Source organism: Genypterus blacodes, unplaced genomic scaffold (genome assembly GCF_046128005.1).
Source record: "Genypterus blacodes isolate CSIRO-AG114 ecotype Tasmania unplaced genomic scaffold, CSIRO-AGI_Gbla_v1 ptg000156l_1, whole genome shotgun sequence".
Taxonomy (NCBI): Eukaryota; Metazoa; Chordata; class Actinopteri; order Ophidiiformes; family Ophidiidae; genus Genypterus; species Genypterus blacodes.
In genome coordinates, this window is record NW_027466957.1 from 7,848,356 (window position 1) to 7,980,000 (window position 131,645).

At 45.6% G+C, this 131,645-nt stretch overlaps 9 protein-coding genes across 16 annotated transcripts in view; 7 read left to right on the top strand and 2 right to left on the bottom strand.

Annotated features, from left to right (window-relative positions):
• The first annotated feature begins 458 nt into the window (after window positions 1-458).
• On the top strand, window positions 459-36,339 carry LOC143012974 (serine/threonine-protein kinase WNK2). Of its 5 annotated transcripts, XM_076166354.1 has the most exons (28): window positions 459-983; window positions 1,333-1,423; window positions 1,557-2,147; window positions 15,426-15,598; window positions 15,708-15,928; window positions 16,034-16,191; window positions 17,307-17,395; window positions 17,816-18,035; window positions 18,503-18,782; window positions 18,884-18,999; window positions 19,151-20,026; window positions 20,625-21,725; window positions 22,314-22,427; window positions 23,378-23,629; window positions 23,868-23,911; window positions 24,195-24,354; window positions 24,454-24,570; window positions 25,204-25,377; window positions 25,634-25,685; window positions 25,799-25,897; window positions 26,294-27,084; window positions 27,243-27,300; window positions 27,395-27,441; window positions 27,637-28,220; window positions 28,581-28,798; window positions 29,001-29,219; window positions 33,270-33,577; window positions 33,721-36,339. In XM_076166354.1, exons 3-28 carry the CDS (start codon window positions 1,575-1,577, stop codon window positions 34,075-34,077), a joined length of 7,401 nt encoding a protein of 2,466 aa, XP_076022469.1. In that variant the 5' UTR covers window positions 459-983; window positions 1,333-1,423; window positions 1,557-1,574; the 3' UTR covers window positions 34,078-36,339. The 5 variants fall into 5 exon arrangements, with proteins under 5 accessions (XP_076022469.1, XP_076022468.1, XP_076022465.1 ...); XM_076166353.1 differs by having other exon boundaries at window positions 1,333-2,147; window positions 28,581-28,802; window positions 29,008-29,219; XM_076166350.1 differs by having other exon boundaries at window positions 1,333-2,147.
• A 621-nt stretch (window positions 36,340-36,960) lies between these two features.
• On the top strand, window positions 36,961-46,292 carry brpf1 (bromodomain and PHD finger containing, 1). 2 transcript variants are annotated; one of them, XM_076166357.1, is made up of 17 exons: window positions 36,961-37,184; window positions 37,537-37,623; window positions 38,356-39,134; window positions 39,570-39,759; window positions 39,856-40,143; window positions 40,302-40,819; window positions 41,060-41,252; window positions 41,364-41,540; window positions 41,770-41,898; window positions 42,035-42,566; window positions 43,178-43,486; window positions 43,606-43,884; window positions 43,975-44,122; window positions 44,335-44,468; window positions 44,978-45,093; window positions 45,239-45,393; window positions 45,878-46,292. In XM_076166357.1, exons 3-17 carry the CDS (start codon window positions 38,401-38,403, stop codon window positions 46,059-46,061), a joined length of 4,086 nt encoding a protein of 1,361 aa, XP_076022472.1. In that variant the 5' UTR covers window positions 36,961-37,184; window positions 37,537-37,623; window positions 38,356-38,400; the 3' UTR covers window positions 46,062-46,292. The 2 variants fall into 2 exon arrangements, with proteins under 2 accessions (XP_076022472.1, XP_076022471.1); XM_076166356.1 differs by lacking the exon at window positions 37,537-37,623.
• Window positions 46,293-49,020: 2,728 nt separating this feature from the next.
• LOC143013404 (uncharacterized) lies at window positions 49,021-54,871 on the top strand. The gene is made up of 17 exons (XM_076167024.1): window positions 49,021-49,455; window positions 49,681-49,696; window positions 49,829-49,909; window positions 50,002-50,105; window positions 50,203-50,268; window positions 50,356-50,458; window positions 50,603-50,751; window positions 50,871-50,939; window positions 51,031-51,097; window positions 51,675-51,856; window positions 51,941-51,988; window positions 52,074-52,119; window positions 52,504-52,655; window positions 52,750-52,818; window positions 52,904-52,955; window positions 53,096-53,203; window positions 53,322-54,871. The coding sequence occupies exons 1-17, from the start codon at window positions 49,381-49,383 to the stop codon at window positions 54,308-54,310; spliced, it is 2,376 nt and encodes a 791-aa protein (XP_076023139.1). The 5' UTR covers window positions 49,021-49,380; the 3' UTR covers window positions 54,311-54,871.
• A 1,783-nt stretch (window positions 54,872-56,654) lies between these two features.
• On the top strand, window positions 56,655-61,744 carry LOC143013408 (interleukin-17 receptor C). Of its 3 annotated transcripts, none has more exons than XM_076167027.1 (16): window positions 56,655-56,935; window positions 57,368-57,395; window positions 57,481-57,615; window positions 57,871-57,981; window positions 58,095-58,198; window positions 58,292-58,394; window positions 58,482-58,523; window positions 58,706-58,839; window positions 58,934-58,996; window positions 59,081-59,138; window positions 59,224-59,456; window positions 59,760-59,804; window positions 59,911-59,962; window positions 60,135-60,230; window positions 60,321-60,359; window positions 60,479-61,744. In XM_076167027.1, exons 1-16 carry the CDS (start codon window positions 56,810-56,812, stop codon window positions 61,288-61,290), a joined length of 2,181 nt encoding a protein of 726 aa, XP_076023142.1. In that variant the 5' UTR covers window positions 56,655-56,809; the 3' UTR covers window positions 61,291-61,744. The 3 variants fall into 3 exon arrangements, with proteins under 3 accessions (XP_076023142.1, XP_076023143.1, XP_076023144.1); XM_076167028.1 differs by having other exon boundaries at window positions 57,874-57,981; XM_076167029.1 differs by lacking the exons at window positions 56,655-56,935; window positions 57,368-57,395 and having other exon boundaries at window positions 57,541-57,624; window positions 57,874-57,981.
• Window positions 61,745-62,199: 455 nt separating this feature from the next.
• Window positions 62,200-66,464, top strand: creld1b (CRELD disulfide isomerase 1b). The gene is made up of 11 exons (XM_076166796.1): window positions 62,200-62,436; window positions 63,131-63,256; window positions 63,351-63,433; window positions 63,552-63,662; window positions 63,891-63,982; window positions 64,076-64,255; window positions 64,348-64,443; window positions 64,524-64,607; window positions 64,695-64,790; window positions 64,893-65,033; window positions 65,129-66,464. The coding sequence occupies exons 2-11, from the start codon at window positions 63,140-63,142 to the stop codon at window positions 65,347-65,349; spliced, it is 1,221 nt and encodes a 406-aa protein (XP_076022911.1). The 5' UTR covers window positions 62,200-62,436; window positions 63,131-63,139; the 3' UTR covers window positions 65,350-66,464.
• Window positions 66,465-68,426: 1,962 nt separating this feature from the next.
• mbd4 (methyl-CpG binding domain protein 4) lies at window positions 68,427-70,949 on the bottom strand. The gene is made up of 8 exons (XM_076166622.1): window positions 70,783-70,949; window positions 70,436-70,658; window positions 69,665-70,344; window positions 69,494-69,559; window positions 69,234-69,368; window positions 68,995-69,144; window positions 68,765-68,868; window positions 68,427-68,671 (listed from the first exon to the last, which is right to left on the bottom strand). Exons 2-8 carry the CDS (start codon window positions 70,597-70,599, stop codon window positions 68,597-68,599), a joined length of 1,374 nt encoding a protein of 457 aa, XP_076022737.1. The 5' UTR covers window positions 70,600-70,658; window positions 70,783-70,949; the 3' UTR covers window positions 68,427-68,596.
• A 26-nt stretch (window positions 70,950-70,975) lies between these two features.
• Window positions 70,976-90,720, top strand: ift122 (intraflagellar transport 122 homolog (Chlamydomonas)). The gene is made up of 29 exons (XM_076166623.1): window positions 70,976-71,123; window positions 71,604-71,670; window positions 71,778-71,862; window positions 71,946-72,024; window positions 72,109-72,185; window positions 72,292-72,358; window positions 72,446-72,592; window positions 73,209-73,284; window positions 74,192-74,383; window positions 74,738-74,876; window positions 75,645-75,847; window positions 76,812-76,949; window positions 77,084-77,248; window positions 77,435-77,632; window positions 77,920-78,060; window positions 79,118-79,171; window positions 79,808-79,969; window positions 80,814-80,980; window positions 81,877-82,048; window positions 83,340-83,442; window positions 85,695-85,835; window positions 85,977-86,074; window positions 87,113-87,213; window positions 88,342-88,507; window positions 88,644-88,761; window positions 88,849-88,977; window positions 89,576-89,652; window positions 89,761-89,925; window positions 90,110-90,720. The coding sequence occupies exons 1-29, from the start codon at window positions 71,074-71,076 to the stop codon at window positions 90,194-90,196; spliced, it is 3,564 nt and encodes a 1,187-aa protein (XP_076022738.1). The 5' UTR covers window positions 70,976-71,073; the 3' UTR covers window positions 90,197-90,720.
• Window positions 90,721-91,422: 702 nt separating this feature from the next.
• On the top strand, window positions 91,423-93,969 carry exorh (extra-ocular rhodopsin). Its single transcript, XM_076167217.1, has 5 exons — window positions 91,423-91,789; window positions 92,049-92,217; window positions 92,408-92,573; window positions 93,484-93,723; window positions 93,844-93,969. The coding sequence occupies exons 1-5, from the start codon at window positions 91,429-91,431 to the stop codon at window positions 93,967-93,969; spliced, it is 1,062 nt and encodes a 353-aa protein (XP_076023332.1). The 5' UTR covers window positions 91,423-91,428.
• A 1,070-nt stretch (window positions 93,970-95,039) lies between these two features.
• Window positions 95,040-131,645, bottom strand: part of plxnd1 (plexin D1) — a 53,659-nt gene continuing 17,053 nt past the window's right edge. Inside the window, exons 8-36 of the mRNA XM_076166544.1 lie at window positions 131,513-131,612; window positions 130,061-130,159; window positions 128,377-128,466; window positions 128,036-128,129; window positions 126,822-126,979; window positions 123,212-123,357; window positions 119,756-119,861; window positions 118,141-118,280; window positions 117,810-117,989; window positions 117,240-117,324; window positions 116,735-117,004; window positions 114,692-114,841; window positions 112,409-112,523; window positions 111,870-111,977; window positions 110,035-110,147; window positions 108,904-109,008; window positions 107,709-107,839; window positions 105,798-105,996; window positions 105,529-105,675; window positions 105,194-105,350; window positions 104,716-104,819; window positions 103,417-103,480; window positions 102,062-102,096; window positions 100,599-100,703; window positions 100,331-100,494; window positions 100,094-100,241; window positions 97,399-97,539; window positions 97,191-97,265; window positions 95,040-96,136 (exon numbers count right to left, since the gene is read on the bottom strand). Of these exons, the coding sequence (XP_076022659.1) occupies window positions 96,020-96,136; window positions 97,191-97,265; window positions 97,399-97,539; window positions 100,094-100,241; window positions 100,331-100,494; window positions 100,599-100,703; window positions 102,062-102,096; window positions 103,417-103,480; window positions 104,716-104,819; window positions 105,194-105,350; window positions 105,529-105,675; window positions 105,798-105,996; window positions 107,709-107,839; window positions 108,904-109,008; window positions 110,035-110,147; window positions 111,870-111,977; window positions 112,409-112,523; window positions 114,692-114,841; window positions 116,735-117,004; window positions 117,240-117,324; window positions 117,810-117,989; window positions 118,141-118,280; window positions 119,756-119,861; window positions 123,212-123,357; window positions 126,822-126,979; window positions 128,036-128,129; window positions 128,377-128,466; window positions 130,061-130,159; window positions 131,513-131,612 (3,646 nt within the window). The 3' untranslated portion in view covers window positions 95,040-96,019. The remainder of the gene's footprint in view (window positions 96,137-97,190; window positions 97,266-97,398; window positions 97,540-100,093; window positions 100,242-100,330; window positions 100,495-100,598; window positions 100,704-102,061; window positions 102,097-103,416; window positions 103,481-104,715; window positions 104,820-105,193; window positions 105,351-105,528; window positions 105,676-105,797; window positions 105,997-107,708; window positions 107,840-108,903; window positions 109,009-110,034; window positions 110,148-111,869; window positions 111,978-112,408; window positions 112,524-114,691; window positions 114,842-116,734; window positions 117,005-117,239; window positions 117,325-117,809; window positions 117,990-118,140; window positions 118,281-119,755; window positions 119,862-123,211; window positions 123,358-126,821; window positions 126,980-128,035; window positions 128,130-128,376; window positions 128,467-130,060; window positions 130,160-131,512; window positions 131,613-131,645) is intronic.

The window sequence follows — 131,645 nt, forward strand, 5'->3', positions numbered from 1 at the left end:
CTTACCTGTGCCCCTCTGCTGCCGCTCATTATCTCCCCATGCACATGAGCAGTAGCGGTGAGAAATAAGAGCTGATAAGTGCCCCGCAGTAAGGGAAGGAGCACAGGACGTGAAGGCAACACCCTAGACTACCTGACACACTGGCAAAGCATGCAGTTATTCTTTTTGCGGTGACATAAGAATAACTCATTGTTTGTAGATAATGCCGTTGTGCTTTGTTTGGATGGATTAAAAAAAAGGTGGGGATTTTTGCAGACAAAAAGCAGATAATTATAGTGCATTGGTGTAGTTATCAAAACAGTCATTTTTTTCCCTCTCTGCTATGAATTGTGAGTGTCGCTGCTGCCGCACGGTGCAGCGTGATCTGCAGGCAGTCTGGAGCTGGATGTGGATCTGCGGTTTGATTGGACGCTCCCTCGGTCGTTACCAGGGGCGTGGAACCAAACGGGCTGAATGGGAAACACATTTGTGTGCTTCAACGGCGCATTAACCTAATGTGGAGGGACGAGGACGAGCGAAAACAGTTGTCCGCCTAATTTAATTGCCGGGGGAGGGGGAATGAGAGAGACCGCGGTCAAAAAAAGGCGATTTTTGTCACATTTTCTGTGTCAGAAACCAGTGAAGACGCTCCGGCATCGCCAGCTGCTGTGCCTCGCTAACAAACGAGAGGAGAGAGGGATGCGAAGACTTGAAAGGAGATAAATAAAAAACCTAGCTTTTGTCAATATTTGTTTCTTTTAGACATTTTCGCCGTCATGGAGGCTTTTTGTTGTTAGCTAAGAGGGGATTGAATGCGAAGTTGCCTAATGTCGTTGGATGTCGCCCGTGAAAATTGGGATAATATGCAGATAAGGCTTTTAAAAGTCCACCTTTTGTCGTGGACGCTCGGCTAGCGCTAGCGAGGTTTCCCCCACTATTGACGCGGGCGGTGCTGGCCCGAGTTTAACCGGCTTGTTTGGTTGCTTTTCCGCGCTCCGAATTGGGTAAGTTGTCTCCATTCTCTGGTATTTAATACATTGTTTGAAAGCTTGTTAATATACGTTTTTAAATCACGGCAGCAAGTTAACAGAAGGATTTAACCAGTGTTTGGTTATGCTAGTGTTGTGTACTGCTCGCTAACATTAGTTTGTCGTGCACCTGGTTGATGGCTTCTGCTAATAATCTTTGCTTTAAACTCATAGGTTTATCTTTTCACCCACATGCTATAACTAATTGAAACTCCACAAAACAGACACGCAGATCCCTAACGCTTAGATTCATATTATCCCCAAAACGCTAGGATATAATGTTATTTTTCTCGCTCACTGCTAAAAAAAAAAAATTCAATTTCAGCTATTTAATCGGATCAAATCTCGTCTGTCATCCATCCCAGTGCTGATAAGGGCCTTTGCTGGCAAACTGCGTCACCGAGTGGGCGCTGCAGGTATTCATCTCTACATCTTCTTTGGGAAGACGAGTCATGGCTGATAAAACCTGGAAGCTGGAGAACTTTTAGAATCGACATGGAATCGGAATCCTCGCCAGGACTGAAATATCTGTCTGTGCCCATCTCTCAGTGTGAACTCAACATAAACATGTACGAGGCCATGGGTGATGCCAATGTCAATAGTGTGGACACCACAGCACTTGTGAGGGGTGGGAGTGATCCCAGTGCATCGTACCCTTCCTCTATTCACCAGAGGAATGTGCATCAGAGATTCATCAGGAGAAATCTGTGGTTCGCAGACGCAGAAGAGCAGGCCTTTGAAGCGCCTGAATGTGATAACAAGATTCAAAACATCAACTTGCGGACAATAGTTGACAGGACACGAGGGGCTAGGTGTGGGCCAGAGGAGGGTTCCAGCACGGAGAGTCAAGCTGGGCAAAAGGACAGTGCAACAGAGAGTGCCAGCGCCGATGAGGAGAAGGAAAAAGAGAAACGGGTGGATATATTAAATGTTACAACCTGCGATGGTGGTAAAGCTGCAATCAAAGCTCCCAGTGAGGAGAATGAGAACGAGGAGGAGGCAGAGATGAAGGCAGTTTCTACATCTCCTGGAGGAAGGTTCCTCAAGTTTGATATCGAGCTGGGCAGAGGCTCGTTCAAGACTGTCTACAAGGGTCTGGATACAGAGACCTGGGTGGAGGTTGCCTGGTGTGAATTGCAGGTAAAGTAGGACAACTTTTTTTTTATTTACTTTTTTAAAAACCTTATTTACAATTTCTTTGTTTGGGGACAGTCATTCGGCAAACCACATTCCGGAGCACCCGGGGCAAATGGGTGTGGAAGGCCCTCGTCACTGTGAATTCATGCTATGCACCGTTTTGCAACCAAAAACCTTTGATGTTCTGATAAACTACCATACTTTCTTCATTACAATCAAATCCACATGGGTTATTTATAATTTGTGACTAATTGAATCACTGACTCACTCCCACAAGAAGCTCTCTGCCTGTACTTATCACTCCTCTGTCGGTGAAGGTTCACACATCATGACACTATAATGGTGATGTCCACAGGGAGCTGTCAATCAGCCAGACTCCTCCGAGTCTGCGAGTCTGCGAAGTTGCAAATGGGTTCCTAGTACTAAAATGTAAATGGTTTGTAGAGCAAAAATGACAAGCATTAGTCACAGATGTGGAGGAAAATTTGCAAAGAAGTGTAGCGGCGCTCCTGCAAACGCTGAAGGAGAGTCTGTCTTGTCTTGTCTTGGATTACAGACAGGAAAATCACCTGCTTAGACTATGCAAAGGTATTAACTAATTATTTCCGTCCTTTGGAGAATGCAACAGGGATTATCTCTCTCTCTCTCTCTCTCTCTCTCTCTCTCTCTCTCCCTCCCAGGAGGCTTAAGGGGACTACAGGAAGCATGATTGCCCCCTTATTGACCTAATAGTTATTGTGACTACCATAAATTCTCTTTCTGCAGTTCTTATTCATGTATTATTCATCTTTGTTCCAGTGTTTTTCCAGCTGATAATGGCATGTTATTATACACATTCACTGCAGTGGGCAGTGCATGCGACGCTTGTGTGTGTTCTCCGTCCCAGCAGGGTCTGCATGTTACCAGCCAGGCTATTCCCTGCCTCCCTCCCTCTGTGCAACAGGAGGTAGGCAGACAGGAAGCAGCTAAAGTGTGCTGTAGCCTGCTGCGAACCGTGTGGTGACCCTGTGGCCTCAATGAATACTTTGCCTAGGGTTCGGATAAAAACACGCTGCACCAGTAACCTAAGACCAAGAATGTAGTCTGCTGGATTCATTGAAAATAACCAAACCTGTTTTGCATGGCTGTATCATCACAACGCCATGGGACAAGGTTTAGCTTGCAGTGTGTGTGTGTCCTGATTGTGTCAAGATGTCACTAAGACGCAGGGTGACCTCACTTGGATGATGATTTCATGGTGGCTGATGATAGAGGTCAGGAATGGAGCACATTTCTCAACTATCCAACACTGAACCACAATTGGTCTCAGCGGATGATGGGATATGGAACAGAAGGAATTTGAATGTGTGTTGTTCTTCCTTAGTGAGACGTTTTTTAAATCTCCCCCTGGTGGACATTAATATGATAAATGCTAATCATAATACAACAGTTCCTCTTTCCACAGTCTGCTTCTCAGTTTGCTACTTCGAGATCGCTTGAAGAACTGTTGGGTCAACAAAATACAATGCTGTCCCTCACCAATAGATGTAAAAGCCCTCTGGTTTATCGGCTTAATGAGCAGATCAGAAGAACCAGTGAGGCTCGGTCACATGGGGCCAGTGATTGGAATTGGAATCTGGCATTGATTAATCTTGACTGGGTAACAACTGTGACATGGGACACCCGGGTAGTTCACGACCACCAAACCAATGCTCATGAAGTGGGCACCGTTCAGTTGAGATGTTTTCAAAAGGCAAAAGTTAATATTTGCATACTTAACATAAACCTCAACCAATCCGGCATAACCACTCATTTTTGTAGGTTAAATGCTAAATGATGTGTGATCTTGTAAAACTGAACACATTTTAATTCTGACCATCTTGGCAAGCAGAATACAATCTGAGTGCTGTAAGTGAGATGTTCATTGACTTTGTAAGTGAGTATCAGTTTGTCGTTCCAGTGGGATTCATCAGCGTTCTTGCAGTACTGTTGCAGCATGTCATTGCTGTCGGACTAGAAAAGCATCTAGGAGTCGCTGTAAATAATGGTCTCAGCCACTACACGTGACCTCTTGACCCCTTGGTCTCATTCAGCAGCATAGCATTCTGTGTTTGTTATGCATGTTTAACACCGTTTTTGCAGTAAGCAGATAGGAAGATATGATATAACTGATTTTCCACAGTTTTCCACCTTCTGTTGGTCACGTGGCTGTTTTAATCTGGTCCTGTGCTCTTTCTGTTTTTTTTCCCTTTCTCTCACTCTGCCCCCTCCACTATCTTTGCCATCTCCTCCACATCTCTGTGCCTGTGCCAGGCTTCTGGCATCTTACAGATGGCTCCGGCTCAAGTAGGGATGTTAATCTGAGAGAGGGAGAAAGAGAGATTCCTGTTGTGTTTTGATTCTGTTGTGAGGGAACATGTTTCTGTCTTCTTTCATTGCTCATCGGAATTCAATTTTCAAACCTTGCAACCTTCCTCTTTCTGCTAGTTGTTCCTCTGTTTATATATTATGTTTGTGTCGAAGGCTCTGCTCACACTCAGAAAGTTTACTTCTGCCTTTGTGCAGACTTCTCTGTGGAATTTGGCAGTGAGCTTGTTGTTGTCTAGATTAAATCTGGCTTTCTGTTTGTGAGTGCATAGCTGGCAATGACACCAAGACAGTGACATGCAGATGTCTCTCTTTGTGCTGGAGCTCTCGGTAATTCTGAACCACAGAAACAAGACACTATGAATAAACCCCTCTTGAACCTGCTCACTTTATCAAGTTATTAGTTCCAAACTCAGTTTTGAGCTCATGGTGGATAACACTGAACCACGTGCTACAGTGGATTTGTGAATGTTCTTCTCAGTGTAGCCTATTGTAAACTATTTTAGCTTAACAGCTGGTTGACACTGATTTTTTTGCTGAAATATTTTGCCTCTATCTCTGTGGCTATTGAAGAGACGTGAAAATAGTCTGTACTTTACTGAACCAGTATTATCTCAACTAGAGTACAGTGGTATACTAAAACTAAACTAAACACTGTAGCTCCCATCTCAAAAAGCCTTCCTGACCTCAGGATCGCAGCCACCCAACTCCAGTGAGTGTTTTGGTTTGTAGGCTGGCTGGAACACACATGGAACTAACAATAACAAGCCCTCCGTAATTGAGATCGAGAAGTTGAAGTTGCCCGAGTGGGTCATTGGTTACAGCCCATTTGGCATTAGGAGGCACAGAGCAGCAGGGCCGGCCAGACCCAGTGACGGTCAATTACAGTATAACCCTACCAGTGGCCCCATCGACAGGAATGCCTGAGCTCCATTCAGCCAGCCGAGGGAAGCAGGGCCAGCCTGTCAGAGCCACACAAGACTGTGGCCTGTGGTGTGGCTCCAGCAGGTTTCAATTCAATCCACATGACTTTTGTTTCTGTTTGAATCATCATCTATGCAGCGGTGCATTTGAACAAATTGCACTTCACTATTTAGTTTAAGTTCAAGTTCAAGTAATTCATGATAAAAAGACAGACTTAGTTGAATTCCTACAAGTGCAGTAGTGCTACAGGTCACAGTGAGGTGAGTTGGTGTGGCTGCTTTAGGAAGGTGTGCAATATGTATTTGTAGATATTACACATCACGTTACACAACAGGGAACTGCAAAGGCACAAGAAGGTGAAAGGAAATGGTTTCATATGTTTTTGTTCAGAGATTTGGCGTGAAGAAACTGTCAGCCAGTCAAATGCAATCACCAAGGAAGCTGTGCCACATTAACATACGAGTAGAGTCGGGACTGTGCCTACCCGTCGGGCCTCTTTTTCACCTGAACTGGGCAGACTGGATAAAGGAATAAAGGAAACAATGTGGCTCAGAAATGCCAAACCAGAGCCTGTCTACTCTGGCGAGGCAGACAGTTGAACATGTGCACCTCTCTTGTGTATGTCCTGATTTTTAGCAAACATCCACACATGCACACTGTGATAATCTAAGTGGGTAGAGAAGAGAGCCTTGTGACTAGTCTGAACTCTGATCTAGCTTTCAGATCAGAGATTTGAAAAGCTCTTCCCCCTGATTTACCACATTTGAGGAGCCCCACGAAGCAGACGCATAACATGCATGCGTTCCGTTTTGCAGAAAAATGCGTAGAGAATGCTTTCATGTATTTATTATGTTGGTAGAATATTTTTCAGTCAACGTTGGTGAGGTTATATGGCGTTGTTCCTCTTTTCTTTTCTCTTTTTCAGTGGTACAAAAGCATCCGGAAACTTCACACAGGAAACGCAGCACTAAGCATCTTAATCTGTGATCAGAATTTTTACAGTTGTGACACGAATGATCTCCGTAAATAAACCCTGGACACATACTGTACACTCAAGTTGTCTAAACTTGAGCTGATGAAGACTGGAACTAAATCTGAAACAGTGCAAGCTAAACCTTCTTTGACACACAACCATCACCGCGTCCCAACACTTGGCCACAGCAGCTCATTAGGACTTTTAAATCCTCTTGGAATTCAAGGTTATTTGTACAAATGAGCACCTGTGTACCTTGTTAAGGACCCCTGCTTAGCCACTGTGCTGCTGTGTTCATACAGACAGCAGTTGATCGCTACATTGCCGTTAATGCCGGCTTGCAAATGGAAAGTTGTGTTGTCCTTTACTCTGCTGTTCTCGGCGTGGACCGTCACTAATGGTAGCAAAAGATGAATGGAATGTGTATGGGTGGGATATATTTTGTGTGTCCAAGCTGTGTATGTCACAGTATATGTACAGTAGTGGTTTTGCAGTGTGTTCGCTCGTGATTAGCCTGTGTTGTGTTTAGTCTGAGTCTGTAGTTTGCTGAATCAAGGCTGTCGTTCTGGCTTTCCGCCCCCACAATGCAGCGGTTGATAAGCTGACATGGGGAAGGCAGGTGGCCAGGCCCGACCGGTTCATTTCAGGACATCTCTACCCATAGGACAACTCTACTGTACACATGCCAACTCCATCAGTGTTTTGAGAAACCTGCAATGACCTGCATTGATTCCCCTTCCTCCACACACCCTCACACACACCAGCTTCATTACTGTTAGGTCATTTATGAAAGCCAGAGCAATATTTAGTCTCAGAGCAGATGGGCCAAACTTTGGATGCCATAGCACCATAACTATTTCTATACAAAATATGTTGGTCACTATCGATAGGCATGAATATTTAGTGTCCCTGTGGGAGTGTGTGTTCAGAATTTCACCACAAGCTACTATGACTCAGTTTTGCGGTACAGAAGTAATGCTGGACAAGTTAATGCTGAAACTGTGCAACTCTCTGTTGCTGACTGTAGACATCCTGGATCATAAGATCTAATGCCCAAAATAAACACAGCCATTATTAATGATGTAAGTTTCACATTTGCTTTTCCTGCTCTAACATGGCAGTTCCACTCTGAAAAAGGCCCGTCAGAGGGCTGATCACTTTGTTATTGATTGGTGGATTCTGGGTAAATTATGGAGGGAACATGAGCCGACTACTAACAGTCACCTGCAGCACACACCAGCGGATGTTCCTCCCCAACTAGTAATTAGTCAGTCTGATAACCCTCATTAGTAGCGGTCCAATGACAAACCAGAGCCACGTGTCTCTGTTTACTGAAGCTAAAGGCATTTTCACATCCGGCCAACAACTGGGGTATCTGTGATATAATATGAGCAGGAGTACAGTATGCTGACACTGGTCCATCTACTGTTCCTCCTACAGTCCCAGGCTTGAGTCATGGGTATTTCCTCTATTGACTGATTTAGCAATTACACAATTGATCAAACAAGTAAAGTGTGTCCGAAGAATGTCCGAAATAAAGGCAAACATTTTAGAATAGCCGATTTTGTCTGCAATAACGGCACAAAACTCTAAAGTATAAAGGAATAAATCAGTAAATATTCACATTTGAAAAACTGGACGGAGTAAAAGTGATGTGTATACGTCTATACCATCAATTCAAGGTATAACAGATCCAGGACAGCAGAGAGAAAAGGTCATCTAGCTCTCAGTTCAGGCTGTGAAGTCACAAATTACTACACAGGTTATGTGCAGTGTATACTCCCAATACCCTTAATACACTTAAAACAATACCAATCTTATTTTCAGGTTGGGGGAAATGCGATTACTGGCCAGCTGCATGTAAATGAGGGTTTAAACTAATTAGGCCCTGCAGGCGAGCATACATGTGTTTTCCGACTTCCTGTCTTAACCTGATTCCGCCAATAATCTGGATCCTTGTGCGCATGCAAATGTCTCTCACCCATTTGCACACAAAGGTGTAATCTGTCGGCACCTCACCCTGCATTAGCAGCCATTGCATAAGCAGTTTTAGTCTTTGTAGGTGGCAAATAACTAATCAGGATTTTTGTGTTTGTCTGAGCACGTCAAAGAATTGCTTGTTCGTCAGCCTGCGCACTTCATCTGTCGCAGGAAAGAGGTTTATAGGCTTTCATCCACAATGGCTAACTCCTGGTTACAGCATGCAGCCAGAATACGTGTCTTTCACAATAGGCCACTTAGGGCTCATTGTAGTTGTTGCTGCAGCAGTGACATAATGCTGCCGCTGCTGGTTTTCTTGTTACCATACGGCATCTGGGTGTGGTCGTGTCTGTCACACGCCGCTTCATAGCTTCCCCTCATCTCTTCCCCTTCTTTTCGCATAGCTAACTCCCAACACGCCCAGGCAAGCTGAATACTCATGTGACCATAGGTCTGGTGCGGTCGCACGTATTGGTGTTCTCATCTGAATGCAAATACCGTAGGTGGCGTGTCATTCCGGAGTGACATTCCTCTATCCATCCTACCTCGGTGATTCATGTGATTCAAACATATTTCCGACCTTTTCCGCGTTGTAACCTTACCTGGTTTTCCTCATTAGAAATATTTGAATGTGCTAGCATACCCAAATACAGCAGGGTTTGGGCCTCTGGGCTGCATGGCAGTCCAGTAACACTGATATAGATACAACAAACTGACTGGCATAGCTGCTGGCCAAATCCTCCTGCAGTGACTGATGGCACACGGTTCATCTGGAAGCAGTCTGCTGGCTCACGGCTCGTCCTGCACCAGCCTTCATTATAGTCACAGTGGAAGTGCTGCAGTAGTAACCTGTAATCTGAGAATGAGTGAAAGTGCAGGCAGGGTGGCCAAGCACTGTAAGATAACACCTTCAACTAAACAACCTGCTCATGAATTGATCTGCATTGAGGGGAGAGAGAAAAAAAATCACTTTCTTTGCTACTGGACCTGGATTGTTATTCACATTCTTTCAAATGTTTACTGAGGCATAGGCAATGCATTGTCGCTGTGTTTGTGTGTGTGTGTCTTAACAGAGGCAAGTCGTGACTGATTTGTTTACCCTAATCTAAAATAAGCTCTCGGTCTAAATGTCAAAAATATTGTGACAAGTTTATCTACCTAGGTCTTATTGTAGAGGCTGCTGGCAGGTTGTTTAAGCACAAATCCAAATAGTGCTGCTGTTCACAGAAATCTGGTTCTTGTTAACACAGAAACCAGAATGAACCTGCATGGTGGGAGGAAGAGATAATCATTGCAGGGAATATCACAGTGGAGAGGGAGACTAAGCTCATCATTTATCATTTCCTCTGACTACATAAACCAGCTGCCATAGCCAGGAATAATACTATAAGCCACCTGCCTGTCTTTTATTACTTTTATTTGTGGTCTTGAAGAGATTTTAGATGGAGACTATAGCCTATTAAGTCAAAGCATAGAGACTTGCAGCTCTCATTTGGGAAGATTAAGAAGCAAAGACAACAGAGGCAAACACTGTTTTGATTCCCGGACCCACGTCGGAGCCAAAGGACAGTCTGGTTCTAGGATTTTTTTCAGTTGGTAATAAGCTTGTTGTGTCTGTCTCTATGCTCTGCTGCTGTCTCATTGTCCATAATCCAGTAACACAGTCATCTGGATGTGTCAGAGGCTGCAAACCTGCAATGCAACTCCTCTAAGGCAGCAAATAATCATTCATTTGTAGAAAATGCTGGTATCCTGATTACAAGAATCCATAAATTGAGCGCTCTGTGAAACATTTGCCTCTGTGACACCTCCTGCTGATAGAATCTGTGTTGTGTGTTATGTTCTCGGGTGGGAGGAGTTGTGGAGGCAGGACTGGGGTGCGTCGGGTTGGAGGGTGCAGGACGGAGCTTCTCTGCAATTCCACCCTCTGCACAATCTCACAGACTGCTAGGAAACCCGATCGTTGTAATCATGATGTCTGTTTACCTGCTCCCTCTCCAAACTCTGGTGTGACGCATTCTTCATGTCAAGCCAGGAATGCAAATTCTGCCTTTGCAAGTTAAACCCATATATATGCTTAACAACACTCTCAGCTGTGAGCATGAGATGTGAAGGATCCCTCTCGTAAATAGCATTACTCATCCTTTTTGCATATTCAAAGCAATTTGTGGGTGGCCACGCGTTTGTGTTGAGTGATGAGTAAGTTCGGGAACAGTGTGAATACACAACCAATAGGTGTTCGGCTCCCAAATATTCATGCAGGGGGTCGTTTTACTAGTGTGTGGGATGATGATGTGCCTTCACTTTGAATCACAGACAGACAGACAGACAGACAGACGGTTCAGTTCTGTTCAGACAGACATGACACTCACAGATCAAAACACTACCCAGAGAACACTTTATATATTTTGTCATATCTTAGTGTAATTACCTCAAAAACATGAACTGCTTTCCGATGATGAGATACAAATAGGAAACAGAAATCATTCATCAATCAGAAAACCTTTCAAGCGCATTTCTCACATCAGTTTAAAGTCTGAGAACAGCAGCCTTCTGTGCTTTTTCTCCGTGTAAAGAAAACAAATATGGTATTTTTTTTGTTACCAATGATATATTCAGTCTGTCGGTATATTTGTGTTCTTTGTGTCACTGGGCTGCTGTGCTACTCACTGCGTTCTCTGTACCTTCTATATACAGTGCAGAATGCTGATTCATAAGTAGGCCCACACACTGAATGCAGAGATTTTTACAGTTGGATTTCTCTGGCCCGCCTTGTTGTCAAATCTCGGGTGGGGGGAAAAATAACGACCTGGCACATCACCACCAACAATCCCCACACCCCACCCCGCCCCATCTTAGCGCAACTCACAACCACCATCTAGCTGCATGCTATCTATCTTCCATCTTTTAAGTCTGGCAACAGTGAGCTGCAGTCAATCCTGGTGCCGATGACCCGAGAAAGTGCAAATCATTTTTTCCACCAGTATTTATGAAGTGTCTTGGCGAGCGACTTGAAAGGGAGCCATAGCCCGCCAGCAACTGAGTCAACCGCGAATACCAAAAGCATGAATCCATTCTGCTACAACTTCCTTAGACTCCAGTCAAAAAGCAGCAACTGCAGAACAAATGGGCAAACATTTCATCCTGAGCTATTCTGTTGTCAACGATTCCGACTTGCCTCTCTACAAACGTGTGTGTGTGTGTGTGTGTGTGTGTGTGTGTGTGTGTGTGTGTGTGTGTGTGTGTGTGTGTGTGTGTGTGTGTGTGTGTGTGTGTGTGTGTGTGTGTGTGTGTGTGTGTGTGTGTGTGTGTGTGTGTGTGTGTGTGTGTGTGTGTGTGTGTGTGTGTGTGTGTGTGGCGAGAACTCACAGTTGATCAGCTGTTGAAGTATGTTTATTTGTTTAAGTAGGTCATGTTACACTCCTCAAAGTGCAATACCCTGAGTGAGCTGTTTCATTCTTAAAGGTTGATCAATAGCATAGCACTTAGCTTTAACCAACATTGAGCTGTGGAAATCCCCCTTAAACAAAACGAGTTGTTTTGAAGTGCTGTTTAACTAGGGTTGGGGTAGGGGTGCTGTTTATTTACATACAAATGGGCTCTTGTATTAGGTTGCAGGGAAAATGGCTCAGTGTGTATAAACAAACTATCTACTGTGTAAGCCAGCCCCCATAATTGTGAACTGTATCTGTCACAGCTATGTTGGATTACCTGCCTGTAGAAACTTGTGGTAGAGCACTGAGGCGTCACAATTCACTGATGGCTGTCTTCCTTCTCAATGAGGGCGCTTTGTTCCCAACCACACCGTCTACGGGAAGGAGACACGGACAGATAGGGGACGGAATGTGACATGCGTCCAAGAGCACGATTTGAACGCATGTTTATAATTACATGCTACAGTATGTACCTCAGCTAGCAGCATTCCCAGGACTTCTCGGTCTCTTTGCCCTTTGTTTTGGTGTCTAATCGTAAGATGTCCACCCTGCTCTGAGCTCCAAGAATAGAGGCACTAATCCAGATGTTGTGGGTGGCAGCAGATCGGAGCCCAGCTTTTATCGATTGCCGCCCGCTAATGTCACAACATGTTTTGCCCACGCTGTGTGGTAGAAGTGTGCTTTTGTGTGTTTAACCCCGTCTGGGTGGCACACGCTACCAACTGTGACTTTTCCCCCTGGCCAAGTAAACGGCACATACTTGATTAGAAAATATTCAGGCATACACAGTAGATAGTGTCATTTTTACACTGATTGCACTTCTAATTAAACAGACTAATGACTCATACTGAAATGTGCACACGCCTGAGGTACTGGATGAGTCACATATATTGATGTTTAAGTGACATCCTGGCATATTTCGTCTGCTCCATGTGCGTGCGTCTTGGAAGTGATATTCAGTGTGTGTGTGTGCGTGAGAGAGTGAGAGAGAGACGCCGTGCACTACACCTTTGAGCCTACATGTGACTTCTGAATTACGCAGAAGCCCTGAGTCTGCAGAGTGGGGTAAAGGAAGTGAGAGAGCAATTGGAGATTAGTGTGGGTGTGGGTGAGTGTGTGTGTTTGTGTGAGACTGGAAGTTGGGGGATCACCGTCGGGGGTGTGTGGGCTGTTTAGAAAAGGCAGCAGGATTCCTGAAAGATGAGAGCCCAGATAAAGAGGGGGAGGGTGTGTGAGATAGAAGGGAGGTATGTGCAGATAAGGGGGGACTATTACCTCAAGGAGTGAAACCTCCACCAGGGTAACATTCCCTCTCAACATCACTCAGGACTCTTGTTTGTAGCCCCGGTCGGGCCACGTGCCGCTCCTGAGCAGTAAATGGCTGATGGAGGGGATGACCCAGGTTAACTTAGGCAGCCACAGCCCCGCTACTGCTCAGCTGAGCTGGGCTCAGGCGAATGGGTTCTCTCTAGAAACTGAATTATTCATGGGACTTCAGAAGAGTGCAGTGAAAATCCCCACCCCCACACACTTGCAAAAAAACCCTGATATGCCACACACACACACACTCACTCTCTCTCACACGCCTTGCTTTATCATCGTATACACGCCAACATGTTGCATCATAGCATGTTCTCATCTTCTCAAGTGCCGCCTTGTGTCTTTCTCGTGCTGCTGAGGTCCATCTTTTGTCTTTTGCTATTTACTTTTCATGGGGAGGTCTTTTCAGTTGAATAATTAAATAGATTAGATCTCACTCACTTGTTTTCATTGAATCCCACTGTCTGTGTCCTCTGCCTCTGTGAGGGGTGGGGCCATGCTTCCACTCCATGATTAGCACTAGGTGTTGTGTGTGTGTGTGTGTGTGTGTGTGTGTGTGTGTGTGTGTGTGTGTGTGTGTGTTTGTGTGTGTTTGTGTGTGTGTGTTTTGTTACATAACCCACTGCTGTAGGGTTTTTAAAGGGAAATCACAATAAAGACACTGTCAGCACTGCGGAGAGAAAAGTGATTCTCAGAGAGAGACGTCGGCTTCGTATAGAATCAATGATTCCCCGCACTGAGAGGGGGACATTACTAAGACATGCATGTCTCCCATGTGTGTGGGATGTTGGGTGATAAAAAAGGGAGTGGTTGTGTGAGGGGTGCAGAGAGAGAGAGAGAAAGAGAGAGAGAGACATGGATTGCAGATATGGGGGAGGGTAGAGGCGTAAAGGGTTGTGTGCAAGTAAAGGAAATGGAGAAAGATTGGATGAGATCGATGACTTGCAACCTTTAGCCGCAGTGTGTGTGGTGGGCGTGGACTTCCAAGCCACTGTGGTCGCCACCCATCACGTCTCTCTTCTCAGCATGCCCAGTGTTTTCATAGTCTGTTCGTGGATAAATCTTTTGCAATGTGACGAATCGTGCCTGACCTCGGAACGTCAATCTGACAATTTGTCAGTAGCCACCTTGGACTTGAACGTCTTTGGCCACTTGTCACCTAAGTTGGCCCGTACCAGCAGCCATCCAGTCATGTCTCAATTCTTAATTCATTTTCATGCATTCATCTCACAAAACGGTTCCTCATGTTCAGTGTCGTGGTGACATTAGCCCTTTTTCACGGCGTTGCAACCGGCGGATGATGATGATACGGCAACCGAATGTTCGTTTGTACAGATATGTGAGCTGCTACCTTTTACGCTCAATATTAGATTATCGTTAGTGTTCTGATGTTGTGATTCCCCAGCCGACTAATTGCTCCGATTCATTTCAACAGCAGTAAATAAGTTAATAAGTAATTTTCTTCATAATGTTATTATAATATCATCAGGAACACTCGCTGTAAGGAAATGACTGATTACCAGCATGATATCACCTTCATGCCATAGTAATCGGAGACAAATCTGGTAAGCATAATGGGATTTGCTCTGCAGGTGTGATGAACAGGCGATACTATGTGTTGCACTCCATGGGAATAGGGACAGCGCGAGCAGAGTGTAGAGAAAGTTGTGGATTGATTAAAGTGATATAATAAATCGGAGCCAGAGACAGTGGTGTGGCTGTCTAATATTTGCTTTTAAGTTGTTTGCTTCCTGAATTTAACTCGGATTGCTTTTTCAGAACAGTACCAAACCCGGGCACGCTTGGGACTGTTAACTCGAATTTTCAATTGGTCTCGCTGCAGTTTATTCTGCACGTTGCCAAGTTTGGGGTCTGACTTCACGTTTATCAAAACTCAAACACACAAAGGTTCTATTCATCTGGTTCCAATGTGGATATTATGAAAGCACCTTTTGGCTTTGCAGTGGATTCAAGCGTAAGTTGGTGCAGGTTCTTTGAGGAAGGATTTCACTTTATGCCTTAAATGATTCTGGCATGTATTAATGGATCATGTATTGGCTGGCACCTGAGTTCAGTGATAAACTACCGACCATATTACATATGATTAATAAGTGATGGTAATATGGCCCTACGCTCCTTACACATATGCATTAATAATAAAATACTATAAGAGCGGATTATGTGGAGGCCTCAGGTGATTCCCATGAACCACTAGATGTAAGAAAAGAACCAATTACCAAGTACAGCCTCTCTCATTATGATTTCATAATCATTATTTCTCTGTTCTCCTTTTCTCTCCCCCAGGATCGTAAGCTGTCCAAAGTTGAACGCCAGCGCTTTAAGGAGGAAGCAGAGATGTTGAAGGGCCTTCAGCATCCCAACATTGTCCGCTTTTATGACTTTTGGGAGTCGCCCCTCAAAGGGAAGAAGTGCATTGTTCTAGTAACAGAACTCATGACATCAGGAACGCTGAAAACGTGAGTACTCATGAAGACTGTTCTTGTAGACTGACACTGAAAACTGTTTATCCATCAGACTTATTTTGAAACTTCTGATTGTGAGTTACCCGTGTCCCTCTCCTGACAGATATCTAAAGCGTTTCAAAGTAATGAAACCCAAGGTGCTCAGGAGCTGGTGCAGGCAGATCCTCAAAGGTCTCTACTTTCTCCACACCCGGAGCCCTCCGATCATCCATAGAGACCTCAAATGTGATAACATCTTTATCACTGGACCTACAGGGTCAGTGAAGATAGGGGACTTGGGACTGGCAACACTTAAAGCTGCATCCTTCGCCAAGAGTGTCATAGGTAAGTGACTTTGCCAGTATAACACTTCTAAATGTAGCTTTGAGGTTTTGCAATCCTTACATTAAATAAGTAAGTTACACATCCTGTTGGGTTTTTTCTCTTCAGGAACCCCAGAGTTCATGGCTCCAGAGATGTATGAGGAGCATTACGATGAGGCTGTGGACGTCTACGCCTTTGGAATGTGCATGCTAGAGATGGCCACATCTGAATACCCTTATTCGGAGTGTCAGAATGCTGCCCAGATTTACCGCAAAGTCACCAGTGTAAGTTCAGCCGCTGTACCATTTTTAAGTTTCTCAAAATATGACTCAATGGTGGAATAACTCTTTTTAACAGGCTTGCAATCTTAAAACAGAAGTTTTTATTTTGTCCTCTTGCATGACGCCAGCTGTAAAACGAATTGGAATCCTGCCATTTAGTTTCAGTTATCAGTGTACAACGTTAACATTTTGTCTGAATGATGACACAAGGGGAAAGCTTGCGAAATATCTAAATGGAATTGGTTCAACCCAATGTGACAGGTCATTTTTATGTCTTCATTCACATGAAATTTGACTGTCTAATCTTATCATCATCATCATTCTCAAAAGTAGTTTATTGGATTTAGAAAAATAATCTTCCGTGTTTATTTCAACCGGATGTAACCTTATTACAGAGTCCTGAGGAGTTTGTGGAATGAATAATAAATGAGCCATGTGGAGTCGCTGTGGCTTTTAGAAAAACCCAAAAGGTGTTCTATTCCCAAGTGTCCTCAGCTATTCAAGTGTACGACAAACCCTTTTTGGGTTGGGTTGTCATAATCTTCCTGAATTTATTAAGAGTATTTCATTTCCCCTCTCGAGATAGGGGTGTGTTAGAATCTGAGCGGTGTCTCTTACACCTGCCGTTTAAGAAGTGGCCTGTATGCCCATATCAATGATTGGCCAGCATGCATCTTTCTGGATACAGTGGTGTATTGTTGTGTCTTCATATCAGCCTGCTCTGGAGGGACCTCTGCTGGGTAATAATAGACTGATGAAAGAGAACCGGCTGCTAGAGTTGAACTACTCACACAGCACTCGCACAGTTCAGCATATACCTGCAAAATTGGTAGAACTGGTAAAAGTGGCATATCCTTTATTTCACAGATGCAGAAAGTTTTTAAGAATTGAGGCCTGCACAAGGAGAATTACTGCATAAACTCCCACCTTAAAAGTTTGCAAAGAAATTGTAAAGTGCTGACCTATGAGTCATTTTACTCACCATCCCAGATTTAAGTGTTATTGCAAACATCTCCTCGCCCGCTTTTCTTTGCTTTTTCCTGTTCATTATTTCTTTATCTGCACAGTGTTTTCCCACGGCGTGTCCTCAATTTTGTTTTCATTTTCTTTTTACTTAGGGAGTGAAGCCAGCCAGCTACAACAAGGTCATGGATCCAGAAATAAAGGAGATTATTGGGGAGTGTATCTGCCAAAAGAAAGAGGAGCGGTGAGCCATTACTGTCCAATCTGTGGGGCTCACAAGGCGTCCTCTCATCCTTCACCTTTCCTCACCCATTTCATTGCTCGAGTGCTGATAGTTTGGCTGTCAGCAGCATTGCAGTCTCTTCTACTGTAGTCCAGTTTTTACATAATGAGTTTTTGTACAGCTGGTATTTAACCCTTAAAGCAGCATCCAGTGGTTTGGACTTAAGTAGTTAACTAAACCCCTGTCTCTTCATAACAGCAGAGTGTGTGTGATATGCTTGTTGCTGTTGTGTTTATTATTGGATGAGACGAGCACAAGATATTCCTTAACTGCAGCATGTGTTAATACAGTACACAATACAGTTAATCACACCGATGCATGTGGCAGCACTGTAGCAAGTACAGGTTTGTGCCAGTCTGAACTCACCTGTTCTTTTTTCAGGTACTCAATCAAGGAGTTGTTGAACCATGCCTTCTTTGCTGAGGACACGGGTGTCAGGGTGGAGCTAGCAGAGGAGGATGATGGGAAAAAAACCTCGATAGCCCTGAAGCTGTGGGTGGAGGACCATAAGAAGCTAAAAGTAAAATACAAGGAGAGCGGCGCCATCGAGTTCATGTTTGATCTGGAGAAAGATGTTCCAGAAGTTGTGGCACAAGAGATGGTGCGTCAATGTTTTTGCGCGGGAGTAAATGCATGCTTACACACTACTAATTCTGTACAACTGTAGGATAAAAGACTTTCTATCTCTGTGTATTGTTTTGTCCACTGTCATTTTTCTGTTTGGTTTTATGGTGTGTTCTCCCATTCAGATTAGAGACAGAGCTGTGGTTTACTATTTTGGGCCATGTGTATGCATGTTTTACTGCATGTATTGTCCTCATCTTTTTGTTATCCACAGAGGTAACATCAGGTGGCTCTATTGTTAAGTATAACCAAGCTGCCTACAAAGAATAATGCCGCACTCCTTTGATTTCCTTAAAATACTTTCTCTATTCCTTTTCTTCTGCAGCTCTTTCTCTGTCCCTTACACTCTCACTACACCATGTAATGCTTCCTCCTTCTTCTCTCACACACCAAATGTTAAAAATACCCTAACATAAAAGTATGCTCTTGCCTTTTCTTCACCAGGTGGAGTCTGGCTTCTTTCACGAGAATGATGCTAAGACCGTGGGAAAGTCGATTAGGGACCGTGTGGCACTGATCAAATGGAGAAGAGGGAGAACTGCTTCTGCTGCAGTTCCGGTGGAACATGGCGATGGGGGACATGGGGTTCAAATCCCACCATCTCAGGGCATTTGTGCGGGAGCTGCGTATGTAGGACAGCCCTCTTCGGCAGAACCAGAAGAGCCAGAGGCAGACCAGCACAACAGGCTGTGTAACCTCCCAACTAGCGCCACCTCAGTGACATGTAAGAGACCGTCGTCATGCACACAGTGACATGGACGTTCTTTGACGTTGTAGTACTATGTGGTGTGTTTATCTTTTGTGTGTGTGTGTGTACCTCTTTAGCAGACGGCACACTCGACAGTGGCATTGGTTCCACTGTGTACTCGGACTCCCACAGCAGTCAGCAGAGTGTCCTCTACCAGTCCCTGCTGGAACCCCTTGCTATGGCAACACAGCAGGTCTGTAGATACACACCCTGTCAGCTAATGTACATCCACATGTGTTGGACAGGTTACATGACATGCGTGTACTTCCATTTCCTTTTATTTTTGGTCATTATTTGATAATTTTTGTAACATGTTTTTTGCCTTTGGGTTGCTCTTTGAGCAGTGCCACAGCACTCGTCCTCACTCCTATGAGAAGGGTGAAGTGCGTCAGGCAGCGCTGGCCCCAGATCTGAGGGCTCGGTTGGGAGCTGCAGCAAGGAGAGGAAGTGCCCCCGTCATCGACAGTCACAGGGCCAACCACATCGCTCAAATCCATGCTCTCCTTCAATCTCAGAGCAAAAGATCAGTCAGCCCCACCCTCGTGGCATCAGATGGCCATTCAGAGCCTAGCCCCGCTGAACCTTATTCAGAGGCTCGATTGCCTTCCCCAAGTGCTCTTCCAGCGGTGCAAATCACCCCTGCTTCGTCTCCTCCTGCATCCCGCCGCCTTAGTGACACCGGTATCAGACCCTCATCAGATGCCACCCTTTGGAAGCCTGTGCCAAGTGGACGTAGGCACTCTGATCTTAGCAGCCTTCTCAGTCTAAAGTCTCAACATAATCCCCATTGTGCCATGCTTCGAAGCAAAATGTGTCAGGTTTGCCTCTCTTTGAATCTTCTAAGATCAAGAGATGGTAGCCAGTGCAACCACTCTGGTACCATGCCAACAAACTGCTGTGCATGCATCCTCAGGCGCCACCGGTCCTCTTGTGGAACATTGGCCACCTCTGGGCCTGGACTGATGAAAGTTTCAAGTGATTGCTCAGATTTCTCAGAGTTGCAGAAATCTCTGTTGAATATCATTAGCCGCAAAACAGCCCCCGCTCACACAACGACCAACCAGCCCTCAGCTGATCACAGACCTGCTTGCAGCTCTGGACATGGCAGTCTGAAAATTCATCCCCTGAATGACGGTTTGGTCGGTGAACATGAACCTCCCCAAGACCGCAGGGCCAGTTGCTGTGCCATGGAGCAACCCGTTACTGAGGCTGTGGGAGTGGTAGGTCACAATAGTAGACCTAGTCCCTTGAGTTTCCTACTTTGGGTCAACGCCTGCTTAACTGATTTTGGCAGCCTGTAGGAGGTGCATCAGTATTCTGCATGGAGCTGGTCTGATCTCCTGTCTACATCTTGCTACCTGCATAAGCCTCTAGCGCTGACTGTCCTTTATTAAATCGGTGTGGTAAGGCTAGTCCTGTTGGTGGGCAATATGAGAAGCTTTTGCAGACAACATTCACCTGCTGATTACCCCTAATGCCGCACACGAATGACCCAGATCTTAACAGTGTTCGCTTTCTGCTTTACTGACCTAGTGCAGCAGTGTCTTTTTCCTTACCTCAGCTTGATCCCTTGTCTATTCCAATCAATAGATGGCTTCCACTTGAAGGAGCAGAGATGGCACTCTGATCTCTTTCCTCTCTTCCTTTTGCAGTGTTCTCCCCATGTCTACTTAAATTAGCCATTGCTTCATTGTTGAAACAGATGTTTTATGAATTTGTGTTTAACCCCTCATCATACTAACAAACAATGTGCATTTTATCCATGGCCAATATATTCAATTCACTAAGTGATCAAATTTCTTTCCTTTGTATACCTAGGCCAGTTCTTCTGGCCACCAGATTCAGCCGTCTCTCCAAGGTCTGCCTCCTCAGCAGTATGTCCAGCCTGGACACAGTTACCAGACCATTGCCACAGCACCAGCTCCAGCCAGTGTTTGCGCAGCCAACATCCAGCAAGGAGGTAGTGCTGCCGGTTACATACCTCCAAGTCTGCAACAGACTCAACCTGCAGCAAGTCCTGCAGCCTCAACTTGTCTACAACATCTTGCACACCAATCACCATTTCACCAACAGCAGCAGCAGCAGACAGCGGCAGCATTGTCTTTTGCAACACAAGTCCAACAAATATGCCACAACTGTGTGACTCCAGCTCAACAACAGGCTCAGACTGCATTTGGATACTCTACTCAACCCAAGGAACAGGGTGCAGCAGCAGAGAACACCCTGCCAGCACAGCAATTGGTTCAAAGCTATCCTCTTGCAACTGCAGTCCCCTCCATGGTGGCCACGACCCAGTCACATCCTGCTCTGGCTCCCAGCACACCACAGCAGGTCCAAGCACCGGTCCAGCTGCAAAGTCAGCAGCATGGTCAGAGCTCCTCCACACCAGCACATTATGGCCAACAGATACAAATTCAGCAACAACACCAAAATCCTCAGTCCAGTATACAACAAGCGCCAAATGTTGAGCAGGCTTATATTCAGTCTCAGCTCCAGCACAGCCAAGAAACGGTGCAACCAATTCATCAACAAATGGCCCAGTCAGCAGGCCTCCAGTCTCAAAGTTTTCAGTTTAGCAGTCAGCAACAATTGCACACCTCTGTGCTACAGCAACTCAGTCAGAACTGCATGCAGACACAAGTTCTAGAGCAGACCCAGGATGTGTCGCAGTCAACAATTCAGCAGATTCAGACCTCAACTTCTCAGGTCTATCCCACCGCAAACTCGGCTAAACAAGCTCCCACTCACCAGAGTTGCCCTGCTGTCGGCCTTCCTGATGCTGCCGCAGCTCAGAGCCAGTACCTGTCCGCACAATCTGCTGCTATGCCGCAGATCTACATAGGAGCTAATCAAGTTGTGACTCCCCAGAGCCTGCCAGCCTCTGCACAGCATAGCCAGGCAGCACCAATAGCCCAACAGGTGAGTCTACAGTTTGAATGATAAATGTGTAGTATATTTTAGCTAGGTAGCATATGTTGCATTTTCCTTTTGTTTCTTCATATTCGGCCACATCTTTGCAATGCAACTAACAACACCCTACTCTCAACACACATGGGGATCTCATTATGTGGGAGGGATGGAAAATAATGACTTTGACAAATTGAATGTTAAGTTGACTAGTTTTAGTAGTTTGGTTGCTTGTCTTTGATTTGGTATTAAATTAGAAGGAAGCCCAGGAAATAGTTTCCAGAGACAACAATCATCAAGGAGCAAATGGAGACAGTGTAAAACAATAACACTGGGTTTGTCCATTGCATTCACCATCCCCCACACCCTCAGGCCTTTTCTGTATCTGTTATATGGTTCAAAGCTGTATGCAGCAGATGCTGACTGTCCACAGACTTAGAAACAGGATGGAAAATGTGAGCTAGTCTGATCTAGGTCAATAGCAGGAAATGTGGATTACCAAACACAGATGAAACTGAAATCCCTGGCCACTCCCAAACATCCATCTTCTCTTTTCTTCTTCCCCTTTTCCTTGTTTTCTTCTTTCTGCTGGCGTCACAGCTTGGACAAGATGGACAGAGCCATGGGCAGAATCAAATGGTGCAGGCGCCTGTACACCAACAAGTGCAACCGCTTCAGATTTCAACCTCCAAACCACCAACACACCCATCCCAGGTATTGTCATACACTACTCTCATCAGCTCGCTTCTTATGTGATATGCATGGGTTATTATTCTGTTTGGATTATTATTTTAGACAAACAGTATAAACTTGATGCTGGTTATTTAGTTGCAACTCCCTCCTATGTTTGAACCTTGTCTTTAGAGTATGTGACATTCCTCTATTTTTCTTCTCCCAGTTTCCTTCACAGTACCCCACAGTCAAGGTGATGCCAGCTGTGACTGACTGTGAATCCCCCTACTTAAACTCATTCTCTGCTCCCCTCTCTTCAGCTTCTTCTTCTCTTACTCATGTCTTCCTTTCTCCTGGCCAGACTTTCCCTGTAACCCCCTTACTCTCTCCCCTCTCCCCTTTGCATATTGAAAATACCTTGGTTTCACCCATTCCAGTGTCCCTTATGCCGTCCCCCTCACACATTTTGAGTATGATGGGCCCCACTTCCCCACAGCACCAGTGCTCCTCTGCTCAGCAGAGTGTTAGAGCCGAAGCCCCTTATTCACAACCTGCATTTATGGCAGCATTAACCACACTCCCTACACACACACACACTGCTTTGCTCCAGAACACACACCTTGAAACAACTACCAGCACTCAGCCTCTGATGCAGGTAATTATGATGGCTGCAACCTACATTAGATGTTTACCAAGTAGGTGTGAGTTGGAGCGGTGTGTGTTTGTGTGTGTGTCAAGGGTGGATTTACTCTGGTGAATCTGTGATTCTTTTTCTGCCGACAAAAAGTTAAAGCTTTTTGTCGGCCGAGTATGCAGTGCCTGATTTGTAGGACATACTGATAAAAGCTGTTAGTCATATTTCATAGACAGAAAAGATGTAGTTAAATGAAGAAATATAATATAATATTAAAGTCGCTTCAGAGCTTTTTAAGTGATTGATACATCTGCATGTTCAGCTTGTCCAACCTACAGTCTTCTCCCCTTGTTTGCAGGGTGGACTCGATCCCGTCCCGGGCAGTACTGCTGCACAGATAGACCCCAACAAGGTCTCATGCCAGCTGCCCCCACAAGCCCAGGTACCGGCCCAGAGTCGCATTCATGGCCAGGTCCCTGTGCTGCTGCCAGCTGACTCTCAAAATGCGTCGCCTGCGTCTGCCAATTATGACCCAATTACGAGTCAGCAAAAACAGCTGGGTGCTCTCACAGGGGCCACAGGTCAGGGTCCAACAGAGAGCAAACTGGAGGTAAGGACACACAACTTATTTCCACACTTCTTATGTCCCATAATTTCCATTTCCTCATCTGGGCCCTGCTTGCTTTGGAAAGCCACTTGTACATTCACATACAGTGCAACTCTATTTTAATCTCTCAGGTTACTGTGGGAAATCTAATCCGACAAAATGAAATGCTTTATCCATGCAATATACACTCTATTATCCGCTCCTTCTAGTTGTTAGTTTCTAATGTTTGTTCTGTCTGTAGGATCAAGCTGCAGAGAAACAGGCTGGTGGACACAGCTATGACAGGTACTAGCTTATTCCCGCTTTGCAGGTGTGTTCGGCAGTTCCCTGATAGTGGTACTAAAATTCATATTAGATTAAACTAATATCAGCCAGTCAAATGGACATTAATCCATTGAACACAATTCCAGTCTTGACCATATCAAGCGGAGTGGAAAGGAAAGCTACATGAGTGTAGATGCGTCCCACTTCTACCTTTAGCCAGCACAAACACAGCAGCCTACAAGGTATTGGGTTTTCATGAATGAAGCAGTATTTGCACTTATTACCTTTTCATTCCCCAAACTAGTGTCAACTCGGATGCCACATCCGGCAAGGAGATGAGTGATGGCTATGAGGGGACGCATGGAAGTAAAGGTGAAGGGAAGGCCCGCAAACACCATCGCAGGTCCACACGCACTCGTTCACGGCAAGAGAGGATCTGCAGGCTGAAGCTCAGCATGCTCAATGTGGGTGGCCAAGTTGTATTACAGACAAAAACCCATTGTTCCATTCATGTTTGAAGTTACAGCGATACATTCTATTTACTACATTCCCTCTTGGTTCAGGTGTGTAACACGGGGGATAAGATGGTAGAGTGCCAGTTGGAAACCCATAATCACAAGATGGTTACTTTCAAGTTTGATCTGGATGGAGACGCACCAGAAGAAATTGCCACGTACATGGTATGTTTGAAAAGGAGACTGAATTACTGCCGTTTAAACTGGTTGAAATGTTTTTCAGAAGTGTTTGCTAAAATTAGCATTTTGTGAGATGCTTCCTTATAGACCAGATCTCTGACACTCCCTGCTCTCAACTGCAATGCAGCAAAAATGTCAGTTTATCTGCTGCTCCTTCTCTTTCCCTCTGATCTCAAACAGCTCATATTAGGGTTCATACTCATAGGTGCATTAATATTTTATAGCACGAGTGCTCCACCAACTCATCATGTATGAAAAGGTGACCAGTTGGTGATACTTGTTTATGGCGTTTAGACAAGCAAGTTTACCTTCTCGCCTCTGTACCTATTTGCTTTAAACATTTAATTGTACTACATTCTTTAGATACTTAAAAAATCTAGCAACATCATGCCAAAGTGTTAATTGTCCTGTGGTTTACATAAGCCATAAATCAAGACATATATCTTCGTTTGCCAAAAATACTGTATATATTTAGAAATAACATATCTTAGTTGCAGCATATTTCCCTCCTCCAACTGTGATTTCTAACGCAGCCTTTAAGTGCAGATGTATTTTAAGGCTAAGTTTGTATACTAAAACTTGTTTTGTTGCTATTTTGTCCCTTCATCCTCATCTCAGGTGGCGAATGATTTCATTCTGCCTCTCGAAAAAGAGGTGTTTATCGAACAGCTGAAGGATATCGTGGACAAGGCTGAGGACATGCTGAGTGAGGACACTGAGGGGGAGAGGAGCTCCGACCATGGAGGCAGTCCCCAGCAGAGTGAAGGAGCTGGCTGCACACTGGGAGCAGAGGTGAGAAAGGAACTGATGACAGTGAATGGTGCGTATATTTCGGAAATGTCATCCTCCTGACAGCACTCTCGATTGACTGTACGTGCAACGCTGCCAGGAAGCACTGCCAAACATATAAGTCTTACTGATCTGACATGTTGATCCAACAAATGTCCTTTTCTAAAGTTCAGCTCTTTGGCTTGTTGGGATGCATTTTAGATTTGATTTTAATTTAATACATATGCACCAACTCTATGTATCCCTCCATTTGCTTTAGGGTTTGAACGCCACTGCACCCAGCACCCCACAGCAGGTATATCAGCAAAATGGTAAGGCGTCATGCTTTTTGTCTAGTTGAAAACTTTCTGTCAATCCTTTTTGGTCTTGTACTGGATAGATTTTAAAGTAGGTGTGGGTGGTTTTGTTTGTGTGTCCTTGACAGTTCTCCACACTGGCAAGCGCTGGTTTATCATTTGCCCTGTGGCTGAGACGCCCATGCCAGACAAAGAGAAAACCATGTCTCACATCTCTACAGACCAGGGTATGTTTGCAAGTCATTAATGCTTCCCTCATGTCTTCAGGTGCTCAAATCAATGAACAGATTTCATGAATATCTGGGTTTGCTTTCTCCTTAGTTGGATTATATTTGAGTATATACATTGTAATTGCTTATTTTTAGTGGCCTGCTGTTGAACTTGGAGATGCTGCATGTGTGTTAGAATGTGCAGCTGAGCTCCGGGGGTCAGTTATGCAAGAGTTCTGCTGCAGTGGTTCTTGGCAAAAATGGAGGGCAGGTTTAATACTTAAACTAAGATCACCTGATGGTAAAAGACAAGCAAAGATATAATACTCTGGCACCCACAGCCACACACACCCAACCCCTCTTCCTCACTGCCCCTATTCTAGTGCTACTTAACTCTGACTCTTATTTCTCCAGAATCTGAAAGATCTGCTTCATCAGTCAGACCCAACGGCAACATTCCTGCAGTATCTACTCCAATTGCATCTCTCCCCTCCAAAACCCCGCCCGCCTCTCTGCCTGCTGCCTCTCAGCCCTTGGTGCAACCTCAGGACCCAAATATGGGCACAGCCCGTGTCCAGCAACCTCAACCCTGTGTAAACAAACATACACTTGCCACTGCTGGTGGTACCTTTCACAGCACTCATCCTGTGGAAAAACCTTGTATCTCTGCTGTCTCTATGGTAACAGAGATACCATGCTGCGCTATTGTGCCTCCTGTGTCTCTGGATGTGAATGGTACTGAAAAAGGAGCTACTCCAGGTTTTGCCCCCTGTGAAACTAATCAGCCCAATCAGAAGCCCAGTCCTACTGGAGAGCAACCAACTCAGCTTCTTTCCCAACAGTCAGTGGTCCTTCAGCAACCATATGCTACACCCATGCAGCCCGGGACAGTGACATCCCAGCCACAGAGTCCAGCACATCAGGCCTCCCAGCACTCCCAATCATCGGGGCAGCAGCAGCCAGCTGGTGGGGGCCCAGGGGAGTCGGATAGCGATGGACCCCGAAGGGTGGAATTTGTTGACCGTACTATCAAGACGTTGGATGAGAAGCTGAGAAACCTATTGTACCAGGAGCATACACCCTCTCAGCCCTGCAACACGGCATCTGATACTCAGGCCTCCAGCACAGAGGGATTCAGCTCGCCACCAGTCTCTGACGGCCAGACTAGTGAGGGACCTGTTGCAAAGAAGAAGGGGGAACCATTGGTCAGTAAATAGGTTCATGGCAACGCCATTGCCCTGCAGGGTGTTATTGATTTGACTATAGGTTGTAAAGAGCATGACTAATACTGTGTTAAAGAACCAGGGCCAACTGAATATGCAACTAATGGCAACCCCCACCTCTGTCATTCTTTTTCTTCCAGCCTCGAATTCCTGAGCGCACAGATAGTGTCGGTGCACAAAGTGACTCTGCAGCGGCAGGTAGATAACAAAAAATCTAAACTACATTTTAATGTGATGTCCACTTAATGTACCATTATTGTTGTTTGACAAGTTCTCTTTCCTGGTCTTGAAGCTAACCGGGTATTGACCAGAGGAAATGGGGCTGCCAGCCGTTTTCAAGTAAGAATAATATCTCGAGATGCTCATGTCATGTCATTAGAGACTTGATTTAACCAAATTATATTATATTTAACATGTCATTATTTGTGCTGCATCTGGTTTAAATGCTTTATATAACTTATTGTAGAGGGGCCAGATACAGTATTTTTTTTTATGAAAATTCGAATTTTGAATGACATTTTCACTTTCTTTCAGGTCGTCCCCACTCCCCTAGATGCCCCTTGTCATACAGAGAATAGTAAAAGGAGCCACAGCAAGAGAGAAAAAGGCAGTGAGGCAGTGGGCAGGTTCTCTGTTACAGCAGCTATTGAAGACAACATAGAAACCCCCAAACCCTCATGTAGTCACCGTTACTCTGCCCCACCAAACTTCTACCAAGCCACCCTGAACTCCAGCCCTGATGCCACCCCATGCCATATCCCTCGGGCTCATACCATCGACACACCCACCCATCGCCAACACCGCTCTTATCTTTTCTGCTCCGAGTCAGCAGATGAGGACGTCATAGGCCCTTCTCTGGTCCACCCTACTCCCCCACCTCATTCCCTCTCTGAGCACAGTGGAAGTGACCTCATGAAAAGGGCAGTGGCCTTCCTGCGCCGCTCAGGCCGCAGCAAAAGTGAACACTCCGAATCACCCAGCCGACATTCCATGGCAGTGAATGGTCATGCCCCCTCACCTTCTACAGGGCATGCCCACTCCTCCTATGTCAGCAGTGATAATGACTCCGAGTTTGAGGATGCTGACATGAGAAAAGAGCTGCAGAAACTGAGAGAAAAGTAATTGATTTACATACTCACCCACAACTGCATGCACATCTTGGGGTCTGTTACTCTTGTTCTTACAAACTTCATCACGCACTATAAATTCTGAAAAAATTCTTATAATTCTGATGTCTTGTGCTTTATCTTGTATTGTAACTTATCTACAAAGCTGAGTTTGTGGCTTGGTAATTCAGAGCTACACTGCCTCCTTCCTCTTGGCACTGACATCATAACTGCAAACCAATCATTGCCTAATGGGGTCTTAGAGGACTACTCGAAGGGATGATTCAGTAGTGAACTACTGACGGAATCCTTTTATAAGAACCCTAGATATCAGCGTTGCAGTAACCATTCTTTATCTTTCTAACTCATTAGACACATGAAGGAGATCTCTGAGCTGCAGGCATTCCAGAGGGGTGAGATTGAACATCTGTACCTGGAGCTGGGTAAAAACCTGCCTTCCAATGTGGGCTTACTTCATGCTGTACCCCCAAGTGGCCGCAGGCGAAGGGCTAGCAAACAGAAGCTCAAAGCCGGCAAGCTGCTCAATCCCATGGTGCAGCAGCTCAAGAACAATGTCAACGCCACTACGGGTGAGTGGAAATGTGTGTGGTTCTGGGTGGCTGGGTGATAAGTGGTTGATGGAAATGAAGCTGTGTGAATTGAAGAACATTTTCACTTGTAAATATTCATTTTGTCAAAGTAGTTGGAGCAGGACATGAGAAAAGAACTACGCAGAGTAGAACTGTGGGGAAAGATGTGGATGTGTGGTTGACTGTGACTCTTTCCAACAAGGTGAGAGTGCTCCCAGCTCCTCCAGCTCCCCGGCTAAAAGTTCCGTTCTGTCAGATGGTTCTTCCTACTCCAGCTCAGGCTCCAGCAATCATCCCAGAACGTCCCCAGAGCTGGTGCAGACCCAACAGCCCTGCTCCTTGAAGGGCTCTTTCTCTTCGGACAACATCTATGCCGGACTACAAAGTGATGGAATGTCCACCCAGACATGCCATGGCCAAGGTAGACAATGGACATACTGTATGTGCAGATCTGCGTACACAAATGGAATTTTGAGTTTATAAACAAAACAGCCATTAATGCTAGGATGCACATTTTTTCAAGAATGTTACCTTGTAGGATTGACACATACATTGACCCACAGATCACAGAACATCATTTCCTACATTGGCCGCTTGTGTGTATTCACTGACATTAATGATAATTATCAGTCATACACGACTAACTCATACTTACTTGCTTACTCATTTGTTTGATCATTCAGCATTAGTCATAGGTAAGGCACATACATTTGTAATTTTCTTCCCGAAATGTATCCATCCAGGTCATCTGTACTCTCTACCGGTACCCAAGCACAATAACCTGATCTTATAGTCTGACTTTGGAGACACTCCTAATCAGGCTGTGGATTATCAGCAGTAGCGATCATCTAAAGCTCAATCACTAGAATGATAATCACATTTTCCTGATGGATGTTGGCGGATAATGTTGTGGCTTCCAAAATATTGTGCACTCCTCACTATTCTTTGCTGGTTCTTTTAATGGTGGTGGTTTCTCATCCTAGTATCTGTGGACTTTTACAGAAGTGTCTCTCTTGTTTCTTCTCTTCTTCCCTCTTATATTCATTTTTACAGGCTGGACGGTTTACCACCAAACGTCAGAGAGAGTCACCTATAAATCTAGTAGCAAACCACGTACTAGATTCCTCAGTGGACCTGTGTCTCTGTCCATCTGTTTGTATTTGTTCTTTTCTATTTCCTCTCACTCATGTCCATCCTCTTTATTTAACCAACTTCTTCCTTCTATCTAGTTTAATCACCTTTGTATATACATATAACTATATTAAATGATATAGTTGTTCTTTTTCACCCTCCTCACAGGCCCTCACATCTGACATACTGTACATCACCCATTTTGTACTCCTGCCACTTTCCCCCTTTCCCCTCATTGATATCAAAGTGTGTTGTTGTGTTTTTGTTGTTTTTGACTGCCACATGGACATCTATCAGACCCGTGATTCAGAACCCATTCCAACAAAGTAATCTGTTATCCGAGTGGCTAACCCAATGTTCTCACAAGGTTTTTCATCTTCAAATCATTCAATTACGCAGTTCGTATTTTCCAGTTTGCTCGCCTTTTGTTGCAGGACGTCCTCTGGTGTTTACTGGCTGGAGGCATAGTTTTGTTTGTCTTCTAAAAGCCTTTCAACTTGCTCTCACAATAGACCTTTGCGTGTTTATAGTGAGCAAAAGAGCTGTCACAGTTGATGGATTATTATCAGCTACTCAATTGAAAAATAAAATTGATTGAAATGACATAGAATGCAAGTGGGAAAATGTAAGCTAACTAGTCTGCTTCACAGCTGAGGAACTCTTTATCTCCACGGTGCATTAGTTTTATTTTTTTGTAAATAAGCGGCCGGCCTCGTGGAAGATGTCAAGATGCGCTACATTTGCATTTGTTGTTATCTGGAGACATCTTTGCATCTTAAAGTGATAATGCACCAATTATTGGCTGAATTTGTTTACATTTCCTGTTTCCTCTTACAGTAGGAAATAGACTCTGGACACGCACTCTGAGTATGTACAGATACAAATATCGACTTCTTCAAATAATCAATTATTTTGAAAATCGATACTGACAGGCCTAATGTCTAACAGCTTATTGACTGAAGCTTTGTTACAGGCAGGAAGCAGCTGCTTAAAAAAGTGATCCGACACTTCACTAATGTTAAACTAAACCTATTTTTTTAAAAGACAATTTTAATTCCTCAGTTGGCTCAGTCCTAATATTATCTGTGTAAACGTGGAGCATCTTGCTGTCTTTAACTACAATGATTGTTGAAGCTTCACAAACTGGTGGTCAACTTTAGAAAATGTTTATTTTTGAGATTTTTGCAATAACAAGATGGCAGTTGAGTTTCAGCAGTCTTGACAGATTGTTTTGTTGCGTTGGGTGTACAAGGTTTTGACACTTTCCATACAGAAACAGGTTTGTTTGGCTGACAGCAGGTACAGCAACATCAGGTTAGACATACAGACAGGATATTTGCACCGTTCTCTAAGATGAACATGGCTGTGTGTGAGCCGGCCATTTTACTGACAGCTTAACAGTGCTTCATGAGTAATGCTCCCTCCATTACATTGTAGGTATGAGTCATCCAGGTTCTAAGCATGGTCTCTGGTCTAGAGAGAGAATATGAGCACTAACATGGTTCTAATGAGAGCATTTTCTGGTTGTATACAATTCTTACATAGGGGTCTGTTGCCCACATTGGCCAGCTTCCAAATGACTTTGTTGTTATCGGTACTTAACCTGTGTGGACCTGATAGACATCCAGTTGGTAAGCACAGTCCCTCCTTTGGCAATCATCCACCATTCATAGAGCCATACTTACATTCATAACCATCCTTTTGTGGGTATAATGTTCCCTTCATTCATACAAATGCTTTCTGCAGTGCTTCTGGCTGTAAAAAGCAGACCCCCCCCCACAAGCACACAGGGGCTTATGAATGGCTAGTCCACTCCAAACATGGGCCTGAGGTCAGATCTGAAAAAGTGTTCGTCTGTACATGTGCGTGTACGTCTGTGAGAGAGAGAGTGCCAACGCCTTTAAGCCCTATTTATTTGGTGTGTGTGTGTGTGTGGGTGTTTCCATTCACTGTTGTTTTTGATTGTGTAACCCGAGTCGGGGCACTGCTCTCTAGTCAGCGATCCTCTGTATACTAACACAGAGAAACCCCCAGCCCCTGATAGACATGCCCTTTGCTGTGGTGTAGGGGAGCTCCCTCTGTCCCTCATGTTTGGATGGGGAAGACGTGCATGGTGCAGGCGCCAGGCAGGGCACTGATGGAGATTGCTCCGCCATATAAAAGGGCTGTATCATCAATACTTCTTATTTCCTCCACCTCTCCTGATTTACCTGCATGTTTCTGATCAAGGGCTGACTCTAGTGTCTTCCAGCTAAGGCCTATGTGCTCTTTCAGTCGGAAGTTTCACTTACTTTATGTATTTTGTTTCACAGGCATTCTTACACAGATAAATGCTGTAATAGAATGGATCTCTTTTTAATCAAAGCTCCAATTTGAATCCATGTCATTTACAAGCCAGCCAGCAAGAGTGGCTTGTGATGTCACTAGGATTTCAGGAACTGATTATCTGTAATTAGAGCTTCCTTCCAGTGTCCTGACCTGGCTGACTTAACTGCGGATAAATCGCACAAAGGCTAGGTGTGCTTTCTCCTTTCTAAGTCTGTAGGTACAGTACACTTATAGGCACCTTTTGGATTGATAGGCCACTTTTAAGAACACATAGGCTCCTTCCACTTCCATCCCTACTCACTGATTTTGAAAACCCCCTGTCCCTCCTTTCCTCCTTCTCTCTCCCTAATTGATTTGATTATTGAATGTGGCTTTGAAGCAGCTTGTCCACATACCTGTGGTGTGCAGTGTGTCCCGGCCTAACTCTTTCTGTCTTGTGCTGTTCTACCTTCTTATAGGGTCCACTCTGAAACGACTATGTCTAGGCAAAGAACGCAGTAGTAGTAACTATCGCATTTACTTTCTTACTATGTCTTCCTGACGCTGTCTTCGCTGTTTAAGTCGTCTTTGTGTTTGCATGTGCACTTACTCTTCCTTTTGTTGTTTTGGCACCAAATATTTTCCGATTTTGGTGAAAATGTGTTAACTCTTCAGATATTGACATGTATTTACTTTTCAGTTATGCATGGCAATGTGCCTTCATCTCTTGAATGCTGAATTGTGTGGTTGCTTCAGTATCAGATCCATTTGTCTGCAATTATGTTGAAATTCTTTGGCTCGTAGATTAGTGCAGTCAGTGGTGTAAAATAAGACTTTTGTGGTACCCAGAGTGCCTTTCCATATAGCTACAACTATCTATTAAGTGTTGAATTCCTAGGACAGATGAAGGTGCTAGTTTTATAGTGTTGTTGTGGTTCAGTGTGCCTTTAATTTCCGTGACCATGTTGTACAGTGCAGCCAATTGACTGGAAGTGATGAATAGTGCCGCTTTTAAGACCTTCTGTCTTTACAGGGTCAACACTCGGCACGGCCGCAGCTCAAACAGCCTCCAGTCAGGCACAACCGTCGCTCACAAGACCCACACCCACCGCGTCTCCTCAGCCAATCAGAGGCCTGGCTCAGGTCCAGACCAACAACAGCAACAACAAAAGAGGGACTTTTACAGACGACCTGCACAAACTGGTAGATGATTGGACAAAGGAGACTGTAGCAGCAGCAGCAGCCCATCAGCGGCGCCCCTCCCTAAACCAGATCAAACAGCAGAGACGGCAGCAGGACCTGGAAGGCAGCGCCCCACCCAAGGGAGCCGCCGCACATGAGGTATTGGCCACGGAGATGTGTGCTCGGGGAGAGAGGAAATTTGGGCTCAATCATTGAGTTGTGCCAACACCCATTCCTTTTGATGCAATTATGAGCCACTGTCTGCACCGTTTGTACCACTTTCCAACTTCCTTCTGTTCCAGATGAAATGCGCTGCTGGTCCCAACAACTTCCAGCTGCCTCTTTCCTACCCACTGACTGCTGCTTTAGGGCCCAGTATGCCCACAACCCTAGGCCCCAGCGCCCCAGCACTGCTCCCTCCTGGCTACCCTTTGCCAGCAGGCTCCTATGGTGGGATGGTACCAGGTCCGCTTTACCCCCAGCATTGGCCTAGTACACCTAGTACACCTAGTCCTGTAGGGTCCCTGAGTCCCGTAGGCCTATTTGGTGCTGCAGGAATGATGCCGTATGCCACTATAGTAAACCCAGGGATCCAAGCCTACCCCCTCATCATGCACAACCCCGAGTGTGGCCCATGTCCCAAAGCCAGGACTACCTAAACCCGCTGACTTAAAACCTGTTGTTTAAAGTGTTTCTGGGTATGATGTTCCACCTCCACTTTACTCTGGTTTTGTGATCAGCACTACACCAGAGCCACATGTGTACATAGTTTGAGTGTGTAAATTACATGAAGCAAGTCTTAATATTGTTTATACAATACCTTTACATGTAGTTAAGTGTGCTTGTATGTATGTATGAATGTGTGTGTATGTGTGTATATAGTATATAATACGTTTTGCGTTTTGGCTTTTGTCTTGACTAAAATCAGCCGTACACGATGTTGCGGTCACGTTTCGCCGTATTCTTCATCACTTTAATTCTCATATTAATTTAGCCTTTCTCTAGATGTGTGTATACTTTGAAAACACTACATTAGAATCCAAATACAAAGGTTTGAGATGACAGAGCAGTATTTATGATGAAGATATTTGATGGAATGTAGTGCCTTGAATGTGGAGATATAAGTTTTTGTTTTTTTCCCGTGAAACAAAGCATGTCGGTACCTCAAGTGATTTTATTCGACTGTAGCTTGAGTGTCAATTTTTTTTTTTAAATTGCATTAGATGCTTTTGTTTTGGTTTACATATGAATGCCCTTGTAGCACTGCACTATTAAAGTTTATTCTGTTATTTATATGACAAAAATCCCATTATAATCCTGGTTTACTTTCCACTCCTGTGACAGATGGAATGCCATAGTGGTGAGATGTATCGTTGCCTTGCAGAATCAAATGAGTAATGTGTGACTGAGGAGAGAAGAAATAAGTCTACGCCAGCAGCCAAAATCCAGTCCTTCAGGTCAAAATGGTTCAGTTGGACACAGCCCCTTTTTAGACAGCTGCAGTGGAGAACACCAGATTTGCCAGTGTTGTAGCCTCGTGCTCCGAAGAAAGGCAGTGTCCAGAGCCATATATACTGTACATAGATCTTTATATATGCCTCTAGTAGTGTTCTAATGAGAATGTAGCAATTAATATGTGACGGTCTGAGGCTTAAAAGTGCAATTTAACCCCCCCACAAAGCTTTGATTGTGGCCTTGCCCCAAGCCTTATCTCTGTGATACAGGAGCTTGCTGAAAATGGAGCAAAGTTACGAATCGCCAATCAAAACTACAGACATCTTTAGGAAAGTAGAGAAATCACCCAGCAAAGTCTGAACTCACTACTGCTAAATAGTTTCAACTTTGCTATCCAATCACCCTTCATACAGTATATATGACATTGTTTGTGCAATTACTAGTTAGGTCTAGTCTAGTCCACTTTTTACTTTGTTTGATGTTCAAAGATTGATTTTTTTTTTGACGCTGCTATTGCCTGAGATGGTTCCATTACAAAGAGTAACATATTCACACAAGACGGTACTTAAGAATCAAAAGCATTCTTCACAGATTGAAGAATCTCCTGAAAGTAATGAATGAGATGCTCATAAAGCAGTGTTACTATGTTTTTGATGTGTTTATTTGCAAGGTTGCTTTTCTTTTCTTTTTTCTTTTAGGTAACTGCAAAAGTAAACTGATACTTGATGTGGGAGATTTGCACAACATATATTCTCCCTTAATCCTGGTCTGTGTTTAAGAGTTTCCTGCATTGTATATAGAAAGTTTCATAGCCTGTGTGTGTTTTACCACCGACAAGCATGTCCGACATTTAATGTTCCACATGAAGGACATAAACACAACAGCTACTATAGATAATGATTCACATCTCCACAACACATCTGAATGGTTGCTGCACCCCAATCCTGCCAAGCTGTGAACTGTACAGTTTTCTTGTAATTTAAGTTTGTTTTGTTTGTTGGTTGTGGTGGTGGAGGGGTTGCTTTGATGTATATTATTCCATCAATTCTGTTTGAATTGGACTTTTATAGGATATTATGCAGATTCTTCTGCTTTGGTGAAATACTTCCAGTAGTAAGAGATTTCTGTTCTCTGTCACATGTATCTAATATGTTTCCTTCCACCTCCCTCACTGCTAACTCGTGGTGAGCAGATGAGGGAACATCTACTGTTTGCATATGCTAAGGATGCGGTGATCAAACTGAAGTGGAAGGCACAGAAGAGGTACAGCTCCAACGCTGCTTCTCTCACTTCTGTTTGGACAACACTGCCCCCTGCTGAATATGCTCTGATTGTCCAAAGCTTGTACTCAACTGTGGGGTCGCTTCTGCCTGCTCAATCTCCCACTGCATTACCCCACCCTATCCTGCTGCACTCTGGTCACACACTGTATGTTGAGAGATAAATAAACATTATTTTGTGCTTGATTGTATGTTTCAGTGTTGTTTGTTTCCATTTGACTTCATCTGAATCCGTACGTATGCAAATTCTCAATTATATATCATTATGTACCACTTAAATAATATATCATGGATATGTAATATGGTAATCGGTGTGAATAAATATGTCCACATTTGGGGATGTATCTAGTATAACTGATGTGCAGACTATCAAAATACAATTGATGGTTGGATTTTAGTTATTAGGCTTTTTAAAAATGTATTGTATGCCTGCAGTGGGACTTCAGATGGCAGTTAACCAGTGGCTCAATCTGCTACAACCATCTCAGCCCACTGTTTGTTGGTTTTGTGTACGAGGTTCCAAACTTTAAAAAAAACTCGAACAAAAATAAAATATTAAATCATGCCACGATTACCGCTAGCGCCTACAGTAATATTTAAAACCTATCCACAGATTCGTCACTTTCAAGACAAAATAACGCGGGGAAATGTTGAGTCCGCAGAGAAAAATCCGAATCACTCCCCTCGGATGGAATCTCCTTTACTTATACGAAATATTGGTCTAAACATACTTTCACGGCCCGTTTTAATTTTAAAACCGGAAAATATATCCTTCTTTGGAGGGCGAATGTGTCAGCCCGCGTTTACGGTGCACAGCAATGGCTTCCCCTTTTGTTCGCTTGAGTTCCTGATTTATTCCCAACATAATGTGATGGTTGGGATGTAATATTTGTTTTTAAAACATTAACATACACTATCGGGATTATTCCTGTGATCTCATGTGGGATTATCCGATGAATTAAACTGAATCTGTAACGCTTCTGCTCTGCTGTGGCGTTCACGGAGCACGCAGCCTGGAGGAACGTGGAGTAGTAAGTGTTTATGCTCCCGATATGTAAACCTACAACGGCTTGGCTCATATTTCACTGTTTTGGAAGCTAAATTCAATTTCTACATCCATTTTTAATATTCTTCATGTTAACACGTTGCTACCACAAGTCACTGAATTATTAAAGGAATCGTTACAAACAAACGTGATCGTTTTTCCTCATATTCAATCAGCATTCCCAAACCGCTAATTTGTCAGATGGAAGGACAACTAATTTATTGATGGACCTTAATCAATTTATGAAGGAATACCCGTGATTACACTCACTACATTGCACTAATATGGTCCTAAATGAGATGTAGCTAGCGCCGCTTAACTGTCATTTTGCTGCTCAGGATCATGCATTCACGGGCTGAGGCTGAGCAGATTGTGGAGGGAAACACTAAAGGAGGCTGAATGGTCACACACACTCACACAACTGTGTATGTACGAGTCTCTGCTTTGTTATCTGCTAAATGAGTTTAAATGAAAGGTAACGTTAACATGTAGCACCTCAGTTTCTTCCTCTGTGTATATAACGTGAACATAGTGTTGATTTCAGCGTGCAAATGTGCAAAATCTCTTATTGTGCTGCATGCGATATTAAGAGTCGGTCAAAAGGAATAATAACTAACATTAGCCCAACTCTCCGGGAGATGTAGTTTCTGTTTGCAACACAGACTCGGTGTTGTTGTTTGCTAGCTGTAGTTAGCTTGCTGGCTAACAGCATCAGGCTGTTGTACTTCATTGTTTAAGGCTAGGGACATGCTAAAGCTAACGTTAGCTACATTCAGTCTTCGGCTTAAGTTTGGCGTTACCTCATTAACGACACTTTTTTATGTCCTAAAACCTATCGACCAAAGCCAGGGGGGGTTTATTATCTACAAACTAGACTGAAGTCGCGCTGTGTTGCACCGTAACAATAATACATCATGATTGGCAGCGTGAACTATTTGGCTGAATATCACTTCTTGTTTGAAGAAACAGAACAAACAGTCGCAATCTATTTATGTTGTGAAGATGTTTGTCCATCACGTGATTGCAACATAACAGGTGCACATGGAGCAGGCAGGGTTTGTGTTTGTGATGCCACAGTTCAGTGACAGACTGAACTCAAAACAACAATGAAGTCCTTGGCTGTGATCTGCTAATGTCCCTCTCTGTGTCTTATCTAGATGTAAACGTGAACAGCATCTGTCCCTGTGGTGGACGTTGGCACAATGGGGCTGGACTTCGATGTGAAGACATTCTGCCACAATCTCCGAGCCACCAAGCCCCCTTACGAATGCCCGGTGGAGACCTGCCGTAAGGTCTACAAGAGCTACAGTGGCATCGAGTATCATCTCTACCACTATGACCACGACAACCCCACTCCTGCACAGACTATGCCCCAGAAGAAGAGGAAGGGACGGCCTCCTCGCATGTCACTAGTGGGCTCGGGGGACGGGGAGGACGGTGGAGGTAAAGGAGGCGGGCCGGGGCACGGGGGGAACTCCCCGAGCAGTCCGAACCGGTCGGACGGTTCTAACTCCCCGGGCAGAGAGACAATGACCTACGCCCAGGCACAGCGCATGGTGGAGCTGGAGATCCAAGGACGCATTCACCGCATCAGCATCTTTGAGAGCATCGACGTGGTGTCAGAGGAGGACAGTGAAGCCGAGGACCCCCCGCCAGCTGGTACTGGCGGCGGAGGAGTGTGTAACGGCGGGGACAGCGGCGCCGGCGGCAGCGAGGCGGGAGGCAGTGGCAAGGACCGGCCCGACATCCCAGCTTCCAACGGGGGCAAAGCCACTCCGAAATCTGGGAAGCATAAGAGTAAAGAAAAGAAGAAGGATGGTTCATCTCATCACCACAGTGCTTCCTCTGGACCTGCAGTAAAGCTCCCTGAAGCCATCTTCAGAGAACTGGACCAGGAGAGACTGGATGCCCCTCCTCGACCCTTATCATACTACAGGTGAGCAAGGAGAACTAGACACAGGCAGGTCTGATGAATTTGTCTTGAATTGTGTTTAGAAAAGGAAATGAGATTCAGATGACATATAGATGTTGTTAGATGTACGTATGTCACATTTGAAACTTGTAATTAGAAGCAAAGGCCGTTCCAGTTATCAACTTTAAGTGGTCAATCAAAACACTGTTGAGTCAGAATTGGATGGCATGAGCGCCCTGCTTTTATTGAGCTGTAAGGTTTACCAGTCAACTTCCAACTCACCAGAAATATCTTCATTTAAATGGTTCGCTAGTCACCACTCCGTTTACATGTGACAGACATGTTGTTGCTTTTCCCCCGTCTTTGTTTTCAGCTCATGTCTGTGATATACTCTTCTCCCCATGTGTTCTATAGAGTAACATTTATTAATTTGCTCCTCGCTTCAACGATGGACTTTAGGTACATTGATAAGTCCGTGGAGGAGCTGGATGAGGAGGTAGAGTACGACATCGACGAGGAGGACTACATCTGGCTCGACATCATGAACGACAAGCGGCGACGCGATGGCGTGACACCGATCCCTCAGGAGGTCTTTGAATACCTCATGGACCGTTTGGAGAAGGAGTCCTACTTTGAGAGCCACAATAAGGTGCCTGATACGCTCACTGGACTGAAATGAACTGAAGTATTTCTAAAATACTTGTGCACTGATTCAAATTCCTTCCTCGCGCTTCCTTTCTCCCAGGCGGACCCCAGTACTCTGATCGACGAGGACGCCGTGTGCTGCATCTGTAACGACGGAGAGTGTCAGAACAGCAATGTCATTCTATTCTGTGACATGTGTAACCTGGCAGTACACCAAGAGTGCTACGGCGTCCCCTACATCCCAGAGGGCCAGTGGCTGTGTCGCCGTTGCCTGCAGTCGCCGAGCAGAGCTGTGGACTGTGCGCTGTGTCCCAACAAGGGAGGAGCTTTCAAACAGACAGACGACGCACGCTGGGCACATGTAGTTTGTGCGCTCTGGATCCCAGAGGTGGGTGCTTGTACCGCCACAGAGGATTGAGACACTTGCATGCAGTATAACAACAATCTCACAGCTTGTTTTGTCAGACTAAATGTATAAATTCAGTCATCATTTTCCTCTCAGCCTTTATAATATTGTAATGAACCTATTTTGCTGTATTTCCACAGGTCTGCTTTGCCAACACCGTCTTCCTGGAGCCGATCGATAGCATCGAGCACATCCCACCTGCACGCTGGAAGCTCACCTGCTACATCTGCAAGCAGCGCGGCTCAGGTGCCTGCATCCAGTGTCACAAAGCCAACTGTTACACAGCCTTCCACGTCACCTGTGCCCAGCAGGCGGGCCTCTACATGAAGATGGAGCCCGTAAGAGAGACGGGAGCCAACGGCACGTCTTTCAGCGTCCGCAAGACGGCCTACTGCGACATCCACACGCCGCCCGGCTCGGCACGGCCGTTGGCAGGAGTAGGAGGAGCCAGCATGGGTTCGTCCCACAGCGACGGGGAGCTGGACGACGACGACGAGCCCAGTATCGGCCACGACGACGACTCCAAGGGCTGGAGCTCAGAACGAGCCAAGAGAGCCAAGGCCAAGTCCAGGCTGAAGATGAAGAGAGCCAGGAAGATCTTAGCTGAGAGGAGGGCTGCTGCGCCTGTTGTGTCTGTGCCGTGCATACCTCCCCACAGGTAGCGATACACTTCCTGTTACACTTGAATGTGCTTTTAGAAGGCAAATACAAATATAAAGTGTTTACTTGTTGCTTTGTATATGACAGAAGCTGACAAAAGGTTGAAGTCCCTGTGTTTGCATGCCTCCACTGTGCCTGCTTAGATGTCCATAATATCTCCTGTTTTCTGTAGCCCATCTTCACCCACCGACCTTAGAAAGTACAAAAAATAAATGTTGTGATTTCCCCCCTCCCCCAGGCTCAGTAAAATCACCAGTAACTTGACGGTACCCAGGAAAAGCCAGTTTATGCAACGACTTCACAGCTACTGGACCCTGAAGAGGCAAAGCCGCAACGGCGTGCCTCTGCTGCGACGGCTCCAAACCCACCTGCAGTCACAACGCCATATTGAGCTCATCCCACCGCCACCGCCTCCATCGCAGCTTCCTCCGGTAACCACAATATTTAAGAAAAAGCAACATTTGGAATAGCAAAATCTACTGTACAGCAACGACTTGGTGACTCTGTGTCTAATACTCTCATTCTCTTGATGCTCCATTCAGTCGCCCAACACATTTGTGCCTGTGTGTGCCATGTTGGTGCCTCAGAGGGAGACTGAGGAGAAGCACTCTGCTTTGAAAGAGCAGCTAAAGGCGTGGCAGAGGTTAAGGCACGACCTGGAGAGAGCCAGGCTGCTGGTGGAGCTCATCCGCAAGAGAGAAAAACTCAAGCGGGAGACAGTAAGATTTACTGAGATTAGATGAGTTTCTCCCAGTAAAAGTAATCTGAACCCAATCGCCATCAGGGAGGTGGCATATTCTTATCCAACAGACTTCAGTTTGTAACATTTGTGCATTGAAACAGCATCCCAGTGTTTCCTGTCTGTTTCTACAGTAAAGTCCACCATCCATTTTAGCATTTGAGGCTTTTCTGCAGGTGTTTGTATTCAGTGAGTCTTTGTGTGTTCAGATTAAAGTGCAGCAGATGGCGCTAGAGATGGAGCTGACTCCCTTCCTGGTTCTGTTGAGGAGCACATTGGAGCAGTTACAGGAAAGGGACACAAACAACTTCTTCACTGAGCCTGTACCCCTGGCCGAGGTACACACACACACACACACACACACACACACACACACACACATTCTGTACACATCTTGATTGAACATCCTCTCTATGATTATGAGAGGTTATTTAAACACATGGGTGCCTTCCCCTCCCCCAACTCTCTCTCCAGGTACCAGACTACCTGGACCATATTGACACTCCTATGGACTTCCAGACCATGTGGAACCTTCTAGAGTCCCATCGCTACCTCACCTTTGAGGCATTTGAGGCTGACTTTGGCCTCATTGTCAACAACTGCCTCAAGTACAACGCTAAGGACACAGTCTTCTATCGCGCAGCCCTGCGGCTCAGAGAGATGGGCGGCGCCGTCATAAGGACGGCTCGGCGCCACGCAGAGCGGATCGGCTTTGACTATGAAACGGGCATGCACCTCCACCGAGAACCAAGCCCAGAGTCTCAGCACAACCTAGAGAGAGACAGAGAAAGAGAACGAGAGAGAGAGCGGGAGAGGGAGCGGGAGCGAGAAAGGGACAGGGACCGGGACCGAGAAAGAGACAGAGACAGAGACCGGGACAGGGAGCGAGACAGAGACCGGGACCGGGAGCGAGACAGAGACCGGGACCGAGACCGAGAACGGGACAGAGACAGAGACAGAGATCGAGATCGAGACAGAGAGCGAGCAATGTCCTCCAATGAGGATGGTAAGTGGCTACTTTTTCTTTCTTTCTTTTTGTTCACTGAGACATTCTTAATGGTCTAAGCCTCATCAACTAGAAGGGCACTGGTCAGAGTACATACCTCTGCCAAGGCCAAACCAGTCTGAGCACATGTTTTGGTGCATATGCAATACACCAATTTTCTTTTTGTTTAGATCTCGTTAATGTTTTTTAGAAAAAAAGCCCCAAATATAGAAAAAAAGTTATGTTGTTAAAATGTAAAAGGAAGTGGGAAAAAATGAATCCTTCATCTGCATCACTCAAAATGTGCTGTGTTTTGCTTGAGCTGCCCACTTTGTCATTAAAATGGGTTCATAACTTTGAGTAATCCTGCTGAGGATGAAAACACAAACTCCACGGAAAAGATGAAATAATGGGGAAGAAAGAAGACACAACATTTATGCTTACCGTGTGTTTCAGCAATCTGTGTACTCTTGTATCCGTGGAGTTTAAACAACAATGCGATGTCATGGCATGTTTTACTAAACTTCAGGCTCCAGGTTAATATGTCATCCGCAGGCAACAACAACACAGCGTGACTGCTCCGCTGTGCTCTGCTCCTTTAACGGCACTTTGTCTCCGACTCCCCCTCACAGACCTGCTGCTGCCGGAGAACAGGCGACGGCTCCCATTGGAGGAGCAGCTGCATTACCTGCAGGCTCGGTACGAGGAGGTCAGCTCCGGGAAGCACAGCATCGGTCAGTCCCGCCGGGCCAAAGCTCTGAGGAAGGAGATGGCGGTCGTTAAGAGGAAGCTCGCACACCAGCGGGAAGAAAGCTCCGGTATGGGGGTGAGGGACTCCGTGGGAGGAGGAGACAGGGGTTCTTTCCTTCCCCATCACCCGTCTTCCACTGGTCGCCACGACGAGGGGGGAGAGAGCAGCAGCCAGGAGATTGGTGGCAAAGGTCAGTCGAGCAATATGCATTAATAAAATTATACAAACGTAACTCTTCCAGCATTAGAGTTCATGTGATTGTAGTGATTACATTGTTGTATAAATACACTTCTCTCTCTCTCTGTGAAGATCTAGGCGTGTCCTCATCAGTGTTGGCTCCGGAGGTGGGCCGCCGGACCTCTGTCCTCTTCTCCAAAAAGAACCCGAAGATGGCCGGACCCCCCAAGAGGCCCGGACGTCCGCCCAAGAACCGCGACGCATGCTACCCGGGGAGCGGCGTGAGTCCCAGCCCCATCGGCCCCCCTCAGCTACCTATGCCTTCGCCGCCAAGGCAGAGGAAGAGACCCCGCAGCCCCCACAGCAGCTCCACCTCCGAGAGTGACAGCGAGAACGACGACCTACTGCCAGGTACAGCAAACGTGCCCATGTGTCTAACCGTGACACGCAGCTTACGTGTAGCTCACACATTATCACTATCTCTCTCCTTGTCTTTCTCAGGTTTGCCTAGTAACGGTTTTGATGGAGGAAACCAACCAGTGACGGAGAGCTTCCGCGTGTACAGGAACGAGAGGAGCCTCCCTCGTTCCAGCTCCGACTCTGAGTCTACAACAAGCAGCAGCAGCAGCGCAGCTTCTGATCGCACCAGGTGATTAGTGTACACACACACACACACACACACACACACACACACACACACACACACACACACACACACACACACACACACACACACGCGCGCGCGCTTCGGCGGGATGACAGAGCCGACCGAGCAGCACAGTCAAGGACAGCTCAAGGGTTTATGGCTTCTTTACGACACGATTAACAACTCTTATCTGTCTCCTCCTGATCTCTCATCAGCACCACACCCTCCAAGCAGGGCAGAGGCAAGACGTCGTTCCCCCGCTCGGCCTTCCAGGAGGACAGCAGCGAGGAAACGTCGGGGACGGAAAACGACTCCTACTCGGTCGGAGGGTCGCGCAGCGTTTCACACTGTAAGTATGAAATAGTCAATGACTGCTGCCTGGAACTATTTACGACCGCTGTAAACAAATAAAAGAAAGTACAGTGTTTCTGTAAATCGATCACAAAATGCAGAACCAGGACGTAGCCACTTGTCCTTGTCCTGGTTGATGTTACAAATGTTTGCTGTAAAACAAATTCCGATGAATTTGCTTTGTACAAGCAAGGACTAAATGTGAAGGATGAAAACAAAACACCAAGTTGGAGATGGCATTATGAATCATTTTACACATTTAATTTCAAATGATGACTCATGTAAAGAGGTTTTGGACGCCCACCCTGCCTCTGCTGTCTCATTGCCATGTGTGGCCGTACAGCATGTCGCCTATTGCCCGACACAGACACAAATCTTTGTATTTTCATTTTCACCCGTCGCAGGTGAGTGAGTTACCTTGACAGCGCGTATTGAAATCTAAATCTGTTATTTAGTGTGATTGTGTAATGCTGATCGTCGGCGTGTTGCTGCGTTTCTCGCTGTCAGTGGTGCGTAGCCGGGGGAGGTCGGGATGCTGGATGACCTCCGACGATTATTCCTCCCTGGAAGCTCTGGACCTGGTGTGGGCCAAATGCAGAGGCTATCCTTCATATCCTGCTTTGGTGAGACGCGTTTGGATGCAGCGTGCGACTCAGACCTTGTCATAATACACTGGTTACATGAGCCAACAATATAGGCGTCATGTAGTTTAATACCTGCTGCTGACTGTAATCTGCCCATTCTAACTCTGCCATCTTCTGCTTTCAGATTATTGACCCAAAGATGCCCAGGGAGGGTGTCTTCCACCGGGGTGTCCCCATCCCTGTGCCCCCCTTGGACGTGCTGAAGCTGGGGGAGCAGATGACCCAGGAGGCCAGGGAGCACCTGTTCCTCGTGCTCTTCTTTGACAACAAAAGAACCTGGTCCGTGTTCTGTCTCATCTGTACTTTTCTGTGTTTGTCTTTTTGACCTCCTAAAAACACAAGACGAAGCACAAAAAACGCTTCCTTTGTTACTGGATGTGTTCACACAAGTGTGTTTGCAGCAAGTTCAAAGGAACTGACAGTCAGTACTGAAGCACTAGACAGCAAACGCACTCAGCAGAAATAGGGCAAGTGTGGTTTTAGAGAACTGAAGAGAAGGGGAAAAAACATGTATTTGTTTTAGGTCACAGTTTGCTGTGCAATCATTCAATGTCTGTTACTCAATTTGTCTTTTCAAACCTCTGAACTCTTACTAAGCAGCAGCAACCCAATGTTCTTGTGTTAAGTCTAACATGAAATAATCTGTCCTCTTCCGAACTTAAATTGCATTTTCAACAAGCTACACATTCTGGTCTCAATAGCTGGGACACATGGGACACATTTGAGTGGCTATTGACAGCTTTTTGTGTGTGTCTACATGCAGGCAGTGGCTGCCGCGCTCTAAACTGGTGCCGCTCGGTGTGGACCAAGAACTGGACAAAGAGAAGATGCTGGAGGGCAGGAAATCCAATATTCGCAAGTCTGTACAGGTGGCCTACCACCGGGCCATGCAGCACCGCAGTAAGGTGCAGGGAGACCCCAGCAGCGAGACCAGTGACAGTGACTGAACATGAACACACACACACACACACACATAAAGCACACAAATCTCACGTGTTGGTTCTTGTGGTGTGTATGTTTCTCACTCGAGAACCCATCCCTACATCCTGGAACAGAGGAAACAGTGCCAGTAACACCACTAGATCGGCCCCAAGATACATGCATGCACACGCATTCAAATCCGTATTTAATCTGACATGTAAAATATTGTATTTAAGAGAATTGAAAATTGAATTTAAGAGAGTTGGAAAAAGTGGGAAAAAAATCATGATTTAGAATATTCTGTGTATGTGGTTGATAAATGTTTATTAAGAAATGAGAGGATGGTTTACAGCACCAAGAAATGAAAATAGTATTACACTATGACGCATACATGCAGTCTCTGCCTCTCCCCCAGCAGTCTGGCATACACGCGCATTCATACGAAACATGCATTTGAACGAGGATCGGCATGTGTACGGCTGTGAGCTGCGTCCCTCCAGCAGGACGTCTTCATCTCCACTGGACACCTTCCTTGGAATCCGACCCGGTGCTAGTGTCCAGGCGTCTGTCAGGAGCACAAAGTGACCACAACTGTGGGCAAACCACCTTCCTGTTATTTATTCCACTGGTTCTACTTAACAAGGTCCACAGGCTTGTTTCATCATGGACGATATTTCTAATCACTCCAGCTACACAAGCTACTATTGTGTCGTACGTTTGTCTATCACTGTGTCTATCCTGTCCTGTTTTTACAGTTTTGTTAATGTACGTCTGTTTGCAGGCTGGTCAATGAATAATGAGGACTAAATAGAAACACATGATTGCCTAACTGTCTGTTTTAGTCTCAGGCTGATGGCTTTAGAACTTTTATATATACAGATTGCATAAAGATAGAACTTTAATAAAAAAAAAGATTGTTTTTTACACTTCTGGGTTGTGGTTACTATGTCTAAGTGGAACTCTGTGCAGCAGAACAACCTGATCCACCCACCCTGTGGAATTCTAATTCTTCAATTAGAGGGAACAAGGAAACATTTACAGGAACATTCTCAGGGAAGTTAACGCCATTTTTAACAACTGGACCATATCTGTAACCACACTGAGAGTGTGCTCTGGCCACAGGGTTGCATCAGCAAGAGTTCCGTTCCAAGACATGATAAGAGCAAGTTGTGTGTGCGTGTGTTTCGAGTGCTTGCACACGTGTGATCTGAGGGTGTGACAATGAAATGACAATGCATGAAACCTCATTCTGGTTCTGCAGGTTTATGCAACCTACTGTATGTACTACACGTGCTCAGCTTACACTTGCTCTACTGTTCTGTCAGCCTCTATGTAACATATACTACTCATACACACCTTCAGTGTCTCATTATATTGTATGTGTGTCTGACAGCAGAATTGCTTAGTCATTCATATGAGCAACCAAGCCCAGCAATTTCAAACTTAACATGCAAGAGGTCATTTACAAGCATGTGACAAATATCATCTTTGATTCCAAAAATCTATTTGAATATGATCCCTCCCCCGTCCTTCAACATGACTGTGTTTACTGGAAGGGGGTTTTGACCCGAGGTAACAGATCAAAAGAGCAGAATGAAACTGGAAAGTCACATCACTGTGCAGCTGTATGTCAAATGTGTCAAAGCAGTCAAACACTGAGCTACAGGATGACATAACACAGTCACAACAATACTAGACGATGATATTTTCAACATGTTAAGATTCATGGTTATTATTGCCTCATGACGGACATTTTACTTGCTCTGTGAGCTCATTTGGCCGATGACAGATCAGGCCCAGTGACAAATGTGAAACAGCCAAAACCACCGTTATCTGTAAGTCTTTCCACATATGATAAAGATCCCGCACCAATTAACACCCACACGCCTCAAAGTAGATTTCCTCTGAGCATCACTTTTGCATATAACCGAGTAGCTGAAAGCATCTTAAAGGTAACTGCTTCCTTCCATGAACAACATACGCAAAGTGGAAACAGAAGAGCGTCACTCAGTGGTTTTCATCTCGACGACACACAGGTTAAACCAAAGGCCTTGTGGCGATGTACTATTCTGTCTGTCTGCCCTCTGCCAAGGCAAAGTTTCCATTTGTAATTGTAACCATCACAACTGCTTTCCACACACGGACGCACACACACACGTCTGCTTGACCTAATCCAGTGGTTCTCAAAGTGGGGGGCGCGACCTCCGGGGGGGGGGGGGGGGGGGGCGTTTCCGTTCCACGAATATGAATGAGGCGATACGTTTCGCTGCAGGAGAATGAGCATACAGAGCGCCCCCAGTCAGACCAATCAGCAGTCCCGTATTGTTTTATATTGTCTTGGGGGTCCTACTGTCCGTAACTTTCCCCGGCAAGCGCGGGCGCCGGAAACGTCACGGACAACACGTTTTAGCTTTTAGATTATTTCCGGCCACCGGGACCAACGTCCAAAAACACCAGTGTCTCTGGCACCCCCTGTAACTTGGGGGAACGATTGTTTCCGGCCACCGGGACCCGAATGATTATTTTTTTGGGACCACCGGGACCACCGTCCGAAAACCCCGGTTCCGGGTTCCTTCCTGAATGAAGGATTGTGGTGTGTGACTAAATTTGAGCTGTGTGTGTGTGTGTATGTGTGTGTGTGTGTACGTGTGTGTACGTGTGTTTCTGATGACCCAAGTCTTCTTAAGTGTCTAATTCACTTATTTATTTTACATTCTATTGTTCTTTAGACAGGAGTGGTAGAATGTGCGGATGGTTTTAACTACAACTTCATTTTCCTTTCTTGTTTTTTTTTACTTTTATGTACCACAACAAATACAAAACAATTACAGTTTTTTAAGCTATAGTTCATATATATTACCTACAAAGAGTTAGGGTTAGGGTTAGGGTTTAAAGGGAATAATGAATTATGTCTTTTAAGCTTTTATTTCAGTATCTGTGTTGACATTGTCGCTCTAACTCCTCTCGTGCGCTCGTGTCGTGCTGTCGCGAGAGGAGAGGCGGGGTCGAGGCTAATTACTCACGCACCTACTTTGTTGTAGTTGTTTTAACGAAACCACCTTTTTTAGTCATTCTGACTCAATTTGGAAACACATACGCCGGAAGCCCCACAGGCAGTCACTTAGTCAGCACTCAGCAGTGTGTATGAGTGTGTATGAGTGTATGTGTGTTGGCACACTTCACCCCGACGCTTCAATCTCGGGACAAACAGCGAGGAGACATGGTTCATCACAGCCGGACACTGGTGGCTGGGATATAATCTACTGGATCATAATCTGCTGGTTCATAATGTGCTTGGTTATAAACGAGCGCGTTTCTCCGTTTAAATGAGGTTTACGCGTTAAAATGCGTATTGGCGCCGCTTTGGCATTTGTTGTCTTCGCGCTGTGTCCATTGCGCCTGGATGGCATAACATGTCAGGTGAGTTCATAGCTATCCATCTATCTATCTATCCATCTATCTATCTATCTATCTATCTATCTATCTATCTATCTATCTATCTATCTATCTATCCTCCTTTTAAGTTTTGACATGATAATTAAAGACCTAATATTAAATTTAATGTAGTTTAAATCACAATTGTATGTTTTTAAGTGCATATCTTTGCGGTGACCTCACTTTATCTTTCTCTTGCACTTATTCCAGCTGAGATATCAAACCGGTAAGTTGTGGAGTGAATGTTGCATGTTCACCATTGTGTGTGTGTGTGTGTGTGTGTGTGTGTGTGCTGCCATTATTTTCAATTTATAGAGTCTATCATCAAATCTGAGCCCTGTCTTCTTTGTTCGGGCAGATTATGTGAAGGGACACTGTCCTCTGAAACTGTCAGAGGACAATCGATGTCTCACTGTGCGTGCCTGGATGAGAGCTGAAGGTATGGAATGAAATCACAGCAGCAACACATTCACGCATAAAGGACACATTCTTCACTTCACCTCTATGTCTTTGCCCCGTTCTCTCCCCCAGACTTCTCCAACAAAGTCAAGATTGAAATCGTCACATCCCATAGGATCACAATACGGCCGCGCATGAAGAAGTTTAAGGAGATGATGAAGGAGAGGAAAATAAAGGTGGGACACGATACACACATATGTGAAATGCCACAACAAGCAGCCATGTAGTTTTTAATGCATTATCTCTCTTTCTCTTCTATTCTCTCTTTCCTAGTCTCGCTTTAATGGATATGAACCAGACTGCATCAAGTGCCCCACGAGTGCAAACGGCTCTGCCCTGGTACCACTCATCTCCAGTAGAGTTCATTAGGATGATGATGATGATGATGATGGTGGTGATGATGATTTTTCTTCTTTCCATTTTCAGTGGGAGCTGGTGAGTGATTGCATCTCCTCCGAAACAGGAAGTGTAGTATCAGCGTCTTACATCACCACATCAAATACCTGCAGAGAGAGTTTCCGAGTACCAGGTAATGAGAATTGACACGTTCCCCGCATGTCTCGTGTCTCGTGTCGTCTTTTCTCTTCCTCCTCTTTTCCGCTCTAACCCCCTAAGCCCGTGCAGCAGAGTGTGTGTGATCTGTCCTTGTCTTTGTGTGTTTCCTCTGCTCTAGTTCCGGTGCCAAAGTTTAACGTGTCTGCCGATCAGCGGTCTAAGTCTGTCAGCGTGCATGTGGAGCCTGGGGAGAAGGTGAACGCCAGGCTGTGTTACAGACAGAACCGATACACCTGCCTCGCCGGGGCCAATTCCAGCCTCATCACTGTAAGTGTGAGGGACACGTTTGCCATTCTGCATCACCATCATGCCTTATACACAAACACACACTGAACACACACACAAAGAAAGAAAGTGATGGGTGTTTTCCTTTGTGTTCTTTCCAGATCGATCCGTCTCAGTCTCCTTCAGCTCTTATCCAGATGGAGTACTTGCTGCCATGTGTGTGTGTGGAGGTACATTTTCTCACACTGGTAGATCAAATATTGACATTCTTCAGTTGGGTGAGTCTGTTTTCCCTCTTACATGTCTTATTTGAAACTGCAGGTGTACTACACATTTCCGGATGCTGACCGATTCATGAAGTGCCCATTTGAAGAGGAAACCCTCATAGGTAAGCGTGACGAACGACTCATGAGTCAGGATAAGATCAGATAAAAGCTGTAGGTCGTGTGAGCTGCTCATTTAGAACGAATCAGCTGATTAGAAAACATAACTACAAAAGAAATGTGTTCAATGTATGGCTTTATCATGAATGACATTTTGAGCTGAGTCTGCAGCTGTAGGATATTGGATTCAGAGGGTCATGTACTGATGTAGTGATCCCACACACAGGAAACAGGAAACACGCTGTATCTTTGATGTAACGCAAACAGTTATAGACGATAACAGATGTCGTTTCTCTGCGCTGCTTAATGAACCTTGCTCTAGTTTCTTCCTTTGATGTGTTCTCTGATAAATATGGACACATACACACACACACACACACACACACACACAGATATGTGCAGACGGAGGCAGAAGTGGTGGAGGACGCTGTCAATACATTCAGCTCTCATTTGTGGCGTTTCCTTTCATCGTATTAACTGCTTGCTATGATGTAGTTTATGCAGACGTCATTCATTTCAGATGGTTGTCGCCGTGTTGTTTCCATGATGATGTAAATACAATCGTCTATATTACCTCAACAGATGTCAGGGACGTGTGGCTCAGCATCAACGCCTTTGTGTACGAGTCCAGCATCGTCTGGCACTTCAAGTGTCCGCCCCATGACCTGAAGCTCTCTGCCTCCCTCTGCTGGCGCCATCATGAACATCTCTGCACACGTGTACTCAACTCGACTCTGAGCGACATGGAGGATAGTTACAGGCTGGTAACTACGGCACGACTGAAGGCGATGGAGGCGTGAGTGAACATAATGAATCTTTCTCTAACGGCCACTGTGTCTCCTCAACAGAAATATAACACAAGTGCTGTGGACAAACACCCTCAGATGTGTGTGCAGGTGAGAGACGTCCCTGTGTGTGTGCGTGTGTGTGTGTGTGTGTCCTCCAGTTGACATGAGCTTATCCGTGCTTCCATCTTTACAGTTCTCTCTACAAGGCGTCCATCATGTCTCGTGTCCATTCCAGTCTGGTGAGTTTAACAAGTTTTACATTTTTTTCATTTCATTCAAAAAACGTTGTTTCATTGTTTTTATTTGATTATAGTTTATTTTCTTATTTCATTGTTTAATGTTGTTGTTCGTGCTATAATTTATTATCCTATTTATCCTTATTTTTATTTATACACATTTTTTCTATTGATTAATCATCGCTCAATTTTTTTTCCACTTTTTTATTGTACCATGCATAAAATTGTCACCATTCGTCTCATGGTATCTGTAGTATCTTAAATCTATATTGTGTATTAAACTCACTTTGCTGCAAAAGTGCAGTACAAATAAAGTTTGATTGATTGATTGATTGATTGATTGATTGTTTGATGTTTTTTGCCTCCCTCCCTCCTCCTCCTCTGCAGATATGTCTTCATGGAAGGTGGACGTTGGTCCGGGCAGGCAGAGCATCTTCCTGTATCTCACCTCCTCTTCCCCTGCAGAGTTTTCAGCCCAATTCTGCGTGCTGAACGAGAGCGTATGCACACCCAAAGGCCGTGTTCACTCAGTGAGAATGGTGAGGAGATGTTTGTGCCGCCTGTAGGAATGAACTGATGAATTTGTTAGATTGTCCTGTGTATGAGTGTGTGATCCATCTGTGCGTGTTACAGGAAGGGAACAGCGCTGAGATGCAGGTGAATCTGCCTCTTCCGTTTGTGGCAGAGAAGCTGTGCATGCAGGTAGAACTCAACACAAACGTCTTCCTAGAGTCACGGTGCATCTCCTTCTTTATTTTCCTCAGTTTTCCAATCTACTCCTCTGCAGGTGTGGCAGTCAGATCCAGCTCTGCAAGGGAAAAGAATCCTGTGCCCAGACTGTGAGTCTACTGATCTCTCTCACACACACACACACACACACACACACACACACACACACACGCACACACACACACACACACACACACAGACACATGCACATTATCCCTCGTGGATCCATAACATTCCTATGTTTCCACAGATACACACAGGAGATTTGGTGTATTTGCTGTAGCAGCTTTGGTCTGTGTGATTATTGTTGCATTACTTGGAATCTTCATACATCGACTGACCAAGAACAGAGGGGCAGGTGAGTTTCCTTGCCTCCATATCAATATGACTTTATTTATTTGTCTTTGAGTCATGATGGCAGCTCTTAATATTGTAGGAATGACTGACATGTATGTTCTTGCTTCCCACACCTTGAGGTTGGTTATGTATCCAGAAACCAGTGCTGCTGGTGTGCTCATCAGACCAGTCTGCCCACGTGTCTGCAGTGTGTGCTCTGGCCTCCATCCTGCAGGGGGAGCTTTGTGCAGCAGTGCGCATGGCTTTGTGGGCCCAAAGCTCACAAAAGCAAGCCGGTGGCAGAAGTGTGGCGGATCTGGGCCCAATTCCTTGGCTCTATGGGCAATGGGAAGCTGTGCGCAAGGCAGAAGGAAAAGTACTGATTATATGGAGTCCTGAAGCCAAGACGTCCTACGCGAAGCAGCGCCAGGAGTGGCTAAGTATGAATAAGAATGAGAGAAAGAAGGAAAATCATGAGGACACTATAGTGGGACAGAAGAAGCTCGGTGTGGAGCTGGAGCAGGATTGGAAAGTAAATGGAAGTGGCTTGGGAAAAGGCAGAAAAGCCAAATCTGCCGGGAAACGTGATTGTGCTAAATTAAATGATGACAAAGAGTCGAGCCTGGAGAATGAGCCCTCTTTGGTGATAGGGCCTGTATTTACAGCTGCTTTGGCCTGCCTAGAGGGGGCGCTGCAGGACTGCAAGGGTCACGGAGTTGCCCTCGTCTACTTTCAGGGCCTTGGCCACAGCAGGGACATCCCAAAGTGTCTCCGAGGCGTCCCACGATACTGCTTGCCACAGGACTTCAGGGGTTTGATACAGGAGCTGGACGGGACAATAAATGAGACTAGTAGCGGTAAATACAGGTGGCACTGCTGGCCCAGACTCCTGTCCAAAGTGGTGTCCCTGTGGTTGTCACGGCAGCTGGCGCACAGACTACAAAAACTGCTACCTCAGATTCAACAAAATGAAACGTCCGGACCGAGGCTGACTTCATCGGCCAGAACAGTGTCAGCTAGGAGACAGAACCGGCTCAAGTTGCCACTATCGAAGGGACGAAGCGTAGGAGAGCAGGAGCCTCTCCGCGGGTCCCCATGGAGAGGAGCATCTCACATTACAGCCATCTGAACGAGACAGAGACTGTTGTTCTCCTTCAAAATGGACACGATGTTGTTTTGACGCCGTACTGAACACCCACCTCAACCGCCTTATCTCTGTTTTCAACTGTTATGAAAATCTGTTTTTGCAAATGTCACACTGATCCTGTATACGGCCTCTGTTATTCAGGCTAATGTTAAGCTGTAGCATGGCTTCACATTTCCATACATAGACTGCAACAGAACAGTGGAGAGATTCACCGACTCGGTCTCATAAATGTATGAATGTTCGACTGACGGCTTGTGTTTGCATTGCAGCTCGTTACACTGGACTCAAGCAACATGTGAATACAATCAGTAAGCGCCCAGCACCTCTTGATAATAATCTATAATATGAGGGCATTGGACCAAGACAAGCTGCATGCACTTCCACTTTTATGGCAGGAATCTAATGATCAGCCAACTGTAAAATGTTAATGCAAATGAGCTTTTAACTGTCTACGTGACCTGATCCACACCGTCCTGTCATGGACAATGGTTTGATCAGCAGATTACAGTTTTTGTTATGAACAAATGTAAAGCAATAAATATGTTTTTATTCAAATTTGTTTTTATTTTATGTGTTTTAGTGGGGCTAAGAAGTAAGGTATGTTGATTATGATTAAGACAATAACCTGTCGAATTTCATCTTTGAGAGACAATTGTAGAGGTCATTGAAGGGCTGCTCGGCCTTGGTGGCGGTATGTGCTCTCTCAGGGCCTTCTAGTTTAAGATTAATGAGATTACAAGTGATTACAGGTGAACAAAACCAAATAAAAATAAACCCCCAATAGGTCCAGATTCAAAAACATAAAAATGCTTGTAAAGTTGCGCAACTAATTCTCTGTGTCTTCCTCACAGTCTTCCTGGCTGATTGATGCCGGTATAGATCTTCACGGTACATTTAATTCTCTTCAGTTCAATTCCTGCGATGCCTGACGACCCATAGCATAACAACAGGGAGCACTGTTCATATGACCTGTTAATCAGCATCGTAGTGCTATAGTTTACAACACCTGACATTTTGACAGTTTGACACGTCCTTCAACAATAACGTCTAATACTCATTCCTGCTGCACAAGGTTAGTGAGGAGCACAAAGGCTTTTAGATTAAAGATCAACCTTACTCATTATCTCCATTTCAGCACAGAGGAGTGACACAACATAGGACTTTGTGACTGCTGAGCTCTGCCAAACTTTGTGGGTATGCCTGGAATGTAAAACATCTTACAGTCTCTACTTTACTCAGTTTACTCACATTTCATTAGATCATAGCTATACTATACTCTATATTGAAGGTGAACAAGGACTTTGTAGATTTGTCACTGGTTTTATTAACACAGGTGTTAATAAGCAGGTAAGGTACTAATGTCACCGATTTAATTTACACTCTATCCCTTTGAATAATGGTTAATTATTAAACTGAACCACTTCAACTGAAAACAGAACAACACTTCCTTTAGTAGTAAGACCTTGATAGTCAAGGTTCATGTGAGGTCGCTGGCTTAAGTCCTGCAATGTAACGCCAGACGGCAGCCACATGACCTTGATCAGCACTGTACTGCCCATTTACTCATTGTGAGAGATCAAGAAGAATCCATTAAGTCACAAACAGAAAAGCGGACAGACACAATCTAAAGTCCTGGTATACTGTAAATGGCAACACTGTACTAGCAGTCTGTGTTCAGACCTGTAACCGTGTCGGTGTAAGCTGATACTGAGTGCTCTCAAATATTTGTGTGTGCTGCTCTACCTGGCTAATCATTTAGAGAATGTTATCCTTTCACATTTCAGCACTCCTAATCACACACAAGTAAGCCATCGTTGTAAACTGCGTGGTCATGGAGACTGAGTGCTACAGCACAACAATGTGAAGAGAACATTGTGAGACCAAATCAGGTGATTCAAATTGAGGTTGTAGTCAAACAGGAGATCAGAAATATAAATAATAAATAAATAAATAAATGAATAAATACTTAAACTTATTCTAAAAATATAACACGCAAACAAAACAAAACTTTGAAGAGGTAGACTAAATAAAATGCATTTCCTTGGCTTGCTTAGATATTGGATAGTCGTAAATCAGGCGTCTCCAATTGTTTTCATCTATGTTCTGCAATTTAAAAGGTCACTAATAAGTTAAAAAATATTCTGTATACAATCAAAACATGTTTTCAGAACCCTACCCGGGTTTCAGGGGTATCGGATCATTCAGGGATGATTTAGCTCTAAATTCTCTCATCCCTTACCTGAATGGAGCCCCCGCCACGCTTACGTCACAGTCTTACCAAGCGCACCTGAGCAGGAGGCACAGGCCCCGCCCACCGCACCGGCGAGCAGGCGTTTGGAGAGAAACGTCACGGACTTCTTGGAGACTGGAATAGAACCTGACATGCTGTGCGGCTGCTGAACCACCGAGGCTGGCAGGAGACGTGCGCCGGAGATAAACACCCCCCCCCCCCCACCCCCACCCAGGGGCGCCCTCCAAGGAATGGCTGTCACGGACCTTTGGGTGCCACAGCTTCCCCTCCTGTTGTCCCTGTTATGGCCCCTGGTCCTGCCTGCAAAAACGCTGGAAATGACTGACAGACGGGCACCACAGTTCAGCTGCAGCCTGGTAAGAAACCAAGATACCACAGTGAATTACATTGAAATAGAGGAAAGATTGCATTTGGGGATCGGGACATACTGAGCATGTGTGTGTGTGTAAGAAAGAAAGCGACAGAGAGAGAGAGAGAGAGAGAGAGAGAGAGAAAGAGAGAGAGAGAGAGAGAGAGAGCGAGAGAGAGAGAGAGCGAGATCAGAGTTTATTGCCCATTACTAATTTACTATTGTAGCCAAGCGTGACATCTAACTCCCCTGCTCCATTTTCAAGTCTGTTGCTGCCCAACTCCTTCGGCAGATTGAGCAGGAACTGTATTGACTGTAACATTACGCCTGTTGATGTATCAGTCAGAGGTGTTAACTTAAGGGCAGGTTGAATCCATGATGAACACACACTGCGGAAAAAAACAACACCAACCTCATCCAATTATTCTTCATTCCACAGAGTTTGACCGAATGCAATGTGACCTCAGGTAAGCTGAAACCATCAAAACTTGAGTGCAGCATCTCACTAACTAATGTGGTTTGTCTAAAGCTTGACTGCTCTCCTCCCTGCAGACTCTATTTTCAGCGCTGCCATCCCTGACCCAGAGGAAACAATGGACGTTATGCATGTGGAGCTTAAAGTCATTCTGTGCTGTTCAGACAGAAAAGACTGTGAACCTTGTCTACGAATCATCATGACCATACAAGGTAACTGATGTCACAGATCTTGTACTCCTTTAATGCAATCAGCTGGGAACACGTGCTGTTTATTAATCACTTTGCCAAGCCTTACTTTAAATTTAACCCTCCCTTTATCAAAACAGAAATTCTTCTTCATAGGTTCCCGCAAGTTGACATAATAAACAGTCATTTCCTACATTGCTGTCATAGTTGTCTGGGGATGATTGACATGTTTTTGTTGCCCTCATCCAATTGGACGATGAGTAACATGTATTGTTGCAGAAGTTGAAGATCCAAATGATACTCCTGAGGAATCTGGCGAAGAAGAAGACATGTCAGCCACGAAACAGTTGTCAGAGGGGAGCAGTCAGTATGTGCTTCCTGAACCAACAGGTAATTTATGATACGCTTCAGACAAAACTCTTTTCTAATCAAACACACAGCCACGCCATTGTGCTGTGACTTTATCTTACGTCACCTACATGTTTACTTTGTTCGTTTTACAGGTCTGGTGAAAGTGTGTCTCAGCTTTCCAGGCTCCATTGAACGTTGCAAGGCTCTCCAGTTCAGGCCACGCTACTCTCTGCAGGAGCAACAGCCCGCACATGAGGTAGCTCCCCTGTCTCCACTCAGCAGATGTGATGGACGCTTAGAAATTCAGACAGGTGAACAATGAAGGTGAACGTATGTCCTCCAAATGCAGTTGCTGCTGACGGAGAAGGTGGAGTTCGGCAGCCCCGTCGTGGTCATCGTCTACGCACATACCGTGAAAATGCACAACATCACGATCCCCTCCTTAGAAGAAGGTGAGATTAGGAGTTGAGATGACACACTGAAGGACACACTACAAGCGCACATTTCCCTGAGATCTCACACTGAAATCTTCTTTTCAGTGTGTTCCCTGAACCTAGATGGGACTGTAACAGAATGTGATGGTAAGAGCTGTAAATTCAAATATTTAAAGTCTAGAGTAGAAGTATTTAAGTTTGCTCTGCTGGCGCCACTGAGTTTCTTATGTAGTTATGTATCATAGTTTACATATTCTTGAGCAAGCACAAGCCAACACATTCACTTTCAGTATTCCGTGAATGCTCAGTTATAATTTCCTTCCTCTCAGCTCCGAAGCTTCGGACTGTGACTGATCACAAAAGAAACGCAGTCGTCCTTCAACTCGACAACACTGACACCAACAAAGAGGTGCTCATGTGCCAGATGTTTTGGAATGAAATGCCTGGAAGATTTGTTGATTGGGTCAGTAAATGCTCAAATGTTGTGCCACTGTATCCGCATCAATCTGTTTGGTTTGTCCAAATCTATAACACATTTGTTTGTTTTACTTGTATAGCCCAGGGGCCAAAGAGAAAAGAACATCTCACTGAACTCTGTTGCACCATGTCTCTGCTTCCAGGTAGCTGACATGATTGAAAATGATTTTAGACAGGTTGTTATGTTTATTTTTTGTAAATATGAAACAGTCCTTAACGGTTTGCAGGTTTGGTGGAAGGGAAAGTCACTTCGAAGAATATACTGCCCCTTCAAAAACCAACAAGGTAAAGGCAACAAACTTGTTTGGAGATCAATCTGGAGGGAAACAGTGATTCACAACCTGGCATCCTTGTCGATTCTTATTTGCAGAAGTACTTGAAAGAATGCAGCACAACGTGTCTGTGTCTATGAAGGAGGTCCAGGAGAGGGAGGGCAGCACGGTGCTGAGCTGGAATGTGACTGCTCCCTGCAGACTTGAGGCAGAGGTGTGGCTGTGCCAGAAGAAAGACGCTGTAGGCCAGTGTGAGGAAGTGACAGGCTCCAGGCAGAGGCTCCACAACCACGTCCACGCTGACCGCAGAGCGCCACGCCACAAACACAGGGTAAAACCAAACACATACTCACAGACTCACACTGCACTCAGAGCTTCTTTTTCTCCTGAACTATTTCTCCTGCTCCACACAAATCCTCCACCTTGATTTGGACTTCAACTTCAAACGCTTCACGATGATTATTATTTATTACTGGATATGTATTTATTCATTACATTTTTAAAATGTTTGAGTCTTCTGCTGTAAAGTGTGTCACAATCATGCCTGATCACAATCAAAGTTATTGATGAGCTTTAATAGTGGATGTCTATGAATGCACCATCATCAGTATTTATTTTTGTATTTCCTTTTCAGACAGGAGAGTTCAATGTGTCATCCCACCCTTTGCTTTGCGTTCAGGTGATTTGCCTTAGTTACTAAAATGTTAAATGTTTATTTACACACAAAATGATATATATGAGTATTCGCTTCATTATCTCATTCACATCTTGGTTTACATTTTTAGATGAAGGTCCATGGGATGCTGTCGTACTTGGAGCCTCATTGTCCATTTACAAGTAAGACCATTAATTAATGCCCAGATCTGGACTAACTGTGCCTAATGGGTAACTTTGATCCATTTTACAACACTACTGACAATAGGAATGGCAGATCATACAACATTATTACTATTTGCTGTACACTTATTTTATAACTTTTTTAACACTGATCCTAACTTTTCTTCTCCAGTATCACGATGGAGGTGGAGTCTACCAATTCTCATCGGCTTGCTACTAATGTCTTTGGCGGTACTAGGTGCCTATTTTGTACAGGGGGTCCTCAGAGGTAAGCTTTCTTCTTATAGGCCATTTAAAATATTTGCAATAAGTAAAGTACTAGTAATAATCTGAATATATTGTGTTTTTTCTGATTTAGGCTACATGTGGAGATGGTTGAAAGAGGAGGATGTTAAAGGTATGATGCTGTTTTCCATATTACCTCAGTGACTTTGCATTTTCACGCTTTCAGTCCTATTTGTGTTTGCATATTTAATGTAAATGTGTACAACCTTTTGGGTGCTCCCACTTTTCCAGGGGCCGTGGGCGGTGGTCACGTTCTTCTGCTGTACCAGCCTGATGGTGACCAGGTTTTGTCGGGGCTGTTGTGTCGTCTGGGCACATCCCTCCAGGCTCTGGGCTTCAGTGTGTCACTAGACCTGTGGAGCCAGGCTGAGCTCGGCGCGCTTGGTCCCGTGCCTTGGCTCCACTCTCGGCTGGACCGACTGAAGAGGCAGGGGGGCAAAGTTGTTCTGGTCCTGACCAAGGCAGCCTGGACAAAGGCTCAAGAATGGGGTAATCAGAGCTGGGAAAGATACTCATTCGCAGACAGGAATAGAGACATAGAGGAGGAGAGAGCAGAGAAACCCTGCTCTGCCTCCCCCAAATGTGTGGATGTTTTCAGCGCTTCACTGAGCTGCATCCTTGCAGACTATCTACAGGGCCGCGCTGGCGAGCGGTTTATGTTGGTGCAGTTTGAGTCACTTCCACCTGAGCCTCCAGGTGGTTGCCGCGCACTGCCTGAACTTTTTCGTGGCCTTCACGTCTACAGCCTTCCTTCCCAAAGCCTGGGTTTTCTGACAGAACTGGCTGGAGCAAGGCAAATGGCTACAGCATCAGCCAGGCGGAGGAGGGCAGGGGGGATCAGGATGGCATCCCGAGCGCTGGCACGAGGGCTGTCAGGGTTTACAGCAGGGTCAACTGTGTTACGCCTCGCAGGGATGTCCCAGGATTGTGTAAGGATAGGAGAGGAAGACTCGTGGGAAAATGTGCCCCTGCAGCCATCTCTTTGTACACCACCTTCCAGCCCTGATATTAACCCCAGGGTCAATGCAATGGATTGGGTGTAACAACAAGAGTGGGTGAAAGATGAAGAAGGCTGCATTTTGGGATGCCTTAAAGGAAATATGTTGAAATATCATTACCTGTTTGCTGCTTTCTATCATTGCTGGTCTAAATATCTGCAGACCAACACCTCATTGTTGAGCAAAAGTATTGTCAAGACCAAGAGGGGATCATTTTACAGTTAAACTTTAATGTAAAAACAAGTCTCATATAAAGCTACAACACACCAAACTACTGTCATTCAAAGTACATTCTTCAGCAGAAACGCATGGTAGGCTCATGATAAAGGGCTCATTCTTCTTTAATTATAGATTCTAAAATGTATAGAATCTATTATAGTTTATATTTGCACCCCTAAAGAAGAACACATCTGAATGTTCATTCATTCTGGAGTCCAATGATTACAGGCATGACTCATTGTTTACTAAATATCTTGAACCAGTTCACTGTGTGTGTTTAGCTTATTTACTTTGGTAAAAGTGTAGTATTTACTTTAGTATTTGACATTAATGCACGTGAAGCATAGGAAGGCAAAGAAAAATAACATGCTTTGTTTTTTTCTGAATGTTTTCGGGTTCTTTGACTTGCATTAATGTCCTGTTATTGTGTTTTGTCCTTTTTATACAGTGTTTTGTCTCTGCTGTTTGATGTTGGTACATTGAATTTGAATAAAGGATTCCTTTCATTCTCTTCTGACATCAAACAACGTCATTCAATGGCCGGTTGATCGAGTTTTACCTGGAATGTCAAGAAAAAAGTGGAAGTGTCTGAGCGTGCTTGATTGTGTGCGCGCGCGCGTTTCCACTGGTCCATATTTTCTGTTTTTGCATGTGGGAGTAAAAGTCAACGTGTGATTGGTCCATTAATTAAATCCCAGCACATCTGGGCGGGGCTTATCAGCTGCAAAGGGAGAGCCGACTGGAAGCTGTCCATTCATCTTAGCTTAGCTTAGCACTGCAGCTAACTTTCTCCCTTCTCCACTAACGTTAATAATTAGTCACCCGGCTGGCTGACTGAGCAGCCATTGCTGTAGGTTGTCAACTAAACATGATACCTTTGAAACTTTAATTGTGATCGTGAAACGGGAAACTGCGGACGTTGTGAGAAGCTGCTGGGAGGCAGACAATCATCAGAGGTGCTGCGGACGGAAGGTAAGAGCAGGCAAACATCCTTCTGATTTACGGAAGAGTTTCAAATTGCAAATGTATTAAACTTTATATGTTACACAATAGTACGCCCACTGGGTTGAAGAGACTTAAAAGGGAACCGAGGCAGGTGCTGACAAACTACGTTATCTCAGGCTAGCGTCTAGTCAGGGGCTAGGTGGCTAATGTAGCTTGGTGCTGATGCTGAGCTAGCTCGTTCTGCTTAGCTTAGGAGTGAAGCAGCTCTCTCACTTTTAGGGGTATTAGGTAGACGAAGAATATGATTGTAATTTTTTAGGAATTAAGTTGTATGCAGAGATGAAGTGACAGGGTTTAAAATCCCAATTGATTTTAACTTTCCCCCTGTTATTTAGATAGCTATTATCTTTCTCATACCATGAACCTTTACCGAGGTTGAACCAAATTAGAGGATCGCATTACAGTGCATAACAGTATCAGCACAACAAAGTGGAATCAGATGCACTTCCATACCTATTATACATCAGATTGGATTATATTACACAGCCATTCCTTTGTTCCTCTTCTGTACGCAACATTATGCAAGTAATAGCAGGTTTAAGGTTGATTTAAAGTCACATATACATGAATATACATTATATTTGTGCTGGATTCTGATTGTTTACATTCTTGACGCTGTTAATAACCTTTTTTTCTGCCGGTTGTGTGTCTGTGTGCACAGTGAGGAGTCATGTGGTGCGCCTGGCCATTCCTGCCTGCTTTGGTTCTTCTCTCTGAGCTTTCTGTGGTGAGGGTTCAGACAGCGCCGTGCCAAACCTGTCAAAAACTGACCGAAAGCTTCATTACGGTACAGCAGTGAACTTAATGTACCATCACTTCATTGTTCTGTCTGCTCATCCAAGTTGTGTTTTATTTGAGGTCATACTATTTTTTGTTGATAGGGTTTGGAGAGAACAGCCAACAAGAACTTTGGAGGTGGAAACACAGCTTGGGAAGAAGAGAAGCTTGCGAAATACGCACGCAGGTAGGAACATTTTGAGAGTTGAATCATTGTACAGTCTTCAAAGATCTCTACCTTCCTTTTTAAATTGTGTTATAACCCTATGATGCTTGCATCTCTAACAACTGGCCTCTTGTTTCAGTGAGACACGGCTCCTGGAGATAGTAGAAGCTGCTTGCGACAAAGCAGATTTCGAATGTAACAAACTATTGGAGCAGATAGAAGACCAAGTGGAGACGTGGTGGTTCCACAGGTAACACGTTTGAGTCTGATTTGAACCTCTTCATCTTTATCAAAGTCATTATATAAGCCTCAGAGTGAAGAATAAGCAAGCCATCTTTTTCCATTTTGTTATAACCGTAATTCATTGGCCAGTTGGGAAAAGGTGTGGATCCCAACTGTGCTTGTAATCATGTTTTGTACTGATATATGACCTCATGCCTGATACTGACATGATTATTATGATTTATGTGTCCTATAGGCAACAAGAGGCACCAGATCTGTTTGAGTGGCTGTGCATAGATGAACTGAGACTCTGCTGTCCACCAGGACGCTTCGGACCCGACTGCAAAGGTGTGGCATATATGAAGAGTGATGCTTGAGATTTGCATCAAAGAAAACCTGACAAGCTCAAACATTGTTTTTGACGTTGTGTGTACAATACAGAGTGTCCGTCAGGCCCAGGTGGAGTGTGTGGAGGTTTGGGCCGCTGCGATGGAGACGGGACCCGCCTGGGAGATGGAGAGTGTGTGTGTGATCCTGGATACTCGGGTAATATGTGCCAAAGCTGTGCTGATGGCTACTACAGAGAGAAGAGCTCAAATGACAGCGCAGGAGCTTGTGCAGGTACAGAGGAGACAGATGTTTCAAACCACTGTTGCATGTCAGGAAGAATATCTAACATTCCCCTGCTCTGTCTGTCTTCTCATTATTTGTAGCATGCTACTACTCGTGTAAGAAATGTTCAGGGCCACAGAACTACAAATGCCTCGACTGCAAACCTGGCTGGATGCATCATGACGACAAGTGTGTGGGTGAGTTTGACTTTAGAGGTCCTGGGGCTGGGTCCACTGGTGGGTTGATGAGGTTTCACATCCTTTGTATGTCTCTTTAGACATTGATGAGTGTGGCACAGAACTGGCCCGATGTGCTTCCTACACCTACTGTCACAACACGGATGGATCATATGAATGTAGAGGTTGGTTCTCAGCTGCTCTTTAATTGTTGTGTACCTCATTGCAAAGTATAAAGTAATGCTGACCCGTTGTGTTGTGCTTGTATGCAGGTTGTGACCAGGCGTGTGTGGGCTGCATGGGTAGCGGTCCTGCTCGCTGTAAGAAATGTGCTCGTGGCTACAGGTTGAAAGGAGCCAAGTGTCTTGGTAAGGGAATAGATTCATCTATGATATTGTTATGCCATGTCATCTCTGTGACGTCCCCTAATTCTTCCTGAATCTTCCATCTTTATTGGTTCCCTGTCACAGATGTGGATGAATGTAGTGAACGTGCAATAGCATGCCCGGGACTAAACGAGGCCTGTATCAATGAGGAGGGCTCCTTCCACTGTGACTGCGCTGATGATTTCATCCGAAGAGACAGCATTTGTGTGGAGAACAAGCCTCCTTGTAAGCAGCAGTTGCGATCCTATCGGAAATGCAAACACAACTTACTGGCAGCGTCTCACAGCTGTTGACAAAGTGTCTTTTCTGTCGTTCCCCAGCTGATCCAGACAAGGGATTGTTTGATGACTTGACGGATGATGAGGTCCTTGTACTGCAGCAGATGTTCTTTGGTGTTGTGATCTGTGCGCTGGCAACATTCGCTGCCAAGGGTGACATGGTTTTCACCGCCATCTTCATCGGGGGCGTGGCTGCCATGGCCGGTTACTGGCTGACAGAAAAGGGAGACTACATGCTGGATGGATTCCTTAAAGGACGCTAAGGTGCCTGGGACCATGGATTTGGGGAAAGGACTTCAGGCTGCAAAACTGTAAGGATGACTTTGCCTGTACTGAGGCATGTTGGAAGTATCCCAACAATGCTTGCATTTCAGGGATCTAGTTGGGATTGGGCAGTTACTTGAAAAGCCTTGGGTTTGTTTAGGTTTATGAATAAGATAATGCAGGAAAAAGAGAGAGAACTTGAAAAGAATTCAGGGATAAACTGTGGAAGAGAACTGCGCTATTAAGCCATGACACTTGAAGAGGAGCTAGCAAAGCTACACTGTACTGATTATGAAAGTGAACTTAATTCCCTACCTCAACTTTGTTGGGATCAAGGGTGACATGAAGACCACTACTGATTGTTAGAATCTGTATGCATTTTTGTTTGTTTCATCTGGCCTTGGTTTTACTCAAGAAATGATGTCATGTTCTTCCACACAATCAAAACCTCTTTACAAAATATATCCATCTTTTTTTTGTTATTTATGTCATCGTTTGAATGCTGTAACGCATCAGTTAGGTGGGTATTGACTGATGCTGGTCTGTAATGGACATGAGGTCAGATGCACTCCCCCCCCCCCCAGCATCCCTAAAGAAACCTCCCTGAGCTGCAGGAGTTTTCTAATATTGTTCACTGATTATTCATGTCCACAGAATCACTTTTTACCTGCCTCCTTCATTATTATTTTAAACTATGAATGCATGAAAATAGGATTAAAGGTACTCCACCAAGCATATTTATTTTCTTATCAGCATGGGAGTTCACCAACATTACTGCTATTTGCAATTCTGAGTACGGTTTATGAATATGTGTGTGGGGAATGTGCTTTGTTCTAGCCACTTTAATTTATTTTTTAAGCAATATTTATTGGGAATATTTATATTTTGCTCTTGAAAAAATTCCTCTGTTTTTTGCTATGCATTTGAAAAGCTGTTTTGTTATGGAAATGTAACTTTAGCAGACAATAGTAGCACCATGTTAGAATGTCAACGAAGCATTATTTATTGTCCGTCCATTTCATTTCTCTTTGGTTTTCATCGTTTGGAAAATTGTCACCGGAATCATTGCACATTATTGCTTTACAATAAAGGTGTCATTTCTAATGTTCAATATTTAATAGACTTTTTGTTTAGATGTATCTCCCTCTGCGATATACATAAAATATGAAAAACAATGTCTCGCTTGAACTCATTTATTTTCTACAGCAACATTAAAGACATCAGAACTAGGAAAACTCGAGTCTTGGATTTACTGGAACACACAAACATAGTTAAGCGATATTATATAGCGCAATTATGTGTATGGGAAAGTGTTTGTGGTGTACAAAAACAACTTGGCTTGGTGAATATAAAAAGTTAATTGGTGAATAAAACGAATACATATTCAGACAAAAATGCTGACAAACCCCACAGGGGGATTCCTAATTTAGAAAACAGTAGATAAATCTCCCTTCAGTCGCAGTCCCAGTGCTAATTATCGTACATGTTGCATCACGTGTGACACTGATGTATGTCCAAGTGCTACCGTGAGGCTGGAGTCTATTGTTGGGTAGATGGATTCAGCCTATTTCAGTGTTCCACTCCAGTTAATGGGGTTGAGGCGCAGCAGCTCTCTCTCCTTCAGTGCCTCCTGGGAACGTGTTAGTGCTCTGTCCCTCCAGCTCTGCTCCATCAGCTGCACACACAACGCCCAGCAGAGATAAGAAGAGAAAAAACACAGGCTCAAATAATTTTAGTACATATGTGTGTGTGCGTGTGTGTGTATGAGACGGTACCCTCTTGTTCTCATCTCTATACGCTGTCATTGCTTTGCGGTGCTCAATCATTTCCTCTCGCTCTTTGGACACTGCGAGGCGATCCACTTCACGTGAATACTCTGTTTCCTTTGATTTACTGGCCACCTGAAGCCTTAGTGGGATATATTTCTCCTCCATCTGTTTCTTCAGCTGCCCGCACAACTCTCTCCTACAAAAAAACACAAGAGTCCTCTTAGTGATCTCTGTAAAGTTGTGTATGTAATGCAGTCCACAATTAGGAGAGGAGGCGAGTGAAGGAGGTCATCGTTTTACCTGTACTCTTCTCTCTCACTGCTGGTTCCGTAGAAAGGCCTTCGCCACCCTTGATGATACCTGAGAAATGAACCAACTAAAGGTCACTGACTTGACCTCTCAGCTCTCCAATGCAAAAATGGCAAAAGTGTCTGCAAATCTCAAAAACATGTGATTGATCCCACCTATAATGCTCTCTTCTCTGCATGATCAGAGCTCTCTGGTGGTTGTGTTGGTGGACAGCTGGCGTTTCCAGACTGACGGTGCGTTTGTCGACTAACGGTGGATGTAAAGGGTCCAGCCTTGGAATACTCTGGAATATATATATATTTATTTAAACTCAAAGTCACAAGGCACAAAGACCATCTAGTAAGACAGTCACTGAATGTTTGCTCACCTGATTGCATCTCCATAACTGTGCAGAGTTTGAAATACCAGGAAATGCCAATGGAGTGACCACCAGGCAGCGACTGCGGTGGGCTGGAGGTGTGTCGTGAGGCATACACACAGGTGTGGAAGCTAGGGAGATGGCCGCTGTGGTGGTAAAGATTAACAGAATTACAGTTAATGTTCAACACTCATTAACTCCACTAATATCACCAATAACGTGCCAGCAAGCAGAATAACAAAGCTGTTTCCTTACGCAGTCTCATTGTGAGGTTCAGGCTGTCCGGTCCGTTGCAGTCTTGGTGTAGAGAAACTCCAAAATTAAAGTGTGCAATTTAATTCTTGATTCTTAATAAAGCACACATTTTGAAATATGTCCTTGATGAGGAAAAAGTTAAGACATTCAATGGTGTTAAATGATGTCTGTGCTTTCGTTGAGGGTTTTGCGTCGGCAACAGTTGCCTTGGGAATCAGGTTACCCCCCCCCTCCACTCTACTAAACAAAAGGCTGCAGGGTAGAGAGTAAAGCGATGCATTGGCACACTGGAAAAGAACGCTTAGCAGCCTTGAACAATGGAATGAAAAAGAATATCCGACAGTGGAATGAATGATGGACTGATGAGTCTATTCAGCATTGAAACAATAGGACACTTTATTAAATATTGCTTAAAAGTTGTTGAAAAGACAATGACAAATGACAAGCAGCAAACATATTCAGCATACAATCACATAAAACTAAAGCGATGAAAGTTTAACATTGCGAGTTCAACCTTAATACTGATGCTAGTGAGGTTCCCCATAATGCATTGCTTCAGATTCCCAGTGTCTCGTGGTTCTCCCACAGCCAGGCGTGGTATTTGTTTAACATGTGATCTTGAGGTGTCACCTTGAAAAATACACACAAAAAAATACACACATCGGCATTGATGAACGGATGACATAACTTAGAATACAATGGATGTCTCTGAATAAGGAATACCTGTCTCCACTCCCCCACGCAGAAGATCCTGTACGAGTCGTTCCCGTATTTCCCAATTCCATGCAGCTCGATGGGGTAACGCCACTGTTTCGTAAGAAATTCATCTAAATGCAAAAAAAACATTATGTCATGTTATGTATGCTAACACTGAAGTAATGATGTAACTGATGTGAGAAGTGACTATTTTCCTCTGTCAACACAAGCAAACAGTCCCATTGAAGACAAATCACCTGAGAAGCGGACGATTATTTTAGCCCTGAGCTCATACAGGCCAAGCGGCTTCAAAAGTTCCGAAATGGGCTTCCAGTCGGCCGCCCGGGTCGCTTCTGCAGAGGGGTAAAGCTCAAAGAACTGCCAAAGCACAGGAATGGCCATCTTTCCTGGAGAATTAAAGTATTGTGTTTAAATTAGGGTTTGCTTTACAACACATCAAGCTGTTGCAATGTGTGGATGTTTATGGAGATCATACCGCTGGTCTTGTTTAGAAAGATAGTAGCCACCAGGAGCTTCCAGGGGTCGTGGAAAAGAGTCTCCTGGACGAGGTTGAAGGGAGAGCGAGGGGGTGTCCACTTCTTGAAGGCTTTTCTTCTGGGTGGGCTCAGGCCTGATTTCAGATAGGGTACAGACAATTCCTTTAAATAAGACACCTTTGTTCCAGATATGGTTAGGTATATGACTCAAATTGAAACACACACACAATCTTTTCCATTTCTTTTCCATGTCCATTACCATCTTTGAGGGGTTTCCGACTGAAGTAAGGGCTTGTTTTTCGCTTTTCTTCTGAACTCTTTGACTCTACAAAGACGGGACACATTTTTGCACATTTAAAGTGTAAATCAAGTGAAAATGAGCTCTAACCGCTTTATTGACAACCTGTTAATGTGCGTGTGTCATACATACTATTCTGGGAACCTCTGACTGGTGTGCAGAACCCTCCAGCAGCGATGTTAGGTAACAACACCTCCTTCTCCACATCCTGCTGGCTGTCAGCACCAACCTCTGATCCAGCATGAGCTTTGTTGTCACCTACTCTGTGAATCTGGAGCTCATCTCCATGTCGCTCATGCTCATTCTCGCTCTCAGTGGTAGGTTTGACACCCAGAGTTGAGGCAGGAGGCTGGGAGTCTGGCTTTGTCTCCTGTTCATCATTATAAGTGTCATGTGGTCTCCTGGAAGGCTTCTGTCTAAGTAGCTTCTCTCTCAGCATCCCAACTCTCTGGGGACTGTTAATGCTGTTATCATCCACTCCGGTTGTGGCTGCAGCCTGTAAGCAGCACTTCACATCCCCATCAGTCTGTTCCTCTCTGGAATCACCGCTGAAAAAGGAAGAAACTCTTCTACTTTTATATGAAGATGGGTGCAAATTTTCTGCTTCATCTTCTAAAGTCTCCCTCTGCCTTTCTGCGTGTTCTTTCTTTCTTCTCCTGTGTTTCTCCTGCGTGGAGGGTGACTGCAGAGTCGTGACACCGACAGCCTCCGATGTGTCGAAATCAAAGAGATCCATCTCTACACCCTCCTCTTCGTTCTTCAGCAGGAATGCTCGGAGAGATGCTCTTGACCTGAATGTCTTCCCGTGGGGACTGTAAACAGCACAGAGATCTATTAGCACCATGTGATGCACCTATTGATCCGACCACACAGAGAGAAGAGGAGCAGAAAACACTGAGTCACCTTGTAATGTAGACGTCCAGTTTCCCTGCTGTTTTGCCAGACTGACGCTGCTTCACCACTCTGCTCCAGCCAGGCGGCATCCTGGACTCCTGGCTCTGCTTCGTCATGTCTCCACTTGTCTCATTGTTGGATAGACTTATGGTGGAGTCTGTGTTTCCTGCCATCAGTTGTCTGATTGGTTGCTGACTTTGACTTCCTACCTCCTCATCAGCACCCACTCCGTCTGTGGCACATCAACAACAACACTAGAACAGTCTTATAAACCTACAACAGCTAAACAGTAGTCTGGATTAATTCAACACCAAAAGTTACGCAGGATTTAGTAAACTGGCGTAGAGATGATTTACCGGATTGCTTCCCGCTGTCCGACTACTAGACGCTCCCTGTTGATGTCTGCAGAACACACTTGTCTCCGGTGTGTGTTTACATTCCTCCCGCTTGTTCTCACGTCTACAATCCGTTCTGGGCAGCGGACACACACACGCATACACACACAGACACACACACCCCGAGCAGGAAGTACTCGCTCGGAGTCTGCGCAGTAGTAACGAATCATGGAAACGGGAGCATAGTATGAAACACAAACGAGCACCAACACAAGCGACCTGTTGATACGAAGCATCGTTCAAACTGTGGATATGAGAGCCGTCCTCGCGTGGAAAGACAGACTCCACGACCACGAGCAACGGTGAGGCTGTGCGACATGTCTCGAGTTCAAAACTAAGCTTCTCTGCTCAGCTGTGGCTGGTTAGCAACGCCGGTTGCTATGTAAACTAGTGTTAGCCAGCTCGCTAACCTTAGCATCCATAGCATTCATGAAGGAATTACGGCCGTTCGGTCACAAGTTATAGAAATCCTGTAACCCGTTCACAATTATATATCCCCGATGCCCTGCAAAATCAAATAACACGACAGCTTTATTCGGTAACAGCATCAATAGCTTAGTGTGAGCTAGCTGGTGCTGCTGTCACACGGCTATTAACAGTCATTTTTCATGTAGCAAGCTAGTTAGCTAACTTTAGCTATGCATGCCTGAGCTCAAAATCAGATATCTTTATTATCAATTGTTCTATTAATTAATTGTAAAAATATTATACTATAAAAACTAATAAGTATTGCTTGGCCCCATGTCTGCGTGACTGTCATTGTTGTTTACTTTCCTCTACAGTATTTATGATCTCGCCTTCAAGCCAGATGGCAGCCAGCTCATTATTGCTTCAGGACCACGAGTCTTGGTAAGACTGAGCGATTTATTCGATATAACTTTGGAACATATATACTAATACAGGAGTAGAATCAGAATACACAATGATTTTAATGTGATTCCCATGTCTTGTTGCAGGTGTATGACACAACAGATGGAACTCTTATTCAACCACTGAAGGGACATAAAGACACAGTGTATTGTGTGGCCTATGCTAAAGATGGTACATTCCGTTTGTGCACAACACACTTGCCTGCGTCGGTGGATCGTTAGTGTTATTTTACAAACTGTATTCCTCTCATGCAGGTAAACGGTTTGCCTCAGGGTCAGCAGACAAAAGCATCATCATCTGGACGTCTAAACTGGAGGGTATTTTGAAATACACGTAAGTTGCTGCTTTGACACATTTCATCAGTGTATTTATGTGCTCCTCCAGCATCCATTTGTTTTTATGTGTGTGTTTTTTTAGTCACAATGACTCTATCCAGTGCGTCGCCTACAACCCTGTAACCCACCAGCTTGCCTCCTGCTCCTGTGGGGACTTTGGTGAGACGTTGACAGCATGCACAATTAACTTATTCATGTGTAAGGAAATACATCAATAAAGCTCACCCTGAAGCACTAAGACAACTCTGTACTTCTTACATTTTAGGTCTATGGTCCCCGGAGCAGAAATCTGTGAACAAGCATAAAGTGAGCAGCAGAATAACATGTTGTGGGTGAGTGAAGTCTGTCCATGTAACAATCTGCTGCTGTGCTACTCTTTCACCCGATCAGTTTATGATGAAAACGTTATCCGGTTGCAGGTGGACTAATGATGGTCAGTACCTTGCTCTTGGGATGATGAACGGCGTAGTCAGCATCCGGAACAAGAATGGAGAGGAGAAGGTCAAGATTGAGCGTCCAGGAGGCTCCTCCTCTCCTATCTGGTCCATAGCCTGGAACCCTTCTAAGTAAGTCCTATATAACTGCCTCCACAGCATTCAGAATCAATTCTTATTGCATCCTACTCATCACACATATGTAATTGAATTCATCACACTCTGTAGAAGCTTTTGGTGATTATCCAAGTCCCTTGGATTGACAATTTTGACTTGCTAATGAGATTTCTTCCCAGTGTGAATGAATGATGCCGAGGTAGGGCCAGCAGGTGGCAGTGTTTAACCGGGCAGACTTTGACAGGGACTGGTGGAAGTGGATGGACATGTGTCTTAAGAGGGAGAGGATTACCATGAGGCTCAATCAAGGAAGCTGCATTTTATTAGAGGCAGCTCTGGTTTCTCTCTGACCCCCCCTACCCCCCACAGCCACAGCCTGGGTCTCAGCAGCTACCATAGAGGAGAATGACTGAGCAGATAGCGTGACAGAAAGACAGAAATAAAGTCACATGGGAAGATGGTTCATTAATATCTCAGCTGCTGCCAGGGAAAGAGTAAAGATGGTGAGGTGAGAGCTGATGAGAAGATATTGTCCCTCTGCCATGTCTTGCTGATAGACACACCAGAGCACCTGCCAGTGTGTTAACAACTCCTCACCTCCATTCACATCACGTTTCTCCTATTTTTCAAGGGATGAGCACAATGACATTCTGGCTGTGGCAGACTGGGGTCGGAAGTTGTCCTTCTATCAGCTCAGTGGGAAGCAGGTGAATATCACAAGTGTATATATATAATAACAGCATGTGGTAATTGTATATTATACTCCCTCTCATTAGCATACATGAATTCCAACTTGTTTGCATTAAACAAACAGCTCATCAAAGGGCTGCACCTCTTCTACTGTTAACTGTTTAATGAGGCATGTTGAGGCCTGAGGGTAATCAATCTCAATGCCGCAGATGGGAAATAGCTCCTGATTACCAGCATTTTGAAATCCTACCAGTCTATTTTGTCTGCTATCATCCACTCAGAGAAAAAGAACAAATCACAAATCATCCGTCCAAAATATGTGGAATTTGTAAGACTTACTGACTTTGCTCTTGTATTCCCTAATGTAATCAGACTGTCAGGGTTTATTGTAACCATGACAGTACATTGGAAATGATCCTGTTCCACAGTAATAGCCTCCTGACTCACTGTCTTGTATTCCTCCCAAATTCCCTTTAGGCAATATCATAATTATGGACAAATATGCACCATTCATTACTCTGCCCTTATGCCTTAAGCTCATACATTGTCCCTGTCCTAGTTATCTATTTAAGTGAACATTCTTTTTTGATTACAACATTAGCAATTATCTGCATGAAAGAAAGAAAAGAAATATGAACTCCAAAGTGTCAGGCAATTTTGTCCAGAGTGAGAAGAAGCAGATGCACAGTTGTGGACTTGATACGATGTCAAAGAAAATCGTGGGTATATGGAACAGAAAATACAGAAGAGAGAAGTGGTTTCATTTTAGCTTTGCTTTCACCAGACACTTAAGGAGATGCTAGACTCTATTCAGGACTTTGATTTGTGATACACTCTTTAGAGGGATGTGTTCACCCAGACCCACGGGCCATAAATATGAGAGGTACTTGTTTAAGTGTCGACTTCCCTCTTTGTTTCTCTCAGATTGGGAAAGACAGGACTCTCACCTACGACCCCTGTTGCGTCAGTTATTTCTCCAAGGGCGAGTACATCATCATGGGTGGCTCCGACAAGCAGGCGTCTCTCTACACTAAAGATGGCGTACGGCTAGGCACCATCGGAGAGCAGAACACATGGGTGTGGTCGTGCAGAGTGAAGCCTGACTCTAACTTTGTGGTGGGTTTGTGAATTCGGCGAAGTTAACATTGTGAAAGAAAGTAGCAGACTGAAGTGACGCTGAACATTGATAAAGCTGTGTTAATCACAATGACAATTTTGAACTGAAGAAACAGCAGCGGCACACAACTACAAATATACACAAGTTATTTTCTTTCACAGTCACACATATATTGTTCTTTCAGTATGTTTAACTGAAAGTGATGAGGCAGAGGAGAGAAAATTGGGTGCTGGCAGATTCTCTCAGTTTCTAACCGAGGAGATGCTTTAACAACAGGAACATTTTCCCACTCTCACAGTCTTTTCTTAGAGGTGTTAATAGGATGTACTGCTACACTGTTATCTCTTATCTAGGTGCTGGGCTGCCAAGATGGGACCATCGCCTGCTACCAACTTATCTTCAGCACAGTTCACGGCCTCTACAAAGATCGATATGCTTACAGAGACAGCATGACTGATGTCATTGTCCAGCACCTTATCACTGAACAGAAAGGTACACTTTGGTTTTAGCAACAGGATATTGAGCCTTCAGTCAAAGCAGCCTGTGCTTATGAGACATGACACCTGCTGTGCTGCATCTGTACATCTGCCTTATGTGCCTTCAACCATTACCAAAGGATGTTTTTTAAATGCCACACATATTTATTATTAAACAGTTAGTAATATTTATAAAACCAGCTTATGGCGCGGTATTAGAGCCACCGTTATAGATTTTCAAACAAGATTTCTAGTTGTAATATGCCAAGAGAAAAGTCCAAATGCTACTAGAATAAAGTGTGATATTTTGAATAGGATTAATTAAATGATATGAGAAATAGGTCAGGATATTATAAATAACGAGAAAAAACAATGAAATGTTGTGGGAATGAAGCCATGATATGTCAACAGGAAAGTTGAAATGCTGTGAGATGAGAATAAAACAGAAATATTTTGTGGGTGTATGAGTGAACAGGAGAGAGCAGTCTGTCAACATGCGTGTCAGAATGAAGGATATGTGGAGGGTCTGATGTATAATACATCAGCTTCTCAAATAAGGAAATACTTCATCTTCTGATACATCAGAACCAGATTATTATACATCATTAATGATTGTGGTGGGACTTGGCTGTTTTCATTGAATTATCAGTACATAAAGATGAAGTTAAATGTCATTACATTTATAAAAAAAAACGTCTTGAAATATTCAACGTTTTCTCAAAAGCTACATTGTCCTCCTTACCCCATGTCCACTTTCTCTCGCTCGTCTCACTCTCTTCTCCAGTGAGGATCAAGTGCCGGGAATTGGTGAAGAAGATTGCCATCTACAGAAACCGCCTTGCTATACAGCTGCCTGAGAAGATCCTCATCTATGAGCTCTACTCCGACGACTCCTCAGACATGCACTACCGCATCAAGGAGAAGATTGGCAGGAAGTTTGAATGCAACCTGCTGGTGGTCTGTTCCCAGCATATCATCTTGTGTCAGGTACAACAGAGGAGAGATATAGTTCCTTAGTCATTATACAATGTAATGCAACTAACCCCTACACTTCTCCAAGTTAAACTCCAGATTGTTCTTGACTGCTGCTAACAGATGTGGTTTGTTTTGTGTAACACTTTTCCTGAAGCTACTCCTCTCAGACCAAGTTACACTGACCTATAGTGACATTCTCGTTCTATGTTAATTACACTAATGCATAGTTGACAGTATGTGCAAGAGCCCATAGAGATGTTTGTGCACTATTAACATGATGGAAACAGTGAATCAGCGGATCGCCATTCAATCCCTGAGAAAGAAGATAGCAGCGGGGAATTGTTAGTTTCCCAGATGTTTCTGCCTATTTGTAAAAGGCTCCAGCTGTGCTTATGCTCTGCTGGCTTCATCTCTCCCCTTCTTAGCCTTCTTCAAACATGATAAAGTAAGACAGTAGAGTGAAAGGGAAGGGCCACAGTTTGTGGATCCATTGGGTGTCTCTGGGGGGTTCACTCTGCTTCTCCTCTCTGTGTTTGACAGAGCCTGGTAGGGATGAGGCGCGGCCATAACACAGAGGTTATTTCCTTTTAAATCTGTCTGTGTGTGACAGAGGTGCTTTAGATCTCTCTCTAACAGGCGTGCTTGTGTTTCATGCCTCAGACAGCTTTCAGACTTTATAAATGAGCTGTGCCTGTATGGGCTGTGTATGTCTGCGTCAAATCAAATCATTGCTTTATCTTTATAACATTGCTTTCTGATGTGAAGTTACACTTTGCAGCTTTTAAAAGGAGAGGCAAACAATATTGTCACATTTATTAGGCTTTTACAAGTTTCGCATGTTTAAATGAAGTGAGATGAATGAAATTAACAGTCACTGTCAAAGATGAAACCAGGATAATGTCACCGAGGTCATAGTGAACAAATGAGCGTTTCATGTAAATGTAATCTTACCTTTTCCTGCTGTGGTCGTTTGTAGGAAAAGCGGCTACAGTGTTTGTCCTTCAACAGTGTCAGGGAAAAGGAATGGCTGATGGAGTCGCTAATTCGCTACATCAAAGTGATTGGTGGCCCACAAGGCAGAGAGGGTCTACTTGTAGGATTGAAGAACGGAGCTGTGAGTATGACAACAAAAATTGACGATTGTAACTTTGCATACTCTCATCTATTCTGTTCCGTCCACCTCACAGCTCTGAACTATTTCTGATGGTGTCCTTTATTCTGCCTCCACCGATTGTTGGTTTTTGGCAGATCCTTAAGATATTTGTTGACAACCCGTTTCCCATCACGCTGCTGAAGTTGTCAACATCGGTGCGCTGCCTGGACATGAGCGCCTCTCGCAATAAGCTGGCTGTGGTGGATGAGCACAACACCCTCTTAGTTTATGACATCAACACGAAGGAATTGCTTTTTCAGGTCAGCACATAGTGGAGAGCATGAAGAGTACGGCTGAGTAACCCCACTTTGCACATTTCAAAAGTGCAGTGGAATAAATGGAAGCATGCATGTGGATTTATTCACATCAGGCAAATGTACATGTCTTTGCATCTCACGCATTCACTCCAAATTCTTCTCCTCTCCCCTCCTCCACCTTCCCTTTAGGAGCCTAATGCTAACAGTGTGGCCTGGAACACCCAGTGTGAGGACATGCTTTGCTTCTCTGGCAATGGTTACCTTAACATCAAGGCCAGTAACTTCCCTTTGCACCAGCAGAAGATGCAAGGTTTTGTTGTCGGCTACAACGGGTCGAGGATTTTCTGTCTCCACGTCTACTCCATGTCTGCAGTGGAGGTGCCCCAGGTGGGTATATTTTTGAGCCGGTTATCTGTGGGCTGGAGGCAGTGGGGGTGTAGTGTCATATGATGAGCCCAGCATTGGCACTGACCTCTAGTTAGTGCTGTTTCCCAGGCATTGTTTTGTACCACAAAACAAAACATACCAATCTTCAGTACTTGTTATTTGTTGCAGCAGGACTGTGGTCAGAGTGTGATGTCAGCGGTGATCCCCTTGTAATTTAATCATGTGTTGACTGCTTTTTTCACAATGTAATGTGGCTTTGTGGCTGTGGTGTTGTGTACCCTTCCCAGTCAGCACCCATGTACCAGTACCTGGAGAAGAGGATGTTTACAGAGGCCTATCAGATCGCCTGTCTCGGTGTGACAGACAACGACTGGAGGGATTTGGCCACCGAAGCTCTGGAGGGACTGGACTTTGACACTGCCAAGAAGGCCAGTCAGATTACAAATCCAACCTTTTTTTCCAAACCGCACAATTCTCAGTTTTTATTCATGACAGTAGTATCAAATTCTAGACTTTTAGCTGCCAGATTTGAAAACCCCTCAGTCCCTATTGCACAATATAAGACTCCAGAATGTATGTATATCGTTCTGCATTTAGCAAGTTATCAATTTGACCATCTTCTTATGCAAAACTCATGTATATGTATCACAATACAAATACTCTTCTAAGTCTCAAAGTGGTTTATATGGTATAAATCAAATTCAGATTAATACAATAGAATCTTAAAAGTTAACAGGATAAAATGGATAAAATGAAAACAGATGCATCAGCAGAACCATGTGCATTCACCAAAGCTTTCCTTATAAGTGATTTAAGAGGTGTATAAAGCTGTCACAGGGGTATTATCTTCCTGCCTGCCGCTGGAGGGCCCTCCTGTGTAGCAAGGCAAGTTTGCAAAGTTACCAGGTCTGTAAGTTTTTGTCCACACAGGTAACCTGAATAAAGGATCTACTCTAAACATCTTTAATAATGTCACTAAACACCTGAGGCAGCTGCTTTTCCTGTGGACAATTAATCATGACATTATGGGCCAGAGTTCCAAAAAAAGACATGGTGCAGATTGCAGGAGTCACACTCAAAGTCATCTATCCTTGTATTTAAAACCAAATACAGTGTGTGTTTATTCATCCAGTGTCTGTTAAAATAGACCTTCAGCTTAGGAGGCATTACGAGTACCTACTGTACCAAGCCTGGAATAATATGGGCCACTGCACAAACACTTAATAGATGGGAGCTAAGGGACGGGTCATCAGGTTTATTTTGGTTTTTGTAGGGACTCATTCCTCTACATGACTCAGGACCGCTTTCATTCTCCAAAGAGACATTTAAATAGTCTTTAAAGTTTCATATGCACCACTCCAAGGCAGCAGTGGAAGTAGGTCACTGCTACACAAGCACACACACGCGTGCATAGACATTTAGTGCCATCTTCCTGTCCATCACATCTCATCATTCTCTGAATTTCTTTTGTCTTCTCACTTTCAGGCCTTCATCAGAATAAGGGACCTGCGCTACTTGGAGCTCATCAATAGCATTGAGGTACAAAGTGCTCTTCAGAAAGCTTAGGAAAAAACTTAAAAATGTAATTCAATCATTAATCATAAAAGAGCATAGGCACATAGAGATCCACCCTGTCTCCATCATTATATGCTCACTTGCAAGGTTTTACTCTCGGCTGCACTGCAAACCCTTGAACAAGCCAGGAACCAGCCAGTATCCTGAATATCTGAACCGCACACACACACATGCAGACACATACGCCCAACCATACACACTTTCCTCGACAATGGCATGCACACATACAGAAAATGCTGCGAGTGGAGAAAAGTTTCAGTCCAAACTTGGCCTGTGTCAGGGGAATGTTGCTGCTCTGTTCATTTTTGCAAAAAGGGAATGTCAATCTTTGATAGTGTGTAGCATTTTTGTGATAGGAGTTGATGTGGAAAGAAAGCATCATTGTATCCATAAAAATAGTGTTTGCGCTCTAATTCCTTTATGACTGCTGGTGCAAAAGTTTAGTGAAGGTTCAGCAGTGAGCCTGATTTCATCCAGTGGGCCAATCATTTCTTTATTGCCTTCTGTGTTGTGTGACACATTGTGTGTGCATGTCTATGCACATGCACTCCAGTGTTAATCTCTGCCCACATGCCGGTGTTTGTGTTGACTGATTTGCAGGAGAGGAAGAAGCGGGGTGAGAACGACAATGAGCTGTTCCTGGCAGACGTCTATGCCTACCAGGGGAAATTCCATGAGGCAGCCAAGCTCTACAAACGTAGTAGCCACGAATCCAGAGCCCTGAGCATGTACACCGACCTGCGCATGTTTGAGTATGCCAAGGTGATTAGATCGTTGATCAGCATATCATGCACACACACACATACACAACACTGTATACCATGCACGCAGAAAGGTCTAGAAAGCTGTGCATGTTTTAGACGTGGAGAACATATGTTTTTCTTCATCATGTGCGGTTATGCCAAGTTGGGGCCCTGCTCTGTGTTCAAGCAGCCCCCCTTAACAGTCTGTCTTTCATCTCCTCATATATCACTGGAATCTCCTTATATATCTTCTGATCAGTACACACACACAGTCCTTTTAGTCGCATATTCCTGTGTAACACGAGGCTAACACACGGTTGCATTTGGAAATGGAGCAGAGCAAGGGAAATAAGGCAAGTCTGTGCTCTTACATGAATTCTTTGATGAGAAGGTCAGTTGGAGTTGAGACAAATTTGTGCTTTATTGTGTTTACATGTGGGCGACACTTTGATCATCAGCATTGCATTCACATGGCTGCAGCAAATGATACATACTCCATGTGTATTTGTGTGTCCATGTATATGTCAGATTGTGTGTGTGTGTGTGTTTGATGTGGTGCTGTATATTTATACGGCCATGTGGCCATCTGGTCCTGAGGGTTGTTTGTTTTAGGTGGGATGGACACCGGAGGGGAAGGCCTGCTGTTTGTGTGACTGTCTTCCTGCTGTCTTGGCCTTGACCCAGAGGGTTCTGTCTGTCTGAGCAGTCTCCCTCTGGACTAATGTTGGGATTATACTTGCAATGTTATCTGCTTTACATACCATTTATCTTTTTTTATGAAGGTTAATAGGGATTTCTGGGTTCTCGCTAGTCTGTCAAAGTCGAGTGAGTTCTTATCTTTGTGTGTGTGATCATCTCTGCAGGACTTTGTTGGTTCAACAGACCCAAAGAGCTCTCGCATGCTGATGACCAAGCAGGCAGACTGGGCTAAGAGCAGCAAGGAGCCTCGGGCAGCAGCGGAGATGTATTTGTCTGCAGGAGAACATCTCAAAGCCATCGACATCATAGGGGAACACGGCTGGGCAGACAAGTAGGTGTATGAAACATTTTAGAATAGTCTTCCTGCCACAGACATAGCTCTGTGCATCTTCTTATCTTATTCATAACTGATCAGTATACAACAGTCAATGGGGGAACTAAAGAGTTAAAAATCTAGACTAAAAAGCCTTCTGTTCACGTAGGGCAGTGGTTCACAAACTTTTTCTTTCACGGCCCCTTTTATAGATCAGAAGTTTTTCAAACGGTACTTATTCATATCGCTCTTTTTCCGGCCCCACGCCCCCCCTGGAGTAGCTCTGCGCCCCCCCTAGGGGTCGCGCCCCCCACTTTGAGAACCACTGATGTAGGGGGACAGTATCAGGCCAAAATAAACTCTCCATGCATTGCAGATCATTTACACACCTTAGGCTTATGACCCATGAAGTCATCTCAAGCACTGCCAATTTTGACTCTGACTCATTGAATTCAAAGCTGTAATCCATGTTGGCCGGTGTCTTTAACATGCCAAATGAAATTTATGACAGTTGATCAAGAACATACAGAACAGTTACCTATTCATGAGCTTTTACTCGTGTATGCACAATCAGGGCTCATAAGTACATGGGTGGGATTTTTGGAAAATGGGCAGCTTGATAAAGCAGTGTGATAACAGGCCTGTGGCCTTAGACAGCAGGGCGATCAGTGGGACAGCACAGCAGACACTGGAAAAGGTCAGGGATGGTCAATTTTTTTATCAATTTTAGCTCCTCAGCCTGATTGACTGCCAGTGATGTCTTTTTTTCTCTTTTGGGGATTTGAGCGTAGCTGGAGACAGCACATTATGAGACTGTAATATGCTCCGTTTGGGGATTTATCTCCACTCACCCGTATACGCTCTCTCCAAACATGCCCGCATGTCTTCTGAGCTCATTTCTCTCTCCTATCCAGGCTGATTGACATAGCTCGTAAATTGGACAAGGCAGAGCGCGAACCCTTGGCAAAGTGTGCGCTCTACTTCAAGAGGCTGAAGCACCATGGCTATGCCTCAGAGACATATTCCAAGATGGGAGACCTGCAGGCGCTGGTGCAGCTGCACGTGGAAACCCACCATTGGGACGAGGTTTGACACACTTGCGAGCACGAGAGGCACACCTGCACCGCACACCATGATTTATACCGAGTGCTCACATAAATATAAATTTCATGTTATAGGACTGTGCTACATAAAATGCTGTGGTTCTCAAAAACCCACATGATAAACCATAACACAAACCACTTTATATTCATGTCTGATTTAAGGAGGATTCTCTAGAAAAACACATTGTATTGCTTCAAGTAACCACAGTTGAATGCAAACAACATGACAGTAAGTCTACCTAATTGTCTTGCACAGAGACAAGCTAAAACCATGCAGGCACTCCAAAGCTAATCACCCAGCTTCAGAGTTCTCTGAATCCATGCCCACATGATGATCATGGAGTAGGACACACAAAACACTCCAGTGCTTGCTAGCCTCGGCTTAAATCTCTGTTCTGCTTCCAATCAATGTCCTCCATCGGGGTGGATCATCGGAGAGAAAATATTGCTTTTTCCTTAATCCATCCACAGCCCTTAATGGAGTTTAAGGCGTTACAGAGACGCACATTGGGGATTTGCACACTGAAACAGAGAACCAAAACCGGAACATGCTTCTGCTGTGATGTCTGCGGAAGTCTCCCTGGATATTTATTTCCTCCACTGACACAGAGAGTACATGGTGGGAGCTTCTATATGTGCTTGACAGGGGGGAGGTAGACAGCAAGAGGGGACAGAACACATTACAACACAGACCATATGGACGCTACGCCCTGCCCCCACTCTTTCCTTAAACAACTATTACTAAACTGAGTCTGAACTCACAGGCTTGGGACACACACACACTATTTCTCTCTTTTCCTGTGTGATATGTCCAGCGTGTGTTTCTTGGCTAAGGTTTTTCTAGACGACATTTAGGTGAATCAATCACTTTGACAGGCTGATATGTATTCATGGGGCATTACGGCAGCTCTTCACACCCTGTCATTCAAACAGCCAAAGACCTCCTGTTGTCTTCTAATTGAGTGTGAAATCGGCTTAGCTCATACATATTTCTTTATTCTAATCTAATTAATAATCCAAAAGTAATATTTTGACTGTAAGTGATGTGTGGCTCCTTGAGTAATGTATAGTAACTCCTGGGCCCCTAATCAGCCCCAGTTCAGCTGTAATTACCCAGGGCAGTCTGATGCTGTTCTCCATATATTACAGTCTGGTGCCCTGATGAATTCTTATGTCAAGCGTCACATATATTACATCTTGTTATTTGTTGGATGTTTGACTGAGCCGTCCCTCTCTCACTTCCTCACCCTATCACTCACCTGTCCATTTCCCAGGCGTTTTCACTAGTGGAGAAACATTCCAATTTAAAAAATGAAGTCTATGTGCCTTACGCCCGCTGGTTGGCTGAGAACGACCGCTTCGAAGAGGCACAAAGAGGTGAGTTTGCATCACTAAGATCAATCTTTTGCCAGCCTGTAGAATGTTGTAACCAGCCAAACTGTAATGGATGCTACAATGTATACATTCACATTTTTTGTTCCCTTTAAAATATTTGTTTCTGAGACTATACCAGCATATAAAAGCAGCATCCAGTGTTTACATATGGAAATGATAAAGTCCGTCCAGCCCTGGTCGCAGGCATTTTTCACTGCTTCCTCAAGATTCTCTATATCCACCATATAAAACCTGATCCTCTTTGCTGGAGCAGAGCAGAGCAGCACTGTGCAGCCTGTTAACTGAATGACATGCATGCATGCCTCTAATCACCACTACTACAAGCGGCTCTGATGATGATTACCAACTCTAACCATAGTTATAATCAGCTCATAGATTTATAATTATGATCTCAGCAGGCATATTTCCTCTTCTACATAATCTTCCTCTGCCTGTCTCGACATAGAATACAAGCCTAAGCAGGCCTGATTGTATTGGAGATTGCCTATGGTCGTGCATTTTGCTGATTGTGTGTATTTTGGTCCGGTGGTGACGCAGTATTGTGTTTCTGGTGACTGTAATTGGGTCTAAGCTGCTTGCCGGCCTCCTGACCACTATGCTGCTACTTCTCAGTTAGGGGTTTATAATCAGACAATGCTAGGTAGAATTGATTGGATACCACAGTTATTGGAGCCCAAAATTGGAGCTCAATTGTTCCCAAAATGGTTCTGGAACTCCGGGGGTCCATCAAGCTTTTCACTGCGGCATTTCAAGATAATTAAATGAACTGTTGGTCGTTTTCTCGGGGATCTTTTATACTTTCTCCATCACTTCATTGTTCAGGGTTAGGTTGTTTTACATGGGTACTCCTCAGCTAAAAATATTCTTGAAAAAGGTGTTCTGTCACTTTGGGTCACATGTTCCTAATTAGTTCTCATCTGCACATAAATTGAGAAGGATCCTATTTCAGTTGATAAAGTTATCCATCTCTGTGAATAAAAAGCCATGGAGGTTCTACAAAATTGCATCATAACACACATAACACTATAAAGTTCCATCCATTTCTGTTATAAATTCAATAATCATATACTTTAAAAAACGTGGCTACCTCATATACAATCATATGGGTTTGTGGTTCCACTCAAACTTGTTCAACAATGTTCAGTAACCACCACTCTGTAGACATCTGTGTTAGCTTGTGTTTTTGGATTTGTTTAAGACTCTGTTTGAGGGCGCAGGGTGGGGATCCTAAATCCGAACATAAACCACGAGCAGCTAAATGTGGTTTTTATTCAGTCAGGAAGGCTGATAAATATTCGCCACTAATACGTTCCGACCCACTCTGTGGCTGCATGGGCCAGGGTCATTGGTGGGGTTGAGTCCCAAAAGCTGCTTCTAATTACCCACTGATAGAAATTTGAAGAATAGTGCACATGTTTATTAGTGCTTTGCTGTCGCTGCAGTGGCAGTTTGATATTCAGGAACAGACTCTGTGAAAATGAGAAAAAGTCGCCCTGCGTACTTGGAGTACAAATTGCTCTGGGCATTTAGCATATGTGTGTGTGTGTATTTGTGTGTATGTGTGTGTGTGTGTGTATCTGTGTGTGTGTGTGTGTGTGTGTGTGTGCGTGTGTGTGCGTGTGCGCGCGTGACTTTGCACACACAGTATAGATACGTCTGTTTTTTTTCAGTACAATAAAATTGTAATAGTATGAGAGTGCCACAGCATGAAACCACACGATCCCCCTCTCACAGAGCCAAACTTAAAGGATCCTTTCCAGATGGATGCAGAAACAGATGCAGTACAATGATTGTATGTGTATGTGTATGTGTGTGTGTGTGTGTGTGTGTGTGATATATTTCTGTCATTTCTATGAATAATCTGTCACATTTTAATATAGAAAAAAACTTGCTTTTGCACACCAACTGTTTGATGTGATATTAAGTCAAAGCAGTTCATGAAAACTGACTCATATTCAGTGTCAGATTATCTTTTTCTTAGTACAAATCGCTTGAAGTACAATACATGCGGCTCCATGACTGAACAAACAAAGTACCTGCCAAAGCTGGAACTGCAATACATGTCAATTGTTTAATTGTGAAAGATTTCATTGGAAGTTAAATGCCAAAACACGGCACCCAAATATCAAAGAGGTTGTCACGGATTATTGCTTACAATCTGTCATTGCCACAGTGCTAGCCAGTTTTTCAAGGGCACATGATAACCATCGCCACTTCTGTCTTTCATTTCCCAGCATTCCACAAGGCAGGGAAACAGAATGAGGCTGTGAAAGTCTTGGAACAGCTTACCCATAATGCAGTTGTGGAGAACAGGTTCAATGATGCAGGGTATTATTACTGGATGCTGTCTATGCAGTGTCTGGACATCGCAAGGGGTGAGGCCAATTATCTCTACTCTAATAAGCAATCTAAACCCAGTGGACAGAATGCATAATTTGTTTTTCCTGTTTACTGCCCCGATGCATGCACTGTTTCCAGCTAATGATATTTGGTCTGCGTACCTTTGCTGCGCCTAGAAAGTGAAGAGCAGAGGGACGAAATGCTGAAGAAGTTTGAGAGTTTTCAGCATCTAGCCGAGCTCTACCACGTCTACCACTCCATTCAGCGGTATACGGTGAGGATGAGGTGCTGTGTCAGCCCTAATCTTGCGTAGACAGACCTATGTCTAGCAAAGCATTAAAAATTGCAGGGAAGGAGACCTTAGAAATCGTGAAGCAGCTGTTCGGTTGGCTTTGAGGTTGAAAAGTGCCTAACTCTGGAAATGCACCTGTGGTTAGTTTCCTGTTAGGGTACAAATAAGTTTACCCCAGCAGTTTAGCTTGAAGTATATTGACAGGCCACTGTGTCGGTCGCCTAAAAATGGACGTATGCACATGAGATCTCCAGGCGTTTAACGGCACAGAGGTCTGCCTATGTGAGATTAAGTCAACCAAATCCTCCTTTTAGCCGTTTAGATGAGGGAAGAAATTACGATCCATGGACAGATTTTGGGGGGTTGAAGGAATTATATTCAGCTAGAGACCACAGAATAACAAGTTTATCAAAATCAATTACGAGCCATTTTACCTTTTTCTCCCCCCGCAAAAATCCTACTTAAGTGCTAGTTGGCTCAGGTAGGCACTGGTCCCCTTCTTTGAACCTCTCTGACCCCTGTCACCATGATGAGTACCCTGTCAGTGCTCTTTCCAACCCCCCCGCCGCCCCCGAGCCTTGATTTACGTATAAACAAGCACTTCCCAAGTTATGAGCATGTAAGGGTGACCTGGCCTGTGTCAGTGTATTGTTTGTTGTTACAGCTCTCTGCTGTGCTGTGGTCACACCCCAGCAAAATAAAGACATTGCTGTGATCCAGACCAGAGCAGGAAACCTCTATATCTCACTCTTAACTCCTCTAGGCAGGCGCTATAGATGTGAACTATCCACCTTTGGTAGAAAGTGCTGTGTTGGTGATTACTTTAGTAAAAGTGATGAGGCAGTGCAGAGGATTAAGCTGTTTTTAGACCAGGTTTTAAAAAAAATAAATGTAAATGTAAGTAGCCACAGGAGGAGGGATTGAGAAGCAGAGATGTCCAGAAGCATCTTTCTCATCAGAATCTCTCCTTTCTTCATTTTTTATTTCTTATCTTACTTTCCTCTGACTTTCCCTCTTCAGGACGAGCCCTTCAGTTCCCATTTGCCAGAGACGCTCTTCAACATCTGCAGGTTCCTCTTGAACAACCTCACAAAGGACATACCACTGGGCATTTCCAAAGTGTATCCTTCCATCTCAGAAAGTAGGCCTGACTTTTTTTCCAGAAAATGTGTTGTACATGGCCTCCCTCTCTGCCAATCTGAAATGGAGACAGACAGAGACGGTGATGACAAAGTGGTGGAAAAGAGAAGGAGGGAGGAAAATGTAAGAGCTGGCGCCGATTGCTGAAACAGTGTTGACGCTGCGAGACAAAACGGGTGCTGATGGAGAGGAGGAGACGATGCCAGGAAGTGGCGCCTTCCCACTAACCTAAACAAATGCTTTGATTACTGAAATTTATACATACGTCCTCAAAGGCACTAATCGCCATACATTAATTGAGAAAAAAAATAATACACACTCAAAATGCCCACATCATAGGCACTTTGACAAATCTATGTCGGCACACACAGTGGGGATAGAGCAGGAGGAAGAATGGCTCGGTCCTTGAGGAAGTAACAAGGCTAAGCAGCTGGGATCCTCTCTGGGCGAAAATGAGTTGTTCAAGAAACTTTGAACTTAGATTTATAGGCTTAGCTCTGCTGTGTCGGGTTGAACAATACGACCAATAAGGCCCAGAAAATCTGCACTAAACAAGTTACACAATGGGAGGACACGCATTCATCAAGAGCTCCAGCAGTGTAACAGAACTGGGTGTGTGGGAGGAGTTGAGAGTCTCCGAGTGGAGAGGAAAGAAGAGGGCTAGTGTTAAGTTTTAGGTGATGGAGGAGTGCCAGCGTAGAGTTGCTGCAGCTGCAACTCATTGACCTGCCATTGCCACTCAAGAGCTCCTCTGACAACCTGTCTCCGTAAAAATACAAATAAGCAACAATTTTCTCAACTGCGACTGAAAAAGACGCACACGTGCACACACACACACACACACACACACACACCGCAAGCCCACCAAACACCTAAGGAAAGGCCAAGATATTCCTTTCAAAGTATTTAACCAGCATAACCACCTCACTGCTGCTGTCAAAGCCTGATTGTACTTATCAAGAGAATAGATTTTACCTTTCTATCTATTTATACATTCACACAAGTGTATAGTTCTCATTTTCATCATTCGTCATTCATTTTCAATAATAAATGCAACAGCCGTGCCCGTCTTGATGTCACAGCTTGGTTTTCCTTGACGTGATAATTAGCAACACATTGTATGCGTTGGCCAAGCAGAGTCAAAAACTGGGCGCCTATAAGCTTGCCAGGTATTCCTACGAAAAGCTCCAGCAGCTCCACATTCCCTCACGCTTCCAGGAGTCCATAGAAGTGGGCAGCCTCACCATCCGCTCCAAACCCTTCCACGACAGCGAGGTGTGTGCGTGTGTGTGTGAAAGAGCTGGCACCCCGATTGGTGTAAGAATGATGCTTATGCTGCTGATGTCCACCTGTTCTGTAAGCGTTCATACATTTCGAATAGTGGAGCTATTATCCTCTCTGTTTACCGCAGGACCTGATTGAGGGGATGATGTGCTACCGCTGCTCCACTAATAACCCCCTGCTGAATAACCAGGGGAGTGTGTGCATCAATTGTCGGCAGCCTTTCATCTACTCGGCGTCCTCGTACGGTCAGTGACATCAAAACACACTGTGCAGGTTTTTGCTAGTTAGAATTCGATTTGTGTTACTAATGTAGCATGTCTCCTCGGATGTAGAGGTGCTCCCTCTGGTGCAGTTCTACCTAGAGGAGGGCGTCAGTGATGAAGAAGCCGTGTCCCTTATTGACCTAGAGGTTCCTCACGTGGACAAAAAGGCTGCGCACTGGCAGGAAATTGACTGCAGCGGTATCCTTTGATCATCTCTGTCCGTCCTCTTACAAAAACACAAAAGAGCAGATTATTTACATGCCTCAGATGAATGTTTTTACGATGAACTCTGAGTGTTTTTGCGAGTGTGTATCTGCATCCTTACGCGCCGCACGGCTCGTACAAATTAAGCATGTGACTCTCCTCCGCCTTGTGACAGTTCTAAGAAGATGTTTAGTCTGCGTTGGCCTGGATTCCGTGCTGGTGGGTAAAGCTGTCAAAGCTAAGTCATCTTAACTCTGGGAGCTAATAGGGTTAGTGAGGCTCTCCTGTCTCATCTTAATGACACTAACCCCCTGAGAGCCGTAGCCACAGCCCCAGCGTAGGGATTAACCTGCATTAGCCAGCAGACACTCAAGGGCACTGAGGTCTGCTCTGTTCACGTATTGCCTCAGTGTGACTGACAGGCACAACTGATTGGCGTTTTTTTAATACTCTTTGCTCTTAGAATAGCCTCTGAAGGAAGAATATAATATATGTTGAAATGTATTGTTATACCACACATAATGAGATCACGCTGTGTGAGTGTGAGGCGTGTGTTTGTGGCTCTGTTTTGTTCTTAATGAACTCCAATCAGAATCTCAGATGTTGCGGATGGACGATTGCGTGGACGACTTGGAGGAAGACCCGTTTACAGCCAAAATGAGCTTTGAGGTAAAGAGAGAGAGAGGAAGTCATTAGTATTCCTCAGACTGGTCGGACCAGCTGGAGAAGGTTGAGCCGGGTGAGTAATGTGGTGGTGTGGATGTGTGTGTCCAACAGCAGGGGGGGTCGAACTTTGTCCCAGTCAAGGTGAGTCGCTCGGTGCTGCGCTCCATGAGCAGGAGGGACGTCCTGATCAAACGCTGGCCCAGGCCGATCAAATGGGAATACTTCCGCTCCCTGCTGCCTGATGTGAGCATCACCATGTGCCCCACCTGCTTCAAGGTACACACACACACACACACACACACAGGGATAACACACACACACATACATACACACTCCTACTATAACCTGATGTGAACTGCAGACAGGGTTATCGTCCTTTTCTTTCACTTCCACACGTAAATGCATTTCCTGTCATGCTTTTCTTCTCATTTTGATTCCACACCTTTTGTGTTCCTCATAGATGTTCCACAGTGAGGATTATGAGCTGCTTGTTCTTCAGCACAATTGCTGTCCCTACTGTCGCAGACCCATTGATGAGCCAAACTGACGTCTTCAGGTTTTCATCCTCACGCCAATCCTCTGTTGTAATTGAGTTGTCACTGTAAAAACACAGAGTAACATATTTATTTTGTGATGATGAGGTTCACGTGTTCTGTGCTGTTTTAACGCGCGTATCCTTCCTAGAAGGCATAAAAGGCGTGATAGGAGTGTTTGTGTCTTGGTCATTATAGACTTTGGAAAAGTGCACAGTCAGGCACTCAAGTCAATTGGATTATTAGGATCAGATTACTTAGGGCTTCTCTAATTACATCATCACTTTAAAGAGAACATGGGCATACAGTGTATAAAATAAAATATGTAACTGAATGGAATAAGTTTACTTGTATGTACAGACTTACAAAGTACATTTGTCAACAAGTGCATTTCACACTCTTATAAACAAAAGCTATTTCCTAATACTATATTTTGTAATGTATGGGATATGTGATGTGTCATAAAACATTTCATAATATTTTTTATATTGCCACAAAGGCAAAATGAACATTTGCAATAAAATATTTTGGCAAATTATTACACTGTCTTCATTTACTTTCTGACACATTTAACTCCAGGATTTGTGTCTCTGGGAGCTGGAGTGAGAGTGAGAGTGCTATGAACACGACGCCTGAGTAATTCTGATTACATTTAAGGGAATGGTTCCCACTGTGAGTGGAGTGCTGCATTATGCAGTGCTTAAAGATTAGGGTTTCACACGTGAAAAGTGGTTGAAGTAATTAAGAAATTTCATTTGTGGTTTGTCCACTGTAAATGGTTTAAATCTCCCCCCTATACTGAGCCTGTGGCTGATTCAGGCTGGTTCCCTCACACACGCACTGGTTTTTCCTTCTCCCTCATAGACGGTTCAGTGATACACTGTGACCAAAGCCAAGGTGGCGATGGGGGAAGCCAAGGTTCTAGTCTCTGTCCTTGAAAGCACTTTGCATCCTGCATATTTATTTCGGACTTTTCTCTTGTAATGCACGCGTGCGTGTGCGTGTGCGTGCATTTGTGTGCTTGAGACTTAAAGTGTCTTAATTCCATCTGTGCTAACACTAGTCCACGCACGCCCCTAATCCGACCTGCCTGTTAAAAGGTACAGCAGCACCTCAGGGGGCTGCAGAGGACAACACTCTTATCTATTCAACCATCCTTTCTTCCACATTGCTTTCACTCTGCTGCACGAAGAGAGTGCCTTGTAACTTTCTCTGATACGAGGCACCAATGGTTTTATGAATCATCATGAATGGCACCGAAGGACCCAACTTCTACGTGCCCATGTCCAACAGGACCGGTGTGGTACGCAGCCCTTTTGAGTTCCCTCAGTACTACCTGGCTGAGCCTTGGAAGTACTCTCTTCTGGCTGCTTACATTTTCTTCCTCATCATCACTGCCTTCCCCATCAACTTCCTCACTCTTTATGTCACTGTCAAACACAAAAAACTGCGGACCCCCCTGAACTACGTCCTGCTCAACCTGGCCGTGGCTGACCTATTCATGGTGGTCGGCGGCTTCACGGTCACTCTCTACACGGCTCTGCACGGATACTTCAGCTTGGGCGTCAGCGGCTGCAACATTGAGGGATTCTTCGCCACTCTGGGAGGTAAAACATGCGGCTGACTGCAGTATCTGTCTATAATATCTGATTTTATGTGTAGTATTATTCTATGCATTCTATAGTTTATGCTATAGTTTTCAAGTAAATCAAAGGTCAAAGTTTGTCTTTAACTTTTGTGAACGGTAAGATGTATGTCTTTCTCCGAAACGTTTGGGTGATTTAAAATCTAAAATACTGTTTCTGTATTAATGTGTAAACGTGTTTGCTGTTTTTACATTTCTATCTGTTTTGTTCTGTGTCTCAGGAGAGATTGCTCTCTGGTCTCTGGTGGTTTTGGCTATCGAGCGCTACGTTGTAGTCTGTAAGCCGATGACCAATTTCCGCTTTGGGGAGAAACATGCCATATTTGGGCTGGCATCCACATGGATCATGGCTCTGACCTGTGCAGTGCCCCCTCTGTTCGGCTGGTCGCGGTGAGTTGAGCTTCACTGCCTGGAGCATAACAAATCTTCTGCTACTGCAAATGCTGGCATTTGCACAACAAAGCAACATCATTTTCCTATTTTACTTGAAGCACAATTAGTCATTGTCAAACAAAGAGGCACAACTACTGTGTGTGATGGCGATGATGGAATTCCTAGATTATTCTTCATGTGGATGCAGGTACATCCCAGAGGGAATGCAGTGTTCCTGTGGGATTGACTACTACACTCCAAAGCCTGAGATCAACAACGCCTCATTTGTCATCTATATGTTCATCCTCCATTTCTCCATCCCTCTGATCATCATTTTCTTCTGCTACAGTCGCCTCCTCTGCACCGTGAGAGCGGTAGGGACGCCACAGCCACGGCCACATGTCATATTAATAATAATGTGATACCTGCTGTATCCCTGTAGAGAGATTCTTCTTCACAGGTAGGTTAGCGGTGCCACATAGCCTCTGGAGATGTTGGGGATTTAATAGTTTGCTCAAGGACACTTCAGGAGGTCAGATTCTTGCCAACATGGCAGCTTATACCAAGGTCCTCCCGTTGAAGGTCAATCTGCCTTCTCACTATGACACAGTAGTGCAAGAACTCATATGAAGTAAAAGTAAAAGCCAAGAAGAATCCTTGGTGTAATGTCAATATCTCAACGATCAAACATTCTGAAGCATTATCTCGTTTTCTTCTTTTCTAAGTTTTTCATCTAATATCATTGAATACATCCTTATTACCACCTTAATTGTAATAGTAATTATTTCACTCAGAGGTATAAGGTTTCTTCTCCTAACAAGGTAAAGAACAACATGCATCTCCATTATTAGGGATTTTGATACTTGCAAATCAGTTGAAAGATTACTTAAGTCAAATTATATTATGCTCTAAAAATACAAATCTTGCAGGAGGAGGAGATGGATAGATAGAAAAATCTAGTCTATCAAATGGGCGTGGCGTGTATGGATGGATGCAGATAGACACAAGGATAGATGGGGTACTGAAGTTAAAGGCCAAAATGTAAAAAATGGTAATTACAGCGCCACCATCAGGCCAACCGTGACCAGTTGAATGGTTTATTTCCTGGATTATGTCCGACCTGGGTTCATAACGTGACAGACAGGCGGACAAACCGACACGGACAAAAGCATAACTTCCTTGGTGGAGGTAAATTATGCATGCTGTGAAAATTCTTTAAATCTGCAGATTTATAAACGTGGCTGTTTGGAATTATGCACTGAGGCTGTGTCTGTTTCCACTCAGGCTGCAGCTCAGCAGCAGGAGTCTGAAACCACCCAGAGAGCAGAGAAGGAAGTGACACGCATGGTCATTGTCATGGTGATCTCTTTCTTGGTGTGCTGGGTCCCATATGCCACTGTGGCTTGGTACATCTTTGCCAATCAGGGGACTGACTTTGGACCAGTGTTCATGGCTGTACCCTCCTTCTTTGCCAAGAGTGCGGCGCTGTACAACCCGGTCATCTACATTCTGCTAAACAGACAGGTACCTGACACAAACACAAGCTGTCCGCCTTCGTGTGTGTGTGGTCAGCGTTTGTGTCGGACAGCTGGAATGAATTTGTACGAGTGTGATTGTGATGCTGCTCTTGTCTGTGGACTTCAGTTTAGGAACTGCATGATCACCACTGTGTGCTGTGGAAAGAATCCATTCAGTGACGACGAGGCTGCAGCCACCTCCTCCAAAACCCAGACTTCATCCGTCTCCTCCAGCCAGGTGGCCCCTGCTTGACCTATGAAGCCCGCCCTGTCTCCCCCGCCCACCCTCGACGTCCCATCTGTCCCCGGCACACTTATGGACCCACCAACCACCAAGCAGCACCGTGTTGGATTGGCCTGCTCCTCTATGACTTTACCTCTCCGTCTGTCTTTCGTGAGACCGACCTCTTACAGGCCAACTGAAGAGCCAGCATGTGTCTTTTCAGTCCAATTAAGCATGGAAAGTGTTCAGCTGGCGTCAGAGTTTAACCCAGCTTTATCAGGTTGTGGTTTTGGTGACATTCCAACTGAACACATTCCAAGCTCCCTGCTTACCCCCCACAAACCCTGCAGTATACATGAAAATGGCAATTAAACAATAACAGTCCCTCTGACTCTTAAAAAGCTACGCCTCACCTACATTTCCCTCCCAAATACTCATTTTTCAGAATAATCATGTAGATAATACTAGATTTGTTTGGTTTTTATTTGTTTAGCTATTTCTGATCATTGGTAAGGCCTCTGGGAGGGGCTGTCCGCTTGTCTCTCTATCCGTCCTCTTTGTCTTCATGGTGATTAAACTCAGGTGGTTAGTTTGCTCTCGGCAGTGACAGAGACGCAAGTGTAAACAGATGGACCCGGCAACAAATCTTTGCAAGGAAATGGAGCCTCCTGCAAGAGATTAGATGGTTGTAAGCGAGTGTGTGTGTGTGTGTGTGTGTGTGTGTGTGTGTGTGTGTGTGTGTGTGTGTGTGTGTGTGTATGTATAGAGAAGAATGTCAGTTTGAGTGTATAAAACACATACAGCAGAGGTACAGCGTTGATTGTGTAAAGGCTAGTAGGATTTTATGGAAGTTGTTCTACGTCCTGCAATAAAAACAAAGCTAAACGTCTGCACGGCGTCTCCCTCCCTCACCGAGAACCTTTAACAAGCTGCTCTGAAAAGTTCCAGATGCGATGTTTGTAAAGGCTTTTGTGGTGGCAGGCCAGATTTGTAACACCTTTCAAATGTTGTGTTGAAAGAAGCTGTATGCTGCCGTGCATTTTCCAAACAATCGCTTTGAGTCGCGAGTACAATAAATGTCATGTTTAGACGTTCAACCTCTAAATACTGCACTTTATTTCACAAACTCTGACAAGTCATTTGGCATCACGAATACAGTCATGTTAGAGACGAGTCCTCAGATAAAACCGAGCTCACATTGGGCTTTTTTTCTTTAATATAATTGTAGATTTCCCTCTTGTAAATTGGTCAGAGTCTGACGAGATACTCATTCTTTTTACAAACACACTAATCAACACTTCTATACTGATGCAGCTCGTCCCAGTTGAACTACATTAGATTTGATCCGATAAATTTCACTCACATTGCAGGTATCACCTACGAATACGTCCACACACCCCCTACACACTCCTCCTCCTCCTCCTTCACCCTTCATCAACCCGCAAAGCATCAATGGTAGAAAGACACTAATCTTCACCAATCACACCTGAGAGGAGTGCAGGCTTTAGGGCTTTGGGAGGAGTTTGTCAGGTCCTTCCTGCTCATCCGGGTGGACAGGCCACTTGAATGCATTATAACACATCTATAAATATTGCTATGGACATTATAATACAGTACAGTGCATCATTGGCTCATTCCCTTAAGAAGAAAAGGGGGTCAGTGCGTAAGATTGGCCACCAGGGCTTTAGGTCCCAGCAACTGTAAAGACATCACGACAAAGCTTCATCTCAAAGCTCCTTCATCTCCCTTCTGCCTTTGGCTACAGCAAAGTCGAGCCAGACTGGAATTCTGCCTCTGTCGTGGGAATAAACTGGGGACAAAGACGCGGAATCGCTGGATGAAGAGAGGAAGTGCAGAGCACTTTTACGACTGTACGACGCTTTAGAGGCAAGTTTGAGTCCGGTGCTCTGCCGCTTTGCACACTCGCTCCAGTCTGTGGGTTTTCTGGAAATGGGAATACTGGTGACACTCATGAGGGGTAAATTCCTTGTAGACAGGCATTCCTGCGTGACCTAGTAGGTAGCAGGAAGGCAGCTGGCAGCGGGAGAAGAGATGGCTTTTAGAGGAGAAACTGGCAGATTCAGGCCTCGCTGCAGCACTCGTAGATATTGTCCTCCACCAGAGCGATGACCTGCTCGAACTTGTGGTGCAGCTGAGTGCGACGTGCAGTGGGGTTGGACTCTAGAGCGCTCACCACCTGTGAGAGAGAGGGAGAGAGGGAGAGAGGGAGAGAGAGAGAGAGAGAGAGAAAGAGGGAGAGAGAGAGCGAGAGAGAGAGAGAGAGAGAGAGAGAGAGAGAGAAAAGAAAACAACAAGGATGACTTTCAGGGGTTGTTCTTGCATTGAGGAGAGGGAGGAAATCAGCCACCTGCCTGGACACAAAGTGATCGCGGGCGAGAGAGAGAGAAAGAGAGAGCACCAAAGAGAGAGACAAGTGAAGTGCTTCAGCCGCCTCGCATGCCTCCACACCACAAAAGCCTTTGCTCTTCACATATTTACAAAACCCACATCTGCTCTGGGTTTCATGCCCAATAGTTGTCACTATGTCAGTGGGATTTATGGGCTCTTAGCGGCGGCGTGCGACTAAGCAGACTGAACCGAGCCGGGGCGAGAGAATAGGCAATCAGAGCCCATTCACAGAGCTCTGTGAAATCAGTCTAAGCCCCCTGGCCTACGTCAGTACAGTAGCATGACAGAGGAAAAAGCAGCTAAATGGTATTATCATGACGGCATTCCATTAAGGCACGGCCAACACTGACTAAACCTCTCTGGAGAGTCGCTGAAGTGTTAAGGAAACATGGGGGAGGACAGCAGAGTGCTCCATGGGGGCTGAACAGGGCTCGCTCAAAGTGAAACCAGAGATACGGAGCAGCGGCTGCAGCTGATAGGGGCGCGGGACGAGGTGTTGCAAAACTGTTGCAGGATCGCGCAGGCCTTGTTGTGAAACGGTGCGATGGGAGAGGAGACTGACGGCGCTGCGGTGCCGTTTTCTCCGAGGTGTCTGCTCATTGAGTGACGCTCGGCTATTGACTTTAGTGCGTTAGATCTCTCGACATGCGTGCAATCTCCCACGCTGCTGCTCCACGCTCTGATTCCCATCTAACTGTGAAACCTAATTCAGCATGTAAGGTCGCCTGTGGTGATAAATCTGCAGGGAGGATGAGGAGGGGGGAGGGGGAGGGGCCGGTTGAAACACGAGTAAGTCAACTTAATCTACCATCAAACGGAAGAGAAGAAAAGAGATCTCCTACCTGGTTTCTGTATCTCTTGGCATATTTGTAGATCTCCGTCAAGGCCAGGTTGGTGTTGAAGTCGTTTCTGTATTTCTGTAGGAGCGAGCAAAAGCGGAACAGAGTTGGAATAAACTCCAAAAAAAGCAAAAACAAGAAGGAACAAGCGTGCAATCACAACTTTTTTTTGGCAGAGTTGACAAAATACGATCGTTTTCTAAGCACTCACTCTCGACTCCTCAGCCAGGTGGGCGTTCATCTCCTGCTCGCTGAGTGGGGCCATTTCCTGTATCTGCTGGTAATAACCCTGCACCCTCTTCTTATACTCTGGGATCTCCTTGGCATAGAGCAGCTTGTTGGTAGGAGAGTCCTGAAACCAAGCATATATGACTCAACTTCAGTAGCCATCAGTGATAATAGGTCCAGTGAGGGCAGAACATGGAGTGAAATGAATCATTTAGCGCTCAGACATTATTTAAATTGTACATATTCAGGCTGTGATGAGGAGGTTTGTGCATTATTGATTGCAGCAGCTTGAGATTTGATGTTAAAGACCTAATAGAGACGAGTCAGTGGTCAGAGCAGATTCAATCAAGGCTCGATAAGTCTCTGTAAAGCATCCTGAGTGGAGACAACGGAGGATGGAGGAGCTTCCTCTCCTGACAATGGCAGACTAACACAGCCAGTGAAGGAACCTTCCACTCCAAACAATCCTCCCACATAGCGATGCCTCTCTCACAGTCACTTCAGGCTCCCGAGCCGCTGCCGCTGCTTATCCAAGCAGAAAGGAAAGAAGCGGGGCTAAGAGGTTGTGGGCATGTGCGGGGTTTAGTTCTTCGTAAGTGTGTGTGTGTGTGTGTGTGTGTGTGTGTGTGTGTGTGTATGCGTGTGTGTGCAGGCCTTTGTGTGCTATATTGTGTGTGTAGGGACCCAGAGAAAGTAGGACAGGGGAGGAAAAAAGGAGGGATGATGGCCAGCCTGAGCTTTCAGCATCAGTGAATGTGCTTACAGCGCACGTTAACATTTCTAAGTGTCATGAGTTATTTGTGTCATGAAAGAATGTGTGTCTGTTTGTGTGGCTTTTTTTCATCTGTGTGTGTGAGTAGATTTGTCGAGGTGTAGGGGGACTTAAAGAGCACGGCCACAGTGACGGGGAACCCCTCACTTCCTGTCCACAAGGTTGCTTCCTGCTGCTCGTCCATCTGCCTTGTAACCCCCCTGTGACCCCGCGGCCGTCCGCTTCTGCGTCTCGCCAGATAAGAGGGTTTCCATGGAAACGGCGAGCGTTGGTTACTTTCCTGCCTCCCTCTCACCCCTGTGGTGCTCATGCTAATCCAGACCCCATACCCTTTCCCAGTGCTGTCCCAAGACTGGCACACACACACATACACACACACACACACACACACACACACACACACACACACACACACACGCTCATTTGCATGCATGCGGTTGACACAAACACAAACAAGAATGCACAAACACTCCCACACTCGGGCAGACGTAAGTGTGTTCATGCCAATCTCCTTCACCTGCAGGAGAGATCAGAGCTGAATCCTTCAACCTCCTGACTCTACAACCAAAGCAAAGAGGGCGAAGCCAAATCCAACATGTTAATGAGGTGTGTGTGTGTGTGTGAGCTGAAGGTTTAGTGTCTTTGCCTCCTGAAACATGAGACGTGTCAGTGTTTGGCCCAAAGATGAATCGTTGTGATTTGGATTATTTAGGTTTCGATCCGATGCGTCACAAATCTTTAATTCACAATTCAATGTGATTAATTTGGTGGCATTTCATTCAAAAGTGTTGGTTGTGTTGTTGTGTCTGTTAGCAGCATATCTCCTAAATCCCTCCAAAATAAATTGACTGATTTCAATGAATCTCACTGGGCATGTTGGACTCCATCCATAATAGAAACCATTACACCAGTTCTTGGCTCCTAGCTGTGAGTTATTGGATCAAAATCCTTTTTCCTATCCAAATCCCCCCCCCCCCCCCTCCCATAACAGTTTTTCTCCCCTTAAAATTTAGGTTGATTTTTGGACACAGATTTGCTATAGTTGGGTCCAGAGTGGAGTGGGCGTGGCTCCCTCATGGTAAAGTGCTGTATATCATGAATGAATGGATCTACTGTCTACCAAACATGTTCCACTCACTGCTTATGCACACAATGAAACATCAACTGACCTGATGGTGGTTGCTATAACAACAACAGTTCCATTTTGTCAATAACCAAGTTGAAAGTTTTTCAAATGGATGCATCTTCACACCCCTACTGGATTTGCTTTGCCTCTGCTTGGCCATATGAATGTTGCCTTAGTGTGTGTGTGTGTGTGTGTGTGTGTGTGTGTGTGTGTGTGTGTGTGTGTGTGTGTGCTGCTCTCTGGCTCTGGGTTGAAAGTATATAAATCAGATGGTTTCTCTGTGAAAGAGGAGAATTATTTGATGAGTCCTCCACTTCCTCTAGGGAGGAAGCCAGCCAGAGAGACAGGAAGCAGAGCGTGCTCAGGGTCACGGTGTCTGAGGGATGAGACGGATTTGTGAGCGGTAGGGACATTGACATGCAAAAACAGACACAGAGACACAGACAGACAGAGGGAGAGAGAGAGAGAGAGAGACATACAGACATTCACACACACACACACACACACACACACACACACACACACACACACACACACACAAACACACTCTCGTGCACAGCATAGAAAGAGACCCCTGGTGCTCATGACCTTGTATCAGCCGCCTGGGCTGAAATAACATGAGGAGAGGTAGATGGAGCTGACAGGCTGAAGGCTTGGGGACGAAGGTTCACAGAGGGATTCAAGGGGAGCGAGAGAGAGAGAGAGAGAGAGTGTGTGTGTGTGTGTGTGTAGTAAGGACTCATACGGTATAACCATATCTGTGTGTATCTATTTACTAACCTTGCCGAGCTGCAGGTCAGAAACAGAGCAGGCGTCTATGAAGGCCTGGGCGATGACGGACAGACAGGCGTCCATGTGGTCCGTCTTATCGATGTCGAACACAAACTGAGGATTCTTCAGGATGTTCACCCAGAAACGCAGCGGTAAACTGCAAGAGGAGGGAAGCAAGATGAGCGGTTAGCGGCTTGTCCTCCATACGGTGAGAGGAAAAAAGAGACGTCGGACTAGGCCGTCTACCTGTTGGTCTTCCAGATGTGCAGCGTGTCTGGATCTGAGATGCCACGTTTGTCCGCCTGCTCCTCCAGGAAGTCGAAGAAATATTTGACAGCGAGCGGCGGGCGTTCCGGAGGGATGCTGAGGATCGCTTGAAAGAGGTCATCCAGGAATTTCTGAAGGGTTCCCTGCAGGGACGGAGAGAAAAAGGTCTCAATGACAGAAAGATGACTTGAATATAAAGACTTGGCTCAGGTCCATTAGCGTGCGTCTCCCGTGGACGCCGGCTCACCTTTGTGGACAGCAGACGTGTCAGGTAGATCTCAGGCAGGACTTTCTTGCGGTGGCTTTGCCTGTGCGCCTTCTTGTGCTCCATCAGCTCATCATGTGGTGGGACCTGGAACGGCAGAGGTCACAGAGGTCAGGACAGACTTGAGTAATAAACCGCCGTGTGAGCGTCTGAATGAAAGCTCCGCTGTGTCTGCCCGCGTCTCCGTTTTCAGACTGGAATTTTCTGCTGCTTGCGTTAAGACACACGATCCAGACGTCACATCAGGGTATTTTTGAGTGGTGAATAATATATGGAATTTTTGGGAAGCGATGGGAGTTGGGAAGTTCTGAGGGTTTTATGTGGCTGCTGTGTTTAGAATGACGTGTCTGACATGCTGGTACAGCTCCAGCAGGGCTGAGCAAAGCAAAGACACACTCATGAAAGGTCAGGTAGTTCAGCTACATTGAAGGAATAGAAATGGACACGATTCAATATTCTATCTTCAACACATTTAAGGAGAAACTGTTATCTGTATTTCTGTCCATTACAGTTACAATGTGATTCCAGAAACGTCCGAGACAAAGTGAGGTGAAGTGATGCATGCTGGGATAAAGAGTGGGTGACATGAGGGGAAACACAATCCACATTCCTTCACTTTGACTGATGATATTTAATATTTATCTTTAAAACATCTATTTTTTTTAGCTCCATTAAAACATAACTAACATTTGGTTTGGATTTAATATAAGTTAACATATTAAATATAAATAATGATTTTGTGACGTGTAACAGCATATATTAAAAAACAACTTTTTTTTAACCTTTTAACTTTTTAAGTGAAAGCAGAAAACGGACATCTTAGACTTGCCAACTTTAATTATTATTTTCCTTGTACGTATGCTGGTTATACATTTACCTCCCAAAGCAACACAAGGTAGCACAGTTACAAAAGAAATTATCCATTATTTATAGAGATAATGTTATTTTAGTTTTATTGGCTGACATATGACACCTGATCTGGGATACGGTCCAAAGGGAGCAGCAGTGCTGGTAGTGGTGTGTTAGAGAGTTCAGAGAGTGTGTGTGTGTTGATTGCACAATGTTCACTGACTCCCCCTCTCATGACAAATACTTGTGGAAAAAAACAAGACAAGCACATTACCAGAGAAGCTACATTGTTTTGAAAATAGCTACTTGTAGCTCACTAATCCCCGACACTACTCTCCTCTGCTACTTAACTATTCACCCGGCAAAATGCCTTCCAAAGAACTCATTATTCTAAAGTCAAAGGGCTCATATCTGGGCTGACGTTTCTAAAAGAGCTTAGGCAGCATTAGCGGCGTCGTGTCCTCTCAGCAGCTTTCCCAGTCACCTCCACTCACCCCCATTCTCTCTGTCATCACACCTGCTCCCGACTGAGGGCCACAGGAAAACCTACAGCAATAACTCACTTAAAGAAGCAAACAGACCGGGAGGGAACTCACCAAGTGCACGTACTTCTCCGTGTCCAGATCTTTCACTGAGGGAGAAAAAAGGAAGACAAAAAAAACAAACAGCATGAAACAATGAGCAATCAGCACGGCGGAGACCTGCGAGAGGGAGAGGAGACAGAGGGGAGGAGAGGGTGAGGGACAGGAGGGCCGGGGAGATAGGGAACACGTGCGGGGAGGGAAAGTGATTAAGGTGGACGGTGGGTCGTGAGGGGGGGGGGGGCGGCTGTCTGAGAGAATGAAAAAGAAAGATTACGAGTGAAAGGAAAAAGAAAAGAGGGAGATTAGGAATGACAGACACACACAGAGTATGATTGGCTCTGGAGCCGGCGTAATGAGATGATAATGCTCGGCCAACGGTGGAGCTTTAAGCGTGTGCTGGTTTATATATAGATCTAAACACAAACACGCTTTTTCTTTTCTCACACACACACACACACACACATATCGACAACCAGAAACACATGCGGATACAAACAAATACAATACGATACAGAATAACGACAACAAGAAAAAACACAAAGACAGGCACGCATACAGATAGACACACACACACACATATGCACACAATGAGCTGCAGTCAAGTGCAACTGCCTGGTGACTGTGCCCTCGTTACGCCGCTGCTCTGCCACAGATGCTCCTGCCCAGCGGGCCTGGGTCCAGACCCTCAGCGCTGATCAGAGGCGGGCAGGACAGTGTTTTATATTAGCCAGGGGAGAAACTAGCGGCTCATAACACCCCCGTGACGCTTTGAAGCCTAAGCCAGGTTTTGGCCCACATAAGCCTATTTTTTGGCGGCGTATGAATGGAGAGGAGAGGCTTGACGGACAGAGACCCATGCAAAAACCCAACTCTGGTCTGGTACTGATTATGTTAAGGTAGACCCCGGACAAGCCCATTAAAGCGCCGTATGTAAACTCATCTGTCAACAGGCGCACAGGCCCCATTATGCTCTTGGTTGAGGCGCTGTGCTGGGCCAACGTGTATTGTATTTTTCCCCACAAGTTGACATTTGCTAATGGAATACATCTATAACACCGAGTGTGTGTGTGTGTGTGTGGAGTTGTAGACAGTGGCAGAACTTCTGTGCAAAGCAGGGCAGTAGGTGTTGTGATTATCTGCCAGTGTGTTTATGTGTCACGTTTGGAGGAAGCGAGGGGGTGTGCGGCGAATGTATCGTGTTCTCCTGATGAGGTGAGCGTGTCTCTGTGTGTGTGTGTGTGTGTGTGTGTGTGTGTGTGTGTGTGTGTGTGTGTGTGTGTGTATGTGTTTATCCAAATGTGGACGAGTGTACGGTGACAAGGTGACAGGGTGTGTGTGTGTTTGTGTGGGCGTCGCGGGTGACGTACCTCTACCGAGGGTGATCTCTTTCTTGTCTTTCATGCTCATGGCCAGCGATGCCCCCTCTGGGACCTGCGAGGGGCCGGGGGGAGGAAGGGGGGGAGGAAGAGGGGGGACAAGAGAGGACAAGAGGGCAGAGGGTCAGAGGTGAGCCTGGGTGCACTACAACAGCATCATTAAACATGCCCTCCAGGGGAGTGTGGTGCTGAGTGGTGCTTGTGTTTGTGTATGACTGTGTGTATGTGTGTGTGTGTGTGTGTGTGTGTGTGTGTGTGTGTGTGTGTGTGTGTCGTTCCATGCATCTAGACTGGTGACAGCTCTGCAGGAGGCTGGCTGGGCTCATTAAAGTCAACCCGTGGTGAAATGGATTGAACAGCCTCGCCGGTGAACCCAGACTGTTAGTACACGCCGCAGCTCACCGCCTTCACAGCTCCGTCCCCACGGCTCAGCAAAAACCAAACACCCCACTTAACAAGTACAGGTAACGGGTCAAAGGCCACGGGTCACTGAGTGTCTGTTTACTCACGCACAAATCAGCGCAGACGTAAGAAAACACACACTCAACACGTTGGTAACTAATGCCATGACATTGAAAAATTTCCCTTTTTTGGTTTTAAAAACATTAAGTGTTTGGTTTTAGTGTTTGGTGGCACAGAAACGTACAGCTTCAGATCAATATCACCTCTAATAGAGTTATAGATGCAATTGATAATTAATATATGATAATCAACTAATTAATTGACAAATCATTCATTAATCACTTCCAAATGCATATTAACTATTTAAGTGTCAAACCAGCGGAGTGACAATTTAGATTCAATGACATGAATTCCATTCATACCAGATCTGATTTGGGATAATTAATATATTATATAGATCACTAAGCAGCATCGAGTATCAGCCAGTGATTAAATTGTGCACATTGTTTTTCTATATTTGCTAATTAAATAGTGATTAATCAGATTAACCACTTATTTTGTATTCAACGAGATCTACATAACAACACCAATATAGCTCTGCCATAGTACACAACCTACTCTGATACAGCATCACACACACACACACACTCACACACACACACACACACACACACACACACACCCGGTTCCCTAACACCTGCTGCTACACAGTTCCAGTGAGTAACCACCCCCCACCCCACCCACGGGTGGTCAGTGACACTTTCTTTACGAGGAACTCTCATTCTCCAACACTCCTGCTGTTGCTGCTACAATATCAGGCACACATGGGAAAACACAAACACCCACCGCAGAGGGACCATGCACACACACACACACACACGTACACACCAGGTAATGGCTGACTGTGTTGAGTTTCTTTCGTCCGTCCTCCATCACTGTTGAGTTATCCAGGTCCTGTAGGATCTTACTGTTGCTGCCAGAGTCAAACCATTCTATAGAAGAAGAGAGAGAGAGGGAGAGGGAGAGAGAGAGCAAAGGACGATGGTGAATAATTTCATCCTAAATTTTTGGGCCAGTGTGTGAGGCGTGGGGGGGCAGAGCTCCTCTCGGTCTGTGTGACGACCTGTGGATATATTCTTGGGCCATTAATCAAATCAGCACTGCAGGCTCCACAGCCCTTGAAAGCAATAACTCTTTGTGATTATTACTATACACTCTCCTCAATGCATTCTGTCATTTATTATATTGCGGCCTCAGGTTAGCTGAGCTTCATGAGAGGAATTGACCTTTTGCAAAGGAGATTACTTTATCACTGAGGGCTGCAGAGGGAAAAGGATGAAAATAATCAGAGAAAATGTCCTCTTACCCAGGTCCACATCCTCGGCCCGGGGCCACTGGGAGAACGGGAGGTTTTTGTAAAAGGCCTCTATGATCTTTTCCTTCACCTGGCAGATTGTGTCTGTGTTCATGACCCTGATGGACAGAGAGTCCATGCCACAGCCCTGGAAGGACACGTTGATGTTCTGCAAACGTAAACAAAAGCAATCAATGTCAAACATAAGAGTGTCTGGAATGTTGAAGACGCTAACAGGCTTAGATTGACGTTCATATCTGTGTGGTAAAAAGGGGAGAACGTATGGCCCCTCAGTCCTGACAACGTGACCTCTGACCTCTGACCCCGGAGCGTGTGAGATATCTGACCTGTGGCTTGGCCTCGATGTTCTCCCGCAGCAGCCACTCCTCGTTGAGGGTGTAGCGGGCCTTTCCTGTGATGGCGTCTATGGAGCCCTTGTTGATCTGCTGCTTGATTGCACAGAGCAGCAGGAAGAACGGCTCGCCCACTGTTTCCTGGAAGAGCCGAGCCAAATCAGAACATTCAAACAAATACCAAGATGGTCGTAGTTTTCGGAAACGGCATCTAAACACTCCCTTCCTCCCCAGCCGCCACCGCCGCCGCCGCCCGTCCTCACCTTGAGGTAGCTGTACATGCAGATGGACATCCAGTTAGTCAGCATCTTCTCCACCACCGACTCTGTGCGCCGCAGCATCAGTTTGGGGTTTTTCGAGGCGGAAGCGTCTATCAGGTCCACCAGCAGGTCTTTCATGATGCTGGTGTAGTACTCCAGCTTACCATGGAGGGCGATGGTGAGCAGGGAGGCCAGGCTGCATCTGTGGGTCACAGAGAGCAGATGAGGAAAAAAAAGATGGGACGAGCAGTAACATTTTCTCGCACACATGCCAACGTGTGCTTAACGCGTGAGGATTTAAAAATAACTACAACTCACGACGGCAAAAACAAGGCTTAGTCCTCCCAACTGTTACCTGTGACTGCTGAGCCAAATAAAGGCCTGAGCTAATGCAGGGAGGGTCTGTGTGAGCAAGACCAGACATACTAGGGGATTTCCATGACAAAGCCCCTTTAATCCAGCAGAAAGAGGCAACATCAGTCAGAGTGCTGACGCTGGTCTTGGGCTGGGATGTGGTCTCACCTCTGGAATTTCTCTGTTGCCTTTACAGATCGTCCACAATGACTGGCTCCTTTTAGGACATTTTGGACCAAAACAGCAATCATTACCCAGCTTGTTTACGAGGACGGAGCCTTCCGCATTTCTCCCGAGCACGGACCATGTTGTCACAGTGCAATCAGCAGCTCCAGAAGCCCTCGTCAACGCGACACGTAAACAATGTCCTGTGGTATGCGGAGCAACTGAATCCTGTAAAACCCTCTGATCTTGTTTATTTTCTATCCCTTTATTTCAACCAAGATGGCCAATTGAGAGTAAAATCTCATTTTTCCAGAGGCCCGACCCCAAACGGTTGCTTTACTAAAACAACATTCATAGAGCGAAAAAGCATTAAACTCAACCAACCACGCTTTGATTACATTAAAAGGAGACACTTGTTCTGATCCGTATTCCCATAATGTGGTAATGATCTCCATCTGTTTCAGGCAGACATGAAGAGATGGAGACGCGGCCAACTGACTTCAGTCTCCATCCATATTTCCATCACAGTTACTGATTCGACTTTGCCCAAAAAACGTGAGAATTAGGACACAGAGCAGCCGACATCGTGATCACACTCGCTCACTGCTGCGCCGCTTTTCTGCCTCTGCTGCTTTGTTACTGATGCTCATAGGCAGAAATGTGTCCCTGTGATTTTTTAAAGTGTCTATTTCTGGCTTTTCAGCTGAAGGTAATCTTTTCATTTCTCCAGCAGAAAGAGCCGCTTTGTACCCAAACGCTCTACAAACTGTTCCAAATCCTTTTCACCATTCAGTAATACTCGTACTCAATACAACACATTACTCGTTACAACAGAGAATCACACCCAGGAAGTAACGGATTACTTTTAGAGGAATAGATACGTCCTAAAGTACAAAAAAAAACCACGACATCATCTAATCCAGTAGTCAAAGCAAGTAAAATACTTCCAAGGGATTATCGCTGATAGTTGTATAGTTCTAATATAGGTAGTATGGAACGTTGTGATGCTGTGATGATTGTGTGGCATCATTCCATGGAAGAATGCAGACGTTTCAGGGTCCAATGTCAGAGGAAAACACAGTTGAACATATTTGTTTCTAACTAATCTCATTTCACCCAGAGGAGGCTTTTCGACGCCTTCATCGGATCCATACCAGTCCACTCAAAGACCAAGACAAAAGTAAGTGGACGCCAAACAACTTTCCTAAAAAAAACCAAGGTCAGAGCCAATTCGGATGTAAATGATAATAATTGTGAAATATCTTGAAATCCATTCAGAATATGTCACTTTATTTAAAAGGATGCTCTTGAGCTTGACTGAATCTAATTCAAAGTGCCGTGTCTGCATATTAATGCTGGTTTAAAGGTCAAATCCGCGTTAATTGACGGTATTACCTGTCCCGCACGGCGAAGTCCTTCTGCTGCTCCAGGGCGTGGACGAAGGTGACCAGGAAGTGCTTGTTGTTGAGCAGAGTGGAGAAGAGAGTGATGCCCTCCTCCATGTTGGGCTTTGTGGTGCTGGAGGCCTGATGACAGAGGAGGAGGAGGAGGAGGAGGAGGGGAGAGGGAGGATAAAACAGTTATTTCTCTCAGTGGCTTCACCTAAACCGCATTACACCTGCTGCGCCTCCCTAATCTATTCCACCACATCTCGTCTCCAGCGGCGCGTCGAGCGGGCGCTTCATCTCTCCATCACCGTCCCTCCTCCTCCTCCTCCTCCCTCCACCTCCCTTCTCCTCTGTCCCCGCTGTCCCTCCCCGACCGCGTGCGATTGTCTCTAAATGTGCCGAGTCGACTTAATGAGCGCGGCCTATCTATGGGCGCGACTAAGCAGCGGCGTGATGAAGTCTTCCCTCTGGACTGCAGCCATATGGTGTGGTTTGGAGCCTGACAGAAGGAGAACAGGGGTGTCCATTAAGATAAATGCCCGCCTGTGAGATTTATTTGCTGTGACCTGGAAAACACTTCCTGGGAAGACGGTGCAGATCCAAGGCACTTCATCAACGTTAGACAGGCTCCCCCGGCTGCCGACCCAAAACTAGCACCGCCATCGTTAATTTCTCTCTCTCTCTCTCTCTGAAGGTGCTCTCTCTCTCTCCATCTTCTCTCAACCCTCTATTACGCCCGTGCACACACGCATGCACACACACACAGGGTTGAGATGGATTTGGATGGAAAGCATACTGCTCTGTTATCCAAGAGACAGTGGGAAGTGTGTCAACTACCTGCCATCAACTTAGTGGGCAGGGCCGCGTCTGACAAGCTGGAAACTCTCTCTCTCTCTCTCTCTCTCTCGCTCTTGAATCACACATTAGTATTCATGAGGGCATACATGCGTACACACACACAAGGGCATGTACTGCACATTGGCATGCCTAACACACACATTATATTACACAATACCCTTCGCCTTACTCCTCCTCATCAACAAACCCGCGGCGAAACCTTACGAAGCGCCGCCATGACCCAGTTGTGGAGAAAAAGGGAGCGGAAGGAGGGTGAAAAAAAAAGGAAAAGGCTCTGATCAAGGCGCTGTGTCAGGATGGAGCACAATACGCCTTAGTGACGAGCTAATGGCTTAACCCTTTACCTGCCAGTCCTGCAGCAGCGGGTGGGTCTCAGGCAGAGCTCGAGGGCCCATGGCGTTGTGTTCGTAGACGGGCTGCACCAGACTCTTCTCGTAGTCGGAAAACATCTGAAACAAACACACACACACACACAAACACAGGAAGAGGATCAAACACACCGAGATGCACCGAGGGGGACAAACAAACAAAGAGCGGCGCAGATGGAGCCTGGCACGGAGACCTGGGATTGTCTGGAAGAGGCCTTGAGATTGAGTCGACGCTGAGGGAGCGTGAAAAGGAAACATGACACCGTGACACTGCATGACAAGAGTCCTCACGGCTTCAGAGGGAAACTGACCACAGAGGCGAAGGGCCAACGCTTCAACTCGCTCACTCATTTCAGGGCACAGGGCAGCCACATTTGGCTTCTATAATAACTGTGTCCGTGTCTGCATCCAGTGTGTGTGTGTGTGTGTGTGTGTGTGTGGTGTCTAAGCAATAGAGGAAGGAGGAAAGACAGCACGGAAGCAGCAACACATGCGTTTATGTTTCCCTCCTCGCAGCTTTTCAACACTCCACCTCACTTACTTCCTTCACGACCGAAAAACATCGTCCGCTACAACAAGCCCGGCCGCCGCTGTTGTGCAAGAGCACGCCTGCTTTCGAAATAACGTGGGCGAGCGACAGAGCGAGTGAATGAGAGCGTTTTGTGAAATAAGGGGAAAGTTTCCTTGTCTCAGTGCCCGCTATTGTTCCGACAATCTCCTCCTGTGGTCAGAAGACAAAGCCTGCTGAGTCGTGTCAGTGTGAATCGGTGGAAAAACACCCACCCACAGATACACACACACACACACACACACACACACACAGAGACCTTCTGCCTTCAGGGTGGGTCACACGTCAGAAAAATGCTTACCTACAGAGAGCACATTAACTTTCCTCCAGGGTGCCAGGACCAGATACTGTCTTATGTTTACAGGGTCCCAAGGTGAGTTTGGAGTCGTGGGTATTACTCACAGTGATAAAGTGATGGCAAATATGAGGAGGAGGACAGAAAAAAGAGGAAAAAAAACCTTGGAGAAGAGGTGAAACTGCTTCTGTCACAGTGTTGGTGCCCGAGATCAGATAGAGGCCGAGTAGAGTAAAGTCCTCACCTTGGGGAAGAAGGTGCGGGTGACAAACTGCTTGTACTCCAGGAAGGGGATCCCCTGGCTGCGGTTCAGCTCTTTGGTCAGATCCGTCATGTCCGTCTGCAGCTCTGCAAAGCCTGAGAGAAGAGAGACGGACCGGAAAGAGAAGAAGAGGAAAGACTCAGTCAGTTGAGATGGACGGGATCCCGGCGTTCAGTTTTGTGGTTGCGTGAAAAGTTAAATTGGCCTTTTACTTAGACAGGTTCAAGGTTGCCGTGGTGATCTGCGAGAAAATTGCTGATTTCAATAGCGGAGATTTCATATTCAACACGGCAGAGAAAAGTGCTGATTGTATCATTTAATTTCCTTCTTCTCCGGTGCCACATTCAGGGTGAATATACTAAACACTTGGCCCTCTCTCTGTCTCTCTGTCTCTCTGTCTCTCAGTCTCTCTCTCTGTCTCTCTCTCTCTCTCTCTCTCTGCCAGATTGTGCTGCTTAGCACGGCATGCAGGCAAATATTTACCAAACAACAATCAAGAGCGCCTAAATACGGTCTGAGGCCCTCATCCAAAACATGTGTGTAGGCCGACGGTTCTACACACGACAGGGACAGACGGACGGAGGGAACTGTATCGTATCGCCGCGTCCAGACCCAGACGTCAAAGCGTGGATCTGCGCGGCGATACGGTTTTATAGGAGAGAGCATGTTCCCAGAGAGGATAATGTTGAGCACTAATGAGGCACGGGAGATCTCTTTACGGGGAAGCACTTCCTGTCACAGGATGAGAGACGTATTTGGGTTATAATGCAACTCCAGACTGGAGTGTGTGTGTGTGTGTGTGTGTAGAAAAAACTGGACATGAGGGATTTAGAGGGAAAATAACACATTTAATCACTCCTCCGTGTTATTCATCCTCTTTAACTAAACCGTCCTCTGAATCAGCGGCCACTTCACAGCATCAGCTACTGAAGCGACTCAACGGGTCTGAATATCAAACTTCTCCTCCGCCGCTCAGGCAAACATCATCACCACATCCTGCGTCCCTGAAATCCTGGAATATGCCAATCCCACAATCTGCCCCCTGCTCCGAAGTTTATCGCCTCTCTCTCTCTCTCTCTCTCTCTCTCTCTCTCTCTCTCTCTCTCTCTGTGTGTGCCAGCAGGACTTTCCCTTGGCTTTCGCACACACACACCTCACCCTGAACTCGTCCCACAAATCTCTTTGCGTCCTCGGACTAAATAACCTCGCCTCCCCTCTGCTCTCACTCCCACGCTGCCTCTCCTTGGCGGCCCTGACTCCTGCTCCTATCGCCTCCTCCCTCCATTTCTCTCTCTCTCTCTCTCTCTACCAGTCCCCCTCCTTTCCAGATCATAAATCTGTGTGCTCAGACAGCGAACGGCCTTCACACACCTTCGGTCTAATGCCCCAGACACACACGCACGCACACACACACACACACACACACACACACACACACACACACACACACACACAGGCCAGGCTCATATAGGGAAGACACAACCAGAGCTGAGGCGATGTGACCATTGACTGCGTCTGCGTGTGTGTGTGACTGATCATTTATCAGACTTCGTGTTTTATGAGTCACGCTTACTAGGCACAAATCTGTCAACTGCTGTTTCTCCCTCCCACCCTATAGTATAAATAAACACACACACACACACACACACACACACACACACACACACACACACACACACACACACACATACGTGGTCGATACTTCCATCTCCCCACTCGCTCCTCTGTCATAACGATCAGGACACGACATCAGCTCCGGTGTAAACAACTTCCAGGGTCGTGTGTGTGTTTGTGTGTCCTTGCTCTCGTAAACACACCTTTACGGATCTCATCTCTTATCTGGGACTCCATCTCCTCCATCTGGAGCAGCGTTTTCTGCCAGTAGCGTTCGGCTCGGCGACTCTTGGTGCAGTAAATGACCAGGGCTGAGGGAGGAGAGGGGAGGAAAGAAGGGAGAAGTTTATAGTTTAAATACATTTGAGTCGCTCCACCGTTATCGCGGCTCGACAACCGCCGATAAATCACACTGAGCCAACATCCTAAGTGAAAACACACACCAGACACATTGTCACCTAAAAAATACAGGATATAGACATACAATACCACGGCACCTGCCAGGCACACACTTAACACACCCCCGCTAAAAGAGTTCAAAACAACACACACACACACACGCACAGAGTGGGAACAGAAAGGGTCTTTGTGCGCCAAGTATTGAAGAGACTTGGGGAACTAATGGGAGGAACTCTGACCCCCCTCCACCCCTCAAATTCCTTTTTATCTGTTCCACATCTGGAGCGTCCATCTCTACAGCAAGAAGACATCCATCATGGTCCGGCAGCTACAAGACACGTACCCACGGTGCAGAGCAGCAGCAGCACGCAGCAGACAACAATGGACACCACAGTGGCCAGGTCGGCACCGCCAAGCTGCACCTTGGCTATTACATGATGGAAATTCCCCACTTGCACCTAGATAGAGCGAGAGAGCGGGTGAGAGATAGAGAGAGCGAGAGAGATGGATGGAGGGAGAGAGAGAAAGGAGATTGTGAGCTCTTGCTTAGGTGCAAACATAGCAGAAATGTATTCAGTAGTGCATCATGGGTAATTCTCGGGAATGCAGGTGAATAATGACTGCACGCTCGAAACGCGTATACATTTTTACACACGGAGCACAGGTGTGCACAGATAACACAAAATAACACACTGCAGATTTTGAAAAATGGTTCTCGCTCTCTTTCTCTCTCTCTGCGGGGCGCCCGGGCGTCAGACTAGCCCAGATGTGACAAGGAAAAAGGGGACTTTCGCTTCTTTGCCTATCACGATTAGTCAGCAGGGTCTCTGTGGCCTCTGTGGTCGTCCCCCAAACACCCTCCATTGCCTCCATCGCCTCCATCGCTTCCCCCCGCCTCAAATCCCACCACGCTTCATACAGAAAAGAGCCCCTCAGATAAAGAGCCTCCAAATCCTCCACACTCAATTCCTCCCCCTCACACTCTGGATCTCGCTCCAAGTGGAAAACCGGCTCAGTCTGGAGTTTATTTGCTCAGACAAACGAGGGGAGGCCTAGCTTCCATCCAGGCCCGGTGTAATGGAGGGGAAAATGCCATTGTTACGCGTTCCTGTTGCGCTCGGGGGTGTGCGAAAAAACACACAACCCGCCCCCGCTTCCGCTTCTTCTCCACTTCAGAGCCGAGCCAAAAAAAACGGGAGCGTGTAAAAATAGACGGACTGAGTGAGGAAAGAGCGCCCGGGGGAGCGGCGGCAGTTTTTCGTCGGTGCCCATCAGGTATGAATCAGCCCAAAACGTCACGCGAAGGTTTGATTCACGCGTCTGTCTCGCGCGCTCACGGATCGCATCCGTCAGTGGTGGACGTGGCAGAGACAGCAGAGACAGCAGAGACACCCCCCCCCCCCCCCCCCAAAAAAAAAACCCTCGCCCCTCGTTTGGTGTTACGACATCACATCTCATTTAACCCCTGCAACGGGCCTGCGTGGCCTCGCTAATTTCCTGATGTTTATTTTGAGACATCCTGAGAGACAGATGGGTGGGTGGGGGGGGGGTTGGAGGGAGCCACAGGTATATCAGGTAGGAGGGAGAGAGAGAGAGAGGGTGAGAGGGAGGGAGGGAGCAGGAGAGACAGAGAGAGAGAGAGAGAGAGAGAGAGAGAGAGAGAGAGTACTTTCCTTCTCATTTAGCGTCAAACTGGGAGAGAGACGCGTCCTCGCAGCTCACTGACAGGATAAGACGCACCAAAGAGACTAACGTATGTGTCCCGGCTATTTTTACCGACCACTCACACACAGTCTGTCTCGTATTTAAATATAGATGAATGCTCCCCCCCCTACCCTAATAAAGTCACATCAAAACAGACCAGAATGGACAACAACAGATGGGAAATGTGGGTAGAGGAGAGAGGCAGAGGCTGCTTTTTATCATAACTGCGAGGCACAATCGCGTCACGATTAAGTCCATTAGTTTTGATGGAGGGAACTTAGGGCCAAAAGAGAGACGCGACTAATGAGAAAGAGAGCAATGGCTGACTCAGAGGGCTCAGTGTGTGAGTGTGGGTAAAGGATCAAAGAGACGGCGAGGTAAGAGGTAAGACTGGGAACGTTTCAATGTTCTTTTGTGCCGTAAAGTGATAACTCATCACCTCTGCTGAGTCATGGCGGCGTGCTCAGAGCCACAACATATCATCCATAATGCATGCGCGCACACACACACGCACACGCGCGCACGCACACACACACACACACACAAGCACACACACACACACGCACGCCTCTGACCTGCACTGATCTAATCTGTCTGAACGAGCGTCACAGATTGTCTGGAGTTTGATTAATGTTCGATGTCAGACAATGATTGAGGAGGAAGATTTGTGTGTAAAATCTATTTTCTTCAACACAGACATGAATTCTTTCCAGCTTAGGTTCAGCTCGACACATTCAATATTCATTTTTCTGCCAGAATTTTGAATGTAATCGTTTTGCGGTCAGAGATTCCCCAAACAACTGAACATTGTTCGATCTGCAAATGGATGAAATCAGAAAAGAATCGTGTTTGTGTTCGCGTTGACGTCTCCCTCAACAAACTTCAGCTTTTGGAAGGCGATCCTGCGTTCCTGCGTACTTACAGTGACTGGCAGCTCCCTCTCGCTGGAGCTCAGCGGCTCATCGATGGTGCAGTGGAACAGCTGGTCGTTATGGAAGCTGATGTTACAAGGATGCGAGCCAATCATCACAGAGTATTCCTCCGGCACCAAGTCCAGATCGCTCGGCCCTTTCTGCGCCAAAACCCAACACAAACAGCCCGTCTGCCCAGTTAGTGGTGAAGACACTGGACATGCACAGATAACATTAACATAACACACATGTACAGAAACCTACACACACACACGCTGATGTGGAAGAGCTGCGGTCTTCCTGTCCACAGCTGTCACACTGTGGAACCCAGAAGAAAACTCATCCAGTTTGGGGTTGAGTTCAGCTTAGAGCAGCAAACATTCCGGCTGCATGACTGGGGGAAATTTCTACAAACAAACCCGCTGACAGGCATCCGCGCTCCTGCCCAAGACAACATTCTCAGGGCCTTTACGGGAGCCGGCTGGAATCAAAGCCCAAAGCCATTTTTATACCACTCCAACTGTGCCCGGATACATCTAAGCTCCACCTCCGGCTGCTGAATTCTACTTTGGTTAATCTGCAGCCTTGGGCGAGCTGCACGTTAATTCATTCTCAACACACACAACATGTGAGGCCATACCAATTAGACTTAACGTCCAGATATAAACTGCACAAAGAGCGGTTATAATGGCCTCAGTGTGCAGATGAAAGCTGCTGCAAATGAAATCACTCTTATCAAGTCCATTCTCTTCAATTGTCTGTTGTTAAGCTCTAAATGTCTTATTTTCCATTCTATTCTAGTTATTGTTCTGGAAGAGAGACCAATAAAGGGAAACAGGAAGTCTGGAAATATGACCTCCATGATGTCATGGAAGGAGAATAATGCAGATGCTACACAATTGGTTGTGTTTGTGTGTTTAGCCTGATCCATAAACTGAACATCGAAAAGTCAAATGTGTAAAAAGATACATTTAAGAGTTAAGATCATTTATTATATATATATTATAATATAGACCAAATGACTTGATAGAATGTGTATTTTTTGCAATGACTAAGGCAGTGTGTGTGTGCGTGTGTGTGTCCCCAGTGTACTTCCTCTCTGTGATTACACCCACGGGGCCTGTCTGGTCCCTGCTGTAGGATGCCCCCCCCCTGGGTCTTTGTCAACAAACACTTCCTAACGAATTGCACACACACACACATGCACACACGCACGAATACCCACGTGTACAGAGAACATATCTTACATTATAGATCATCTGCGTACGTGTTGTTCTTACATGGTGGCCATATTACACTGAGTTACAGTTAAAGGACCAAAACAAAGAAATCTAAAGGGCAGAAACTGAAAGAAAGCAAACAAAACCCACCCACATTCCAGCTCAGGTCCTTAATATAGGATCTGGCTGAATAACAAGCTGTACAACAACACATCCCCCCTCCCTCCACACACACACACACACACACACACACACACACAAATGGAATCCACCTTCCAACCAAAACAGGAAACAACAGAGTCGGCGGCGGTGACGTAGACGGCCTGAGGCAGCGATTCCTACAGGGCCTCATCCTGACACTCCAACACACAAAGAGGAAGCTCGGACACCTTCAAAGTCCTATTTGAGTCACTTCCCCAGTCTGTGTGTGTGTGTGTGTGTGTATGTGTAAGTGTGTTGTGTCGTTCAATATTACAGCCAGCAGCCCTGTGGGGGTGACAAATCCTCGCAGGCAGGTGGTCTGATCGCGAACACGGGGTGCTTCCTGTGGAGCTGGCAGACTAACGCCAGCGGTGCCACCTTAACACTGGAACACCTCCGACAGAAACCAACAAGTTTCCGAGTGCAGAGCCCTTTTGATGTGTTTTATGTGAGTGTGAATAGAAGAAATGTTTACGCCTGCCTGCTGCTGCTCACAGGGGGAGTCGGTGCTCTTAGAGCCACTACTGCACATATTTGAGGTCAGCAGATATGTGTTTATGAAAGGTGATACTTTGGGATGTTGGTTATCTTTCATCTGACGCTTTTAAAAGCAGGAAACTCTCTCTCACTCACATTGATGATGAGTGTCAGCGGCTCGCCCGGATGGTGTTTGATCAGCTTCTCCTTGTTGGCGGTGAAGAACTGAGGGTCCTCAACGTAGTCCAGCTGGAAGTGACCTCGATGGGGTTCGTCCTCGTCTTCGTCCACGTCGCTGTCGTAGGAGACGGGGCCGTCTCCCATGTAGATGACTGCGTTGATGGAGAACTCCACCGAGGCCTGCTGGGATTGGCTGGAACCCGGTGACGGGCAGGTGATGGTGGTGGGGGAGAGCACGGTGCAGTCCTGAAGAGGGAGAACTGGTGTTACCGAGTGACAGAAGTACAGCTCAACACACATACAACACACACACTCCTTTACGTGTTGGGTCGACTCAGACAGACAGAATTTCAGGCCTGATTGGAGTTCTGAACGCCACCACAACTGCAACTATTACTGCCTTATTCTGAATGTCATACACGATTGTCCCCGACAGTCTGATTGTGTGTTTAGATTATAAAGTGGAAATAATTCTACTCACCGTTTGTCCGATTCCAAGCACGTCCATGGTTGCACTTTGGACCAGATCAAAACCTTGGCCTACAACTGTGATGGTCCTGCCACCACTGTGACACACACACACACACACACACAACACACACACACACACACACAGTCACATGTCAGCCAAGACAGAAAGGTGCCACATGTATACTATTGTGCAAATTCTTCCCAAAACCACAACATACCAAGTAACCACATCACAACAACACAGAAACACAGAGCCAGAGCAAAAATAAAAAACAACTGTGACACACACACACAGCCACACAGCCACACACACACACATACAGACAAAAAGCTTTATAACACATGCTGTCACAGTTCAACTGCAGGCAGAATCAGCACACATGTGTGTCAAAGACATCCCGCCACCCTGTCACACACACGCTGTGCTATTTAGACACACAATGGGCTGAGAGCAGAAGCTGCACATCAGGGCGACATCACAGTAATGACTTATGTCACCAACACTGAGGGGGGACCGCAGAGGTGTCCAGTTTAAGAAAGTATGGCTTCAATATGTGTGTGTGTGTGTGTGACAGTATACCTGAGGTAGCTGTTCTTGGGGTGGATGAAGCTGATGGTGGGGTTCTTTTCATAGCTGTAGGAGGTGCTGAGCTCTGTGCTCTGACATGGAAGGTTTTCAAACTCCACACACACGGCCACAGGCTCGGTGTGTGCCTGCACGGCTGCAGGCATGATGCACTCAATGGTGTCCGCTGCTTGCCTAAAAACCCGAGAACACATTTGAATAAAACTGCACATCCTGCGTTCTCTGAAAGAACACCAGTCCATCAAACGTTTCCCAGGTCCAATCTAAGCCTCGTGTGTGAAGGTTTTGCAGACTCCTGAATCCACCCTGGCTGAGCAGTACTCACGTTATGATTGTGCACTCCTGTGTGTTGTTGACCTTCACTCTGACCTGGGAGCCAGTGTCCAGGTGCTCGCCTTTGATCAACACTCTGGTTCCTCCTGCACGTGAGCCCTTCCTGGGCTCCATGTACAGCAGCTTCGGAACCTGGATAGAGAGTGAAGACGCAGTATAAGACTAACAAGACATCAAAAACTGCCATTGAGAATCTGACAGCATCTGTCATATGAAATACAAGCTTGCTAAAATGTCTTTTGTGCTTTATAATGCTCCTCTCAGCACCAAATCAAGCCCGTTCTTGTCTTTGGGGCTTCAGATATCTTGAGTGAGACAGCTGCTGACTGTAACTGTAAATTAGGGAGGAAAACTGAAGATGGCTCGTGCTGCAAGTTTCTTAAAATGCTGCTGGAGCCAACGGGCCTCTGGGGGCCTTTGGGGGCCTTTGAGGGGCCTTTGGGGGCCGCCGTGTGGCTCACAAGACACCCCAGGTTAGAGCGGTGATGTTTACGCATACATATGAGAAACTGCACGCATGCAGAATCATACGCAGGGCAAATATAAACACGAAAATATGTCAAAGGCTGCAAGGTGAAGATGAATATCCCCCATCCAGCCCCGCAGCTACTACAGCATCAGCATTTCGCCGCTCTCCAATGCATCTATCCCCTCTGTGAACTTGGTCTCGGGGGACTCGCTCATCCTCACTGACAGGATTCACTTCCTCAGTGTGCACGGACGGGGGAGACCTATTGTGCATTTGTGCGTCGGAGTGGGTCTAAGGAGGCAGATGTTTCCGGCCCGAGGTTCGAGGAAGGAGGTGAAGCAGAGGCTCGCTTGTATCCTGTCTCTACTCCGATCCAAACTGTTTTCTCTTTCTCCCACCGTCTCTCTCTCTCTCACACACACCCACACACACACACCTCCTCCTCCACACCCTGCAGTAAAGCCTTTCTCCCTCACACACACCGCTCCTCTCTGAGCTGCATATGGCCGAGAGGAGTTCCCACAACAGGGCGATGTTTGCTGTTTTGGATTTCCTTCATCCGCGAGTATCAAGAAGATCTTCAGGACTGCTATGATTTCTCTGCGGGATGACTCAGGGGCAGAGCCGCTCTCAGACGATGGGCTGTTCCACTATTGAATTAAGAAAAAACCTCTTTGTCTACAAACCTAAAGAAACAAAGGACTTACATGGGTATTTCCACTGACTGAATACTCTAACTCCGATGGGAGATTGTGTGGGTCGAGGTCAATTAACACAATGCTGGCTGGTTTGCCTCCGCTGGTAATGAATTCAGATAGAAGGCCGTTCCCAACAAGCGCTTTATTTGTTTTTGCTGGCAGCGAGCTCAGAGTGACAATGGTGCTTAGTTGCAGTTCTGATGAACGTTTGAAGATTCCCACACACTTGCATTCCTTAAAATCATGAAATGCATCTGTTAACACTCAACTGACACGCCAGGGAAGACTTTCCCAGTGGGGAAGGAGGAACAAGAGCGAGAGAGATAGAGAGGGAGAGAGGGAGAGAGAGAGAGGGGGAGAGAGTAAAGCAAGAATGTGGAGGGAGAGGCAGAACAGAAAGCAATGGAGGGCAAGAGGGGAGGCAGCTGGAGAATACTCACTAAATATGAGAAGTGATCCTTAGACGTCCCGGTCCCGCTTTGATCCACCACCACTTGGACGATATCTGCTCCGTCATGCGCCGACCTCCCAGTGACACAAACCAGCCTGGGGACGGAAAAAACAATAACAATAAACACAAGGTGAACCACCCCCCCCCGCCCTTCCAAAAGAACTACAGGATTACATCTTAGAGGAGAGCAGCGGTTACGAATTAATATCCCACCGCCTTGCATTTACATATGAAATCGAATAAAGCCTTCAGATATTAGATATAAGAAGATGTAAAGTTCAGAGCTCCTCAGACCAGATGTGCCTGAGCGCAGAGGGAGATTAAGGGGCGGCGGATGCTATGTTCTCGCGCCTCCTGGCTGTGATTAGGCCCCCGCGTCATCAGCTCAGGCTCTGCAGGGACGACTCATATTAATGACACCGTGCTGTACTGGGAGACACAAGGATCTACTGTTCAGGGGGTCTCACAGGGATATATGTAAAGAGAGAGACAGAGAGGGAGAGAGAGAGAGAGAGAGAGAGAGAGAGAGAGACGCAACCTTTATCATCTCACATGATCCCCACCCAGCTTGATGCCCTGTCGGTTTATTTAGTCAGGTGTCGGGTGCCGCGGCGGATAGAAATACTCGGCTACGCAAACGAGCCGATGATTGACAGAGGAATTGTGGGGGATTTTTTTTTTTCATAAACGGAGGAGTTTGCGTTTTATATGGAAGACCTGGCAGGACGTATGGTGAGACGGTCTATGGGTCCGACGTGGATTCTGTGTTTAACCTCAACCAAACCCTGGAATACAGCGGCGTTCCGTGAACCCTTTAAAATGCTGACGTTCCTGACGCAGTGTTATAAACATTCTAAAATAACCTGGAGTCGCAGCCATCTTTAATTGCAGCATCTACATCCCTGCACATTAATTACAGGTAGGTGTCAGGTTGGAACATTAAGTGAAGAAGTGTCATTAAAGTCAAATTATACTCCTGTCATTTATTATCTGCCTGCCTGGAGCAGATGCACACCTGCTAACACAATGCATCATTTCACAATCTTTGATTTAGGCAAGAGACAAAAAAAAGAAGAAAAAAAAACAGTCTGAAATTAACAAAATGGAATTCAGCCTGACACAAGCCTGAAGGAGTTAAAGCCTAAAATGGCCCCAAACCAGTTAAAGCCAATCTCATTTTGGCTGTTAATAAAAACTCTCTTTCCTTGTTATTAGAGCGATACATCACTTAACATCTGCTACTGAAACTTGTTGAGCGTCGTGGCGTGTAATGGAGATAAACACAAAGCCTGTCTTTCTGGAAGGCAAATGTATATCAGCGGAAAGAAGCAATGCCTCTGAGTCATCCTGTAACATTTTAACAATATGGGTGTGCTCTGGGTGTGTGTGTGTGTGTGTGTAGGTGTGGGAGCCGAGTGTGATGTTGACGCAGTGTGAGCTCTCTTCTCAACAGAAGCCCCCGACTGACCTCGGCTCCGCATTCCTGCGCCGCACCCTTGGCGGTAGATATTATGGGTTTCAAAGGGTGATATTTTGGCTGGGATGGGAGATGTCTCTGATCATTTCCCTGGAGTGGATGATGGGGATAATCAACAAACCAAGACTGTGTGCATGTGTGTGTGTGTGTGTGAGTGTGTGTGTGTGGATGGGAGCCTTATCTGGGTACAGCTAAATGGACAGAGCGAAGGCCACTCGAGGCTGATATGAAAATGATGAAGAGGGCAACGCAGAGGACTCCAGCCAAATATCCTGAGAAGTACTCCAGCAAATGAGGTGTGCCGAGACTGACTTTGCCATTAATTAAAATGTTGACATTTAGTGACTGTAGCGGGCCGTCTCCAGCGCTGCACACGCTCTTCTGGTGCACAGATGTGACCTTTCACCTCGCAGCACACGAGTAGACACCTGTCTCAACAGCCATGGTAAATGAGGTCACATGTGCAGGTGAGCGTGACAGCGCGTGCACCCAGGTTGTTCTTTTCATTTGAGAAGCTGTTTTAGAGTGAGGATTGAGCTGTACAGTGAGTTTGCTTTGATCACAGTGTGTACTGAGCTCCATGCCGGGCTTTGGGTTTAGATTAAGTCCCACACTTTAATGTTGTAAAGGTAAAATTGACTACAAAATAGAGGAGTTTGTCTTGATAATGAAGATCACATTTGTATCCGTCAATGAATCAATAAATGAATAAAAGATGGGCATTCTCTTATACTCTTATATACATTTATAACTGTATCCAGGTGATGTGTTGTGTTGTCTTAGTCTGTGTGTTCAAATTTCCAATTCCAGTCCTGTGTTTTGATTTTTGGAGTTGCATGGCCCTTTGGTTTACATTTGGATCACAGATTGTAACCTTCAGATGAGATGAACGTTTCAGGTTAAATGCATAATGCAGAGTTGAGGGTTTATCTTGAGGTGAGGAAGAAGGATGAAGTTGAGTCAAAGGAAGGTCCTCACAAGGACAGAAGGAGAAGGACGTGTGTTTGTTCATGTGTGCATGAGTCAAATGCACAGAAACTGTCAGATGCAGCGATGTGTTGTGATTTCTCAGCACCACATTCAGCAGTAAGGATACGCTTCGCTGTCATAACAACCGGGCTCGGGAACCAATGAGGAATGACGACACATGATGAGATCACCCCAGGGTGAAATGTGATTCGTTGTTTTTGACATGTAGGTTTTGGGGAATGTGTCAGGCAGCTGGAGTGACAGGTACGACCTGCAGGTCGCCCTCCAACTGGTCTGAGTCTTAATACAGCGATGAGCTTCAGTGGAGCGCGACCAGATAAACACTCTCATTCAGGGAACATTACAAATACTGAATAGAAGTTTGGATGTAATTGTGGAGTTACAGACTTCGAGTCAGCACTGTGTGCCGGTCTCAAAGCAGGGTCCTGTCGTCACCATGGTGACAGTGTGATGGTCCCTGCGCCACAGAGGGATGGAGATGGAGTCATTTAATATGAGAAGTGTGCTGCATGATAATGTTTGTGAAAATTAGCCTCATGAATACATGAAATGTGGATCTAGCAAAACACAACTGTTCACAGCAAACACGACACTTTATTCTCACCTGTAAGAGGCGATCTCTACAGGAGGACTAAGATGATGAACTGTGACGGCTTATTATCGGGAGCCTGGGTAGGGATTTCTTTGAATAAATGACTAGTTGGGAATGTGCTTCTGTGAGAATGACTTTTCTTTTTCCTTTCTGCATATGATAGATCATTTCACAGCCAGTCAGTTTGTTTGCATGTTATCAAGGTTTTCAATAGCATTCTTTTGTCCTGCCAGGATTATAAAATGCCATCAATAACTGTCACATTTTATACATTGACTGGTGTGTCCATATAAAACATACAAATGATCTACACACAAACCCACGCACACCCTCATCTAGAAAAACAATTAACTCTATACGACACTCATAGGGCTCAGCATACTCACTGCACAGAGACGGTGTAGAACTCAGGCAGCAGATCACACGGTGCGTCTCCAATAGAAACCTTCACCGCTTCGTCCCTGCGGCCCAGGTTCCGGCCCTGCAGTGTCAGCAGGGTGCCGCCCTCCACTGGGCCACTCAGGGGGGAAATCTGAAAGAGGCGAAGATGAAACAAGGAGCTGTTAAAACGCTGAATATGTAAGAGAGTTGGTTTAATGCTCTTTACTGTGGAGTCCAAACACCACACAGAGTCTCGCTTCTCTTGCAGTAGAGACCTGATAACAAATGGCAAGATCACACACACACACACACACAGGAGGATTCAATCACACATCCATTCACCAAGCTCATCACACACACGCTAATTAAGACAATCACATATATTATCAAGAAAATATAATCAATTAACACCAGGAAGTCCCTCAAAGGAGCCAAGAGCCTATAGCCTCCAGTTGGATTACATTAAATTCCAATAGTAGGGTGGATAATTCTGTTATCTGCAGTGCTGAGTGTCTTAAATGATGTATCGAATGGCGCTGTAGTAACTGGTATCAACTGGTTTTAGTGGGAGAAGCAGGAGAATAAAAAATATACCTCCTTTGTGTGATGCGCAATAAACATGTTTAGTGAGAATAAAACCCTGATGCCGACGCCATGAGGAGTGTTCTTACTCGCTGAGGACCGAGATCTAATTGGGATACACACACGCTTTAGATGCATACACACAATGCAGACACTTAACTGTGCCTGTCTGAGACTCTTCAGGCTGTAATCCTCGACAGCACATGCAAATAAAGAGCAGCCTGAGAGCCCCTTCACGTCCCATAAGAGCTGCGGAGAGAGCGAGGCGTGGAGGGGCGGAGGGGTGGAGAGGAAGGTGGACGAGTGGAGAGGCAATTTAGGGAGCCCGAGTGCGGAGAGGGAGGTGAACGTGAGCGCTGGCAGCGAGCGAGCAAAGCCTCAAACAGGGGAATCAGTGCACAGTGCTGCTCCCTTTCATCTGCGTGTGTGTGTGTTTGTGTTTGAGTGTGCGTGTGTGCCGTCACATTCCGTAGTGGCATTTCTCCTGTTGTTGGCGTCGCTTCAGAGAGAAAGGAGAGCGCAGTCACCTCTCCAATCGCCACGGAAACGCAGCTCTTAGAAGATAGCATCTCCGACGGCCCCAGACAGAAGCAATCTACCGTCAACTCCACTGAAGCAGCCCCGGCCTCCGCGCTCGCCTCTGTCGCCCTGTGTGACCCCCTGGCTGAGCCGAGGTCGCCGTGACCCTGCCGTCTTATTAACTCGGCTCCGGCTCTATCAGAAACCGAGCTTGAGAATGAAAACAACACTTGTGTTTGGTCTGGGTGAGAGGACGCGTCTGGGGTGTGTATTCAGATAGCTCATTTAAAGCCTGCCAGGGTGACGGAGCAGATAAATAAACCCTACACTTCCCGGGTAAAAGCAAAGGTGGCTGAGCAAAGAAACAGTGTGTAACTTTTTAATATTGGGGCGAAAACAAACCGTTAGAGGGCTGACGCGGGGACTTACAGTAGATGTGTGAGATCGACACGGCAGGAAATGATGTCAGTGTTTTTGTGGTTATATTAAAAGCCTTTGGAAATGAAGCGTGACCACCCTGAAACCTCATCTATAAATACTTCCCCAGACTGGAAAACCGCATTCTTTCATAAGCGTTTACCACAGGAACGGTGAATTTTGCATCTTTTGACGTGCCGTATGTGTCTGATAGAGGGACGGCGTTAACCTCAGCTGCTGTGCTTTTCATTTACACCTCGTACGCGTTTGAGTGTGGTGATTTACAGCGCGGGGTTCCTGGGAGACAAGAAGGTGTGAATGTGTCTCTGTGAAAAACGTCCAGCGGGGAATGTTGGGTGGAATGAAACGCATTCCGAGAACTCAAATCTCTCTCTCAAATCCGACACATTTCCAAATCGGTGTAGCTATAACATGACAGATAAAACAACCTAAATGATCAAATATACATACGGCCTATATTTCTATTTCTGCTCTGAGCGGATCAGTCCGAGGTCGCAGCTTTCATCTTCGTCGCGTCGGGGTTTCTTTGCATCACTAATCAAGAGGGACGCGGGGACAAAGACAGGAAAAAGGTTCTTTACTATGCGGCGCACTGTCCAGCCGGCGCTCCATCCTCTCTCCCAGCCAATTATATCTCATCCACGTCCCTCTGTTCTCGCTCGCCTTTCATGTTTGCCAGTTCCTGTTTTGGTCAGCAAGGTAGCTGTAATCAATGCTTTTTTTTTTTTTTTTTAAAGCCCAGACACGCCAACACGTAACAAACTGCAGGCTGGCAGTCATAACAAATGTCTCCAATATCTTTCATCAATGGATTGAATAGGACACATTTTTCTCAATTAGGCGAATACGTGACAAGGTTTGGAGAAGAACGCAATCCTCCTTCACATTATTGATATTCTGGTAATAGAGATTGTATAGAGCGGGAATATAGAAACTGATGCAGTGTCTGTGTGTGTATGGGTGTATGTGCGTGTGTGTATGTGTGTGTGAATGGTTCCTTTCCCCTGCTGGACCTCAGATTGTGACTCAAACTAATCAGTGTGGATTCTCTGGGAAAGTGCATCTGCCAAAGTGTTGCATCACACAGAACCACAGCAGATGAAGGAGAAGAAGGTCTGTGGGAGTGTGTGTTTGTGTGTGTATGTATACAAGACAGGGCTAATGTGTCTTGTGTGTGTGTGTGTGAGAGAGTTGCAGAAACAGTCGACCTACGCACACAAGTTCCACTCTCGCCGCCCGCAAAAGAACGAGGAACAGCGAATACTTCAATATGGCCTATTTGTGTGACAGATTGTGGTCCTGCTGAAACGTGCGTGTGTGTGTGTGAGAGAGAGAGTATGAGTGTGTGTGACGGCTTACTCTCCAGGGTCAGGTCTTTATCTACAGGAAGTGTGGGCCGATTGGGCCTCATGTGAGCCGTGCTTCCCATGACCGCCGATATATAACGCTGGATATGATTGGAGGGGACGGCTGGAGACGCAGCAGCATCACAGCTCAGCAAACAAATAAATACCATCAAGCGTAATAAGCTGGTTGAACAATGGCGCCGTGCTGGGAATTCTGACCGCGCTGATCATTGTGAGTTGACCATAATCAGATGGTGTATAAAATAAACACTCCCGACTCTTTCTTACCAGTGTGGTTTCACTCTCATTATGGTCAAATCCAAAATCTGGTGGTCTTTATTTATCTGCTTTTTGTGGTTAAGTCCCACACATTCCGGCCTTTTACGGCCCGTCCACATGGTTTACACGCCCGGCGACGGCCGGGCACATGTCAGGGGCTCCCGTTGCCTCCTGAGTCAATGCGGATCAACTCAAGTCACGCCCCCCCTCACCCCCTGAGGCCTGTGGCTGAATAAGTGTTACAGCTTTAATGAGAGTGTGTTCACACACACACACACTTCCTCAGCAGCTGACCGGACTGGACTGGACTGGGCACTGGGACACAGCGACATGTGAGTGACCCCATGATTCGCCATGTCACAAAAGTCTGGAGGCGACACCATGGGGTGTATGTGTGTGTGTTGGGTGGGGCGGGGGGGATGATTGGGAGCGTTTGAGGGTCAGATGTTACCTTGTGGATCTCCGGAGCGGGACACTGGTCGTTGATTGGCCTGCAGTCCTCCCTGTGCTTACAGCTGTTGTCACACCAGCCGCAGAGGTGCCCCTGCTCCTCCCGGCCCCAGCACTGGGAACAGTCCCAGCTGCCCACTCCGCAGTTGTATACCTCCACTAGAGGTAGATGGGGGGGAGGGGGCAAACACAAAAGACGGGGAGAGAGAGAGAGAGATCAATTGTTACTCTAATAGAGCCACTACTGGGCAGGATTGTGGCTTTTCTGGTTGCTTTGCGGCACTGCGGACTTGCATGTTTCTCAAATACATTATTGGAAACATATGGCCTGCGAGCTTTAGATAAACAGCATAAGCCTGAACAGGATGATGTATACATGGCTATAAAAATAAACGGGGGAAGAGAGTAAGAGAGAGCTTGTGGTGTTACCGAGAACAAAGCCAGCGAGAAACAGATGATCGTTTTCATGTTCCAACAGGCCTCCCAGTGAGAAGTCCCATTTGAGTCGCCACATGTGCGTGTGTGTGCGACTTTGAGCATTACGTGCGCGCGGCTGCGTTTGTGTGATAGCGCGCCACTGTTTCAAAAATTTCCGATGACTCTGCATGCAGCTCCGTCGTGCGTGTTTGCAGCACAGAGCGTCTGGCAGCGGCCCAGCGCTGTTGTTCACATGGTCCGCACATGAGCCTGCGAATGCCACATCTGGGAGCGGGGCCGGGCCCGGGATGAGCTCGCAGCTCGGCAACAACGCGTATCTCACTTTTCATCACTCCGCTGTTGTTATGGAGCTCAAATTCATTTTGCGAAAAAATACATTGTAACGCGGCTCAGTAAAGAGGCCGGTAAACACCTTCAATTGTAGCTCCTTATGTTCTATAATCAGGGTGTAATTAGGCAGTAGCAGAATGTGATATCATGGAAAATTGCTGGGTTTGAGTAAATTATGTGTTGCAATGCAGAACATACTAATATCTCCAGTAAAGGGACAGCATAACATTGTGTTGCTCTCACTTATCTCAAGGTGCAATCAAACCCAATAATCTCATAAGGAAACATTCCTACAGAGATGATGGGCACAGTGGCAGCTATGTCACCTTTGGTGCTATTTTCCCCGCGTGTGTAATTACTCTGAAAATAAGCACAAGCCGAGATAAAAAGGATCTGGTGTTTTTTCTTCTCTCCCTGCCCACATGAGCACCGGTCACGTGATCTTACCTATCATGGGTTCAGGGCTGTCGACGAACTGATCCGAGTGTCCTCTCCTCCGCAGGCTGAGGTGGTAAATCTGACTCCTCTGTGTTGTGTGCAGCTGCAAGTAGGTGACAGAGCGTCATGGTTACGCTCTTGAAATACTGCTGCTCTAGGTAATAACGGGTTGTTAGTGAAGTGATCAACAAGGTATTACAAAGACAGACGTAAAAACAACTTAAAAGTAGTAGGATGAATACAATGATGCAGTAAAAGCGTAGTTACTCAGTGAGAGATTAACTGGTGTTTATTCAGGCTTGGTTTAGTTGACTCACTGGTGTTGGTGAAAGGTTGTTGTCTGTACTTACAGTCACTCCACTGCACTTCACTGTTGTGCTGTTCAACCACATGGCTTCGTACCGCTGTTCAGTCCCAAAATCGCACTCCAGTTCCTCCCCCTGTCACACAAAACACCGCTGTGAAACAAAAGCTTCACACAGGCAAAATGCCACATACTGCTGTTTTTAGAATGCCATCATCACCGGCGTAATGCCCAAAACGACAGCAAGAGAGAGACGGCAAGAGGCCCCGAGACAGAAATTGTTCCTCACAAATATCTGGCAACCACCGACAACGCCGACAATACCAGGATACCAAAATAACGCACAAAAACTGTCCATGGCAGGAACGATGGTGCAATTCATTCATAATTCATATTCATAAACATCTGGACTCAGTAGTCCCACACCTCAGCGAATCATCTGGGAGCCAAGTAATGAATATGAATTCAGTCATCATAAAATGACTGAAAAGTGCCCAGAGTCTCACTGAGCCAAAGCATGTGGAAAAATGATGATAATGAGGGTAAGACGGGTTAAAAGGAATAAAGGATAAATGGTTTAAGTGGATGAAATCATTGGTCTGTGGCCTCATCTGTCTTTGATCAGCCTCTCCAGGTACTTTTCCATGTTATTCTGTGGCATCTGGTGGTTCCGATTCCCTGAGAAACACTAACACCCGTTGAATATTCTCTGTACTTATTTGCATTCTGCGAAATAATAAATACAGCAGGACAGCGTGCGGCTTGTTGCTTAGTGTTTTGGCAAGACTGTTTATTACAGTCAAATGTAAATAGTTTATTCTTGGGGGAAGCTGTGGTGAAAGTGTGGGAACCGTTAAGAACTCACCGCAAATACCAGCAAGGGTCTGAGCGATGGAGATGCGGTTTAGAGAGAAAAATGACTGACAGCACATTTCCTGCTCTACTGACTCATGCACAAGAATAAGACATATTCAAACAAACTTCATTTTGTTTAAACCATGACAAAGAAACGAGAAAAGAGTAATGACCAATCACATGCGCGTCTGCCCTGAGAAAGCATGAGTCCGTGTATTTGACTCAATGTCTGTCTCCATAGCAACACACCGGGAGAGCGCTCAGGAGGCCAGCTGGGGTTAGGCGAGTGACTGACCACGCCTGGCAACTATGGCGAGCTGCGGAATTTCCAGGGGATCCCGATGGTCTCTCATCGCTGATGCAGGATCGGCGTCTGACTCACTCAGCGTGGATTAGAGATTAAAACAGGAGCTATAAAAGGATGTGTGAGGACCAGCTACATTTCAAAATCCACGCTGGTGAAATAAAGCCGCTGCCTCAGACTCCACTACTGTTGGGTCTGCTGACGAAGACGTGAGCCAGCCAGTCACAGTGAGATACCAGGGCCAGCGGCGAGTCCCTGACAGCTGAGCGGTGAGCAACATAAGCACAAAGACTCCGGCTCATTTCTCATGTTCCCGTCAGCCATGTTCACATCTCTTAATCTCACAACACGGAGATCACAGAGCCGCAGATTTCCCTCATTCATTAACCCAAATCACCACACATCACCATCCATCTGTGTTTAACTCAGCTTGAAGCAAATACACCATATGTGTCTGCTTTATCCCAATCAATTTCACGACATGGATGCTGGACAAGTTCCAACTCCCCACTCCCCCCCCATCCCGCTCCTCCAAAGTGGGATGGGTGCACCGGCAAGCTGTCTGTCATACCTCCTGGATGTTGCTCAGGGATAAGGTGAAGTCCTGCGCTGTCCCCGACGACGATGGGGGGACCTCGGTGGCCACCAGGCTGGAGCAGGAAGCGGCATTCTGGAATGGGGCGGGGTGCAGAGGGGGGCAGGAAGTGACATGTAGCAGTTAAAGAAAACAATGGCTCTCCCCGCACACATCCGCTACCCAAAATACCTGTCCTGTTTATGTAAAGGAGGAGGAAATGAGAGGGTGAAGTCCAACTGGGGAGGGAAAACACAATAGCTTCAAATAGAGCGACGATGAGGGATTGGGAAAACAGAGCGGCCGGACACAGTGATGGACTCAGCAGAAGCAGGAAAAAACCAAAACATGCTGTCTCCCTTTGACCTACATTACAAAGACCTTCTCCGGGTTTCATTCTGAAAAAAAAAGAGGAAGGAAATACGCCAAAGGCAAACCTGTTTTGTGTATCTTGTGGATTCTCAAACAAGTATCTCTAACGGCTACAATGAGGTTTTTGTGTGACTTTGCCTGAGCGTCTGATATACGGCTCGGCACAGACGAGTCACATCTGTAAAACGCTTAAACGCAACAAGGCCGACTAAGTTCTGAGCAGCAGCTGACAAGACGACGGTGAGTCATGTCTTCTCTCCCCCGCCCCCCTCCACACACCCCCACCACCCACGCACCACCTTGACTGGGACCCAGGCAGACACCCCGAGGCCAAACTCAGCTGGGAGCGTGCCTCCTCCTCCTCCTCCTCCTCCTCCTCCGGACAGTAAACGCTCGCTTCTGGCTCGCCCTCCGAAGGGAAAGGGAATAATTGGGCGGCTGACTCCGTCCTGATGTTGTCCGGAACGCGCACAAAAGGAGGTGACGGATCGCGTGTCTGGGGAGCTGCGATTAGTCGTAATGAGGCTACACTAGTTTTGGATGCGTTTCTCTCTTTAACTGCCTTTGTCGCCTGTTCTCGCAAAGACGCTTACAGGGCAAAGTTTGCTTGTTTTCCACAGTAGTTTACAGTCTCTCGCCACTCGGTAACCTACATAAATAAAGAGACACACGAGATCGTCTTCCAAAGTGTCCCACGTCTTCAAAAGCTGGCAATAAGCAATCTTGACATTTACAAATAAACGTCCAACAATAACAACAACACAGCGAGTCTGAGGTGTGTAAAGTTAATTGCAAAAGGAACGATTTAAAGAAGCTTTAAATGGTACATTAACCCACAAACCCCCCTGAGGTTTTATTGCTGGTTTCAACATTTCTGTCTCTTGCATATGAGACACTTCTCGCCTCACACTGCATTGCAACATGATCGGTCTTGCTTAAACAGTTTGGACTCATCATGCTGGATGTCTGGATTACATCCGAGGCGGTGACTGGTGAGGATGTTAATATCAGGAGCTTATCAAGGCGTCTGTGTGGTCGGTGTGTGTGTGTGTGTGTGTGTGTGTGTGTGTTACTCACCTCCAGCAGGTTGTGTTTCCACTCATCTTTCCCGGCGGCGCAAACGTGGCTCTGCTGGTCCCAGTAACACTTCCACTTGGTGCCCAGGCAGCTCGTACACCTGACGTACGACGGAGAGAGAGAGAGAGAGAGA

What these genes read in the sequence shown, in the direction of transcription:
- creld1b (XM_076166796.1), top strand. Translation starts at nt 63,140, where the DNA reads ATGTGGTGCGCCTGGCCATTCCTGCCTGCTTTGGTTCTTCTCTCTGAG. An exon ending in TGGATCATATGAATGTAGAG is followed by an intron (nt 64,608 to 64,694) that starts GTTGGTTCTCAG and finishes GCTTGTATGCAG; the next exon opens with GTTGTGACCAGGCGTGTGTG. An exon ending in GAAAGGAGCCAAGTGTCTTG is followed by an intron (nt 64,791 to 64,892) that starts GTAAGGGAATAG and finishes TCCCTGTCACAG; the next exon opens with ATGTGGATGAATGTAGTGAA.
- ift122 (XM_076166623.1), top strand. Translation starts at nt 71,074, where the DNA reads ATGAGAGCCGTCCTCGCGTGGAAAGACAGACTCCACGACCACGAGCAA. An exon ending in ATAGCCTGGAACCCTTCTAA is followed by an intron (nt 72,593 to 73,208) that starts GTAAGTCCTATA and finishes CTATTTTTCAAG; the next exon opens with GGATGAGCACAATGACATTC. An exon ending in AAACCCACCATTGGGACGAG is followed by an intron (nt 82,049 to 83,339) that starts GTTTGACACACT and finishes TCCATTTCCCAG; the next exon opens with GCGTTTTCACTAGTGGAGAA.
- brpf1 (XM_076166357.1), top strand. Translation starts at nt 38,401, where the DNA reads ATGGGGCTGGACTTCGATGTGAAGACATTCTGCCACAATCTCCGAGCC. An exon ending in CGACCCTTATCATACTACAG is followed by an intron (nt 39,135 to 39,569) that starts GTGAGCAAGGAG and finishes GATGGACTTTAG; the next exon opens with GTACATTGATAAGTCCGTGG. An exon ending in GAACGACGACCTACTGCCAG is followed by an intron (nt 43,885 to 43,974) that starts GTACAGCAAACG and finishes TGTCTTTCTCAG; the next exon opens with GTTTGCCTAGTAACGGTTTT.
- LOC143013404 (XM_076167024.1), top strand. Translation starts at nt 49,381, where the DNA reads ATGCGTATTGGCGCCGCTTTGGCATTTGTTGTCTTCGCGCTGTGTCCA. An exon ending in TGCCTGGATGAGAGCTGAAG is followed by an intron (nt 49,910 to 50,001) that starts GTATGGAATGAA and finishes TCTCTCCCCCAG; the next exon opens with ACTTCTCCAACAAAGTCAAG. An exon ending in GTGCAAACGGCTCTGCCCTG is followed by an intron (nt 50,269 to 50,355) that starts GTACCACTCATC and finishes TTCCATTTTCAG; the next exon opens with TGGGAGCTGGTGAGTGATTG.
- mbd4 (XM_076166622.1), bottom strand. Translation starts at nt 70,599, where the DNA reads ATGGCAGGAAACACAGACTCCACCATAAGTCTATCCAACAATGAGACA. An exon ending in TCGGAAACCCCTCAAAGATG is followed by an intron (nt 69,369 to 69,493) that starts GTAATGGACATG and finishes ATCTGAAATCAG; the next exon opens with GCCTGAGCCCACCCAGAAGA. An exon ending in AATAATCGTCCGCTTCTCAG is followed by an intron (nt 68,869 to 68,994) that starts GTGATTTGTCTT and finishes TTTTGCATTTAG; the next exon opens with ATGAATTTCTTACGAAACAG.
- LOC143013408 (XM_076167027.1), top strand. Translation starts at nt 56,810, where the DNA reads ATGGCTGTCACGGACCTTTGGGTGCCACAGCTTCCCCTCCTGTTGTCC. An exon ending in ACCCTTTGCTTTGCGTTCAG is followed by an intron (nt 59,805 to 59,910) that starts GTGATTTGCCTT and finishes TTACATTTTTAG; the next exon opens with ATGAAGGTCCATGGGATGCT. An exon ending in GCCTCATTGTCCATTTACAA is followed by an intron (nt 59,963 to 60,134) that starts GTAAGACCATTA and finishes TTTCTTCTCCAG; the next exon opens with TATCACGATGGAGGTGGAGT.
- exorh (XM_076167217.1), top strand. Translation starts at nt 91,429, where the DNA reads ATGAATGGCACCGAAGGACCCAACTTCTACGTGCCCATGTCCAACAGG. An exon ending in ATTCTTCGCCACTCTGGGAG is followed by an intron (nt 91,790 to 92,048) that starts GTAAAACATGCG and finishes TCTGTGTCTCAG; the next exon opens with GAGAGATTGCTCTCTGGTCT. An exon ending in TCCTCTGCACCGTGAGAGCG is followed by an intron (nt 92,574 to 93,483) that starts GTAGGGACGCCA and finishes GTTTCCACTCAG; the next exon opens with GCTGCAGCTCAGCAGCAGGA.
- LOC143012974 (XM_076166350.1), top strand. Translation starts at nt 1,503, where the DNA reads ATGGAATCGGAATCCTCGCCAGGACTGAAATATCTGTCTGTGCCCATC. An exon ending in TTGCTATGGCAACACAGCAG is followed by an intron (nt 19,000 to 19,150) that starts GTCTGTAGATAC and finishes CTCTTTGAGCAG; the next exon opens with TGCCACAGCACTCGTCCTCA. An exon ending in AGGGAGCCGCCGCACATGAG is followed by an intron (nt 33,578 to 33,720) that starts GTATTGGCCACG and finishes CTTCTGTTCCAG; the next exon opens with ATGAAATGCGCTGCTGGTCC.